The sequence below is a fragment of the Rattus norvegicus genome, chromosome 2 (assembly GCF_036323735.1).
Source record: "Rattus norvegicus strain BN/NHsdMcwi chromosome 2, GRCr8, whole genome shotgun sequence".
NCBI lineage: Eukaryota > Metazoa > Chordata > Mammalia > Rodentia > Muridae > Rattus > Rattus norvegicus.
This window is the reverse complement of record NC_086020.1, coordinates 34,449,235-34,593,413: the sequence shown is the minus strand read 5'-3', so window position 1 is coordinate 34,593,413 and position 144,179 is coordinate 34,449,235. Positions and strand designations below refer to the sequence as shown.

Genomic DNA, 144,179 nt, shown 5'->3' with positions numbered 1-144,179 from the left:
GCGGAATCATGGTCTACTCACTTGTTGATCTATTACCGGAACTCTTTTCCAAGCCCTCAGGTCCTTATGACACCAAGGGCCCTGGGATTTTCCCCACACAACGTCTTTTGGCCATCTCATAACTACAGTCTGCAGAGACTGCTAGGCTAACGATGTCGTGCTTGAAATCTCAATGCTTAGACTGCAAGGCCACTTGGATCCTGGTGGTGGGATGCTCCCCTTCAGTTTTTGGATGATTAGTCATCAAGCTTTCAAGCATCTAATGATCATCATTATTTATTTAAAAAAAAGAGTTGGAAAAGAAGTTGGAAGAGGAGAAAGAGAAGGAGAAAGAATGCAAAGCAAAGCAAAAGGCTTTGCAGGGAAGACTCCGATCCCTCCTATTCCTTCTTGTCCACTGTGAGTCACATCCTAGCTCGTCCCTTTTCACCTACCTCAGTAACTCTTCTGCTCAGGAGAACAGCTGAGGTGTCCAAGGCTGAATGGACAAATGCATCTGTGGATACTGACCAGGTGTTCTTGCCAAGTAATTTGGGGCAGGTAAGTTAGCCATGCACAAAATGAAGTTAATAAAACTGTCCCTGTTGTCCCAGGGAGCTTTGTGGATCCATAAATTATTAAAATAAATTGCCTGGAGACAACAGGTTAGTTAAGTGGAAGCCATTGTAACTCATTCAGGACTCTTTCAGGGAGAAGAAAGGAAGAAGGGTGAAGGAGGAAAAAAGCCCCCTAGAGGCTGTGATATGAGTGGATTCATCCCCACTCTCTCCAGCATCAGAAACAGGGCTTTCACTTTTGTTCCCAAGAAAACTTTCCACAGAACAAGGGTCTCTGACCTATTCTAGAGGGGGGATTGCAATAATGGTGCCTTGGGTCGTCTAAAGACAATCTCCCTGTTTGGCTGCAAGTAATTATTTTAGGGTTGCTAGACTGTCCCATGTATGTGACCCAGATGATGGGTGAAGAAACCAAAATGGAGGAAGGACTTGCCCTGAAAGACTCTTATACTTTCTTAAAGATCCCTCTATTTCCAACTGCTCTACACCAGTGGTCCTCCAAACACAGTTCCCAGGGAACGTGCTAGACAAAAGCCTGGAATCGCCGGAAAACTTTGAAATCAGAAACTCAGGTGGGGACAGGCAATCTGTTACTAAGGAGATTCGAATACTGTCCCATGCACAGGGCTCATCCTGGGCAAGCTTGAATGTGCACACAAGGCATCCAAGATCTTGCTGATGTTCACGATTTGATTCAGGAAGTCCAGGCGGTCTGAGCTTGGTCCGATCTATCAAGCTCCCACAACTTGCTCATGCTTTGTGCTTGACATCACTCCAAGTGGCAGCAATGTGTGTAGGCTTCTTTGGAGAGATAGTTAGAAGTAGGTTTATATCTTAGCATTAGTTTCTCTCTCTCTCTCTCTCTCCCTCCCTCCATCCCTCCCTCCCTCCCTTTCTTTTATAAAAGCCATTGCCAGGGCCTTTGAACAATGGCTAGCTATCCTTTCAACTTAAATTTAGTTCCGTTCGCTCATTGCTGTTGCCATGGTTTTCCTATGAGCATTCACACCTACCTAGAAAAATAGCTATTTTTTTTGCGCATTCTCCTAATGATCATGAACGTCAGTGAATGTGTCAATCCAAGAATATAAAAGTGAGGGAGAACTTTAAGAAAGGTAGACAAACTATGTCAAAGTAGAAAAGGGCTAAAGAGTAGGGAGGTAGTTTGAGGATTAAAGGAAAAATTTCATGCATAAGAGGTTTCAAGAACATTAAAAAGAAAACAACAACAACAACAAAAAAAAAAAAAAACAACAAAAAAAAAGCCACTAAAACCCCAGATTACTGGTGTCTGGGTTATCTTTCAATGAAGCCCCGCAAACTGTAGAGTTCTGATGCTAGTGATACAGTTTGTTCGTAGACCTGTGAGTCGTAGGCTGTGGTATGGGTATATCCCTGTATATCATGGTGTATGTGCTTACTTGGGAAGGCTGACAATACAGGGACAAGAGTGAGTCCTTGTAGAAATGAGGTAGGGAGATCACGGTCACAAAAGCAGAAGCCCTAGTCATGCAAAGTGCTGTACAAAGCAAGATGCAAGGTCTCTAGGAGATGGAAAAAGCAAAGCCACCCCACCCCCAGCCTCCTGGGGAAGGGAGTGCAGCTCAACTAACAACCTGCTCTTAGCCTGTAGCACCAGATGACAGATTTGTGATGTTTCCACTTGCTGCGGCAGAAACAGGAAGTACATACAGTTGTGAGCAGCAGGCTGCTTCCTGTTCTCATAAAGTGAGGAAACAGAGTGTTGCCTTGGACATGTAACAATGTTCACAGCTCTGTTCCTATTTCTGGCCTTCATGGCTGAAATATTTGACTGACAATGTTTAATTCTTACCTTCCCTCTGCCTTGGGTTCCAGTTTCCAGGCTGAACCAGTGGGCAACAGCTCATTTCTAATGACTTTGGAGCCCATCAACCACCCCCCTCTCCCCACCACATCTGTCTCTATTTCTCTCTCTCTCTCTCTCTCTCTCTCTCTCTCTCTCTCTCTCTCTCTCTCTCTCTCTCTCCCAAACAACATCAAAGTAGTAGACCCTCATTTCTGTTCTCTCAAGAGCTCTACAACCACACCTCACCCTCCCACAGCATCATCATTATTGCTGAAAAACAAAGAAACCCAAAGACCAAACACAAGTGACTCAAGTGACCCACGGAGGTCACAGGATGAAGAGTCAAGCCTTTGCCACCATTCCCAGGACTTAAGCTGCACTAGACGCCATACTCTCTCTCCACAGACCCCATGCTGCAAAATTTTACTTCATCTCTGAGCTTGACAAGTTGGTTCTCCTGTCCAAAACCAGATATTCCTCTAAGCTTTCCAAACACTGGCTAAGTTTAGAGATTCCCGACCTCTTGCTCACTTAGAGAAGACCTATGGAATCACCCACTTGCTTGCGTTAGTCCATTTGGAACCAAACACCACAGAATGAGCAACAAGGAAAACATCAAAGTTGTACTCAGAATTCTGGAAGCTACAAGGCCAAGATCAAAGCACAGGCAGGTCTGGTGTTTAAAAAATCGTCTCTCCCTCCTACACAGTGCCTGCTATCAGTCTTCGTGGGCTAGATCTGGAAAATGAGCTTCCGCAAGCTTCTTTTACAAATCCCTGCCCATTCCTCAGGACCTAATTGCTTCCTTACTGATCCCTCCTCTTCATTCTGCCACAGGGGGGTTTCAAATTCAATCAGAACTTGGAAGTGATGTAAGCATTTAGACTATATTCATTTAGATCAGAGGTAAGAAGGCAAAAAATGGTGAGCCAGGCTCAATGACTGCAAGGGGGCAGAACGGGAGAAAGACTTGAAGGTTCCAAGATGGAGAGGATACAACTACACCCCAGTTGTCAGTATTTCTGGATGTGGTGACATTTCAGGGACATCAGTAAACTTTTCCCAAAAGTCAGAGAAACTGGGCTCCAGCGGGCTCCAGTTAGCTGGGGTTCAGTGGGTCCTGGGAGGACCATGGGGTGCAGCCCTGGAAAGTGTCCATGCTGAGTGAGTCAGCAGAGGCTATCTGCTCCTAATAGGAGCCTTGTAGGCAATCCTTTCCAGGAGGAACAAAATCAGGTTCCAGTGGTATTAACTGGGCTGATTTTTTAGCCAATTACACCTAGAGTTACAGCTGGAAATGGTACCAATTAGCTCTTTTGATTTAGCAGCATCAAGGATAACTCGAGTGGTCGCAGCCTGCCTTCTGTCTGGAATGGTCACATTCATCTCTAGGTGAGCTGGGGGAGAGCCGCAGGAAACCCCACCATCCTCATCCTCCTGGCCCCTTGCCCAAAGACAGGAAGAAGACCACATTAAGTCCTGAGCTGTGAGAAAAGGATCCCTCTGTCCTTTTTCCACACATAGGGCTAGAAAGAGGATCCACTCTCTGTCAGAGACCCAGTGGGAGAATTGCTTCTAAAAAAAATACTGGTGCAACATATCTGGTTTTTAATAAGGACATTAATGGGACACTTCAGTCCGCCCTCCCTTAAACGCACACACACAGCATTCTTCATTCCCTCTTGATATCCTCACAAGTGTCGATGACCTTTGGTGATCACAGTAAGCCAGGATGCAGCATCCGAGTTTCATGCTAGGGCACCTCTCTACCATGTGCCCTGGTTACGAAGCTCTGTTTGCTCTCCCTGCTTTCTCTTTTTTTATTACCAAAGTCATACAGAGACATAATTATAAAAGTGAAATACTAACACCCAAGATTCTGGGGGTGTCTCCTATGTGCCAGGCTTATAACTAAAGGTTTACAAAGATATGCTCGCTTACCTGGGCACACTCATGAGCTGAGCCCTGCCATTGTCACTCTCCTGCTGACATTATGCAGACCAGAAGAAACTCCCCAAGCTCCCAGAGCATCTTCAGCATGGCTTTCAAATTTGAGCTCTTTGTTTAGTTTTATTTACAATCAACACGCTTAACAACATGACATTGGGCATCAAGAAAGTTTATAATAAAACATTGGAGTTTAGACTCTGGAAAAATAAAACTAACCACTTCCAAGTATGTACGTGTACATACACACACACACACACACACACACACACACACACAACTCACTGTGCCAGTCCTCAGAGTCATTCACTTTCAGTTCTTGAATGTGCGTCTTTGTGTATTTACTATATAGTTCTAAAGAATTTTCTAATATTTATATCTCTTCATTTGTAGTTTTGATATAATCCAGTATTTCTTATGGTAGATGAACATTTTGACTCTCATATTATTTCAATATTTTCATCCTGATTTGGGTCAAATACGTATTTAGTGTTTCTCTGATGACAACTTGATTTTCAGGCAGGGTATATGTGCTGTTTACATTCAGTATTTTACATAAGTTAATTTTTTTGTTTTTCATGGAGTTAATCATTATTAGTGTTTTATTTGATCAAGTTAGAAATCTATATAACACCTTTCAATGGCTATATGTAATCACTGTTAACCCTTTCTCATTTTCAAACTCACCGGCAACTGTTGAGTTTCAGTACATTTTTTTTCTGGAATCCCGAGTGGCTCCACACCGGGCCGCTTGTTCTTCATGCTTGCTGCACAGCTGTTCTTTGGGGACTTCCCTGCGTCATCATCCTGGGATTTCCCTTCACCTTCTTCCTGTGTGAGCTCCTGTTTCCTTAAAAAAAAAAACAACAACAACTGTCTTCCTCTTCCATAGTTTATCTCCTATTTTGGTCAGTACATCCTCCAATAGCTTCCTGAAAAAGGGAGATGGGAAGTTATAATCTCCTGACCAGACAGGATGGGTGGGGGTGGATCCAAGGAAACTCAGTCAGTTTTATATAGCTGTCAATCATACCCCATCTCATCCTTCCCAGACTCCTAGGTCCCTGTCTCTTCTTATTGCTTCTCTGCATGTGTGCTATGCCAGGGTTTTGTTTAGCTTTCTCTTTCATGGAAGGCCTGGTGGATGCTTCTTAATGATCATTGTTATTAAAGGAGGGAGTTTTGAGTTTTTAGCTTTGCCATTATTCTGCAGGTACTAAGCACCTTGCATTTCTTTACCAGGCCTCCACAGTTTTGGAATCATACTCATTTGCATTTCAAGAAGATAAATATTAGTGTTCCATAAGCAAGTTCATCATTACCTCTCTGCTTAATTGGTATCTGAAAGGTCTGATATTGAGGTCATTTTCTGGTCTCAATGCTTAGGCTGGCTATTGTCTGGCTGGAAGCCCACTTGGATCCCGGTGGGATGCTTTTCCTCAGTCTGTGGGAGGAAGGAAATCAAGCACCCAGCGATTATCTGGGTTTATTTAAACAGAGGAACTGGGAAAGAAGTTGAAAGAGGAGAAGGAGGAAGGAGAGGAAAAAGAGAAAGAAGGAGAGGAAGATCTGGAAGACGTGGGGAGACAAAAGGACTTCCAGGGTTTCTAGACTCATAGCTTCACAGAATTTGGAGCTTTAAAAGTGTTCAGGCCAAGTGTTCCTCAGACATAACTGATCAACACACCGGACAAGTTTATGTAACTCAGAGCAAGGCTACAGACCTCTCCTTACCATGCTGCCATTTGTCCTCTTTGTTCTGTCTTCTAATTGATGAAGAAGCTTGCTTATGATTCAGTGGCATCATGGTATACTCATGAAATACTATGCGTCAGCCTTGTTCTGTATTCATGTCATAACTTGTTCTTAGATATCACTGTTTGTCATTTCTAAGTTGAGGCTTGACTCCAGTTCCTAATATCCCCATGGAGGCTTGAGGATTTCTGGAAACCATGACTGACTGCATAAGGTGGGTGCCATGACAACCACAACCGTATGAAGAAGGGAACTCATGGGTAGAAAGCTAGAAAATCTTCTCAGATCTGGTAACCTGCTCTGGCCATGGTTCAACTATGGAGGACTGAGAACTCTTTAACAGTGACCACGGGCTCAAAACAGGCATAGACCCAAGCAGACTTGAAATTTCCAGTACTTTTGACTGCTTGGCTTCCTGACCACCATGGAGGGACTCCTGGGTGAAGTTGTGGCCCAATGGCCTGAACCAATGCTGCAGATGCTAATGTGGTGACAGTTTGAGTATACCCAAGCAGCACACAGGCTTGAAACTGGGACAGATATGGCTCAACCCTCCCAATACAAAAATGCCTCTGAGTTCCAGCTCAACTTCAGCTAAAGGAGACTAATGAGTAAAACCTCCCAAGGATAAAGGTTGTCTGTCCCTACACAGTAGTGGAAACAGTGATGTCATTGTCATCGACTTCATCATCATCATCATATCATCATCATCATCATCATCACTATCACAACCACTGTCACCACCATCACCATCAATCATCTTTACAATGACCATCATCATAGTGGGTCAGAACCTAGTCACAGAATCATGATTATGCTTACAAGAAGATTAATCCTCTGAGGGAGTAAGATAATCTTTCTCTTCCTCTTCTTGCCCATCTGCAAACCAAAGATAGTAACAATATCTTTATTTCACTAATGAAGAGAGCTGACGTAGAGTAGTACCGCAGTATCTAAGTGTTTGACACATGTTCGTTGTTATTGTTAAGACTATCTCTTCTCATTCACATCTGGGGCTCGTGGAATTTTGCACGCAAGCAAGAAATACGAACAACAGTGTCAAATTTTATTTTTTTTGTTTGTTCTCCATTTTAACCAACTGCCGGGTGTTTTTCCTCTCCAAAAATAGAACCATCTTGATTTAAAATAAAACAAAGCATCAAGTCAGCTTTCTTTAATATCACCACTGTGGCCCAAGGAATCCCTTCTGACCTTCAGCGGCTTACTTTATCTGCATTACTCACTTGATGTTTACTGAACAAAAAGAGGCGACATACTCAGCGTCTTCCAGATAAGTGTCCCTCCACCCCCTGTCCAAATAGTCCTCTTGTAGGTTGCAAGAACCTTAAGCCTATTGAAGAGGTACTTTCACAGATTTCTTCTAAAGATCTTTAGCAAATTAGGTGTCAAATGCTGCTTTGTGAGGAGGATTAATGGTCTCTGTGAGGTTGTTCTTTTTTAACACAATATATCAGTGAGTATGAAGGGTATATGTATGTTCATATTTGTATATGTGTGTGCACATGCGTGGGGATGCATGTATACATATATGTCTATGTATGTAGAAGCTATACATACATAGCTTCCCTTATTGTTCTATACCTTATTCTCAAAGACAGGTCTCTTTAAGCTCGCCAATTCAGTTAGACTGGCAAGCCAGCAAGTCCTGGGCTTCCCACCTGCCTTAGTCTCTCCAGCATTAGGATCACAGTGTCACAGCCAGCTCTTTACTTGGGTACTGGGTATCCACACTCAGGTTTTATGCTTTCATCACAAGTGCTTTCCCAACTGAGCCTTCTCCCCAGCCCCAACATTGATTTTTGTTTTTTTTTTTTGTTTTAATTGGATATTTTATGTGTTTACATTTCAAATGTTATCCTGTTTACCCCCTCTCCCACCCCCTCCCCCTGCTTCTATGAGGATGTTCCCACTCCCACCCACCCATTCCCACCTCAACACCTTGGCATTCCCCTACACTGGGAAAAGAAGCCATCACAGGACCAAGGGCTTGGGCTTCTCCTCCTACTGATGCCAGACAATGTCATATATGGCTGGAGCCATAGATGGGTCCCTCCATGTGTTCTCTTTGGTTGGTGGTTTAGTCCCTGGGAGCTCTAGGGTGGTGATGTCTGGTTGGTTGATATTGCTGTTCTTCTTACGGGGTTACAAACCTCTTCAGCTCCTTCAGTCCTTTCTCTAATTCCTCCATTGGGGTCCTCTTGTTCAGTCCAATGGATAGCTACAAGTATCCTCATCTGTATCAGTAAGGCTCTAGCAGAGCCTCTCAGGAGACATCCATATCTGACTCCTGTCAGCAAGTGACTTCTTGGCATCAACAATAGTGACTGGGTTTGGTGGCTGCATAGGGGATGCATCCCCAGGTGCGGCAGTCTCTGGATGGCCTTTCCTTCAGTCTCTACACTTTGTTCCTGTATTTCCTCCCATGAGTATTTGTTCTCCATTCTAAGAAGGACTGAAACATCCACCCTTTGGTCTTCCTTCTTCTTTAGCTTCATGTGGTCTGTGAATTGTATCTTGGATATCCCAAGCTTTGGGGCTAATATCCACTGATCAGTGAATACATACCATGTATTCAATGTATACCATGTGTGTTCTTTTGTGATAGGGTTACCTCACTGGGGATAATATTTTCTAGTTCCATCCATTTGCCTAAGAATTTCATGAAGTCATTGTTTTTCATAGCTGAGTAGTACTCCATTGTGTAAATGTACCACATTTTCTGTATCCCTTCCTCTGTTGAAGAACATCTGAGTTGTTTCCAGCTTCTGGCTATTACAAATAAGGCTGCTATGAACATAGTGGAGCATGTGTCCTTGTTATATGTTGGAGCATCTTTAGGGTATATGCCCAGGAGTTTTATAGCTGGGTCCTCAGGTAGTACTATATCCAATTTTCTGAAGAAGAGCCAGACTGATTTCCACAGGGGTTGTACCAACTTGCAATCCCACCATTTCCAACATTGTTTTTATTAAGACCTTTCTAGCACTCTAGGCTATGCCTTGGGTCCTTTGTCCTACCATGAGTACCAGAAAACTCCTTGGGATCAGTTAGCATTCTTTAAGTAGGCTTCTCATGTTAGACTGAATCCACAGAAGACTTTCTTTTGAGCTCCTTTCCCCTGATCACACTCCAGATACTTGACCCCTGCTGAAAGGCAAAACCCGATATTTATAGTACATAGATGGTTCGATCATCCTCTCCCTGTCCAATGAAGACTCCAACAGTACCACTTATATAAAAATATGAGTTTGTAAATAGGAATAATGAAAGGGAAAGAAAAAAAGAAAGGAAGGAAGGAAGGAAGAAAGAAAAGAAAGGAAAAAAGAAAGAAAGGAAGAAAGAAAGAAAGAAAGAAAGAGAGAAAGAAAGAGAGAAAGAAAGATAACAAGGAAGGAAGAAGAAAGGTATTTTTGGCTGAAGTGTAAGCTATGCTAAGGTGGATCTCTGCAACCACCTCCATTTCTGTGGTCATGCCCCACTTCCTCCTTGAGGATTCCTCCACTGGAAGCCTGAAATCTTTCCATCCTTCGTTTGCTGTGGAAACCATTTCCTCTGGATTGTGTGCTGTTTATGCTGGCAATTATACTTTTATCTAAAGACTTGGTTTGTAACTATGGCGTGTGAATGCCTATTCTGTGCCTTTTTCACCGGGTCCATCATACTGGAAAATTCAGGCACCCACAGATTGAACGTGTTTAAGAAAAGAAATGTGTCTATACTGAACATGAACAGATACTTTTTTTCTGTAAATAACACACCATGACAACATCTGACTTATAACACGTTGTATGAGTTTAGTGATCTGGAGAGGAGTGAAAGGTACAGAAGGAATGAGATGTTAAACACAATTATGATGATATTTTTATGAAGAACTTGGATATCTGTGGCTTGTGTTATCAAGAGGCTCCTAGAATCAATAGACCCCCAAAGGGATATTGAGGAACTAGGGTATATAAAGTACTTTAGTGCAGACCGACAGGAGCCGGATGTAGATTGCTCCTGAGAGACACAGCCAGAATACAGCAAATACAGAGGCGAATACCAGCAGCAAACCACTGAACTGAGAATAGGACCCCCGTTGAAGGAATCAGAGAAAGAACTGGAAGAGCTTGAAGGGGCTCGAGACCCCATATGTACAACAATGCCAAGCAACCAGAGCTTCCAGGGACTAAGCCACTACCCAAAGACTATACATGGACTGACATGGACTCTGACCTCATAGATAGCAATGAATATCCTAGTAAGAGCACCAGTGGAAGGGGAAGCCCTGGGTCCTGCTAAGACTGAACCCCCAGTGAACTAGACTGTTGGGGGGAGGGGGACAATGGGGAGAGGGTGGGGAGGGGAACACCGATAAGAAAGGGGAGGGGGGAGGGGGATGTTTGCCCGGAAACTGGGAAAGGGAATAACACTCGAAATGTATATAAGAAATACTCAAGTTAATAAAAAAAAAAAATAAAGTACTTTAGATGGGCAATCCTCACAAGAAACCTATGAAGTAAGTCCTGTGATTAGCCCAGGATAATATTAGCGGAGTGGCACAGAGAAAGATTAGTCACCTGAGGCTAGGAAGTGCTGGGGATGTTGATGCAGTGTCTGCGTGCTTACCGGCTATGCCATGTCCGGCACACAACAGTCAGGCAAGACAGAATAGGTCATGCAGTGACTACTCTCCCATCCTTCTTCTGCCAAGTCTCCTTTACCTCCCTTTCTAAGAGAAGAAGACTGGAGAAAATGAACAAACATCTTCATTGCTTTCACCTCCTTTGGAGGGAAAGAATTCTAAAAATAGTTGAAACTATTATTTTAAGGCTGTATTCCAGCATGATGCTTTGTGATTCCATGGGAGTTTCTTTGTGGCCAGAACCCCCAGATATACCGCCCGTTGAAAGTTGTTATTTTGATATCTGAAGGTTGGGGATGTTTCTGTTTGAAACATTGTCTATTTACATTCTTTTGCCCAAAATAGTCTGAAGTGCCAGTATTATGTCTTCATGTTTCTCGCAGAATTTAATGATGTTACATCAATAGCCAAAGGTCCCTTTGAAGTATTTTGGCCCTTTGCAGATTTGGGGAAATATATTATGATAATCACTAAGGTCACATTTATGAAGTGATACCATGATACTTTCCTGAGTAGGAGAAAGAAGATAGTTGACAGGATGAAGTTGTCAGTGACACACTGGGATGACCCGCCCTCCTAAAAGCAATAGTTCTCACACTCTGTTCTCAAAACACCTTCCTTACAATACCATAACTCAGAACACCATTCTACTTTTATCCTGGCCCCAGAAGAAAACTATGCCCTAGTCAAGGCCATTCCTGTGGCCCTGCAGAACCCAGGACATATTACACTATGTGTGCTCCTTTAGTCCCCTCCCACACGCAATGATATGTTTGTGATAAAACCTAGTCACATTAAATGATACCAAGAACAATCTGCGGCAGGAATAAGAAGAAACTCATCTTGACAGTATAAAATGAACAGAGGGCATTTCATCCCCAAACATTGTTACCCCCAGTTCCAATGCCTATTGTCCTATGCTCATGAATTACCAATTGTCCTATGCTCACGAAGCCAAGAAAAGTATTGAGAGCAAATCATTTGCTTGATCATTATTTACTTTTGTTACATTTACCGATGTGTGTGTGTGTGTGTGTGTGTGTGTGTGTGTGTGTGTGTGTGTGTGTGTGTGATCAAAGGACAATTTATGGGAGTAGAAGAGTCTCTGCTTCTACCATATAGGTCCTGAAGATCAAAGCTAGGTCCTCAGGCTTGGTGTCAAGTGCCTTAACCCACTGAGTCACCTTGCTGACCCATCTTTGGACATTTGTAAGAGAAGAAAACTCATTTAAAGTTACATGATTCCATTGATGGGCTCTTACAAGTAGGGATGTCAGAAAGCTGGTACTTCTTCCGGCTATTGCTTGGGAATGGTTTTATTTCCCTTTGGTTATGCCATTTGAACCAGATACTGTAATTACGGAACAAACTGAGGCATGCTGAGAAAGACCTCTGTTAGAAGACAGATGCTATAGAGAGGATCAAGCACCCCTTCTATCCGATTTAGTGTCCTCCTTAAGTTGTTAAGCCCAAAGCAGGGTGGGACAATAGGATTAGCTTGTGACCATCTTACATCTTACCCAGTTCTTTCACTAAACTGCTAAACTCCCCTCTAAGCCTGAGAGCTCTCCCACTCAAATCTATAAAAGGAATTTCCTTTATTCTGAGTTTTATATTTCCTAGCCCAATTTTACCCTCAATGAGCAGCTAAATCTATCTTAGCACATCTATGGAACCTGTAAAGAATATTATTTTAAACAAATCTCATTAATTGCAAACAATCAAATTGCTATAATCATGCAAAACCCAATCATAGGCAAATAAAGTAGGAGATCACTTTGCCCCAGGGACATACAGGCAAATCAACCTTAGCATTTTTTTGACCCTTGAATTATTGTTAAACTAATAATTTCACTTTTTGTAGAACTTAACTTGTTAATTTTTTTTACTTCAAAATGAACATTTTTATCAAAAAGATGGATATTTCCACCCTCTCACAATTGTCAAACAATGCACTTTGGGTTGTAAGGAAATTACAAGAATCGACTCTAAAGGGGAAAGTACCCAAGTGAATACTTGTCATACATGTCAGGGCCTTAACTACAGGACCATCTCCTCACCCCTAGCCAGCCTTCCCCCAGAACAGAGGCAGCTCTTCTTTTAGCACGTGATTTAGAGAGTGTTGCTTTAAATTCCTCCCTGGTCTGTGGTGGAACCTTCTAGTCTACCTCTCAGTTACCAGGACCATAAAACTTCCAGAGTATAACCATGGAAGGGAGTGAACCCAGAGCCTGACCTGAAAGGCAGAGTCACTGCTTCTACTCACTTGTGGTAGGAGTCAGCCTGAGCTCTCTGGAATCCATCTTGCTAGTGGCTGTTCCAAAAATAAAGAACAGAGATGACTCCAAAAAGACCTTCAAAATCAATGAAAGGACTGAGAGTTCTGCTGCCGATATGCTGCCCAGAGAACTCACAGACGTGAGCATGAAGAGAAAGGTATGTTTCAACTGTTGAATTGTTCTAGTACCAATTGAGAAAATGACGGCCCCTCTGAAGATGCTCACACCCTAGTCCCTATCTTGTAAATTACCAAATAGCGGAGGAGAAATATATTTACAGATAGAAGATGAACTGAGAATGCCCACTGTAATCATACTGATGGCCAAAAATAAACAAGAGAAACAAAGCAAGAGAGGTAGAGAGAAGACATAACAATGGGAGCAGAGTCAGCAGGGTACCAAACTCTTGCCTTTGACCATGGAGGTGGGAGGCCGAGGGATGTGAACTGCCTGTGCCTGGTAGAAAGGACCAGAAGAGAGGTGAAGATTAAGTAGACCCCCAGCTTGACTTCATGTTCAGTGAGTTGTGTCAGTGTTGTCTTCAGCAATGACCCCTTGCTGTCAGTTTGTGGAGAGCAACCTACAGCTTTGGCAACGGACTTGGGTGTTTGGGGATTCTCATGGGACCCTTTTGACCAACAACTCAATTAGAGGTAACGAATCCTAATACTAGGAATTTCATTTAGTGACAAGAGATAGGTAGGCACTTGCAGCTCTGTCTCCCTCGTTATTTGGTGATTTCATTCAGAATAACTTTAAATGTTTATATATGTTAGGGAGCTTCTACCATATCAGGTTTCTATACTACCTCTCAAATGGCTCTTAATTTTAGCTGTCTCTGTCTTTCCCTACACAGCTTCCCTCATTTCCATCTCTCCTCCCCATCCCCACTTGACCATCCTATTCCAACCCATCCCCATCCATCTACACTCTCTATTCTATTGCCCTTTCCCAACAAGATCTATCTGTCCTCCTAGTTCCTTACACTATACATAACCTCTGTACGTCTGTGGACTGTAGTTTGATTATCAATGACTCAACAGCAAATATCCACTTATAAAACAATATTTGTCTTTCTGGGTCTGGATTACCTCACTCGGGTTGATTTTTTTTTTTAAGTTCTATCCACTTACATGCAAATTTCACGATCTCATTTTTTTTAAATGACTAAGTGTTATTCCATTGTGTGAACGTACCACACTGTCTTTATCCATTCTTCTGTTGAGGGACATCTAGGTTGTTTCCAATTTCTGCCTATTATAAATAGAGCAGCAATGAGTGTGGTTGAGCAAGTGTCTCTGTGGGAGGAAGCATTCTTGTGTATTCCTAAGAGTAGTCTAGCTGAATCTTCAGGCAGATTAATTCCCATTTTCCTTTGGTGCCACCACACTCATTTCCAGAGTGACGGTACAAGTTAGTGCTCCCACCAGCAATGGATTAGTGCTCTAACAACCTCACAAGCATTAACTATCATTCCTTTTATTAATTGTAGCTATTCAGATGGGTGTACGACAAAACCTCAAAGTAGTTTTGATTTGCATTTCCCTGATTGCTAAGACCAATGAACATTTCTTTAAGTGTTTCTTAGTAATTTGAGTTTCCTCCATTGAGAATTCTTTGTTTATACCTCTATCACATTTTTAATTGGGTTATTTGTTTTCTTGATACCTAGGTTTTTGAGTTCTTTATATATTTTGTATGATGGTCCTTCCTTTATTAGATGTGTAGTTGGTAACAATTTTTGCCATTCTGTAGGCTCTGTCCAAATGATCATTGCCTGCGCCATGAAGAAGCTTTTCAATTTCATGAGATCCTACAGTCTTACTGTCTGGGCTAAGTGTTCTGTTTAGAAAGTCATTTCTTGTGCCAGTGAGTTCAAGGCTATTCCCCACTTTCTTTTCTATCAAGTTTAGTCTAACTGGTTTTAATTTGAAAGTCTTTGATCTATTTAGAGTTGAGTTTTGTGCAAGGTGATAATTATGGACCTATTTGGATTCTTCTACATGAACCTACCCAGTTTGACTAGCACCATTTGTTGAAGATAGTGTTTCTTTTCCAATGTGTATTTCTAGATTCTTTGTGAAAAATTGGGTGTCTATACATGTGTGGATTTATATCTGGGTCTTCAATTTGATTTCATTGATCAGTATCTCTGTTTTTTGTGATAATACCATGCTGTTTTCATTACTATAGCTCTGTAGTATAACTTGAAATCAGGAATGATGGCACCTTTAGTAGTTCTTTTATTATTCAGGACTGGTTTAGCTATCCTGGTGTGTGTGTGTGTGTGTGTGTGTGTGTGTGTGTGTGTGTGTGTGTGTGTGTGTGTGTGTATGTGTGTGTGTTTCCATCTGAAGCTGAAAATTGTCCTTTCAAGATCTGTGAGGAATTATGTTGGGGATTGTGATGGGGATTACATTGAATCTGTAGATTGCTTTTGGTGTGATGGCCATTTTTACTATGTCAATCCTGTCAATCCATGAGCATGGGAGGTCTTTCCATTTTCTGAGATCTTCTTTAATTTCTCTCTCCAATATTTTAAGGTTTTTATTATAGAAGTCTTTAATTTCCTGGGTCAGAGTTACCCTAAGATATGTTATATTATTTGAGGCTATTGTTAAAAGTCTTGTTTCCCTGATTTCTTTCTCAATCTGTTAGCCATTTGTATATAAGAAAACTGACTTTTGTGAGTCAATTTTGAATCCACAATTTGATCAATGAAATCAAATTGAAGACCCGGATATAAATCTATACACCTATAGAGGCCTAATATTTCATGAAGAATTCAGAAATACACATTGGAAAAGAATAAGCATCTACTTTGCTGAAAATGTTTATCACTGGAGTTCCCCAGGGGAATTTTTATAATTACTTATGTATACTATCATATCATCTTCAAATAAAGATACTTTGACTTCTTCTTTTCCAGTTTATATCCCCTTGATCTCCTTCAGTTGTCTTATTGCTCTAGCCAAGACTTTAAATACTATATTCAATAGGTACAGAAAGAGTAGACAACCTTATCTTGTTTCACTTTAATGGACTATTAGAATTGATTTGAGTTTCTTTTCATTTATTTGATGTTGGCTCTGGGCTTGCTGCAAACTGCCTTTATTATTTTGACATTATGTCCCTTGTAGTTGTAATCTCTCCAAGATTTTTCTCATGAAGGCATGTTAGATTTTGTCAAAGGCCTTTTCTGCATCTAATTATATGATCACGTGGGTTTTTTTCAGGTTGGTTATATGACGGATTTAATTATTGATTTCCATATGTTGAATCTTCTCTCAATCTCTAAGATGAAGCCTATTTGAACACAGTCAATGATCTTTTTCATGTGATCTTGATTTTGGTTTATAAATATTTTATTGAAAAATTTTATATGTATGTTCATGAGTAAAATTAGTCTGTAATTCTTTTTGTTGGGTCTTTAAGTGGTTTGGGTATTGGGGTAACTGTGGCCCCATAAAATGAATTCCACAATGTTCCTTCTGTTTCTATTTTGTGGAATAATTTGAGGAATATTGGCATTAACTGTTCTTTGAAAATATGATAGAATTCTGAGCTTAAAACCATCTGGCATGGACTTTTGTCGGGAAATTTTAAATTACTGCTTCCATTTCATTAAGGATTATAGGTCTTTTTAAATTGTTTAGTCTTGATTTGACTTTGATAAGTGGTATATATTGAGAAAATTATCTTTTTTCTTCCTTTCTTGTTTTTTGATTTTTGAGTCAAGGTTTCTGTGTTTAGCTTTGGCTGCCTTGGAGCTTCCACTAGAGACTAGGCTTGCCTCAAACTCACCGAGATCTACATGCCTCTGCCTCCAAGGTATGTGACACCATTACCCAGCTGAAAATTATCAACTTTTTAAAAGATTTTCTAATATGGTTGAGTAAAGACTTTTCTAGATGTCCTCTGTGTTGCTTGTTATACCCCCTTTTTAATTATAATGTTGTTAATTTGCATATTCTTCCACCTCTTTTTAGTTAATTTAGCTAAGAGTTTGTTAATTTTATTGATTTTTTTCTCAAAGAAAAATTTCATTAAATTGATTCTTCATATTGTTTTCTTGTTTCTATTGTATTGCTTTCAGCCCTGAATTTGATTATTTTTTTTGGCCAGGATTTTTTCTTTTGGTTCTGGTGGGTTTTGGTGTGCTGTGAAGTTACTAGTATGAGGTCTTTCCAATGTAGGCACTTAGGCACTCAGTGTCCATTAGAGATACCTTCATTGTGTTTTATAAGTTTGGGTGTGCTGTGTATTTTTTTATTCAGTTCTAGAAAGTCTTTAATTTCTATCTTTACCAATTTTTAATTCAGTGGTGAGTTGCTCAATTTCCAGAAATTTGTAAGCTTTCTGTTGTTTTTGATGTCCAGCTTTAATCCATGGTGGTTTAATAAGATGTAGAGGTATTTCAATTTTCTTGTATCTGTTGAGATTTGTTTTGTGTTCAAGTATGTGGTCAATTTTGGAGCAAATTCCACAAGATGGTGAGAAAGTACAGGAAGGTATTCTGTATGCTGCCAAAAGGGAAATGTGAGCACCAAGCCAGCCACAGACCATTTGATTTACAATGGTGTCCTGGCTGCAAATATGTTAGAACAATTTTGGCACAAAGCTTGTGGGAGTAACCAACCCATATCTAACTTAACTTAAGGCCACTTCACAAGATGGAATCCATACTCAGCACTTCTTAGCAGATCAGGAACCTAAGATCAGATAGCTCAAGGATAGGGTAAAATCAAATACAACTGTTTTAAATCAACAACAAAAATATGGCAATAAAAAGACTTCTGATGATATTCTGCTATACTCATTGAATGAAGCCTTGCTCCGAGAAGCTTCCTCCTGCAGCAGATGGGAACAATACAAGACCCATAAGCAGACATTATTCAGAGAGTGAAATCCTCATAATATTCAGCCCTAAACAGGATGTCTCCATCAAATCCCTTCTCTCAGGGTTTAGGGAACTCTGGAGAAGAGGAAGCAGAAATAGTGGAAGAGCAAGACGGGATGGAGGGCACCAAGAAAACAAGAGTCAATAAATCAACATGATCAATGCTCATATGAACTCACAGAGACAGGCAGCATGCACAGGGCCTGCACAGGCTTGCATCAGGTCTTCTGAATAATATTATGGCTTTCAGTTTAGTGTTTTTTATGGGATTCCTGAGTGTGAGAACTAGTGGGTCTCTGTGTCTTCTGTGTCTTGTGCCTTCTCTTGGGCTCTTTTCCTTCTTTCTTCCTTTCTTTCTTTCTTCTTTCTTTCTTTCCTTTTTTGTTGTTCAATTCTGACATGTTAGTTTCTGCTTTATATTTTGTATTACATTCATTATATATTATATTATATCTTTTACATGCCTGTTTTCTAATGAGAGACAAAAAGGGAGTGGATCCACGATGGAAGGGAACTAGGAAGGAACTGGGAGGGAAAACCAGGATATATTTTGTGATAAAAAAGTCTATTTTCAATAAAGGAAATTTTTTCTAGTTAAAAATAAAAATGACCAGAGATGGAATTCTTTCCCAGAGCTTTAAAAGAATATGTAACCATTAATATCTTGACATCAGCCTAGAGATAACTGGGTCAGAATTTGGAACTGTAAAACTATAGAATAATATGTTATCTAAGCTACTAAAGTTATTGTTATTAGTTATGACACTAATAGAAAATAAATTCACTTCTTTAGCCCAACAGAGAAATAGATCATATGCAAGGTAGTTATGGAAGGAATGTAATAGAGCAATTAAAAATAAATGAGCTAAGATGAATAAAATGGAGTTATCGGAGGCCAGGGGATGAGGGGGACAGGATGCTCCAGTTTAATAGGCGCAGTGTTTGTGTTTAGGAAATGTAAACCTTTTGAAAAGAGTGTCAATGGACATCATGCATGTGATGGTTTGTCTTAGTTGTCAACTTGATTACATATGGAATTAACTAAAATTCAAAAGTGGAAGGCACCTCAAGGATAGGTTCTGTTTGTTTGTTTGCTTGCTTGCTTGCTTGCTTGTTTGTTTGCTTGCTTAATTTGAAGTAGGAAGATTCACTTCTAATCCAGATCTTAAGGTGGGAAGACACACAATTTTAATCTCAGCTACACCTCCTGGAAACCTATATAAGGACATGGAGGAAGGAAGCTTTTGTCCTTTGCCTGCTTGTCCTTACCTTGCTAACACATCTATTCCTTCACTGATATCAGAGCCTATGTTTTTAGGATTCTAGGGTCTAATGAAGACCACATAAGATATCCAGTCTTAAGAACTTCTGAATTCTTGCACTTTCTGTTCATAGCCAACCATTGCTGAATTAGTTGGACTGTAAGTTATCCTAATAAATCACACACACACACACACACACACACACACACACACACACACACACACGTGTTGTGAGAACCCTGATAAATATAAATTTTGGTACTAGGATTGTGGGGTATTACTGTAACAGACCTGATCATATTGTTTTTGGAGAGGATTGGGTAAGGATTTTCTATCTTTGGGGTCATGCAGAGAAGCTGAGGTTTGCCATCATAAAACAAGCTCAGAAAAAGGCTACTGGTGAAAGTGCAAACCAACTGCAGTGGAAGACCCTGGCATTTTGTAAATGCCAATACCATGGGATGACCAACAAGAACAGCAGCAACTATGGCATCAGGCACAGCTTAGAAGAAGCTGTATATGCTGCAAAGGTCAGAACTGGAGAAGTGACCTAAACCCCTTAGAGGAGCCCAGAAGATATTGAGTGAATCCCAGACACTGGACATTGCTTTGATCTGATTTTGACTGTATTTCTCTCTTGTGGAAGGAGATGTTTAACTTAACTTAAATTTTACAGTGGCCCACAGCTGAGACACTGAATTTTAAAAGAGATTTAAGGTTTCAAAAGAAACTTTGGGGGGTTGGGGATTTAGCTCAGTGATAGAGCACTTGCCTAGCAAGCGCAAGGCCCTGGGTTCGGTCCCCAGCTCCGAAAAAAAAAAGAAAAGAAAAAAAAAAAGAAACTTTGGATTTGTAAAGAGACTGAATTTTAGAACGTTTGAATTTGTAAAGACTGGAACTTGTAAGTTTGTAAACTATTTTATATTGTGCTGTTTATTAATGTGTGATCTTAGAGATAAAAAAGATGGGAAGGGTTGTGGCTAAACAGTGCCGTTTTTTTGAGGGTCACACTGACAAGGTGTCAATTGTGCCAGATAGTTTTATGTCGACTTGACACAAGCTAGAGTTATCTGAAAGGAGGGAACCTCAATTGTCTCCCTTAAGATCTGTCTGTAATGCATTTTCTGATTTAGTAACATAGTGGGTGGGGCCCTCCCATATCAGTCTTCAAACAAGATGTCCTCTCACAGACAGGGCCACAAACCAATCTGATTGAGGAGGCAATTCATTAGTTGAACTTCCTTCTATCCAAGTGACTCCAGGTTGTGTCAAGTTGACCATAAAAAGTAATCAGGAACAACAACAACAACAAAATAGATGTTCTAGGCCTATTGAGCCCTTCTCACCTGCAAGAGCCTAGTGTCTACTTGTTTTGTCTTTCCTTTCTTGCCTGTCCCATTGCCCCTTGTTTCCTTTCTTAACTTGCCCCCAGGGAAAAGCAGTGGAGGAGGGGCGGCTCTCAATTTCCGCCTTCAGCCACTCCTGAGAGGAGCATGGGGAATTTGTGGACTCCTGCACCTATGAATAGGGACCAGCAAGGAAGAGATCTCCCTGCTTTAGGCAGAGCTTTTCAGATCACAGTATACATTAGGAGCACTTTAGCATACATTAGTAGACTTTAAGAGGCCCGAGGAGGGATCTCAGTTCTCTTGCTCTATCGTGATTGTTGGTGTTGCACTTTGGTCGCACCATCCATACCTTGCCTAGGCGTCTTCCAAAGGGAATGATGAATAGGTGTATACCAGGGTAGGAACAAGATGAGGAAGGGATAGAAGAAGCCTGAAATTTTAATAGTATCCTTCTCCTGCACTCCTCATTGCAGTCAGCCACCCACTAGCCACAGAAAACACCCACTGTGGCTTCCATTGTTTTTAATCACTTCCTCGAAACTTACTTTACATACTCACACTTGGGTGTTGGGCTGTTCATCAAAGGGGGGTGACTGCCATTAGCAGTATACTGGGTAATAAACCCAGGTTGTCAAGAAAGAGTGGGAAATATAGACAGCATTGTATTAGGTATCATTTTTATTAGCATTTCTGTAACAATCACCTACCATTCATTACAGAAATTATTAAAATAATCTGTCTGGCTCCTGTTTTTTGAAACAAGGTTTAAGAGGAGAATTGTTGATTTTAAATGGCGTCATAACCCAAAGCAAAGCAGACCCAGAGAAATAGCTTAGCAGTTGATTTGTGAACTCCCTGGAAACAATAACTGGATGTCTTATTTGTCTCATCCCTAACCTAACTGTGCTTGGTCTGAGAAGCTTGGCCATTTCCCCCACAAAGATCTAATGTATAGGGTGACAGATTCTACCTTGTCATAAGGAGAAACTCGTACACTGTGGCTGCTATAATACCACTAGAATGTAGGTAATGTCATTCTCTCTGTTGTACACATAAAAATGTTGTGGGGGAAAGATACTTAAGAACTGTGCCCAGGATCACATAACTGGTGTCTTACAAGGCACATCAACCTCACGTTTTCCCCACAACAGAATAAATGGTACTTCAGCTGGAGGCTAGAACTTGAAAGTAAAAGCTATTATTTGAGAGGTGGTTGCAGGCCACTGAGGGGGGAGGAAGAGAGAAGTTAGACAGAAAAGGAAAATTAAGCAGTTCATGGGCAGATGTGGAAATATGCAAAGTACCCAGCAGCTGTTATAAGACAACATCAGTTCTAAGTGATGCTCTCCTGGCCTGCAACTGAACTTGGCATAGCCAAAGGTGGTATGACATAGGTCAGAGACACAGTGGTATTCAGGTTAGACTCTCAAGTGGCCAGCACTACAGGAAATAATTGAATATGTAGGCTAGTTAATGCCTCCATGTGAAATTCTAGAATTCTCTATGTAGATGTTCACATGGCTTATCATGTTTTGCTAACTAATAAGTGTGTTACATTATACTCATCAAGAATAATGACAAAGGTCTTAATCCAGTATGATGGTACATACTATAATCCCAGCTATTAAGAGTCTGGGTCAAGAGTGTTAAATTCAAGGCCATCATAGACTACATAGAGTCTCTCTCTCCATCACTTCCCCATAAACGAGAAAGAGGAGGAGGGGCAGAGGGAGAAAAATTACTTAAAGAAATTCTTCCTCAATAGCATCTTATTAGACAATCTGTAAACAAACCTTTAGTTAGTAATACTTTACATGAACAGCTAATCCTTTCAGAACACATTTCAGCTTTGGTCTATTAAATAAGAAAATTGAGAAAAGACTTTCAGCCACAAATACACATTCACCCAGGGAAGTCCATGTCAATTAAAATATTCTGCATTTACTGAAGTCTTTCCTACAGGGCTTGTTGAATTCCCAAGTTCCCATAAGAACACTTGGGTAGAAACTCAGTTTTGTCCACCAACTCACAGTTGTGATGAAAATTGAAAAAATTCTGAAGCATCCCCCTACAGACCAATGACCAACTTTGCTAAGTTTGGAGGTTATGTTTGGTCAGTTCAGGATCTCTGAGAAAACATGTGTAAGCATTTGCACAGACTGATGGGTCAGCTCAGGCCAGATCTAAATGTGGTTCAGCTATCCATGGGTGCTGGTCAGAATGTAGCACCACTGGTTACAGCATGGAAATGAGGTTAGTGTTAGTGGTTTGACCATCAGTGAACCTGTATGTTGGGATAATTCCATGGCCACAGATACTAACCTCTTTCCAAGAAACAGACTCCTATGGGAACCCTTCTCTGCCTCCCACTAGGAGCAAATGAGAGGCTGTGGGTGAATGTGTACACAGTCATCATGTCTTCAGGGGGAAACCCACAAAAAATCCCCCTTCCTAGAGGCCAAAAGTGGTGTTTAGGGGAAGGCAAGAAGGCATTAAGTGCCTAGAAAGAGTGCTATAGTATGATGGAGGCAATGCCATTTTCTCTATATTATTTATTTCTTTAAGTCATGATATTGATCAGTATTCACTGTCATTGTTTAATTTGTGATCACTGGTGAATTTTTGCCTTTTAGTAAGTTGGTGGTTACAACAAAAGAACATTTCAGAGTCCCTGGCTTTTAATAAACTTCTGAGGGAATGAGTAAGGGAAATGAAAATATATTCAATAGGGAAATTGCCTGTAGAATATGGAGGACTTATCATCTCTAAGGGCAACAAATTGCACTGAGAGCTCTGACATATAGGAGCTTATTATCTATGAGAAAGGGCTTCTGAGAAGAAAAAGGATATTTCTAGAATGCCATATGAGTCATTCAGAAGGGAGAATCCTGATTGTGAGGGGGTTTACTACTCCAGAAGGCAGAACATCCCTCAAATTAGATCCCACAAAGCAGGAGTTTTTTTCCAACATTAAGAGAAAGGAAGGGTCCAGCAGCTGTTTTACCTTGATAGAGCCAAAAAGTTCAATGTGGCCAGAAGAATTCTTCATCTTTATTTCATGTTTCCCCTTCTGAAAGACTTCATGTTTGCATGGGAACTGTCCTCTTGGTGGCAAGTTGACAAATGAAAAATGAAATTCTAAGCTTGAAATGTCATTACCATATGCAGTACACACACAGAGAGAGATGGGTGGGGGAGGGAGAGATTTCCCGGATATCTGTGGAAAGTCTCAAAAATACTTCCTTTGGGGGATAATATGTTAGAATCGTTAGTTAATACTGTTAGCCATTCATCTCAGCCCCAAGTCTCCACACTCTAGTGTAATTCTTGCATACAGTACATGACCAATAGATACCATTGTGTCTGAGGCCTTGAATGGTGAATGTGCTACCATTTGGTGGTCACATCATCTAGAACAGACCATTGTCTTCAACTAGCTTGGAGTCTTTTTACTGCTTTAGTTCAGAACTGACCAATAAGGCATTTGTACTTAAATAGGCATTCTTCGCCACCCTTGTCCCACCCACCTTATGTTGTACTGGCCAGAATTAACCACAGGACCCTTCCAGACTGCAACTTGACAAGGAATGTAGGCAAGAGCTAGAATGTTTGATCAGCATCACTGACCCTGGCAACTTGACTGAGATTATATGCCACCATTAGGTTAGCACTGTGGCCAAAGAGAGACACACATGTTTTATTTTCTGGTCCTAGGTTCTATACCATCACTGTGGCTGTCAAAGGAGCTCAACTTATACACTCCAGAGATACCAATAACCACAAGGCCACATCTACGACTGGTATTCTGCCCAGAACATGCTGAGCAATCAGAAATTTAAAGCTCCAGAACCAACTGTTCAGCTGCTTTTCTCAGAGTAAAATTTCTATCAAAGGTAGAATTAACTGAATGGGTGATTGCTAAGAACACACAGCGTCTGTCATCTAAAAGGGAAAGGACAGTGGGATCTCCAGAAGCCAACTCAGACTACATACCTGGAAAGGCTGCCAAGGGAGGCTGATCCTGAGCATTTGTAAATGACTAGGAGACAGTCCAATGGGCGAGGCTGTCTCTGCAGAGCATGTGACCAAGCCTGTTTCAGCAACGCAAGCTCTTCCTCATGGAAAAGTGATAATGTCTGTAAGATACAAAGTAATGGCTCCCTAAAGGCTTATTAGATGGTTGACTATTACGGCAGGACTGTACACATCACAGGCTACATGCATAATGAAGTAATGTGAGAGGTGACATGAAGGTCAGATTTTGAGCTGAAGTAAGCTTTTCAGTGAAACCCACCTACTCTTCATGGTTTTTTTGTAAGTGGTAAAGAAAAGAAGAATCAGAGACATGGCAACAAGAAATGGACTCATTCTGTCTGGGCTTGCTGACTGAGAAGATAGGGAGCTGTGGATGAGAGCAAAAGTATGAAGTTGGAAAAAATTAAGTGAAAATTCTACAGTGGCTCCTGTAAATTAGCCCAGGATACCCCTCATCTCTAAAACTGTAGAATGGTTGAATGAGTATTGTTCTCAGCTATTGAATTTAATTGGTCATAGCAAAAGGAAGAGACAAATGGTGAGCTTCACACAACCTAGGAAAAGCAAAGGATGTTGACAGGACCGAGCCCCTTAGGAAGAATAAAGAGTTATAGATGCTTCCAGGCTGTCCTCTGGGCATGAAAGGGCCAATAGATAGACAAGAACATCAGATGCCATGGCTCCTGTGCCAAGAGCAAAGAACTTCTAGAAACCTTGGTGTTCCCTTGGTCTACTGTGTCCTTCCCAGGATCAAGGTAGTCTATTATCTAAGTGCCCTTATGACTTTAAATATAGATATTAAATTAGAATGCAGTAACCCAAAGCCAAGCAGAAACAAACAACTGGGTATTTTCTCAGCAGGACAAGTTGGGTGGGGCATTGCAAGAACTGGAAGTCTGTAAGCCAAGAATTCAGGGCCAAAGCCGCAGACTTAGTTAATGAGCCTACACTGAACAGCGCAGACACAGCCTGGACTTGAGAAAGGTAATTTTGCTAATGAGTTGACCCTGGGTGTGCCCTATAGTGTAGTCGCAGGAGATGGTTAGGAGACAGTGTTCTTTCACAGGTAACTCAGAAGCTTGCACACATACAGAGGAAGCTGAGGGTTTTTAATCTCTTCAGTCACCTTATCTGCCAAGAAGAAACACTATCAGGAAAAGCTTTCCTCTTTGGAAATGGATCCCTTCTTCCTGAGTTGGTCCCAACATGCAGGTAGACTTCAAATTGGGCCCAAAGAATGAGGCTTCCATGGTTGGTAATGGGCCTCTGAATTCATCCCAGCTCTGAGCAGCATAGTAAGTGAAACACTGTGATCATTTTGCAGAGACTCATAGGCATCCTGCTGGGAGCTAATGGCCCCAGTCTTGTTCTTAGGAGAGCATGTGTTCGCATTAAGCTTGAACTCCAGTGGCTGCACATCTACCAGTTATCGGCATCCAAGTCATGTGGAGCAGATAAGCCACTCCAACATTTGAATCACATCAGCACCCTTGCTGGTAACCCCTTACAGAGGGACTCAGCCTCCTTACAGAGGCCAGAAGGTTCTCAGCATCCCTTCTAGGAACAGCTTTGCTTTGGTATAGCTGCAGTGGGGAGCTGCCGACACACACTGCTACCCATGCTAAGTACCCACAGCTTCTGGTTCATGGCTTCCGGACACCCAGGCATTAGTTACCAGACCTGTGGACGGCTCATTTGTCAAGTTACTGAATGAAGTAAAGGAGGCTGCCATCTATGGAACATTTAAAAATCTGTAACTGGTATGCCTCTGTTATCTGGCTTAGTTCCCACAGTAACATTATGAGGTTTATACTGTTATTCTTAATTCTAAACCCAGGAACCGAAGCAACATCATCTGGTGAGGTTAACTTGTCCAGTTGTCCAGCTACTAACTAGCAGAATCTGGGCATTTTCATGATATCTTTGCTCACTAGATTTGCTATATACTAAAGTATCCTTCTCCAAAGGTCCCACTCAATTTGCTGATTTTCTTTATCATTTAAATAAACTCATCTTTCTTTCTCTGATACATAGTTCCTATGCATCTAAATATAGTGAAAGACCAGATTTGGTTCTAAAAGTTGAATATGTACTTTCGTTTTCTTTTCTTATGCTGGGGATTGAACCTAGAGCCTTGTTCAAGGTGGGCAAGTGGGGTGCTGTGCTACCATCCTGTATCTTTATACCCTCAATATGTATCCTCATAGGGCAATACAAAAATGAGTGGAAAATTCTAATGCAGTTGGGTGATTTGAGCTCTGAGTTGAGTTTCAGAAGGCTGAGTTGTCTGTAAATTACAAAAGAAAACCATCTGAATTTGAAAATCTTTGACACTATGATTTTTGAGTGAAGAAAAGAATGTCTGTTTTATGCCTTGGGAATGTTATAAGGATCGAGTGGGGCAACAGATGCAGAATTACTGTTCCCTTGTCATTTGTGTGCTCACAGCACGGGAATAAGCGTAGACCTATGTGCATCTTACATATCCATCCTGGACTCATAGAGGCCGGAAGTCTAGGCCTTCCACATAATTCAGTTCATCTTCAGAGACTCACTAGTCTTGGAAACGAGTTCCAGAGTTTTTACACCAGCCACCATACATTAAACACCTCCTCCACATGCAGTGTTTCTAATCCTCACATCTCTCTCTTTTAAGCACATACCATTCCGCACAAATGAATCTTGAGAAACTGAGGCAAAGATGTTAAGTATCTTGCTCAAGAGGATAACAGAAAGAAGACGAGAAGCCAGGATATCAAATTCAAGCTCTGTTCAGAGCCCTGAATCTGATAGGAACAAGATGCTAAATAAAATGCTATAGCTACATTAATCTGTGTGTAAACTAACTGATGACTATAGAAAAAGTAACTACTCCCGGGCCTGTCCTCCAAATTTTGCGCCTTAATTATTCTTGTATGAAATGCTGTCTTTATTTCTGCTCTGTCCTCCCAACCCCCAAAGGATATGAATAAAGAGATCAATGTCACATACAGAATGACATTATCAGATCCTGCCATAATCAACATATCCACAAAGTAGTCTAAGCTTGTGTTTCCACTGACCCTTGTCCTATTCAGCTCTGACACAAGGCTACCTATCCTCCACAGAGGTCAGGGGAGAGTGCAGAGCAAAGGGCAGATTTTGCAGCAGAAAGGGGCACATTTGACTCCATTAATAAACTCCCCGCCTCACCCCATCCCACCAGACTTCCTGTTAAGCCCTTATTATAGTTCTTTAAACAAATGTTCAATAAGGCAAGGACACCAGCTGGACACAAGACAGAAACAGTGTTGGTGAGGGTCTGACTGTCTCTGGGTAAGAAGTATCACTGAGTCACCTCAAATGTAGACCTGTGGGTTTAAATAAGAGAGAGAACATGGTGTCTTGGGAAGAGGATGACTGGTTGCTGGGACAGGGCTGGGTGGGCATATATCCCTACTCAGCCACAATCATTCTATATCCAAATGAATTACTTAACTTCTCTGACCTCATTATCTCCATTAGTTATTAGAGTTATTAAGAACATTATCTGGTTCATGTGAAAGACTCAATACAGTGGCTGACAAATAGAGCATGTACTAAATGTTGCTATTAGAAGATGGAGAGGTGAGGTGGAAAAGGAGGTGTTACATTTACACCTTTAACCAGAACATTCCTGAAGTGTCCCAAGCCAACTACCATGACTCGAAGATGGACTCAAAACCTTATACTCCACACAGAACTGTCCCAGGGTCACCTAGAAATATTTTTCTTGATTCCTTGTTACAATGTGACCATACTGGGCATGACTCAGATTCAGGCATCCCCCCAGAAATGTTCTCACCACCCGTCATGTGATCTTTCCAAACACTCTTGCCTCAAGTGACAGTTTGGGAGATAAACCAGTTATATCCACCTTGGGCACCTTTAAAATATGTAGACCTGATTTCAGTCTGCAGAAGGAGACAGAGGCCAATCCCTTATCTTTGATCCTCTTAAGGTCCAGTGATAAATGTGATTACAAAGGGAATGACACTCAATTAAACTGACCTGTCTGTCTGAGCATTCCTCTGGGAGCCTCATCCACCACCCAGGGACTGGACCCTGCAACTAAGGTCTTATGAGCAGTGTATAATCCATGTTATAGAAGCGTAATTCTCCTCCAGGAGAATCCTGGTGACATTTCCTGACACAAAGTAGTTTTTCAAGCTTTCCTTTAATGTTTCTGTATTATTCTTATTTGCATGATGAATTGTAGTCTAAAGCTTTGCCCTAAGACTGACTTCATGGAAACACAAAGAAAGAGAAGACATGGTCTAAAATTCAGATTACTTATGGGTAGATAATTGGTGAGCAAGACAGAGTGATCTTTATTAAATTGTCTTAGGAGGACATAGATTTTGACAAAATTGTGACTGGCAAGTGATTCGAGGCAAAGGATATCATGATCCTTGTATGGTTCACCCCAGGCACACCAAGAATCTCATTATTTACTGTTAAACCTGACAAATGAGGATGGCTAAATGAAGTCCCAAAGGGCTAGAGAGATGACTCAAGGCATGTATGCATTTCCTGCTCTCCCAGAGCACAGACTTACCTTCCCAGCCTCCACTTTGAGCAATCCACAAGTGCCAGTAACCCCAGCTCCAGGGAGACTCAATGCATTTGGTCTCTGAGGACACCTATTATTACATGTACATACCCAGTCTCCTCCCCCCCCCCCGAAAATGAAAATAAATCTTAAAAACAAAGCACTCGATGATGAGGGGTGTGTGGGGTTTGTGTATGGCATTCATTGGCTTGCTTGTTTTGAGTGTCTGGTGGAGACTTGCACAAAGGTCATGGGAAGCAAGGCCAATAAAGAGAAGAACTCCCCTTATCTACTTGGACGAGACAGATCTGAATGGAGTAGAATGGACATAAACCCATCCTGGGAATCTCATCAGAAGATGAACTCAGAGAATAAGCGACGGCTCTGGAGGTTAATACCATGCATGGGCAGACTATAACATCACTCACTTGTCTTGTGGTCCATTTAAGATCATTTATTCATTTCTAGTTTGTCTGCATCCTTCTTGCTTTCTCCCCTATTAAGATGGTATTTGAGTTCCAGATCTCACTGGACTCAGAGGTCTTCACTTCTCTTTTCTAGGACAACCCTATACATATAATATATTAGCATGCCTTCTATTCTGTTACTATGCTTGCTGTTGGTGTAGTTCCATAGACAGTTAAAGAGCCTTCAAGTGATTGACGGAAACTCCATCCATACAGTTGCTATTATGGAAAAGTCCATTATCTAATATGCCAAAGGCACAGGTCTTATTCCACAACAGATGATTAAGATTTGAGGCATAGTGGTTTTTTTTTTCTTATTAACTCCTAACACAATGTCACGCCCATAGGAAAGGTTCCAAGACTGGTGCCAGTCAACACTGATAATTTTCTCATATGCTACACCCTTCAACTTCCCAAAGAAATGTTTCTGCTAAGTTTTATCCAAGATTCTTGGTATTTGGAAATAACTTTTCCTATAGAGCGAATATTTTAAACAACACGAAAAAAAGTCCTTATTCAACTACTCTTGTAGCTGTTGTACTCTTGTTGATGTTTCTACAGTCAAACCTTGCAACATTCTGCAGTTGAACCTTGGAAGACATAACTGTGTGAGCTAGAATGAACAGTCACAGATGGGAGAGCAAGAGAGAGGACAGAGAGAAGGAATCCTGGGAGACAAAGACAGACAGACAAACAGACAGACAGGCAGGCAGGCAGGCAGGCAGGCAGGCAGACAGGCACATGCTCGGACTCACGCACACACACACACACACACACACACACACAAATACACACATACAGAGAAGGAGGGAGAGAGAGGGAGGGAGGGAGGGAAGGAGGGAGAGAGAGAGAGAGAGAGAGAGAGAGAGAGAGAGAGAGAGAGAGAGAGAGAGAGGCAGACAGGGGCTTTCAACTGAGAAATTTTTTAAGGACTTTGCTTCCAACAGAGAACACGTGCCTTACCGCAGCACACAGGGCTGGCTGATGTGTCTGGAGTGTATAGATTTCAGAGTGTCAGTTCTCACTTACTTGGATAAATAGGGAATCATAGGGAGGGGTCTTTAGCTGGCTATTGGAAATCTTTAATTCTAGTACTGCACTGGGATGACTAAGGAACTATGACAACCAGGGCTGGATTTCTTGTTCAAGGAGGGCAGCACAATTCTTTGTGTCACTTCGCCTTGGTCAACAGGTCTCAGCTAGGTCTTTTTCCTGAATTTTTCCTGAAATTTTTCTTTGCAAAAAAAAAAAATCTTATAGGGAGTTTTTGCTTTTTGTCTTTTATTTTCTGTACCAGGCACTTCCTGGAGAGAGCTCTTGGCAACTGTGGCGACAGATGAGTCACCAGAGCGGGTTCCAGTTGGTTCCTCCTCCCCTATGAAGGCAGTGGCCACTGATTTACATCAGCACACCTCTATTTTCAGCAGGTCGCGCTTGGTGTCAGGGTTTCCTGTCATGTGGCTTGAGCTTAGTCTGCTCTTCCCAGCGTTGGTATACCTTGGGCCTGTCAAATTATCTCAGTGACACTAACCCATGGCGTTAGAAAGGGGAGGGCTCACACCTTCTACCTGATCCTGTTCTTAGTGGTATTGCTAAGATCCTCACCAGCAGGTACTTGGACTGAAGGCTGGCAAGAAGGCCTCACTCCTGAGCGTCACAGAGGGTGTATCCATGAGAGTTTCATTTTGTTTGGTTCTTATTGGGGTTCGTGCCTTTCGATTCTCTTTTTGTGCTAGAGGCAAGCACAAAACGCACTCTTATGATTCAAAGTGTGGAGCAAACATAGAGTGGAAGTTATCTATTAGAAATACAGGATCCTCCGTCTCACGTGACCTACTGAGCTCGACTTTACACTTCAACAAGACCCGGGATGCTTATGATCTGTGAAGCCAAGTAATCACCAAGCTAAGCTACCACCTAGATTTGTGAAAACCTAATCAAACAGTTCCTGAAGGAGCGATCTAAGCTCCCCAATCTGGAGTAACCAGAGTGCTGACACTATGCCCTGACTCTCCTGGGGCAAAGGGAAAAAAAGGCACTCCTACAGCAACTCTTCCCCTTGCACATTCAAAATATTTTGGCATCAGACAAATCATTTAACGCCATGCCACTTGCCTCACACGACATTATACGTCCGGCTTCCTTCCAGGTGCCCTGGACACCCCGCAGGCTCTCTGCAAGAACACGCAGGATCAAGTTCAGACTCGCTTATGGAATCATTACAGATGCCTAGAAGCCACGTCTTTATTTAAATGACGCACTTACAGAAGCCACATAGGGGTTTAAAGCGGAACCAACTCTGATCAGAAAACATGAAGGAGGGTGCGAGAAAGGGGGAGGGGGGTAGAGGGATGTAGCGTGGGAGCCAGAAAGGGATGTAGCCACGGATGGTTGCGTCTCCTTTCTAAAAAGTGCAGATTTCATTCCCTTTCCCATTTCAATTGTCTCTCATTTGTAGGCCATTACTCCCATTTTCTCAATTGTCTTCCCAATCCACATTCTGTTTATGAGACGCCTTCTCGTTCACGCCTAGAAGCTCAGCTGGCATTGTGTGGGGGAGGGCACAGAGCTGACTACTGATGCTTTCAAGTTCTCTTGAGGGAACAGTGAAAAGGAGACCTTGCCATTTTTCGGATGAGTGAAGAGTTCCAAATTTTGGCTCCCTGTCTTGCTGGAAGACTGAGAGGAGACACTATGTGCTAGGCAGACGCCTCAGTCTTTTGAAGGACAGGGAAATAGTAAATCCATTGGTTTTGTGTGCTGCTCATCTTAGTGGTCTGCCCATTGCCAGCAGCAGTGACCCAAGGCTGGGCAGATATTGATACTGAAAAAAGGTGAACTTTGACTTCTAACCTCTAGTTCCAGCTTAAATTTGAGTAGTAGTATAGGGTGTGTGTGGTGGGTGGTGGTGGGGTGGCAGGGTTGGGGATAAATGTTCAGTTTCATCCCTTTGACATCTATGAAAAGACGAAGATGAGAAAAATTCTTCTATAAGTGGCTGGACTGGTTAAAAAAAATGTCTGAATAGACTCCTCCTTTATCATAATGAAAGATGGACTTCTTGGCTACCATTAGACCAGATTTTTGTTTATGAGAATTGAGTTCACCTATAATCGAGAGATGAAAACCCAGAATCTAATTGGCTTTGTACCACAAGTCCTCTCTGCCACCAATCTAACAGCAGCAGTGGGAATCGAGGTCCTGCAGGGTGTACTGTCAGAAGCCAAGTCTCACAGCCCATGGGAGACGGGAAAACATGAGAGAACAGGGAATACAGCTGTTGGTCAATGTCTTCCTGACTGTGATAAAATACCTGGGGGGGGGGGCAAATTAAAAGAGAAAAGACTCATATACTTATTTTGGATCATGGTTTCAGGGGAGATTTTGGTACCTGGTTTTGGGCCTGAGACAAAAACAAATATGACAGAGAATAATGACTGTCAGAGAAAGGCTGCCCCAGTCGTCCATCCTCCTGTCTGCCCTTCCTTCCTTCCTTCCTTCCTTCCTTTTTCTCTTTTTTCTTTCTTTTTCTCCTTCTGTCTTTCTTCCTTCCTTGTAGTAGGCTTCAATTTCTGAAAATTTAATCCTTAAAGAACAAATTTAAAGCAGAAAATAGAAAATCCCCATATGACATTTCTTATTATTCACCCCTTATATTAGTATGTGATGTGCTTGCCATAATTGATGTGTCAGTATAGAAAATCTGGTCATTAATGTTCACATTTACATTAGGGTCTGCCTTTTGTGTTGTATGGATCTGTAGGTCCTGGCAGACACATAATCTCGTGTCTCCATCATCACAGGAAACTGAATAATTCCATCTCAAACATTGTTGTATTCTGTTCATTCATTTCTCTCTTCCAAAACAATCCCTATGAACTGTGGACGTTTCTAGAATGGTAAAGATGGGGGTGTAAGCATGTGATATTTTCAGCTAAGTGTCTTATAGTTAGCAAAATGCAATTATATTTCTTCCGTTTTATATGGCTTTACAGCTCACTTCTTTTTATTGCCAAATACTATTCTGTTGCGTGGCTAGAGGTGCAGTATATTTACCTGTCCTTGTCTAAATTAATCCTCCAAAGTTCTCGGGTTGGACCCTGGATTGCCTAGACAGCAGCCCTGGGGGGGGGGGTTAGAAACTCTAAGCTGTGATTAAATCATGGAAACAGTCCTAGTGAGTGGATTAATCTCATCGTGGAAGGGGGAGCCTTATAAAGAGAGAAGTGTGGCGTGCTTCTTCCCTGACCCTACCTCTTGCCATCTTGACCCTCCTGCTTTATATCATGAAATCATAAAAACAAGAAGGTCCTTGAACTTTCTATTTCCAGATAAACAAAATTCTTTACACAGTTCCCAGTCTGTGGTACTCTGGTCCAGTGGAACAAACAGACTACAATACTGTCAGCTAAGCAGATGAGAGGACACTGTTCTTAGATTTGTCCTCAGTACTTTTGTGACTTCTACTTAGCACCTTTATAGGGCAGCCAAAACTGCTGTCTTTTTTATGGTAGCACATTCAACATGGAAATGATAGAGTTCAGAATGTGGTCAACATCGATGCTAATTAACTCACCTCTTATCCTGGCCTTGAAAGCAAATAGACTGTATTTCTTTCTTTTCCTTTCTTTCTTTTTTTTTTCCCGGAGCTAGGAACCAAACCCAGGGCCTTGTGCTTGCTAGGCAAGCGCTCTACCACTGAGCTAAATCCCCAACCCTTAGACTGCATTTCTAAGGTATCATGTTTAGATTTTCATAATATATTGACCGCCCAGGCTAAGAGTAGCTTTTATCATGTTTCAAGAAATAGTGAGGCAGGCACAACCCAAGTATGAAGTAAATACCTTCAGGTATAGGTGGGTGTTATGTCATTATCCATAAAATGAAAATCGAAGCTGTAATAGCAAACCATCATTTCTAAGCTGCAAGCCAACAGCTCTGATCACATGGGGTCAGTACCAGGGAAGGTTAAACAGAGTCAGACATGTTAAGGCAGTGTCCAAGTCAAGGCGTGGTTAAATTTATTGAACCTTAAAATTTATAAAAATGGCCCTTTCAGGTATGTTGTATTCTTTTAGTTTATAATCACCCTCTTCCCATCCACATGGCTTCTTTGTGGGAGCAATCTTCCACCGAGCATTCTATGGGTGTGCACATTTGGGCTGCAATTGGATTGATCTAGGAGGAGCCACTGATTGAATTGAGTAAGTATGCTTAAAAGGAAAGATTTGGTCTCACCAAGTATGGCCAGATATCTAACAATTAAATTAAATCTATAAGTGGTTCCAGACCATAGTTTATATGTTGGGTGTGAAAGAACATCTGTATCTCTGAGTTTGAGGCCAGCTTGGTCTACAGAACCAGTTTCAGGACAACCAAGACTGTGTCCTGAATCCTGTCTCAAAAACCCAAACCAAACCAAAAATTTACCACATAATATTTCTTTCTTCTTTAACACTGCTCCAGTCGTCACTCTGAGATCTACGGCTACCCCAAAAGGCCTTGAGAATGCATAGATAATTAGGGTATAAATTTAATACTCCTACTTCCTGGATGCATACGTTGGTTCAGAGATAGATTAGGGTACTGAGCAGGGCAAAAGCAGATATGTGAGGATTAAAAGAAGAAGTCTTTCCTTCTCTTTAGGAGAAGTTTCTGGAAGAAGCATCATCCCAGATAAGGATGGTGAACTGGACTCAGTTTCTGTGCTGTCACCAATCTATGACATTCTTTGTTTATAGAGCAACAAGAGTTCAGCAACAGCTACACAGTTCCCAAAATGAAAGATCTGGTTTGCTGCTACCATTGCTGTTCCCAAAGTCAGAGAACCCAGCAAAGATATCATTGTACCCATTTTCCCTAGTTTTCTGTCAGCCTGACACAAGCTGCAGTTCTCTGAGAGGAGGGCATGTGGATTTTAAGATGCTTCCAGAAAATGGAGCTATGCGTAAGCAAGCCTACAGTGCCTTTTCTTAATTGGTGATTTATGGAAAGGGCCTAGTCCACTGTGGGTGGTGCCACCTATGACCTAGCGTTCCTGGGAGCAAGCCAATAAACAGCACTCTTCATGGCCTCTGTATCAGCTTCTGCCTCCAGGTTCCTGTCCTGTTTGAATTCTTATCCTGCCTTCCTTCAGTGATGGACTACAACCTGGATGTGTGCAGCAAAGAAACCCTTTCCTCCCCACATTTCTTTGGTCATGGTGTTTTATTACAGCAGTAGTAACCCTAACCAAGACAGAACCTATGTGCTCCTGTGCAGGCTATGGCTCTGGTACCTAGGTAGAGAACTCTGGGGATATAGTCAGAAACTGGGGGATTTTAGATCTCATGGGAATGACTATGATAAATTATAGGCATAGGAAGTTTTGGTAGATAAACTTTCCTGTACTGCTGTGCTCTCCCAGGTATTCCCAACACAGTGTCTCACACAACCTTTCTGAAGTCGCTCTGTTCTATTTCCTTTCTTCCAACCCCTCTCTACCTCATTCTAATCTCTCTCTCTCTCTCTCTCTCTCTCTCTCTCTCTCTCTCTCTCTCTCTGTCTCTCTCTCTATCTTCCCACACATGTTCCCAGATGTTTTTGAGACAGGGGCTACCTTGTTCTGCCTGGGTACCTGTCTGGGTCCTGTGGCTCACTGACTTGCCTAGGTTGGCTACCCACCAAGTTCCAGAGATCTGCCTGTCTCTCCTTCCTCACCATTGGTATGACAGATGCATACCAGCTCATCTGTTCCATCGATGCTAGGGGTCGAATCCAGGTCCTCAAACTCACCAGACAGTGCGTTACCAACCAACATATCCACTCAGCCCCTCGTTCTATCCCCCTTTGCAATTCCAAATCACATTGCAGCCTCTGATAAGGTTTTATATGAGGGTTTGCTTTATACTCTGAGAGCTAAGACAGACAGGAGGAGATCGTCTCCTGAATCATTGCTACATCTCAGGACCAAGAGCAATGCAAGCCTGAAGTCTTTCTGTGAAAATTAAGTCACTTAAAGGCACCAAAATGATACGCGAGCCCTCCCCCGACCTCTGACCTTTAATTTAATTTCGTGAAGTAGAGGCTCCTTATGCAAAGCTTTCTGCGTTTGGCAGATGAGTAGATTATCACTGGTCTCCAATATTGTCATTTGTCTTTGTGAATTCTACGCGTCCCCAGTAGCCTTATAAGAAGTTGCATCGCTGCACTTAAGTTACCATGGGGTTTCTGCTACCTTTCACCACTCACCTATTTACCCTTTCAGCCCAGATGAAGGGCTCTGAGAAATCCTTGTTGAAAGTTCTGTGCTTTTCAACTATTTAAATGACCAGAAGGTCAAAAGGAAAGGCTGCTTCTACGGCCATGTACTACAATTTATTTCTATTTTAACTTAAAAATATACACGCATACAATGCCCTTCAACAATTCTTGCAGTTTTCTCAAATTCAAGCCAAACAATGCACCTAATAAGAATAGTTTAAGAATTAATCTCTGCCAAGCCAGCTTTCCTCTAGATGATGGATTTGTTAGTTAATCGTTCTGAAGCCAGGATTAGAGCACAGCCAACAGTTTAATAAACTGTTCACTTCCTACAGTGCTGACCATGTTCATGGGCTTCTTACTTTTACACCATAAACAGGGCTATAAATTGTATTAGTAATTGTTTTTGAAGCGGACGTCAAGACTTCCGCTCGACATTGGAGATTTGAGCCTGCACATTAGCTGTTCCTTTTCCTCCAAGTTCCTATTGAAACGACACAAAGCACGTGAATACGATGAAGAGTCATTCTGAAAAAAAAAATGGTAAAGCATTCTGTTCATTGGAGAATACCTAGGAGAATTTAGCTGAAAAGAATAAACATATCGTGACCCACAAAGTGAGGCATCCATCTTTAGGTGCACACTTCTATATTGACCCACCTTCAGTGTCTTTCCTTTCATTTCAGCTAAAGGCATTCTGGGTGGTGGTGGGGTCAAGCTAAGCACATCCAGGGGCATGTGCGTCATTTTAACATTTTGAACACGTGCTCCCTAACTTTTAGGCGATCCTGTCAAATATTGTGTCTGCTGTCACCTTTTATTCCACTTAGACTGATCGTGTTTAGGAATGTATTCGTTAAACTCTGCATGCTCAGTGTGTGTCAATGTGTCCATCCTAAAGTGTTTCCCTGTGAATACATATAGGTTCCCTTAACAAAAATTTCCCATGTTCCCTTTGTTCTGGGAAGGTGTTGAGTTGCAAATAATACCAGTGCTGTCTACCTTACCAGCTACAGTGATGACTAATCTTTCTTCATGCTTATCTCCTGATCCTGATCCTTTGGCTTTCACTAACTGACATGGGAGCCTACTGTGGTCATCTTCAATAGGAACAGACACGTAGAAGAACTGACTATCCCAAAAGCAGTAGAGTAAGCTAGTACAGGGAGAGCCCCACTTCAACTTGAGCAGATTGACCAGGATCATGATGTGTCTAGTGCATTAGGGGTTGGGGTAGTGGAGATTTTGGTGCCTATCAGCTGAAGTCTTTGTTGAATCTGGTTTCTATTTGAGATATCCTCTCCCTGGGAGGAGGAGATGGTGGTCTACATAACCTTGTAAACACGGGGAGGGGGGGATAAATCATGAGCAAGAAGAAAAGACCAGCAAAGTCTGCAGAGATGACGAGAACCTGACCCCTCCAGTTGAATTCGCTTCCTGTGACCATTGTTAGACACTGGAAAACAATTTCCAATCATTTGCCAGAGGCTGCAGAACTATTTTCTCCCATCAGGAAGCAGTTTGAGTTTGGTTTCTTGTACAGAAAAGGCAAAGCTGGACTAGACCTGCAGCTGCCAGGGAGAGAAAGGGTCCCTTTTGTCATCTAAAGGTTAAGGCAATAGGTTCTAAGGCACTGGTTGAAGTTGATTGATTTTCAATTGATAAAGAACCGACAACACCAGGTGGTAAAATTATATCCCTCAACTCAGAGACTATAGTCTCTCATTGCAGACTCATTCTTGAGGTTGACACGTGGGTTTCTGGTAATCATTTGTTACATTTTTCAATCGGACACTAGATTGGTATGTAGCAATAATATGAGGGTAATTACAGGAGCTGGAAGGACCTTAAGTCTTGAAGAAGCCCGGATGTGTTAGAAATCAGGCTGTTTTTACTCCTGAATTAGCATTCGTTCGCTCAAGAGGAAAGTGCGTACCAAAGAGCTGGATTCAATTCAATTAAAAGAATGTGTATGTGGTTTTCCTGTGAGGCAAGGCACAGTGCAGAAGGTCGCAGGAATGAGGGCCTCTTTCTCTCTCCCCCTCCCATTTCCTCCCATTTAAATACCTCTTCATTAATTCTGTAAAATCCAGGAGAGACTTCTCTGCTCCCAGGGGTCTAGCCTTTCTCACTTCAGTTGAAAACAGCACTTCCCAACAGATGATTAAGTTTTATTTCCCCTTGCTGCTGGGGGTGGAGGTGAGGAAGGAGGAGTCATTCCTCTGAACTGGTTTCTCGCATTGCTTCTTCCATATTCATGAGCCAACCTTTTCCCATTTCTCCTCAAGATGTTCTGTGGCAGAACATTCATTAAAATGTACCTTACAAAAAATAAAAAAAAAAAGTCTGAGCTTTCAACCTCTGAAACTCACTGTTCTTATCTGTACAATGGGATTAATAATTCATCCACCATGGGGTTATAAAAATAATTGATAAGATAACAAGGATGAGAACATGGTTTTAAGATCACAGCATCGTCAGGGCACAGAGACAGAGGGAACTCCTATGGGAGCTCAGACTGGGAATCTAACATCACCATTTACAGCACAATTCTGGCAGATCTTTTAAACCTTTATTTTCATGGGCTTCCTTATTGGTAAATCTGGGTATAAGAATAAGTTTTACTTAATGAATGCACGAGTACAGATCATGTTATTATCACCAGCATGCCTTTGTCATACAGAGGAGCTTTGCTGTGTCCTCCATTAAGCAGCCTTCAGTATGTGCAGTGGTCCGTATGGAAGGGATACGGTGCGTGGGAGGAAATGCAGGCCAGTGTAGAATTTATCTGCTTTCATTGGGGCCTGCAGCAAAGAAAGAAAGCTCAGGTGAAGTCTAGGAATTAAGAAAAATGGGAGGACTGAATGGAGTGGAAATGCCCACAGCACCAGCTGTGAGGCATGGAGTAGGTATGTGTTATTTCCTGCTGTAGTTTAGGGCTTCGCTTTGCCATTCCAAGTTCCTGTGGCTTCTGATCGCTGATCTCAATATAATCACCATAGAGGAATTACCAAAATACTCACTGTTCCAAAAAGGCATCTCGGCTGTCCATCGTTCACATAATGGTTGTCCACGGGAGGATGTCAGGTGAGCCAGATGATGAAACAGCTCAAAGAGCCACTGCCTGTTCTGCTCAGGACAAGGCTGTCAGGGATTTTAAGAACGAATAAGATCTTGATATCCTCTGTACCATCTCTTTTGTAATTAGCCATATATAAGGCTATGAAACAAGCGGTTATCAAGTATGGCGATATATGCAAACAATTCTAGTACTTGGGAGCTAGAGGAAATAGTATCATAAGGTCAAGACCTGCTTGGGTCTTTTCTAGAACAAAAAAGTAATAAAATCTATTAAACCAACCAACCAACCAACCAAAAACCCAACCCTAGCTATGCTGAATTGAACTAAATTCATTTTAGGTTTACAACTTCCAAGGGTTGGGATGAGTTCCTCAAAGTTGTATTCAGAACAGTTTACCTCTGGCCTGCCATCTGTGTCACTAGCACAGCCTACACTGCCTGGAGGGCATCTAAGCAATTCCTCCTCACAGCCTCTGCCATGACTATCCATGTCATCTCTCCAGCTCTGAGGGAAGGCCCTTTAGTAATCCTTCAGCAGGCTTTGCCATCAGGGCCTTATCTCCTCTGATGCTGAAAGACAGAGAAACTGGAATATGTTCTGCATTGGAGAAACGAAGCAGAATGGGTTCTGCTGGGATCTAAACTAAGGCTTCATCACAGTTTGAAAGCATAGACCCTGCCAACTTTGATTCAACTCCAATGAAAGCAGAGTGTGGAGGGGAGGCGCCCAGGAATTAGAGGCCTAAACACCTGCTTTACATCCTGGCTGGTGGCTTCATCTTACAGACTCTCGATGTTCCTCATGAAAATGGGTATGATGGGAATATTTGGAATATTTGTAAAGAGTACCGTCAGGCATGGAGAGTGGCACAGCGGGGTTCAGAGTAAGCATGTGACACATAGAGCTTTGGTGTCTTTTGAAGCCAGCTCCAGTGACCTTCAGAGAGTCTCACATCTTTCACTTACCAATAACTGCTTTCCCTTGAGTAAATTCTGGGCTAAACACTACTACAGAGTGCCAACCGGGTCACTCATCTACCATTCTGTAAGGTGTCACCAATTGTATCAATTAAGGATGCCCAGGGAAACAGACCAATTTGCCATAAGATGGGGGACTCCATTAAGTGAGTAGGTTTACAACAGAATCATGGAGGCTTCGAAGCCCCACAATAAGCATCTCTGAACTGGAGAAGCAGGGAATCCAATAGAACAGCTCTGTGTAAATCTGGGAACCGCAGAACCAGAAAGCCCAGAGTACCATCCCCATCTGAGAACTAAAGCCCAAGTGGAGAAGGGAGAGACCCTTTAAGTTTATGTGTCTTGTCCCACAATGGTTTGGGTAGTGCTGGTATACAATGAGGGAGGTTCTTTGCCCTCAATAAACCTAAGGGATCAAGCCGCAAACATGCTTCAACTGGAAGCCTAATAGATCTGGCCCGATCTGAGTTCTAGAGACCACCTAGCTTTCCTAGGCCAGGTAATTGAGGAAAAGAGATAAAGATGCCCTGGAGGCTCGCAAGCAAGACTTTCTGGTGGAATCCATTGTGTGTGTCGAGAATCGCCAAAAGTAAAACACTCTACTTTGACTTGTAAGATAGGGGGCAGTTTTGTACCTGTAGCTTTTGTTTTGTCTGAAGAATTTAAACAGATAGAAAGATTACATAACTCAGAAAAGGTCTACCAGCATTTAGATTTATTTAATTATAATTCCAGTCATGGGGCCTCATAATGACTTTGCATAAATGGATCCTAGAAGAGTCTATAACTAAGCCAGGGACATATCTAGCTCTTACTCTACCTCTCAAGGCCAGGGGCTTTACAAACAAAATTTAGACTGGCATGGAGCCTGTGATGCCCTGTATATGGAATAACTTTCTTTAATGCTCTACCGTCCCTGGCTTGATATTCTTAATTTATTTATAAAAGAGACCTGAATTCTTACTTTGCACTCAGTCATGGAGGTGGTGTAGCTGGTTCTGGTCCCAGTTCCTTACTCAGTGTTTTCTGTAGAGTGAGTAGATGGTCACCTATTGTTAGAGGAATAATGTTTATCAATAATATAGAACAAATTCCTCGATCCCACGTTAGCAGCATTTTTGATGTATTCTTAGCACAAAGGCAACACTAAGTCTAAAACTTACACTTAAAAGTTAGAAAGTGAATTTGGTGCCTCTGCTCCTCCCTCTAGAGCGTAGTTCTCAGCCTTCCCAATGCTGTGACCCTTTAATACAGTTCCTCATGTTGCAGTGACCCCTAACTATAAGATTATTTTAGTTGCTACTTCGTAACTGTAATTTTGCTACTATAATAATCATAATGTAAATATCTGGTGTTTTCCCGTGGTCTTAGGTGACCCCTGTAAAAGGTCGTGACCCACAGGTTGAGAGCCACTGCTCTGGGTGATACATACCCCTCCCCTTCCCTCTCCCTCCAAACCAGAATGGTTTACAAACTCTCCTCTTGCCTCATAGTGACAGCTTCTACTGTTGAAAAAATCTCCCAGGAATAACAGGTCAAAAGTGTCGGATAGAGACTCCTCCTGCCAAAGCAATGTGCTAGTGTTATTGAGGCTGCTACCATTTCACCCTGTGAAAAATAATATTCAGATCTCATTCAAATGAGGCTCTCAGGGGAAACTGCCCTGTATATAACAATTGATTTTTCTGGAGAGCACTACTAGTTACAGAATATTTACTCCAGTTTATAGTTTGGGGGCCTGGGGATGTAAATGAACTATATTTAGAGAGAGAGAGAGAGAGAGAGAGAGAGAGAGAGAGAGAGAGAGAGAGAGAGAGAGAGAGAGCTGAAAAATCGGGACAGTGTGCTGAACTGTAATCAGGACGCTGATGATAAAATCGCTAGAAAGAAATAAAGCAGAATCCAGCTAAGAGTAAAATCAAAACGACCAAAAGAGGAATCCGAAAGCACAGAATCAGGTGGGTTTGGACAGTGAGATGATGTAATCAATGTATTAAACATCGTCTTTCACCCAAGGATCAGTAGTAGGTTGAACAAAGCAATCTGTTTTCGAACAAGGCTATGGCGGTGATGGTGTGTGATAATGTTGATTTATGAGAAAGGAAAACAGAAAAAAAGAAAAAGAGGTAGCGTCTTTTCTTTTCTGCATGTTCTTCCTTTTCATCCCTGACACTTCCCAGCATCCTTTCTGGGATCCTGGCAGCAGCTGAAAGCTTTCAAACAACAGACATGTGAAAGCTCACCAGCAACCACATCTGTAGTGATGATGGAATAAACATAGCCAGGAATAGAAAGGGCCAGACAGGAAAGGAAAGGAGTCTAGGTTGTAGTAGCTAATTAAAGAATTACTTTGGATTAAAATGTGATCACAGGATTTGCACCAAAGATTACAGCAATGGTAGGACTTGATTCTGCTCTACTGCAGCCATTAATTCCTAAAGGAGAGTTTTGTGGGGAATGGTCAGAAGTGGGAAACTGTCTCCCAGAATTCCAGGATATAATCCATCTTTTGGGGAAAAGCATAAACACAAGTGAGATTGAATAAACATACATCACAATACTACATGTCGTAGAGTTTGGACGTTGACAGAACATTGGCATTCTCTATAACTGACATTAAAAACAATCTTTGAGTAGGGACCTTGCACTTGGCTATAAAGAATACAAATGGGAGAGGGCAGAAGAGGGTTACACAAAGACAAGGAGGAAAGAACCGGAAGCAGGCCAGGCTGGGGCTGAGACCCTTTTCAGGCCACAGCTTGCCTGGGTTTTCACTAATCAATTGGTAGAGAGAGTAGAGTTAACATCAGAACTGTTGTTTTATTTGTAGCATGTTGGCGGTACTTAAGCTAACAGTTCTAATGTACTGCATATGGTTCTCATTCCAGCACAGAAAACAACACAAAATTTAATATTAGACATTTGTGTCCTAACGTTTCTTGGCCACTCCCACCCCAGGAAAATTTACACTGGCCAACTTCTTTCCCCAGCCCCACCTGTTCCTTGTGGCCTGCTACACCACCCACACAAACTCCCTCTGCTCGTCTCGTGTTCATCCAATCCCCTCCTACTCCTACCAAGGAGCTGCCAAGACCACTCCCAAATTCCACTGCTTTTTAAAGCGGTGAGGTAGGACTCTTCCTTGTCTCAATGTTTTCCGTGAAGCCTAGGAGAAAAGGCCACAGCAATCAAAGGGAAACAAAGCTGGAATGGCATTTTTTTCCCTAACCCAATAAGGAAGTCTTCCCTCAAAAGAGCCTTCCCTCTTACTGGCTCAGCAGTTCAAATGCTGGGCAGGTTTCTAACAGGAATGACATCTATTTAACAAGTTATTGTTTTAAATACTCTTTTAGAACAATGGTTCTCCATGTTGGCACATCATTCAATCCCGTGGGTAATACTTTAATAGTTCAGTCACTCTGGAAAGGGGAGTTTTAATGTTTTCCTTCAGTGACTATTTATCAGGAAATATATAGCCAGAGAATTTAAAATATCATAAGGATATACAAATAGTTAGTTGAAAATCAATGGCCCTAATGCCAACCATTTGAGGTATAAATGAAACTCTTGTTGAGTTTTGCTAGGGTGTCTTTTGGTAAAATAAACAAATAACCCTGCGCTTATCCCCTGCTTTTGTTATCTACTGCCAAGCGTCCACCTCAAGGGAGCTGGGATTTGACACATTTTATAGGGTTAGATGGAACAGATCAAAACTCTACAAAGCAACAGCACTACAGAATCTTATTATCAGAAAAGGCCTCAGCTGGGCTTTTGCTCCATTCAAGGTAAGAAGATCACTTTGAGTGCCCGTGGGCCAATAGTGTCAATGGTGTTTGACGGAAATCACATTTAAAAGTCATCGTTTTCTCACTACTACCCCAGGCCAACTTTTACATTTACCAGCAGTTCTCAACCTTCCTAAGGCTGAGACCCGTAAAAACAGTTTCTTGTGTCGTGGTGACCCCAACCATAAGATTATTTTAGTTGCTACTTCATAATTGTAATTTTGCTACAGTTATGACTGTGTTTTCTAATGGTCTTAGGTGACCCCTGTGAAAGGGTCCTTTCCCAAAGGGGTCACAAGCTTGAGATATTTTGTTATATTTGCCTTGTATAAGAACAAGTTCTATTTTTTCTTAATTTCTTAAATCCTCATTAAATGATATTGAAATATTTTAAAGTAGAAAAATGTTATATCTAGCTATAGTAAAACACTATGCATGAGATTACTCTGGCCGCTACAGTGTATAATAAGTATATCAAACTTAGGGAGGCAAAGTACAGAATGTCAGAGGAATCAGAGTGAACAAGGCGGCTTGACCTCCAAAGACCACAGTCATTGAAGAAGGAAAGCAAGGGTAGGAGCACTGACAAGCCTCCCCGCACCTTTTAACCTTTCCTCTTCGGGTGTTTTGTTGAAGAGCAAATGCCATGGTATAATGATTACATCAGTATCTCCAGAATAGAAAGAGAAAAAAAAATTGCACTTCAGAGTAACCAAGAGATCTCACATAAAGACCCAGAGAGGTGAAAGTCTTCTTTGCTCCCTCTCCCACACAATGGTTGGCTGATTGGGAACACCTAAACCACCAAGCCTGAAGTGAGCACTGTTGATTGGGGCCACCATCAGGAATGGTCTCAATCAGTAGAGATCCTTAGTGGGTTAAACCCATGAGTCACACAGACTCTCTCTGGCTATTGGAGGAGAAAGAATTCTCCATGGAGAGTTCTAATGTGATCTATATCATCCAAACTTTCATTTATAATTTCCATAATGCTATAAAATAGACCTACCAGGAAAAACACATTGGATAAGTTACAAAAAGGGAGAAAAAGGCTTACAGGAAAAACAGAGAGTAGATATGAACTGAATCATGATTCAGCATGACTCAGCTCTTGAAATTATCAAGCACAGTTGCTAAAATATGCATTTAAAAACATTTAAAATCATGGGTGAAAGGATGGAGAGTGTTGCTGGGGAACTCAAACCTATAAAGTTATCCAATTCCAAAAGATGATAATCAAAATGAAGATTTAACACGAGTTCCATCACAGAAGAAGACACAGCAGAAGGCAATGCCGGTGAGCCAGAAGAAAACACAGTAGAAAAACCTATCAGTTGATATGCAGAAGGATTTTAGAATAGTAAGAATGAAAACAAAACAAAACAAAAAGCAAAGGAGATACACAGAGAAGAGCACCATAAAAAGATATAATGGAGGTGTAATCAAGAAATTGAAAGAAATAATAAAACGGGGCAAAAGAAATATCTGAGAAAATATTTGCTAGCAATTCTCCAATGTTCTTGAAAGAGATCAAATCATAAAATTAAAAAGTCAATCACCCCAAACCAAAGACTGTAGAAAGGCTGGAGAAATGGAGCGACCATTCAGGAAGCTCTCTGCCCTTCCAGAGGACGGGAGTTTGTGCCCAGGACCCATGTCCTAAGGCTCACAACTGTCTGTGTCCAGATCCAGCGGGATCTATGTGCTCTTCTAGCCTCTAAGGCATGGGCACACACATGACACATACATGTACATGCGCACACACACACACACACACACACACACACACACACACACAAACCCACAAATCTTTTTAGAAAAAGGAAATCACTGGCAAATACATTGTAATAAAACTACAAGTGAAAGGTGGGAAGGAACCCAGGAAAGAGAAACTGCCACACAGACATACAAGCAGAAGCTTTGAAACAGCAAAAAGGAAAAGGCACATGATGCCTTATCTTCAAAAAAAAAAAGTTAAAATAATCTTCTTGGTGTAGAAATAACATAAGATAGAGTCTTAATGATACATTTTTAATATATTAAAAGAAACAACTTTTTAAAAGTTATGATGATATTAAGATCTTTAGGAAAACAACCAAGAAACTTGATCACTAGTACATACATACACACCAAAAGATGTATGAAAGGGATTTCTCCAGGCAGGGAAACCAATTCCAGGCGACAGATGGTAATACGAGAAGGATGCAGATAACTCTGAAAGGCAATAGCAATACATAAATCAATCGAAGTGAATGTGGACAAAAACCAAACGATCCTAGAGTCTTGGGCGATCTAAGTGGTATATTTAATATTAATGAAAAAATTAATACCAAAAATAAATGAGATAAACAGGGACCTTGTGTTGGAAAGTCTTTATATTGTCCAGGAAGCGGTAAAGGTGCTAATTGCTGTTATTCTTAAATAGTTCAAGAAGCTTTCTTGTAATCCCTAGTGTAACGATTTCAAAATGAAAAAACAGCAGAAAGACTAAAATAACAAGGAGCTAGACGATAAGAAAGAACAAAGTAGAAAACTCAAAATAATTCTAAAAGTACAAGAAGATACAGATTAAACAAGACAAATAGAAAAACAGAAATATGGGCAGGGAGAGGCAGATACATAGATACACAGACAGATATTTTTAGGGCAGCATGGGGAAATTTTTAATAAAATTATATTAATAATCACATTAAGTTATATGACTCGATACCCCAATTAACTGACAATGAATATAGCTAGGATGTAATTAATTCTGTTCACAAAAGACACACTTTATTCATAAGGACAGAAAAAAGATTGAAAGAAATGAATGAAAAGCAAAATATCCAATAGAAACCAAATAAATAGTCAGTCACATCAAATTCAGTATACTTTATAGGAAAAAACATTACTGATAAAACATAATTTCATATGAGCTAATGCCATATATATATATATATATATATATATATATATATATATATATATGTACACACACATACACACACACACACACACACACAGGAATCTGGTAGATCTAAAAGTTGAAATAGACTCAACTCTGATAGTAAAACACAGGAAGAGTGGATTAAAAGATAAGTAATGACATAGAAGGATTCTAAGAACACATTCACACTCCTGCTGAAGAGCTGATGTACCTCACAATGGCCGAATGAAGGATCCTATCAAGTAAATCTATGATAGTGCCTAAACATGACTACATGTTGGTTTATGGAGATATCAGCACATTTCAAACAATTGAAACGACACACAGAAGATAGGAAGGGAGAAAATCTTTCGGACCTTGGAAGGGAAACTCTGGAACATCAACCCTAGTCAAACACCTGACGCAGTCGTCTATCATGTGACCAGTTACTCTGCTCTCAGCTCTTCTATCCATTTATGCAACCCCACTCTGATTATGTGCGGCCCCTTTTAAACTTGTATTTACTTCTCTTGTAATTATCACCATGTAGCTTAGCTCTCATGTTTTAAGTGGCTCTCAGTCCCTTGTCCTGTTCATGTTTCTTGCAAGCTTTCTCATGGCGGATCATTATTTTATACAACCTTTTTCAGAAGCACCTGGGCACAAAATAGCCATGGAGGATTCAAGTTATCTCAAGCCTCTAAATGTTTTCTCTGCTCTTGGCCTTTTCTATGACTTCGCTCTCCACCCCTGCCATTCACCCAGCACCAAGTCTGTTGTAAAAGCATAGTAGTTTAGTGGGCACCATGTAGACTGTCAAATTATATAGGTCTCACCTTATGCTAACAATCTCTTATAGAAGATGTGGGAGAAGCATGGCCATTTTTATTCCCAAGGCATATGAGACGATTGCTGTGGAAGGAACCATAAGGTAAGTTCTGAGAAAGGAAAGAATTATTTCTACCTTGGTTAGTCCTGAAGGGCATTTCAAATACAGGGCATTTGAGATGGGCCTTAAGGATTATAGCAAGGCACTCTGGGTGGAGCAGAGACTTGGTGCACACTTTTTTTTTTTGTCCTGGTGCATTGTTTCCTGAATAACCGGATAAGTAGGTTTCTACTGAAATAGGTTGACTTTTCCATAACCAGAGAAGACTGCTTGTTAAGATTCTGTAGCAGATGTTCCCCACAGAACAGAATCGCAAGGTAGTTGCAAGGTAAATTATGGGGCTCTAGGTAAACAATCTACCACTCAGCTACATCCTCAGCCCAGTTCCATGACTGGAAATCTACTACAGGATCGCTGTTACCAGAAGGTTTTACCTATCATGTGTTAGAAAGGCCTTCTTTCTGTTGGTCTCTCCAGCTCAGGGGAAGAAACAACTGGAGCATTTCTACTTTGGTGCCCTTTTCTGTTTTCTTCTTCCCTCTCAAAACGGAATAAATCTGTTACATTGGAAGAGGAAGAGAGAATGATAATCAATCCAAGTTAACTTTTAGGTTCATTTCAGCAAACATGGAAGGGCCAAGAATTCCTTGGCATTGCTATAACATAGTCACACCCGCCGTCGACACTGCGGACAGATGAGTCGAATGTCACAGTGGTGACAGCATTAATATTATAAGAAATAGCAAGTGACCCTGGAACTGCAATGAGGCAGGCCCTTGGGCCATCCTCAGACCTACTGAATCCAATACTCTGGCCAGAGCCCAGCCCCCTCCACATGGTTCTGATCAATGGTAACATCTGAGACCTGATGCAACCAATGGGCAACGGGCAGCCGGGGGTGTTCACACCCACAGGAAGGGCAGATATCTCTAAGCTCATCTGATTTCGCTCCTGAAAGGCATCGAAGCCATGTTGTCAGATGCTCCAATTTTATATAATTACTAATAAGCCTTGGGGCTCATTAAAATAATTCGCAAAAACAAACAAACAAAAGCCCCAAATAAGAAAAATCCCCAGTTCCCAAATAGAACCATGCTCAGCTTTTTACCATGCTTTGTAACTTTGCAATCTCTAGAGTATTGATGGCAACCTCCTGGAGAGTAATAGACTAGACTCAGCAAACATTAGTTTGAATTCGCACATCTTGTAGTATGTAGGTTACTTGAAAGCAAAATAGTTTAGCCTGGATTTCCTCCATTGTAACGTGAGCATGATGATGTTGCATGCTTCCACAGACCCTGGGAGAATAAGGAAGGGTAGCTCATTAAAGCGCTTGCTCCAGGGTTCTGACATCTAGCAATTGTTCCACAAACGGTCTCTGGGCATTACCCAGCTCAAGCACAGGACATCGTGAGTCATTGTGGGAAAGAATCAGAATGGGGAAGGGGGTAGGGAACTGGTTGGCTTCTCTAGGCTGAGATAAATGGTTCTACACATATGAATCCAGACAATGTGACTGTTTCATGCAGAGACTAGAACATTCTAACACTAGGAAAGAAGTTATTTTGGTGTCTGGACCACTAATAGAGGAATACCATGATCTTCAGGGCCCTTCTGGGCAATCTGTTCATCAAGGACAGAACCATTCTGAAGCAGAAGTCAGGTACCTGGTCAGCCTTACATCCCTGGGAGTAGGAATAAGAAAATTCTGTTCAAAGCACAAATGTAGGCACAGACAGGTGACCCAAGGCAGTGGCTCAGACCATCCATGGGCCATTGTGTATGTGAGCAAGTGGGGAGAAGAAGCAGGCAAGAGATAAGAAGTGATGTAACCTGGGAACCCAGCTGACACCCAAGGCTTACTTGGAGCCGAGCAGATGGCAAGTTTCTGGGTTGCTAAGATAAACACCAGGCCCCACCTCTGCAGGGACTGGAGTGGCTGATAGACTTCCCAGCTTCATCTCAGCTCCTAAACAGGAATGAGCCTGGAGATGGAAGGAAGTACAGGTTCCCACTGTAAGCTGCAAAATGGAGCTCCACTCAGAGGTCCGCTTGCTACACTGTCTGCATTGGCTCAGTGGGTAGGATACATCAAATGAGAAAGGGATGAAACAAATAACCCCTAAGACTGAAGCATTTATATTGGTCTGGAATAGCAAAAATTCAGCATCAGGACCACAGCTCCATCCTCTTATAGCCACAATAGCCATCACTAATGGACTAAAAAAATCTTCTGTTGATTCCCAACAAGTTGTTAGAATCTTCAAAATCCCTCTTCCTATACGTGTTCATCCCAGGGATGGTAGTTGTCACACAAAGCCCCAAGTCTGGCAGTCAGTCACTGGAGGGAAATAATGTGCTAAACAAGAAGGTCATAACTGAAATATTATGGGAAAATATTTGTTAGAAGTCAAGACCAAATTTTGGTGGGAGCAAGATTGATCAAATATGAAGCAACAGGGTCACAATGAGGCTTTCAGTCTAAGGTAATTGGAGAGTATTTCTAGTTTTGCTTTTCTGACGGCATTTTTCCAAGTCTATTCTCTCTTAGAAAACTGTCCCACTCCTCTCCTACTGGGCACAATCTCTATGGTGCACTTGTTTACATCCCGCTACGTTCAATGCTGTCCTGTAATAGCTTGGTGCGGTTTTTATCCACAAGTCAGTGAATCCTTTGTAAGCAAAGGGTTCTTGACCATTAGTATCATTAGGAATAGCACCATTTTTCAAAGTATAACATTTAACAAATAACTACCACTTAAGGAATTTGGAGGGATGAGTTGGTTCATGGAGAAAATATAGCAGGTGACTGAGGTTCTGGCAGAGCACAAGGGTAGAGTGTCAACCTACACTTCGACATGCTGCCACACCTTGGACAGCAATAGCTTATGGACATGGTGTCAGTGTGGGATGCTTTGAGACGATCCAGAGAGTATGTTGGAGACCATATTTGAGAAGTTCAGAAGATGAGCAAGGTGTAAGATACCCACAAATAACTAATAAGGACATGTAGAGCCCAAACAAATCAAGAAGAAAGCACACATACATATTTAGGGAAAGGACAAGGGACTGTTGAAATGAGGCAAGTCTCAGAAGTTGAAGGTAGTGCTCAAAGACATCTGAGCACAGACATAGCACTGGAGCCAAACAGAATGTCAATTAGTCCATAAGCCATACTTAGCCCGTGCGCATAAAAATAATCACCAAGAAATTATGAGATGCTATTTACTGATTGAGTGCCAACCATATGCCGAACATTATCTTGGACATCAAAAAACTCCACTGTTGAACTCAAAGACTGGAGAACCAGAGACTTAGCAAGTAATTATGGAATGGTGTGAGAAGTGTGGAGACAAGAGTATGTGTAGGACAGTATACATGCATATAGCAGGGTCTGCTTGAGCCTGAGAAGGGCAGGTAAGTGAAGTTGAAACTGTACATTTAGAATGATAGATTGAAGTAGCCATCTCTGTCCATTCACACGCCACATTTCCCAGGCTTCCTAGACAGAGCCCAGCAGAGATGGAGAAGCACATAGGTGTGGAGCGAGGCTCTCTGTGTTCCTTAGTCCACTTCCTCAGGCTTTAGCATGGAAAGGGGCCAAGAAAAACTTCAATCACTTCTCAACCTCTCAAACTTCTCTCAACTTAAAAAGATGATGGGGTTGTTTTTGTTCATGTTTCCCAATTCCTGCTCTGCTTCCCATTTTAAATTTTAATTTTTGTAACGTTAGTTTAAATTTCAGTTTAGAATAACCCACAAAGCAAAAACCTTACCATTATTCATTTTTAGTGTATGATTCAATGACAATAAATGGAGCATGCCTACAATCTTAGCACTTGGGAGTTAGAAGCAGGATGGATGTAGCCTGGGGTAGCAAGTTTGAGACCCCTTAGGCTCTACAGCAGTATTTATCCATTGTGCCCGTGCACACGGGGCGCGCGCACACACACACACACACACACACACACACACACACACACACACACACACACACACCCAGAGACTTGTGCAACCAACCCTCAGAACTTTTTATGTTCTAAGACTGAAACTCTATACCCATGAAGCAACATTCTGCCCTTCTTCCCTCCTCTAAGCCTGGCAGTTGCTATTCTACTGATGATTTCTATGAGGTTGACACTTCAACCTTCACCAAGTGGGAATATACAAGACTTATCTTTTTGTGATTTTTTTTCTACTTAACAGGTTTTCAAAGTTCGTTTATTTAGTAGCCCATGATCAAATTTCCTCTGAATATTCTACTGAATGTGTATTTCACATCTCGTTTACCCATTGATGGAAACCAATTGCTTCTACCTCTTGACTGTTATGACTAACACTGTTAGGATCAGGGGAAGGCGGCTATGTTCTTAAGACTCCACTTGCAATTACCTGGGATATGTACCCAGAAGTAGAAGTAAGAGGTCATTTTATGGGACTCAGACAGTGTTTTCCCCTTTCCATTTTGGTCTCCCATCCTTTTAAGAGAGAAGTCTATAATTTCTGATGCCAACAGAGCAGAGTAGACTTATGAAGCTTTGAAAGTCTCCTCACATCTACCTTCTGACCAGATTAAGAGCCCATCCTTCCACCTTGGGGAGAGGAGATCACCATCCTCATATGCTTATACCACAGCAGGTGAATAGAAACTCGTTAGAGCAAGTACATCACAAAATGAGGCCCAGGCACACAATTTACAATTTACTCACCCACACAACAGCACCTCACCTGCTGGACTGAACTGCCAGCCAATCTGGGGTCATGTTGGAGAGTCTGTCCATATACCTGGGCACTTTGCTCCATTTGGAATCCATTTTGGCCAGTGTGGTAACTTTAGCATGACCCCTGATTCCTGGGAGAAATCTGTTAGGTTCCTTTTGGAGACCCTTTTTGAAGATTCTCCATGGATAATCCCTATGTCCTCATGGCTGAAAGGCTCATGTCATGCCCTTGGCGTGCCAAGAGGGAAGTTCCCCTTTGACTTGAAGAGCAGACTAGAATCCTGTGGGTGTAGTTAGCTCCACTATCAGGGTGAGTGAGGCTCTTACCTGGAGGAAAGTGAATCTGAACTTAGGGGCACAATCTTTATGCAACCAGCACCAGCCTCCTGAAATATTCATCGTGAGAAAACATCTTTTTTAAATGGGACAAAATAAGGAACTGAATGTAAATGTTTAATCAGACTAATATATTCATTTGCACACAAGGCTTTCCAGCACAGTCCAGAGCTTGGAACCTTTTAGAAACCAAATATTTTCCAACATAATCTGGTAAAGACAAGAGGAAGGTGCAGGCTTTGATGTTCAGCATAGTTTACAGAAAATTTTGTAGCAAGCATGTCCAAAAACACTGCTTCCAGGGTTAGTGCACTGCCCTGTTAATACCACCACGTATTCCAAAATACTTGTTGTTGAGTCACAGTCCCTATCCTATGTGAGAAACTATTACATCCTGTACATTTTGTCTTAAATATCTTTAACAGAAAATTTTAAAAGGACAACCTATATTTTCCATGGTCCTCAGCCTCTGTCCGCTATGTCTTCTGATGACTGGAAACTATACAGAATGAGCTTGTCTGGGATAGTCCAAGAGTTAGTGAGAAGTCTTATACTGGGGATTCATATCTACCAGTCTTCAGGATGAGCTCCTGAAAGTGTCTGATAGAGCAGGATTTTCCTATATGAAGTGTAGTTTTCACATTTGAAGATGTTTAAAGACAGGCAATTTTCATTTACACATACTTAGCCCCTAAAATGTATCAAAGACAGTCATATATTTGGGCACTGTGGGAAAAGCTACTGGGCTGGAGTTTCCAAGAAAGCTCCCACTAGATTCCAGCTGGCGGCCTCCTAAGGGGATGTCGGCACATATTTCATGTGGCTTTCTCCTCTCTTGCAGACTGGACGTTAGGACTTTTGTCCCACCAAATCTGCTGAGATCAGTGGTATGGCTTGATGTCTCTCAGACATTCTGAAACTCAATATTTTTATTGTGTGTGTATGTTAGGGAGGTGGTCTATGGCAGGATCTCAACTCCCTAAAACTTTCTGATTTAGCTTGAGGAGAATGAGCTGGGAACTGTATCTGGTAGAGGGGAGCTACTGGAAGGCTACATACTTCTCTTTTTTATCCTCTTTTAGCATATGCCAAAACCCAAGTGAAAATACACCTAAAGTAGCTTTAAAATGTTGGGGTCACCAGGTCCCACAACATTCATTTGATAATTCCTGAGGCATGGGGGCTCATTTTATATTATTTTATTTTATGTTTTTTATGTTTGCTTGGTAAAAATTGTCGATTTGACATTAACCGTGCCTCTCTGTACCTTACATTTATTAACTCAAACCCTCTGCTCCAGGGCTATATCGAACCACCTGACTTGCTTAGCTTGCATTGTGGTAAGTGCTCTGGTGTATACATACAGACACCTTCATACTGGTCTCCATAGCTGTGTGTGGTCTGTTGTGGGGTCAATTCCATGCCCTGGTGTGTTTTTATGGCACCAGAAGGACCAACATCCTGAGTGCAGCCAATGCACTTTGGTGCACTACAAATTATTCAAACTATTTATAGGTCAGACAGGGGAATACAAGAACTAGCTAAGGGCATTTGTAAATACCCATTTCCTTCTTTTCTCAGTGAATCATAACCAACAAAGCATTTATTATAAATGTCTCTTTTCTTCATATAGAAAGGCACCCTCAGTTTTATCTTTCTCTCATTTTTTTCTTTGCATGTCTTATTTTCAGATTAGACTCAACTCTCAGAGCTAGTCTTTGCTCTGCCACTAATTTGCTGAATGGCCCCAAACTCTCAGGTCCCTGATTTTGTCTGTGATTACAGAATAATGTTCTTTTCCCAAACATATCCACATAGTAACCCCTAGAAACTTAAGTCGGGCATTACATGGTAAAATGGAACTGATATTGCAGATGCTTAGGGTTCGAGTCAGTTGTCATGGAGATGGGGAGATTGCCGGAATTACCCATGCGGGTCAGGTCCATGTCATGAAACAGGACTAGAGAAGAGGTCACCCTGTGACAGGATAAATGATCAACCAAGCTCTGTTGGTCCAGAAGATGAGGGGAGGGAAGGGTCACTGGACAAGGAAACAAAATATACTTCTGACTGCTTCTAGAGAGGACCAGAATACTTCTCATGCCTTCAGGTTTGCCTATTGAAACTAGAGACCGACTTCCACAGAAGCGTAAGATCTTTATGCTGCTGCAAATCACCTTGTAGTGATTTGTGACAACAGCAATAGAAGAGCAATAGAAGCACCTGTTTAAGATCATTATTAAAATAATAGTGGGTTTTTTTTTAATGAAAAGTAACAAGGTAATGTAAGCAGCATAGACTGCGAGATATTCAGCAAACACCCATTGTTACAGCCCCGCATCCTTCCACTCTCAGAGTCAGGAGCGCTGGTCCACTGGTGACTGCTGCAAATCATCCCATGAGTGGGCCTGCCAGCCCTGCCACCCTCCCAGAGCCAGCTGACAGCAGGAGAAATCACAATGTTTTCAAATCCATTTGGTCAGGGCTGAATGACTGCCAGTTTTCTGAAGGGATTTTCATTTTTAAATTAAAGTGATAGATCTACCTGTCTGCATCTTTATGACTATGGGAGCTAGAGTCTGGTCCAAGAGCCAGCCTTACCTTCCCTATGTAGTCATTCCTGTTTTAATTTGTGTATTATAAGAACAGACCATGTGCATCTCAGCTCTAAAGCACTGTAAGACACATAAAGTCTGAAAGCTTTTAAGACTTGGGAAAGACAATAGTTCATCACATGGACACATTCAGCAAAGAGACAGCATTTCCAGGAGGGTGGAGTGTAGATACAACAGTCTCTGGGAACCTTCTTTCTTGGCTCTTTGCCTAACCACCAGGCTCTCCACCCACCCCCCCTTTCTTTCGAAGTTACCCCAGTATTCCAAGAAATTGCTCAATTCAAAGGGCATTCAAAACTTTAAGTCAAAATCTGTTTCCATGTGACTTAGGTATAATCCACAAAAGGACAAAGTCATCAGAGAAGTAACTCATCTCTCTCGTGGGTTATGCAAAAAGGATGCTAATGAGACATTTATAATTGAGGCCACACAGGCATAAAAGTCAGAAAAGCTTTATTTATGGCCTGTACAGCTGTTGGAAGGTACCTGCCTCTCTCTGGGTGTTTGGGGATGATCATAGAGGCAGTTAACCTTACTGCTAGGCTGGCTTTTATCTGTGCTCCTCTAATCCCAATCACACCTCATGGCTCACACATGGGTCACAGGGTCTTTGGCATAGACCCTCAGAAGGAAAAGAACAGCATGGTTGATTCGCATTCAAATGAATCCAGCATTCACCTCACTGCGGGGTGGCAGAAGAGAGCTAGGGATCTGAAACTGGGAGGGTTGCAGGTTGATCCATGTGGTTTTTCCTTTTTGTCTTTTAGACAGGTCAACTGTTCCCGTGCCCTTCACACTATTAGTACATGCGTGTGCATGTTTGTGCGTATGAATATTCATGAGCATTTCAGAGAAGGGTGTGAATTTCACAAGGCATGTCTCTCTCCTTTGTTCCATTGAGAAGCAGCAAGATACAAGTTTTCATCCGATACTCTTCCCCAGCAGCCCCTTCAAAGTATCACGAGGAAGGGACTTCTCATTGCTCGTCCCAGTCCATAGAAATGCTATTTCCTTCCTGGCTTCCATGTCTGAGACCCACAGAGAAGGTGGGACAGAGCCAGTTGGATGAGCCAGAGATGGAGTCGGCAAAGGTGAGGAAAGAGTTTGGAAAGGAGCCATACCTGGAAGGAATAAGGAATGGTTTACAGCTGCACAGAGAAAAGAAAGGCTTCTGTGAAGAAGGCCGGCATACAGACCAGAGATGGTAACGTGCATGCTCATGCCCAGCCCCTTCTAGGTAACCAGCCCTTAGGAAAGAACTCATTGGTAGGAGTTCAGAGATACCGAGACATGATGATTGGGAAGGACTGACTCTGACTCTTTCCCAGACAATTCCTACATATTTTACATGGAATTTTCTCTCCATTTTTGTCATACTGTAACTCAAACTAGATATATGGAATGACCTAGAATTTCATCATAGCCCTTTCAACATTTCAGCCAGAGCATGAGTTCTATACTAAGGTGAATGTACATCACACAAGGGACCTGAAGATGTTTTTTACCAACACAGAGTGCTAGAATATTTTCCTGTCTCTATTTGGGGACAATGAAAAACCTGTAAGCTCAAAAGCTTGAGATTTCATAACCTAGAAACAAAATAAAATCTATTTTGGGGGTGGCATTCTGGAGGCAGGACTCTGCCTATCATTTACTCTGAACTTGCCCTGTTAAGGCAGACATGAAACCTAAAATACAGCTTAAAGTATGGAGTAGCTATCCACAAGTCTTTCTTAGTTACAGTGATCTATGTCAACTTTGAATTATTCACTTGTACTAAGAAGGATTAATACCCAAGACAATTTCACAGATAAAATTTCCTCTTCACGAAGACAGATGGCAAAATCTAAGAGTCAAAAAATTGATATTGTCCATTTTAGTGCTGATTATGGAAGGAGGGAGGGTGAAGAAGGAAAGACTAAGATAGGGAAAGGCTGCTAAAACATGGCAATGATCAGAGAACTGTTGGATTCTCTTAAGGTTTGGTCTTGCTGTCTATTGTAATGCTAAGTGCAGGTCCCCAAGATCTGGAGTCTGCATGGAGACTTCCCCCAAGTTATTTCTGATTGGTAAATAAAGATGCCAACAGCTAATCGCTGGGCAGGAGAGACAAAGGAGGGGTTTAGGTTACCCAGGCTTGGGGTTGGAGGAGAGCCATGAGGAGAAGAAGGTATAATAGGAAGGAGAAGCCATCATAGGTTAGGTAAGCCATAAAAATGTGGCTCTGCGGACTGGCCAATTGGAGTTAAGAGCAGCCGAGATGAAACATAGTAAGTAATAACTTGGGGTTATCCATAGGAGAGTAGATTATAATACCACAGAAGGCTGATATCTACCCAGTTCTTGTCCTGTTTAAGGGATACTGTAAATATAAAGGGTGTGTATGTCTTTTATCCAGGAACTAAATGGTCAAAGGCAGGGTAGAAACTCTGGGACGGGATTAAAAATTTCTACAACACTATCAAGTAAAAGTAATATAAAGTCCCTCTATCCACTTTAGAGAGGCTGCACTCATATAATCAAGGCTTCAGAATCAGGTTATGGCTATGTCCCTATTGTGTGTCTTTAAAAATTACTTGATGCTGCTGCTGTTATCACAAAACTTACCCTGGAAAACAGCTCGAGGCCTGTCCAGGATTCAGTCCAGGAGCTGGGTTGGCCAATAGACCCGTTCCCTCTTTTCAACACTCACAGATCCAGTATTACAATTTTATCCAGATTTGCCTCCCTACGATGAAAATTGGAACATATCGGCCTGTAGCTTCCAAAATAAATATGAGTTTTGTTTCCTAGTATTTCCCGTCTCTACCAGGTTCATTCCGGGAGTTTGACTTTGAATAATATTAGACATGCGCAGAGCTGAATCTAACTGGGTACTATGGAAATGTTGAAAGAGATCAACTAAGTCTTAGTTCACTGGACAGTCCAGATTCATCCCACAGGAAATGTTCCTTGCATCACTGCTGTTCCAGTAAGAAGAAAGAAAGAAAGAAAGAAAGAAAGAAAGAAAGAAAGAAAGAAAGAAAGAAGAATATAAACTGTCTCAAACTAAAGGGTCAAGTGTTAGAAGAATTGACATGTAATATGAATTTTTAAAAATGTTGATTGATTGAGTAGGTGGATGAGCCAGATCTATTTTTTTAAGATATATGTTTGTTTTTATTTTAGCCTTACCTGATTGCATCTATTGCTTATTTGGGAAGGGACTCTAACTGCTAAAAGGAAATAATTTTACTTACTAAAAACCTAATTTTATTCCTTCTTGGACATAGCTAAGGCATGATCAGGACTAGAATCAAGCTTTCTTCTGCCAGAATCATGTGTTCACTAAGATTCACTAGTTCATCCAACTGTGATGTATATTCCTATTGTACCTACAAGCTCTATCTGTCACCCTTAAGGAAAGGAGTGATTTGAGAGAGAAGAGAGAACCAAGCCATGTACATTTGGGAAATTATGAAAACCCTCAGAGTTGTGTTTGTTGAAGCCTCTATATAATGATTGATGCCTGATCTCTGCTCAAAATACACAAAGATGCATTTGGTAGAGGCCCTCAGAGGAAAACTGACTCTAGCATCTCATATTATAAATGAAGAGGTTGTTTTGGGGAACATCACGTTTTTTTTTTTTTCCAGCATTTTCCTGGGACGGGGTGGGGAGGTGGATTTAGTTTTGTCTCTTACAACAGGATTGGAATGACTCAAGAAGTCTGCAAACAGATATGCCTATATTGGACCCCCATGAACATTGCTGAGACTGTACTGAACAGAGCTCCAGAGAGAGTGAGGTAGGTGGTTACTGCTGAATTCCGTTTAGGGGTCACACAAAGGGCAATCTTTTGGCATCGATTGCTGCAGGAAAGTGACAGCTACAAAATTAGAATTCACTAGTCCCTCGTGGGCTATTTTTAAGGGCCTCATAAAGAATGGTCCATAACTTAGGGACAAAGCTAGGATGAGAAATGTTCCTATTTTAAGACGTCTCCAAGCATTTGGTGATAGTTGTCCTTGATCGACTAGCCCTAGGTTCTGTATAAATTTCCTAACCAAAATCTTTGGCTCAGTGACACTGGAGCTGCCATCTTTTCTTTTCAGAGTCGTATGTATCCTTCCCCTGGGACCTAGAGTTCACAGGCTGTTAACAAGAGTGGAAATGTCATTGAGAGGGTCCACAACGGAGTCAGTAGGAAGCTAATGATTAGCAAAGGGGGTCAGACCAGCCTGGGTTTGCTGCTCACAGTATCGCTTCTCTCTGCAGCCACCACTTCTGATGGTGACTTGGGAGGAACAGAACCTACATTTAAACAAGACTCTCCAGTGATTCTCCAGGCTTTTCCTGCTTCTGCTCCCAAAGGTGTCAGTTCCTTCGGCCTAGCCTAGAGGCAATGAGAGGCATGATGGTCAAGTGCAGCTGTGGCTGAAGAATGCTGGTCCACAGTGCAGGTGAGAGCATACCCTGGATCAAAGGGAGCACTGGGCAAATGGGCTTAACCTAAAGTTAAGTTCCCCTTTCTGTTTTGTTATGTTTTTTAAACATGAAGGAAGAATTTTGTTTTTCAGGAGAAAATAGCGGAGAAAAGGCATATCCAAGAAGAGTTGGGCAAAGAAGTAGAGAAAGATCACTACACACCAGCAGTTTGGACTCAGAATATACTGAGCAGGTCCCACATAGTAATGGCTTTCTAAGTATGTGCTGCCGTTGTTCATGGAGAACTTCAACTTGAATAGAGGAGCAGTATGCAATGATGTAACGCTATTCTTCATTTAATATTGCCAATATGTCTAGCCGTCAATAGTCACTATCCCATGCCTTCTTCATAGTCCTTTCCAGAAAGTATTATCACCCCTATTTGGTGAGGAAACCAAACCGTAGGTGAAATGATGTGTTCAAAACTAGACCTTCTTGGCTCTAAAACACTCCTCGGTTCTCACAAGGATGAAAACTATTACTCTAGGCTCTGGAAATGTGGATGGGTGGGGTGAGGAGAGAGGAGATTGAGAGTGGAGGGGATGGGAGGAAAGACAGTGATACACCCCAAATTCCAGGTCAAGTCACCTCAGCATATCCAGGTACTCACTCAAACTGCTTCCCAATTCTTCTCCTCAGGAATGGAGCAAAACTTGGCCATTCTGGCAAAGCTCATCACTGTTCAAGGGAGAGATCTTGCCTGTGGCTTCATACCCCAGGGCTGGGTTCCAGACAATCAGCCTCACAGCCAATTATATAGAGGGCTAGAAAGGCCAAGAATTAGCTAGGAGGGAATGCTGAGCCTAACACATTTTATTAGTGAACGGTTGGAATTAGAAGAGCATGTATATCAGATTGGCTAAGAAAACACTAGCAGTCGTTAGGATTGTGATATTGCAAAAGACTCTGAGGAAATGCAGCCTGATAAGACACAGTCAGGGTAGATTTCTGAGGACAGGCCTAACTAGAGAGAACTCATCTCTCCTCTCCTCTCTCCTCTCCTCCTCTCCTCCTCTCCTCCTCTCCTCCTCTCCTCCTCTCTCCCCTCCTCCCCTCCTCCCCTCCTCTCCCTCTCTCCCTTCCCTCTCCCTCCCCTCTCTCCCTTCCCTCTCCTCCTCCCTCTCCTCTCCCTCCCTCTCTCTCTCCCTCCCTGCCTTTCCCTCCCCCTCCCTCCCTGCCTTTCCCCCCCCCCTCTCCCTCTGTTTTTAGAGAAGAGAAAGCCTAAGCTTATTTTCACCAAAATTTCAAAAGAGCATTTGGGGTTGCACATTAAAGTTGCTCCCCCTAGGTAAGTAATCACAGAAGTGGGCAAAATACCTTAATGTGAAGACAAAATACTTCCAAAAGGAAAACAGGAAAAGAGTAATAGCAGGCAATGTCCATCAAGGGAAATGGAGCTGCTGCTTTGATTGGTTTCCCTTTATCAAATTATACGAGGAAACAAAGTGTTTAGATTTTGGGGTTTTGCATGGAGTAGGGTATTAATTTGTCAAAGAAAAGAAAAGAAACTGTAGCAAACTATTAAGAGTCTCATGGAGTAAAACATCTAAGCTTCCTCATTTCCAGTTCCTCCTCTGATGTCCAGCCATGACACTTTTGATGTGCCAACATTGTAGGCACAGAGAATCCAACAGACATGTGCCCTCCCCACCCCGGCATGTCCATGGGAGTGAAGGTGCCAAAGTTGTGTCCGTTGTGTTGTATAATTAAAGCACAAGAGCCCAGATCATAAATTTAACACAGTTCCTGGAACTCCCTCACAGCCCACCTTCCAGTGTTTGTCAGAAACAACACCTTCACCACCAGAGGCCACACGGTAAGGCTTCTGGGTGTCTTCTGCATCTAGGTTAGGATAAAGGGGTACTTAGTGGCCAGTCCTTGATCTAAGTATATTTATAGATCTTTGCCAGAGCAAAACATAAAGGTTCCTAAAAACAAGAATCACAACATATCTTTTGGTTCCCACATCTCTAAATTGACTCTGGGTTATAGTAGATGCTTTTTCTTGCAAAAGTCTTTGACTTAGTCATGGTTCTCATAAATGACAAGAGACAATGGTGACTGTCACAACAGTGCTTCAAGGTGTGTGAAAGGTTTCTACTGATGAAACAATTATAAACAACTCTGTGTTCATGACAGTGGAAACAGACAGCATGGATGTGAATGAAGGCTGCCCAGGGTACAGGAAATACATAGCACTTTAAAAAATTATTTAAAGGAATTTAGAGATGTATAAAGTGTCTAAGACTCTCATAGATTTATGCAGCACTAGAGGGATGCAGGTTTCTAAGAGAGACTGTGGAGACATCTGAAATGCATGATGCCGAACTGGGAAGTTGGATTTACAGTAGGTTGACTGAGACCTTGAACAAGGAACAATGTTCACGAGGCAGAGACAATTGTCTAGGAGTTAGAGCATGGTGTGTTAGGAAGCAGATGAGTGAGTTACACTTTGAGTAGATGGAGTGGAATTGATAAACTATGTTGAGAGTTAAGCCCTAAGTGGCCAGCATAGGCGAATACTGAATCCACCTTTGAAGAATTTATTATTGGGAAAAGAATGTAGATGTGATCTACTATCAATAGCAAAGCAGATGACAACACACAGCCTGTAAGACTAAAGCCAAGGCAAAAGCCTCTACAGACAGACCGTTTCCACCTAGCACTCAGCAAGCAATATAGGTCACTTGTGAGAACTCCTTTGTCTAAAGGTATGGTAATTGAACGTGTATCTTTTCTCTTTCCTCTCATCTCTGTTGTGCTCCTTGCACACACACACACACACACACACACACACACACACGCACCCACACCTGCACACGCACACACACATGCATGCACACAAACAGTGATAGACAGTGAAAAATAGACATGCCTTTGTTCTGTTCACACAGAGAGTTTTCTGGGCAGTTTTGATTCTGACAATCATTTGCATCATCCTTCAGAACAGCAAATCTACCCAGAATTCTCTTGTCTTGAAATTACTATTTACTTGCTGCTTGTCATTTTCTTGTGACTACTTTTGAATACTGAAAACTTCTTCTATGTGTCAGAAGTAACTCTGCCCTGAGATGCACATTACAGTCATGACTGGCAACCTCACCTAGATTCCAAGTGTGGGAGGTTTTTTTGAAAACTGTGGTGGCGATTCTTGGGTGTCAACTGGGCTACATGTGGAATTAACTAGAACCCAAGTGGCTGGCTACACCTGTGAGGTTTCTTGTATTTGTTTTACTTAATTAAATCATTTGAAGTGGAAAGACCGCCCCCCCCCAATCTGGTTTTTTTGAGGTGGGAAGATCCACCTTTACCCTGGGCTACACTTGCTGGTGGCAGCCTCTGAAAAGGACATTGAAGAAGGCAGCTTTTGCTCTTTGCCTGCTTGACCTAGATCTCACAGGCAACTTCATTCCCACCTTATTTATCTCTAGCTATATAGACAATATGATGTCTCAGAAAGGGGTGAGCCCAAGAACCCACTCTTCTACTACAAGTTTCTTTTGGTTTTGATTTTTGTTTTTGTAACATTTTGGTGAGGAGTGGGAGTGAAATGATTGTTGTTTGAGCGCTTAAGCTGCCATGCAGAAGCAGCAGGAGTCCAAGTTTAGGAAGAGCTGCCTTTGCTCAGGCTTGCTAGATCTCCTGGAAAACTCCAAACGTAAATGTAGACATCTTTGGCTTTCTTTTAATGTTGGGATCTCAAATTCCATGCAACAGGACTTATGGATACACAAAGTATCTTCCATCATCAGGCTATGGGAAGCCACAGCTGGCCACCAGAAGATCACTATGTAAGTAGGTCACAGGGAGCTGTGTGTCCAAAGCATGTTGACAGGTGCTTGTAGCTATTGCAGAAAGCCTATGTGCACCTTGGAAGTGCATTTATGGGTGGGAACAAAGAAATACTGTGGTACTATTTTCCTTGTAGAGACTCGGGGCTCCTGAAAGGACTCGAAGACCTGTAATTTTACCTGGGTGGTCAAAGATCTCAGACAGTTTAGGCTCCGCCATATACCTTCAGACTTTGAGTGTCCACAGCCCAGGGAGCAACTGTTGTTAGATTACAGCTCAATTTCGAGGAATTTAAAAGTACCTGGGAGTTCCCTACATCCCAGAGAAGCATAGAAGACACCATTCCCTTACTGCTTAGAAGGGAGAAGCTGGCAGTAGGCCAACAGTGAAACCTGAGCACAGAAGGAAGGCTGTTCTGGGAGGCAGAAAGACACTGATAGGGTGGGGCCCACAGATAATTAAGGCACCAAAGATGAAGCCCAATAATAATAATGATGCTAATCACAGCTCCATTTATTGACCACTGGCTCTGAGCCAGATACTGTGAGAACAGTCTTCCAAGCATGATCTCATTTAATTCCTATAGAGGATCCAGAAGGATTAAGTAATTTGCACAAGGTCACCCAGTAAGTGAAAGAGCGCAGAAGCAGAGTCAAATGTGGCTGATTGCAAACCCAAGGGAAGGGCTGGTGGCCAGTGGGATTTAGGGAGACAGAGGTTTGACCAAGTGGCAGCTCCTAGTTTCCCCACCCAGGGAAAGCAGGCTATGCACTTTCATAGTCTTTTTTCCCCCACCACAGAAAGATCAACGGAACTTCAACTTCATGGCTGTTCGCTTCTTAAAACTCCCATGGTTTGTTGTCCTAAGAAAGTAACATTGGGTGAAACTTTTGAAAACCCAATTTTCTTGCCTGTTTCTGCAGACCTACGAGGCAGCATTTTATTATGTGTGGATCTACTGACATGATTCCAATCATAATAAAAGAGCCATGGACCATAGAATGACCTGATTTTTCTGAAAAGCTTTTGCTGATACAGTAACTGATTTTATTTTCCTATTAAAAGTGAAATTGAAAGACCCCTTTAGCAGGTGACTGCATGAACGACCACCTCCCAAGTCCTTCTCAACAGCCATATTGTTCAGAGAAAACAGAGCCCTCAATGACTGCGAATGAACCCAAAAGTCAGGCCTGGAGCCTAATGGCATATTAAATTATTTGACATTGTCAAGGTCACCACTCTTTGCCATGGAATCAATCTTTCCCTCAATCAGAAAAAGCATAAAGGCTTGCAAGCTCTCTTGAGACAACAGTTACAGGGGTAAAGGAGTGGGAAGACAGATGATTTATTTTTATGTGCATTTCTTAGATGGAAATTTCTACACACCTTGCTACTATAAATCCACAGGGAAGACAGAGGAAGGGAAGGCTTTGAGGTAGGAGAAGGGAATGGCGTTTACCCGGTAAAGACAGCTTAGCTACAGAGGACAGTAAAATATTCACCAAGTCCAAGGACATTTATCACTAAACCCATAGTCCCCACATGATTTTAAATATGGATGTGGATTTTCAGAATATGTCCATAACCATGCACTTACAGGTGGAGTTTTGGATGCACAGATAACTAAGAGCCCTGGCTTTAGATTTGGCTGGTTAATTGTGAGGGATAGTCTCACTGTAGTCAGTACTAGAAAGGCAGGTCAACTCCTCATTGTATATGTGTACTGGCCACTCAAGGATGGTTTTAGACTATGCTTGGCACCAAACTAGGAAGAGAAAGAGCTGTAAAAGCATTATATCTGGTGTCACCTAACCAGCTTATCTGAAGAGCAGAAATATATGATCCAGCAGAGGCAGCCACCCAGAGGCTGAGGACATATCCCAGAGCATTCTTTAGTAAGCAAGTGCTACCAGCAGAAGATGTCTGAGACAAGTATGGTCTTTGTAGAGCACAGTCCTGTTGCTGACTTAAGACCTTGTTCTTTGGTGAGAAGATCCAACTTTCATGTCCTTGGGCCTATGATGAGGTGTTTTGCTATGTGTGGGAATGGTTTAAACTGAAGAAGCCATGCATACAAAATAGTTCTTATTTTCTGATTGGAAATTGAGAAGCCAGAAGTTGGTAAATGGCAGCCTATGTTGGTACTCACATAGTAGGATAAAAAGGTGAGATGAAGACCACACCCGGCTATTTGGGATCCTATTTCTTTTATTCTTAAACTACACTACTTAATTGCTTTAAAAATATAAGCTTTGTTTTGTTAGACTAATGTTAGATATAACTGTGTCTGTAGATCTTATTCAGGTGTTACCAAAACCCGTGCCACCAGCAATTAGCTGTTAGTATGAATACATTCTAGAGTTGGGGAAAGCATGTGGGGGAATAGGGGCTGGGAGAACACAACGTCCGTGGACAGGAGTGCCTACCTATGGGTGCCATCGTTACTACTTAAAGAGTCAATCTGATATTAATGGTGCCTCTGAGCTTCCTGAAAATGAAAATGCAATTTTAATGGACATTTTTCATGTTAAGTCACTCCCTACACACACACACACACACACACACACACACACACACACATACACACACACACACACATACACACACACACACACAGACACATTTTCAGACATGTATACACACTCACATACACACACACACACACACACGGACACATTTTCAGACATGTATACACACTCACATACACACACATACACATACACCAACCCAAACGACCACCTGGGCCAATGCTTAGAATATCTGAACTAGTGAAAATTGTCCATAACAGAGACAGAAATAATGCCCACTAAGTTTAGATGACTTGGCTGACATCATACACCTAGTTAGCAGAAGAGCCAAGCAAGTAACTCACTTTTCCTGTCTTGTAAGTCTCAGTTGCTTTCGCTTCACTGTGCCATATTCAGGAGAAAATAAGCCTTAGATGTTATAGAAAATTCTGAACTCGTGCCCTAATGAACAATCCTTTCATTCTCCATGGTCCCCATTCCTCAGAGTTTTGGTAATCAGGTGCATTCATTGGTTGGGAGGCCTGGGGCTTCCATGTGGCTATACGTCCTTCCAGCTGAGCGTCCCCTTAGACTTGTCTGGACAAGGCAATGTGTCGATAGTTTGGATCATCTTCAAGGGAGGTGGAGAATAATTCCTTGACATAGCTCACTGGGGAGTTGTGGGAAAACCTCCCTAGTGCTTTGGCTTGTAGACTGTTAATAGACGGCATTTAAGTGCACAGCCCCAGAGCGAGCAAAAGCCTCATAGTTGATAATTTGCAACAGGAATTAGCAAGTTCCTACCATGAAGAGACAAAACCACCCCAAGAAAATCATCTCTTGATGGCTGATAAAAATAGAATAGCAATTTACCCTCCCATCTACACCCCCCCAACTTCAGGCTCTCCCGGTGTATTTTCCGTCGTAATGGCTGATGTAGATGGATTCCCGGGGTTTGCATCACTGCTGATGACATTAATGGTCTTGGGCTCCCTGAATTTTGATTGATTGCTGTAATCTGCAAAACTATTTCAGGACATAGATTTATTATTATTAAGCCTATAAAAATGGTGTCAGGGTCAAGGCAAGCCAATGGTGTGTGTTGTGATACAATGGCCGGAAGCTACCCTGTAACAGATGTGAGTGGCAGAAGGGAGCAGTGTTTCATCTCCCACTCTGACCTGACATCAGACCTTTTCCCACAGGGAAGCACATTTAGATCCTATGTGTACTAGGTGGGGATGGGAATGGATCAAAGGAGGGAAGGCAAAGTGACTATACACTAGTAATCATTCTCCTACACTTTGAATCCCTTAAAGACATTTTGACAGAGTTTTCACTTCGTTCATCTAGATGTAGTAAGAATTTTCTCAATTTCTCTCTGGCCTCTAAATAGTTTGGCTTTCCTAGCTCAACCCAGTTGTTCCTGGAGCCCAAGAGATTTAAAGATTGACTCTATTCCGTTCAAGATCTCTGAAAGAAAGGAAGAAAACTAAGCAGAAAGTTGTATTGTATCTTTTCTTCTATCTTCTGTCCAGAGTGTCTAGCTCCAAAGTTAGGAGCAAAGAAATAGATTCCGTGCTGGGCTGCATTTTGATGGTCTGCAGATTGTCATTTCAAATTCCTCTTCAGAAAGGAGTGAAATAACCAATAAAAATTAATCTATATATCAGTTAACATATAGGATATAAGACTAAAATGTTCTTCAGTCCCACTCTCAAAACAACAACAGCTACAACAACAGCAGCAGCAGCAGCAGCAAAAGCCAGACAATTGTACATTCTCATGTTTTTATAAATTCATTAGTATATTGAGTTCATGGGACAGCCATATTGTGGAATATCTAAGGAAGATTATGGCTACAAGGAGAGGTAAAATGTCTTTACTAGAAAGAGTCAATGTCAGTGGAGAATGATTTTGCTAAAATCATAAATAATAAATACATTGGTGATGTTCAACTGCCGGCTGTTGGATAAGAGTTCCTTAAAAGCTCATATGTAGAACTCTTGGTTCTCAACACTACTGAGAGTTGTGGAAATGCTATAACATGGGGTTGAGTGGGAAGTCTTCTTGTCTTTGGGAGTATAACTTTGAAAGGATTATTATGATTCAGCCTATTCCTCTTTCTTGCTTAAATTTCTGACCACAAGGTAGGGCCTGCTACAGTCTAACATTTCCATCATTATCTATAGCCTTGTCACAGTCCTCAAAGTAACGAGGCAGCTAATATCTTCAAAGTGTGCCTCTCCCAGGGTTTATTCCCTTAATTGTTTGTCCAGTACAAAGTGGTTAATCCTGAAACCATATATTCACACAAGCAACAAAAGTGGACTCAGAAAGTTATATTTATATGTTTATGTAAACATGCTTATATAGATACATATTTTAAAAATATATATTTATGTAACAATAATCAGGGAAGAGGAGGGTATTGAGTGAGGGGGACATATAGAAAGTTAGGGAGCTATGGGGAGTAGCTAGAAAAAGGAAAGAGAAGGAAAAGTGATGTAATTATGTTGTAATTAAATGTGAAATAAATAAATATGAAAATAAATAAATAAATATGAAATTAATTAAAAAATAATTAAAAACACATTAAAATAAAATTTTCTTGGTTTGAGTGGATTATCTCAGCTATTTAGTTATAGAAATAGAAAGATAACTGATCTACAAAATACAGGACTACAAGGCAGCATAGAACTGTGAAGATCACAGGCATAAGAAAAATTCACATGCACTCCTCCACTGAATCGGGGATCATTCACAGAGAAGACTGGTAGAAATCTTGGGAAATCACCCCTGGACTTGTGGCCAGGAGAGTGGGCACTGTGAACGAGGCTCGAGGGTTTGCTCAGATTCTTAGGTTACGACATGAAAGATACGCAGTGCTGGGGGACAGGCCATGAGCTCAGAGGAACCCACTGAAACCTCTGCTTGGGTGATGAAGAGGAATATTCCACAGTGAAGAAATGGTCAGACAAGAGTTAGGCTTGAATGTTTCGAATGCCAGAGCCTCAGAAGCTTGAAGGAGAAACAGAAACTAACCTGCAGTGTTGAAGAGGAACTCCTCTCTCATGAAATGATGCAAAAGAGTTGCCAAACTTGTTAAGAACAAAGATCTGAGGAACATGATCTAGCCACATCATTTTCAAGTGTACACGGACTGTCACCAAGGCAAGCTATATTCTGGGACATTATGTGAACGTAATGCATTTAAAAGATGAGAAACTCTGGCACAGAGTACTTTCTCCAAGTATGACAGAAGAATGGCAGAAGCCGTGACCAGAGAGAAAGTTTGGAATACCCACAAGTATTTAAAATTAAGCAGTGTACTTCTAAATAACCTCAAATAACTTCAAAGAGGAATGCTCAAGGGAAATGAAAATATTTTTCAACCCTTGAAGTAAAAACACACACATCAACCTTTGTGAATACAGTTAAGTCAACACGTAGAAACATGCAGCACTAATTCGTAGAGTTGATCGATAGTTAAACTTATACTTAAGAAGCCAGAAATTGAAGTGCACATTGAGCCCCAAGTAAGAGGGTGGTAAGAAACAACAGACAAGAAGTTAATGAAGAAAAATGGTACAAATTGCTTTCTACATATTTATGTTTGCTATGTGCTATTGATCACTGCGGAATACCTTAACAGATTCCAGGCTACTATACCCTTAGAAAGACTAGCAGATTCTCAGGAGATCATATCTCTCCCAGGATCAAGCTAAGAAAGGAGTATTTGGAAACCAATGGGGTTGGCAGGTGTGTTTTGTGGCCACCAGGAAGGGAGCTAGCAGTACAAGGTCTCCTCAGCAATCACAAACAAAATATCCTGAGTCTGCCTCAAGAGACAGATACCAACACACTCACACTGCCCTGTATCAGGCCCTCATTCCATCTCTTAGGTGACCAATGTACAGGGTGCCCTTGCCAGGGACAATGCCTACTAGGTCCTAAAGTTTGAAAAATTATAAACACGGGAAGAAGGAGGAGCCACATAAAGAAACCGGTTCCATTTCCATGTTTAATATAATAAGGGAAATGAACTAGAATAAAGAGTACTCAACTGAAAATATTTTGGTTTACATCAAATATATGTTGGAAATTCTTTTTTTTTTATTATTAACTTGAGTATTTCTTATATATATTTCGAGTGTTATTCCCTTTCCCAGTTTCCGGGCAAACATCCCCCTCCCCCCTCCCCTTTCTAATCGGTGTTCCCCTCCCCACCCTCCCCCCATTGCCGCCCTCCCCCCATAGACTAGTTCACTGGGGGTTCAGTCTTAGCAGGACCCAGGGCTTCCCCTTCCACTGGTGCTCTTACTAGGATATTCATTGCTACCTATGGGGTCAGAGTCCAGAGTCAGTCCATGTATAGTCTTTAGGTAGTGGCTTAGTCCCTGGAAGCTCTGGTTGCTTGGCATTGTTGTACATATGGGGTCTCGAGCCCCTTCAAGCTCTTCCAGTTCTTTCTCTGATTCCTTCAACGGGGGTCCTATTCTCAGTTCAGTGGTTTGCTGCTGGCATTCGCCTCTGTATTTGCTGTATTCTGGCTGTGTCTCTCAGGAGCGATCTACATCCGGCTCCTGTCGGTCTGCACTTCTTTGCTTCATCCATCTTGTCTAATTGGATGGCTGTATATGCATGGGCCACATGTGGGGCAGACTCTGAATGGGTGTTCCTTCAGTCTCTGTTTTAATCTTTGCCTCTCTCTTCCCTGCCAAGGGTATTCTTGTTCCCCTTTTAAAGAAGGAGTGAACCATTCACATTTTGATCATCTGTCTTGAGTTTCATTTGTTCTAGGCATTTAGGGTAATTCAAGCTTTTGGGCTAATAGCCACTTATCAGTGAGTGCATACCATGTATGTCTTTCTGTGTTTGGGTTAGGTCACTCAGGATGATATTTTCCAGTTCCAGCCATTTGCCTACGAATTTCATAAAGTCGTTGTTTTTGATAGCTGAGTAATATTCCATTGTGTAGATGTACCACATTTTCTGTATCCATTCCTCTGTTGAAGGGCATCTGGGTTCTTTCCAGCTTCTGGCCATTATAAATAAGGCTGCAATGAACATAGTGGAGCACGTGTCTTTTTTATATCTTGGGGCATCTTTTGGGTATATGCCCAAGAGAGGTATAGCTGGATTCTCAGGTAGTTCAATGTCCAATTTTCTGAGGATCCTCCAGACTGATTTCCAGAATGGTTGTACCAGTTTGCAATCCCACCAACAATGGAGGCATGTTCCTCTTTCTCCACATCCTCGCCAGCATCTGTTGTCCCCTGAGTTTTTGATCTTAGCCATTCTCACTGGTGTGAGGTGAAATCTCAGGGTTGTTTTGATTTGCATTTCCCTTATGACTAAAGATGTTGAACATTTCTTTAGGTGTTTCTCAGCCATTTGGCATTCCTCAGCTGTGAATTCTTTGTTTAGCTCTGAACCCCATTTTTTAATAGGGTTATTTGTTTCCCTGTGGTCTAACTTCTTGAGTTCTTTGTATATTTTGGATATAAGGCCTCTATCTGTTGTAGGATTGCTAAAGATCTTTTCCCAATCTGTTGGTTGCCGTTTTGTCCTAACCACAGTGTCCTTTGCCTTACAGAAGCTTTGCAGTTTTATGAGATCCCATTTGTCAATTCTTAATCTTAGAGCGTAAGCCATTGGTGTTTTGTTCAGGAAATTTTTTCCAGTGCCCATGTGTTCCAGATGCTTCCCTAGTTTTTCTTCTATTAGTTTGAGTGTGTCTGCTTTGATGTGGAGGTCCTTGATCCACTTGGACTTAAGCTTTGTACAGGGTGATAAGCATGGATCGATCTGCATTCTTCTACATGTTGACCTCCAGTTGAACCAGCACCATTTGCTGAAAATGCTATCTTTTCTCCATTGGATGGTTTTGGCTCCTTTGTCAAAAATCAAGTGACCATATGTGTGTGGGTTCATTTCTGGGTCTTCAATTCTATTCCATTGGTCTATCTGTCTGTCTCTGTACCAATACCATGCAGTTTTTATCACTATTGCTCTGTAATACTGCTTGAGTTCAGGGATAGTGATTCCCCCTGAAGTCCTTTCATTGTTGAGGATAGCTTTAGCTATCCTGGGTTTTTTGTTATTCCAGATGAATTTGCAAATTGTTCTGTCTAACTCTTTGAAGAATTGGATTGGTATTTTGATGGGGATTGCATTGAATCTGTAGATTGCTTTTGGTAAAATGGCCATTTTTACTATATTAATCCTGCCAATCCATGAGCATGGGAGATCTTTCCATCTTCTGAGGTCTTCTTCAATTTCCTTCTTCAGTGTCTTGAAGTTCTTATTGTACAGATCTTTTACTTGCTTTGTTAAAGTCACTCCGAGGTACTTTATATTATTTGGGTCTATTATGAAGGGTGTCGTTTCCCTAATTTCTTTCTCGGCTTGTTTCTCTTTTGTATAGAGGAAGGCAACTGATTTATTTGAGTTAATTTTATACCCAGCCACTTTGCTGAAGTTGTTTATCAGCTTTAGTAGTTCTCTGGTGGAACTTTTGGGATCACTTAAATATACTATCATATCATCTGCAAATAGTGATATTTTGACTTCTTCTTTTCCGATCTGTATCCCCTTGACATCCTTTTGTTGTCTGATTGCTCTGGCTAGAACTTCAAGAACTATATTGAATAAGTAGGGAGAGAGTGGGCAGCCTTGTCTAGTCCCTGATTTTAGTGGGATTGCTTCAAGTTTCTCTCCATTTAGTTTAATGTTAGCAACTGGTTTGCTGTTTATGGCTTTTACCATGTTCAGGTATGGGCCTTGAATTCCTATTCTTTCCAGGACTTTTATCATGAAGGGGTGTTGAATTTTGTCAAATGCATTCTCAGCATCTAATGAAATGATCATGTGGTTTTGTTCTTTCAGTTTGTTTATATAATGGATCACGTTGATGGTTTTCCGTATATTAAACCATCCCTGCATGCCTGGGATGAAGCCTACTTGGTCATGGTGGATGATTGTTTTGATGTGCTCTTGGATTCGGTTTGCCAGAATTTTGTTGAGTATTTTTGCGTCGATATTCATAAGGGAAATTGGTCTGAAGTTCTCTTTCTTTGTTGTGTCTTTGTGTGGTTTAGGTATAAGAGTAATTGTGGCTTCGTAGAAGGTATTCGGTAGTGATCCATCTGTTTCAATTTTGTGGAATAGTTTGGATAATATTGGTATGAGGTCTTCTATGAAGGTTTGATAGAATTCTGCACTAAACCCATCTGGACCTGGGCTCTTTTTGGTTGGGAGACCTTTAATGACTGCTTCTATTTCCTTAGGAGTTATGGGGTTGTTTAACTGGTTTATCTGTTCCTGATTTAACTTCGGTACCTGGTATCTGTCTAGGAAATTGTCCATTTCCTGAAGATTTTCAAGTTTTGTTGAATATAGGTTTTTGTAGTAAGATCTGATGATTTTTTGAATTTCCACTGAATCTGTTGTTATGTCTCCCTTTTCATTTCTGATTTTGTTAATTTGGACGCACTCTCTGTGTCCTCTCGTTAGTCTGGCTACGGGTTTATCTATCTTGTTGATTTTCTGAAAGAACCAACTTTTGGTTCTGTTGATTCTTTCTATGGTCCTTTTTGTTTCTACTTGGTTGATTTCAGCTCTGAGTTTGATTATTTCCTGCCTTCTACCCTCCTGGGTGTATTTGCTTCTTTTTGTTCTAGAGCTTTTAGGTGTGCTGTCAAGCTGCTGACATATGCTCTCTCCTGTTTCTTTCTGCAGGCACTCAGTGCTATGAGTTTTCCTCTTAGCACAGCTTTCATTGTGTCCCATAAGTTTGAGTATGTTGTACCTTCATTTTCATTAAATTCTAAAAAGTTTTTAATTTCTTTCTTTATTTCTTCCTTGACCAGGTTATCATTGAGTAGAGCATTGTTCAATTTCCAAGTATATGTGGACATTCTTCCTTGATTGTTATTGAAGACCAGTTTTAGGCCGTGGTGGTCCGATAGCACGCATGGGATTATTTCTATCTTTCTGTACCTGTTGAGGCCCGTTTTTTGACCAATTATATGGTCAATTTTGGAGAAAGTACCATGAGGAGCTGAGAAGAAGGTATATCCTTTTGCTTTAGGATAGAATGTTCTATAAATATCCGTTAGGTCCATTTGGCTCATGACTTCTCTTAGTCTGTCTACATCTCTGTTTAATTTCTGTTTCCATGATCTGTCCATTGATGAGAGTGGGGTGTTGAAATCTCCCACTATTATTGTGTGAGGTCCAATGTGTGTTTTGAGCTTTAGTAAGGTTTCTTTTACATATGTAGGTGCCCTTGTATTTGGGGCATAGATATTTAGGATTGAGAGTTCATCTTGGTGGATTTTTCCTTTGATGAATATGTAGTGTCCTTCCTTATCTTTTTTGATGACTTTTAGTTGAAAATTGATTTTATTTGATATTAGAATGGCTACTCCAGCTTGCTTCTTCTGACCATTTGCTTGGAAAATTGTTTTCCAGCCTTTCACTCTGAGGTAGTGTCTGTCTTTGTCTCTGAGGTGTGTTTCCTGTAGGCAGCAGAATGCAGGGTCCTCGTTGCGTATCCAGTTTGTTAGTCTATTTCTTTTTATTGGGGAGTTGAGGCCATTGATGTTGAGAGATATTAAGGAATAGTGGTTATTGCTTCCCGTTATATTCATATTTGGATGTGAGGTTATGTTTGTGTGCTTTCATTCTCTTTGTTTTGTTGCCAAGACGATTAGTTTCTTGCTTCTTCTAGGGTATAGCTTGCCTCCTTATGTTGGGCTTTACCATTTATTATCCTTTGTAGTGCTGGATTTGTAAAAAGATATTGTGTAAATTTGGTTTTGTCATGGAATATCTTGGTTTCTCCATCTATGTTAATTGAGAGTTTTGCAGGGTACAGTAACCTGGGCTGGCATTTGTGTTCTCTTAGGGTCTGTATGACATCAGTCCAGGATCTTCTGGCCTTCAGAGTTTCTGGCGAGAAGTCTGGTGTGATTCTGATAGGTCTGCCTTTATATGTTACTTGACCTTTTTCCCTTACTGCTTTTAATATTCTTTCTTTATTTTGTGCATTTGGTGTTTTGACTATTATGTGACGGGAGGTGTTTCTTTTCTGGTCCAATCTATTTGGAGTTCTGTAGGCATCTTGTATGCCTATGGGTATCTCTTTTTTTAGGTTAGGGAAGTTTTCTTCTATGATTTTGTTGAAGATATTTACTGGTCCTTTGAGCTGGGAGTCTTCACTCTCTTCTATAGGTTTGATCTTCTCATTGAGTCCTGGATTTCCTGTATGTTTTGGACCAGTAGCTTTTTCCGCTTTACATTATCTTTGACAGTTGAGTCAATGATTTCTATGGAATCTTCTGCTCCTGAGATTCTCTCTTCCATCTCTTGAATTCTGTTGGTGAGGCTTGTATCTACAGCTCCTTGTCTCTTCTTTTGGTTTTCTATATCCAGGGTTGTTTCCATGTGTTCTTTCTTGATTGCTTCTATTTCCATTTTTAATTCCTTCAACTGTTTGATTGTGTTTTCCTGGAATTCTTTCAGGGATTTTTGCGATTCCTCTCTGTAGGCTTCTACTTGTTTATTAATGTTTTCCTGTGTTTCCCTAAGTGTGTTCATGTCTTTCTTGAAGTCCTCCAGCATCATGATCAGATATGATTTTGAAACTAGATCTTGCTTTTCTGGTGTGTTTGGATATTCCATGTTTGTTTTGGTGGGAGAATTGGGCTCCGATGATGGCATGTAGTCTTGGTTTCTGTTGCTTGGGTTCCTGCGCTTGCCTCTCGCCATCAGATTATCTCTAGTGTTACTTTGTTCTGCTATTTCTGACAGTGGCTAGACTGTCCTATAAGCCTGTGTGTCAGGAGTGCTGTAGACCTGTTTTCCTCTCTTTCAGTCAGTTATGGGGACAGAGTGTTCTGCTTTCGGGTGTGTAGTTTTTCCTCTCTACAGGTCTTCAGCTGTTCCTGTGGGCCTGTGTCTTGAGTTCACCAGGCAGCTTTCTTGCAGCAGACAAGTTGGTCTTACCTGTGGTCCCGAGGCTCAAGTTTGCTCGCAGGGTGCTGCCCAAGGGCTCTCTGTGGCGGCAGCAACCAGGAAGACCTGTGCTGCCTCTTCCGGGAGCTTCAGTGCACCAGGGTTCCAGATGGCCTTTGGTGTTTTCCTCTGGCGTCTGAGATGTATGTACAGAGAGCAGTCTCTTCTGGTTTCCCAGGCTTGTCTGCCTCTCTGAAGGTTCAGCTCTCCCTCCCACGGGATTTGGGTGCAGAGAACTGTTTATCCGGTCTGTTTCCCTCAGGTTCCGGCGGTGTCTCAGGCAGGGGTCCTGCCGCTCCTGGGCCCTCCCCCACGGGAGCCCAGAGGCCTTATACAGTTTCCTCTTGGGCCAGGGATGTGGGCAGGGGTGGGCAGTGTTGGTGGTCTCTTCCGCTCTGCAGCCTCAGGAGTGCCCACCTGATCAGGCGGTGAGGTGTCTTTCCCACAGGGTCTGGGAGCAGAGAGCTGCTGCGGGCCCGGGATCCGCGGGCGTGGGACCTCCGGCAAACACAGGACATGTCTGGGCCTAGATGAACTCTGCCTCTGTGTGTCCCGATCTCACCAGGCAGCTTTCTTGCAGCAGACAAGTTGGTCTTACCTGTGGTCCCGAGGCTCAAGTTTGCTCGCGGGGTGCTGCCCAAGGGCTCTCTGCAGTGGCAGCAACCAGGAATATGTTGGAAATTCTTAAGTGGTGTTTTATGTTGTTGCTAGAGTCTGTACCTACGAATTGTGTGAATGCTGTTCAGTAACCACTAGAAACCAATTTACTTTTCTTTCTTTCTTTTTTCTTTCTTTCAAAGCATTGTATAAGAAAATAATAGGTAACAGTAACCACAGAAAAAAGGATTAGCCCTACTCAAGAAATGAGCTACTGAGGATGCGGGGGCTCAGAAGCAGCACTAAGGGAATAATTCTTCACATTTTAGTACAGAGCCATGTGGATTCCTGTATAATGACATGGACAGAGGGAGTGCACAGCCATATTTTACCACTGAAGCACAGGCTGGGCTCAAGTGGACGAGTGAAACGCCTTCTTAGGACTGTGATCCACCAGTTCCATCGCTACCACACCAGCACGCTTTGGTAAGCTATATTTTAGTTTTAGTTTTAAAGAAGCTCTGTCTTTGTCCCACTGTCTTTCAGTAAGCTTCTAAGCAGCCAGACCAAGTGGCATTTTACATGAGGTCTCTTAGGGAACAATCTAAACCCAGGCAGGAAATCTGGGTAAGTAAAACAGAGAATTCAAGAAGGGAATCTAATCAAAGCATGATGTGTGTGTGTGTGTGTGTGTGTGTGTGTGTGTGTGTGTGTGTGTGTGTATGTTCCATAGTCAGGCTATTGCCTCAATCCTAAGCTTCATGTGTTGAGTGATATCTCCTTGTCTTTTTGCATAACTTCCAGTGCCAGTGATCCTCGGCCCTCAAGCACATCCTCCCATGAGTCTGTTCTGCAGCCCCATAGAAGTTATTGCACCAACTGGGAAGTTCTCAAAGTGTAGACTAAACACTGCTACCCTTCACTCAACCCATCTATCTAGAGCATTCACAAAAGATACAGAACAATTGGGAGCCAGTTACAGAATAGGGACTAAGAGGAACATTGCTCTGTCCTCTCAGAGCTTTGGCAAGGAGAATCAGATGCTGAGAACATAATTATGGATGATTAAATATGTATAGTTGATTTAAGAATTTAAAAAGCAACAAATGTTCCTATCTTCAACATATGGGTCAGCACAGTGTATATACATAATAAATGTTTGTCTAATGTCTATCACTGCATGGCTCATCGGCATGGGCAGTGAATGTCTAAGTGAACGCTAAGTAGTTACTGATCACGTCCAGGCATCCTCCTCAGAGAATTTTGGGAAACCTTGGTGTACACCTCTTTAAAGCTAGTTTGTTCCAAGTTCCACAATGCTGATATCCAACACAACTTCCTGGGTCAGTTCTGTGGGATGCAGATCATTAAGCAGTTTCTCTACACAGCCAGCCAAACCATCACGGGATAGTGACTTCCAAGGCTGCACATGAAGAAGAAGAAAGAGGGCCCCACCTTTTGATTGCTGATACTCAGGCTATTGAGAATCAGGTGCTGACATGGGTTTTCTCTGGCACCTCATTGCCCAGGTTTCATGGTTCCTATGCCACCTAGACATAGAAAACAAGGACCAGCAGAAGCTGCAGGAGTAAGCCACTGTCACTGTTATCTATGGAGCAAAAAGGAAAGAGCCCCTTTGCATCATGATCTGAAAATGCATCATGAGTGCTATAGTCTGAGGGCCCGATGCCTTTGCCATTGCCTGAGATTCAACGTCAGGGTAAGGGCATAGCCTCTACATACGATGATGCCTGACCACAGCTTTTGGGCACCAGGATACCTGCTGACAGGCACAGAAAGCACTTGCTGGACTATGTGAACACCCATGAAGTGTGGCAAGAAAAATCTAATGCCAGGAATAGTCTACACTGACATGCATGTAAACATGCATGCTGCTCCCATTTAGGGTTGCTACGGACTTCCATTCCAAACAGCGATCTGAAATTTGAATTAAACTATTCATCCTGTGCTTCTATTTGCCAAGTGGTTTTGCTGCTAGCTTGTTCTTGCTCCTGTAAATTCTGTCCATGAGATGGTGATTTTGAATACGAGGACTGTATTACAGATGCCATGGCGGCTGGGTTGGTAGGAGGCCAGGCCAGATACAATACACAAACTTTTCTGGGAGCCAGTTACTGGCTCACTGGTTAGAAATTCCAACTGGTAAGTAGGTGGCTCCTACCCTCCTCATTTTTAAAACTAGAAAAAGATATGTGTTCCATTAGCAGTGTTCAGTGGGGCAGAAGAGATCCAATTACTGATTTTTAGCTGGGGGAACCTTGGTAATGCCTGGGGGCTGCTTTGATTTCAATTGTAAGGGGAGAGAGGCAAGGTTATCGGCATCTTTGTGGCAACCTACAGAACACAGGGAAACTTCACATCCAAGAGCTGTCCTGTCCAGATTGTTAGTGGTGGTGGAGGTTAGAAGCTTAGACCAGAGGAAGCTTAACCACATCCTAGAAGAGGGCCCACACCCTAAGCAAATCTGTGAGGAGAAGAACACTGTTGTCCTCTATTTCTAACTTATTTCCTTTTCCTGACAAAGAGTCCAGTGCTCCAATGCTGCCTTGAGTTGAAAGAAAACAGTATCTGCCTGCTGCACTCCAACTTACGTTGCAGTATTAATGACATAGTAGGCTAACTTCCCAAACACGTTTCTCTTGTTCGGGAGATGCTCTCTCAGATGGTATGGCTTCCCCACTTCTGAGCCACTCTCCTCTCTCTGCCTGGAAACAGAATCCCTATATTGGCTAGGGGAGCAGAATCCCCAGTTATACATGCTGACCCTTTAAAACATTTTTCTCAGATAGAAATGAATAGGAGATGAAACGGGGGGCGGGGGTTAGGAATGGAAATTCCTGCCTGATATAAACAGACAAGCTTGGCTGCTACTGGGCTGTGTTGCTTTTGCCCCTTCCTCTCTTCTTACCCAGAATACAGCTGTGATGGACAGCAGCAGCAAAGCCACACACAAAAGGGGCTTGGGTAAGAAGCTGGATGAGTGGTGGTTTGAGGGGGGGAGTGCATCATTCTGCACTGGTTATAACTAGGCTTCTTGCCATGAATGAGTAAAGAAATGACTTTTGAATTTACCATTTCACTATTAAAAAGTTGGATTTCTGTTGCATACAAACTAACTCATTCTTAACTGATAAAAGACTTGGGCAGGCTTAACCCAGAATTGCATGTATTTTCAAAATTCTAGGAGCTTTAGGAGTCTTAAGGACTGATGAGGTATTTAAAAAGGAGGACTTGGCCACTTCTTAGTTCACACGCGGTAGGCTCTTCTGGACACATAAATGTCCTAGTTCTGAACCAAGGGGCTCATTAGAAAAACACTTCACTGGCCATTAATGGTGTGAGCTGTTGCCACAAAGAGTAGATTCATTCTAAGGAGGTGACTAATTATTGGAAAGGCATGGGGGCTGCTCCCATCAATAATGGACCAACCTTTTAAAGTATAATCTTTCTTGCTGTGAAAGACTAGAAAAGGTGCTTTTGATACAGCTGACCTCTGATTGAACAGGACTGCAACTCCATAAAAAAAGAGGATCTTGGAACTGATTTTTATTGTATTTTAATAGAAGCCCAAAGAACATCACGGAAAGAAAAAAACATACTCAAAATCAGCGGTCTGTTTGCAAGGGAAGATTCTTGGTCATTCCTATCTTTTGTGGACGTCACCAGGGGCCCAGCTCCCTGTGAATAGAGTCTGCAAAGCAGAAGAGCTTCATGGATACATTGTGTCCATCATGACCTTTCACCCTTAACTCATTACCTTGGAATAAAGAGGAGGACAATGGGGACACCCAGGACAAGTGTGAGGATGCCAGCTCCGTCCAACACCTTCAAATGGGCACTGACCCCAGAACTCCCCCTTGTTAGGAAGTGACCTTGGACATTCTTTTCAATCTCTTTATTTTTTAGTTTCTTCTCCTGCGCCAATTATGTCAGTCAACCTTGCCAGATTCCTGTGAGGATGACTTGGGAAAATGCCCATGAAGGATCTGGCTCTGGGAAAGATCCCTGAGTGTCTCCTGAAAAGTAGATGGTAAAATCCAACATTGGGGTGTTACCCAAGTACCTCATTGGACAAATTGCAGAGAACACAGCACAGTCCACCCCATCTTTCCAAAAGCCAGAAAGTGGTATGTTACTAGTAACTTAAGCAAGTAGCTCTTGGATGTGGGAGACAGAGCTACCCTCTCATTAGGTCTGAGCTGTTGAGACCCCACTTCTTAGGCCCTAGTTACTCACTTAGCTCTGATTCCTGAAGGCTTAGACGGACATAAGAGTCTAATTGCTGCCCCATGCACAGAGCAGTTGGGGGAAGGAGAGAGGCAACTTGTGTATCCAAATTTTAAGAGTTCCTTGAAATTGGCCAGTCTGCACAGATGGTCAGGAGATCTCTTGTTTCGCCTGCCAAATGGAACACATAGCTTTAAATTGGAGGACGTGGTACATGTAAACCATTAACAGGTCTCCTGACACAGTGACAATGAGACAATATGCCCTTGTTCAGGAGCCCTACCTGAATTATGCCTTTGTGTAATAGAACCTGTTCTAACTGCCTCTGGGCTAGAAGCCACTGTAAGCAGGCTGTGTTTCACCTCAAGGTTTTATCTAAAAAGCCTCACCTGAGCAACACAATAGTCCTCTCTACCTGACGTGATTTCTCTTAAAGGGGTGTGTGTCTTGCAGGGAAAAGGAAGAGGAAATCAGCCAAGCTTCCATTCCAAAATTCTCAGTAGGTCAATTGGTGCAGCTGTATACTAAGTGGGCATAAGACAGCCTGGGAAGCCCCACGTGGACAGAGATGTAGCCAAATGCTGCTTGTCATGGAGTAGTGTTCCTCACAGTTACAGATAGGGTGGAGATAAGGCAGGACACTTACCATTCTGGGCAAGCACAAGCTTCAGTAGAAAACAGGTTTGGGGACATTTGTCCTTCCCAGAAAGAAGAGGCTGCCCTTAAATATGAGCATATCTGCTTGCCTGTGAGTTTTTCTTCAAGAAGTCCACAGCAATCTTTATGTACCTAAGCAAGATCATATCCCCTGACAAGGGTAAAGAATGACGAGAGAGAGTTAACAAGGGATCCAGCCTACAGTCTGGTCAGAGATACCGTGAGTTTCTTCTCAAATCCAGGCAGAATCCTGATGAGGCAAGATATGTTCAGGCATAGCACTTCTCTTCTGGAGATATTTCATGCTCTGCAAGAGCAGACGCACTGAAAGCTTCCCTTGGGCATCCTTATGTATTCTCATCTGTATGTTGGATGAACTACAACCCCATTCCTTTTAAAGCTTATAATTTCACAGAACCTTGTATCTGCTGAAGAGTATTTTGACAAGCAGTCCCAGAGAAAAGCTACAAATATGACAAATATGTCATTCTAGTCCCGATGTCTGTTTTTGCATGGCCTAATGGTAAGATATTTAAGTATAATATATTCTTACTATAAAATACTACACAGTTTTTTCAAAGAGTAAGGTTATTCCCTCTTGATATGGAATGATTCTTCAGTGGTTGGATAGAGGTCTCCAAAATGACAGGCCCCTGTCCTAATACGGAACTTGGGAATGTGACCTTAAAAGGTCTCTGTGATGAGACTGGCTTATATTCGAAGGCATCATACACTTAAACCGTAACATAGGCATGCTTATCAGAGTACGTGTTAAACTCAATAACAAATGTCACTGTAAGAAGCAGAGAGAAGGCATCCTGGGCTCATTGAGGCCATGCAAAAGCAGACATTGAGAGTGAGGTGATGGACTGACAGCCAGGGCATGCCTGGAGCCAACAGAGGCTGGAAGAGGCCTGGTGTATACACTTCCCTTGAACTCCAAGAAGAAGGCCAGTCCTTGACACCTGATTTTGTGCCTTTGTCCTTCAGACCTGTAAATGAATATCTAGCTGAGATTTGAAACATCCCACTTCAGTCGTTTGTTACAGTATCCCTAAGCAATAACACAATCTCCAAAATACATTGAAGATTAGGAAAGCTGGGAAAAAGTTGAAATAAACCAATTAATGCTATGTGGACATTAAAAACAAAAGTGTGTGTGTGTGTGTGTGTGTGTGTGTGTGTGTGTGTGTGTGTGTGTGTGTGTGTGTGCGCGCGCGCGCGCATGGACAGAATATCTCATAAACTCACAAAAGACACTAGTAGAAGTGTTGTCTCTGGGGAGAGGAGTATTTGTGTTCTGCTCTGAATTGTAGTCCCTGGAGCTGCTGGGAAGTATCATGGGCAGAAAAAGAAATACACCTCCTCTTTGCAAAGACATCTTCATCATAATCCCTGGAACTTGTGAGTGTTGTAGGCCACATGGATTACAGGTAGAGTCAAGGCTGCTCATCAGCCTTAAGCCAGGAAGATTTTCTTGAATTGTGGCAGGTCCAATCACCAGGGTCTCTCAAATAAGAAGGGACACAGTGTAGAACATTCTCAGGCAAGGAAGAAGAATCCAGAAGCATGCTACAACACAAATCCAAAGCAGTGTGCTAAGTGAAAGAAACAAGTCATGAAGAATAACACATTGCATGGCTCCATTTTTATATCATATTCATATAGGCCAATGCATAGGCATAGAAGATTTATGGTTGTCTAAGCTAGGAATAATATGATGGTGAATCAAGAATCCTGTGAATCAGACTTCCCAAGCAAAATTTTTGTAACACTGTGACTTATGGCTTTATGGTTGGGGGGGGCACGTCAAGATAGGCAGCTATGTCTCAATTATGGAAAACATGGAAAATTAATTCCTTCTTAGACCCACTGCAAGAAACAGTCTTTCTAAATTTGGATTTCTCTCCTCTAGAACCAAAAGAATAAGTGTATATTTCTTTGAGCCACTAGGTTATGGTCATTTGATGGCCCAGCCAATGAAAACTATTAAATGTTCGTAACACTGCTGTTCAACCCAAACACAATGTAGGCACGAATGAGTCATAAATACTTTAAAATCTCGAATGCTTCCAAAAAGGAAAATAGAGAAACTAATTTTGGTACTCAAAAACTTCAACCCAATATTTCCAAAACAACAATACTTAATTGATATAAATGTTATCAAGATATTTTACATTTTCTTCATCCTTAGTCTGAAATGACATACCTTTTACAGTTATAGCATATCTCCATTCATACATTTCAAAGTCCCAGTAGCCACCCATATTTTATCACCATGAAATGGAAAAATAATTGTTTAAAACATCTAAAAATGGGGATAGGGAAAAAGTTACTTTAAAATGATGTGATTTTTCTGGGGACATGACTCATTTGCAGAACACTTGCCTAATATGCAAAGGGATCTAGGTTCTATCTTGTCATTGTTAGTATCGATCGCCCTCTTCCCTGAATGGAAGAAAATGAAAGAGATTACGGAAGCATTTGATGTGTCTTTGAGGGCATTTTTCAAAGACAAATGGATCATCAAGGATCTGACATAATGAAAGGCTTAATTCACTGTTAGGTTCAAAACTCAAATGGAGATCTAAATACATTGAATCCATGTGGAATTAGCAGAGTATCCATACTTACAAAAACTTGAACAGGCTATTGGGTGGTAGAGGAGCTGTGCAAGGCAGAGAGGATGGTTGAGGATATAGGTTATCCGGAGTGTGTCCTTTGTGGCTATATCCTGCCTGCCCCCTTTTCACCACTCTTACTGTTTCCAGGCTGTGATGGAGAGAGCTATTCTGCCATGGTTTCTCCACCATGATTGATTGACCCCTCCGGACTCCTGAGCGAATTCCTCCCTCCCTTGACATGTTTCTTCAACATATTATATCATACTTATAAAAAGCCAACGAATACAGTTTCTACTATTTCAGAGGGAAAGGGAGAGGGAAAAGAAGAGGGAGGCAAATTACCCGAAGACTATACATGGACTGACCCTGGGCTCCAACCTCATAGGTAGCAATGAATAGCCTAGTAAGAGCACCAGTGGAAGGGGAAGCCCCTGGTCCTGCCAAGACTGAACCCCCAGTGAATGTGATTGTTGGGGGGAGGGCAGTAATGGGGGGAGGATAGAGAGGTGAACACCCATAAAGAAGGGGAGGGGTAGGAGTTAGGGGGATGTTGGCCTGGAAACCAGGAAGGGGAATAACAATAACAATCGAAATGTAAATAAGAAATAACCAAGTTAATAAAGATGGAGAAAAAAAAAGAAAAGGGAGGCAAAAGGGAAGAGGAGGGGGAGAGGGAAGTAAAAGAAGAGGAAGGGGAAAGAGGAAAAGGAGGGGGAGGGGGAGGGGGAGGGAGAGAGAAAGCAAGAGAACTGCTGAGATATTTGCAGGAAGATGTTGTCTAGTGAAATTTAAAACAAGTATACCTTTTATTCAGAAATATATCTTGAAGGCTCATGCTACAAAGATTTCTGCCACGGTCTGCATCTCTGCTGCTATGCTAAAACACTGACCAAAGTCAATTTGGGCAGGAAAGAGCTTATTTTATCGTATAGATTCCAGCCCATCATTGAGGGAAGCTGACACAAGAACTTGAGACAAGAACTTGGAGGCAGAAAGTGAGGCAAAGGCTGTGAAGAAGCACTGTTCACTGGCTTGCTCTAAACTCACAATCAGCTACTTCTCTACCCAGGCCCTGCCTAAGGGTGGTACTAGCCGTAGTGGGCTGTGTTCTCCTATAGCAATTGAAAGAATTTTTTAAAAGCCCCATAGACATATCCACAGGTCAATTCTTCAACCTCCTTTTTCTGAGGTGTATCAAGTTGACAATTGAAGATAACTATTACAGTATTTGTTAAACATTGACATGCTTAAAAATATGACAGTATTAAAAGATTGCTAAATTTAATACATAAAAAGTGAAAACTGACCTAAGCAATTTCAAATAATATACATACCATTCATTTTCTCATCTATGTATGTATCGTCTACCTATCATCTATCTATCTATCTATCTATCTATCTATCTATCTATCTATCTATCTATCTATCATCTATCATCTACTTATTCATTAGTTGGAGACAAGTTCTCAGGTAATCTACTCTGGCCTCAAACTTGCCATGTAGCTAAGGATGAACCTGAATTCTTGACCTGATTCATTTTTTTGCTGGACCAGTTCACCTTTCCTTAGGTCATCCCGTAGATCTCAATCTTGGTGGGGGGTTACCCTACTGATACCAAACTTAGTATGGACACCCAGTTGGCATAGCACATTGTATCCCAGAACTTCTGGACATGCACTCCTCTTGCATAGCTGGGACTGTATCCGTCCTGTGCCAGTGTTCCTGGCTCACCGTGAACTCATGGCTTCTGCCTCTGTTTCCCCAAAACTGAGACTTTATGTAGAATTTAAAAGGCAGAGGTAGAGCCCACAGGACAGGCTCTAGATCTTTTGACTTTGACACTTTGACTGTTTACAGTAAAGCGCTCAGTGAGAAAAGCCAGGCAAGGACTTCTTTTCTGAAAACTCTTGTTTATGTCAATGAATATATATACATATAAGGAGTTACAGGTCTCAAGTGGCTAATAATAGTTACTCTGGGAAATAGTGTAAAATTGTTGGAAAGCATTGTTGGCTTTACCCTTATATACATTTTGCTATGTATTATTTAGTTAGTATCTTTTTAAAATTTTAATTTTTTTACTTATTCACTTTACATCCCACTCACTGCCCCCTCTAGGTTACCTCCCAATCCTTCCCCTATCTTCCTCCCCTTCTCCTCTGAGCAGGTGGAGGTCCCCCAGGTTATCCCCCTACCCTGGTACTTCAAGTCTCAGTGAGGCTAGGTAGTTCCTCTCCCATTGAGGTCAGATAAGGCAGCCCAGCTAGAAGAACATATACTATGTACAGACAACAACTCTTGGGATAGCCTTCACTCCAGTTGTTCAGAACTCATATGAAGACCAAGCTGCACATCTGCTACATATATGCAGGGAGGCCTAGGTACAGGCTGTATATGTTCTGTGGTTGCAGTTCAGTCTCTGAGAGCCCCAAGGGTCCATGCTAGTTGATTTTTTTGGACTTCCTATGGAGTTCCCATCCCCTTCTGAGCCTACAATCCTTCCTTCTATTCCCCTATGAGAGTCCCCAAGCTCCATCCACTGTCTAGTTGTGGGTGTCTACATCTGTCCGAGCTAGCTGCTGGGTGGAGCCTCTCAGAGGACAACATACTCCTGGCTGAAAGCAAAACAAGATCTGATAGTGTTAAAACTGATAGTGTTAGGGATTGGTGCTTGCCTGTGGGATGGGTCTCAAGTTGGGCCAGTGATTGGTTGGCCATTCCCTCAGTCTCTGCTCCAACCCCACCCCTGCATTTCTTCATTTCATGTAGACAGGATAAATTTGGGCTTAAAGTTTTGTGGATGGGTTGGTGTCTCCATCACTCCACTGGAGTTCCTGCCTGGCTACAGGAGGTGGTCTCCTCAGGTTCCGTATTCCCAATGTAGTGAGTCACAGCTAAACTGCAAAGCTTCTGTAAGGCAAAGGACACTGTCAAGAGGACAAATTGGCAGCTTACAGATTGGGAAAGGATCTTCACCAACTCTACATCTGACCAAGGGCTAGTATCCAAAATTAACAAAGAACTCAATAAATTAGATGTCAACTACCGAAATAACCCAATTTAAAAAACGAGGTACAAAACTAAGCAGAGAATTCTCAACAGAGGAATCTTGAATGCCCAAGAAGCACTTTCAGAAATGTTCCCAAGAAGCACTTGAAGAAATGTTCAAAGTTCTTACCCATCAGTGAAATGCAAACCAACTCTAAGGTTTCATCTTATGCCCATCAGACTGACGAAGATAAAAAACTCAAAGAGAGAGCACATGCTGGAGAGGATGTGGAACGAAGGGAACACTTTTTCATTGTTAGTATCTTAAAAAAAAAACAGGGTTGGGGCTTTAAGTCAGTGACAGAGAGCTTTGCCTAGCAAGTGCAGGGCCATGGGTATGGCCCCTCAGCTCCATGGAGTAGGATAGAAAAAAGAAAACCAGCACATAGAGTTACCTATATCATGTGGTTTTGCGTACACATATTATAGATATACATACACCTGGGTCATAAATAAGGTGCTAGTCAATACTGTAGGACCTGCACCTGTAGTTACACTGTTACTACAGCATCGGCCACCCCACAAAGGACCTCTTGCTCAGTGATAACCTTATATGGGATTCACTTTCCTTTTACCAGGCATTTTTTCCTAATTAGAGGGAACGTGTCACTGTATGTGCTATAAGGCAATGCTTACCGTACATGCTAAAGCACTCTGCCTTCCGAGCATACTCTGCCTTCAAACTACAATAGGAACTCATGACTATTTTTGCCATTCAGAAAAACATTCTTCCCTCTCTCAATTTCACACTTTCCTAACTCTGTCCAATACCCAGGTAATAAAGGATTGTTAGAAAGTTTGAATGCAGATGGCTCAGCAGTAAAAGTGTTTGCCACATAAGTCTGATGACCTGAGTTGAAAAATCTGTTCTCTGACGCTAATTGCACGTTGTAGCTCTCTTCTTCTTCTTCTTCTTCTTCTTCTTCTTCTTCTTCTTCTTCTTCTTCTTCTTCTTCTTCTTCTTCTTCTTCTTCTTCTTTTTCTTCTTCTTCTTCCTCTTCTTCCTCTGCTTCTGCTGCTTCTGCTGCTTCTTGCTGCTTCCTCTTCTTCCTCTTCTTCTGCTGCTTCTTCCTTCTTCTTCTTTCTTCCTTCTTCTCTCCTTCTTCTTCTTGTTCTTCTTGTTCGCCTCCTCCTCCTCCTCCTTCTCCCCACCCCCAAACACAGATAAAACATTTACACTAAAAGCTTGAATTTACAGGGACAAGACTACGGAGATAGAGTCACTATGAAATGAATACTGAATGGAGATTCATGACTGGATCACAGATCCTATGGGGAGCCTACTACTGGAATTTTGCTAAACGGTGATCTTATCAATTGCCTTCTAAATATTTAATATCCCTAGGTTTCCACTGCTTTCAACCTTTGTCAAAGAAGCTTCTTTTCTCAGTAGGCAGTGGTCATTGCAGAGACCTGTAACTGGTTAAATGTTGAGAATAAACACTAAGTGGGATACCTACAGGGATCCCGTCTCACCGTGGCTTGAGAAACATCACAGTAGAGAGTCTGGGAAATGCATGAAAGCTGGGGGCAGCAGAAGCGCCGTGTACTGCTGCCTTCTGGATGTGGCACAGCTTATACATTCGTGAACTCACAGTAGCTGTGGCTCTGTGTGGCCTTGCTGGAGTATGTGTGGCCTTGCGGGAGGAAGTGTGTCACTGGAGTGGTCTTGGAGGTCTCAGATGTTCAAGCAAGGGCAGTGGCTTCCAGTTTCTATCTGCTGCCTGTGCATCCAGATGTAGAACTCTCAGCTACCTTTCCAGCACCATGTCTGTTCCAGGCCACCATGCTTCCTGCACAATAATAATGAACTGAATCTCTGAAACTATAAGCCAGCCCCAATTAAATGTCTTCCTTTATAAGAGTTGTCGTCGTTGCTTCTTCATTGCAATAGAAACCCAAACTAAGACACGTTCGAGAGGATTCAGGGAAAGTTGGAAGGAGGAAATGAGAGGGATAAATACAATCAAACTATATAATAGACATGTATGAGATTTTCAAAGAAATTAAAGTTTAATGTTCTAAACGTATACAAGTCTCTCGTGCTTTGATTAAGATGAAAAAATCCTGGAGTGCTGAGACTATCTCAGACTTAGTGTCTTTCATACTTAGCACTGGATCAATATTATCAGGTAGGCGATGTGTACCTGGCTCAAGCTTCTCACCAGTGATCATTTGGCACCAGTTTCCTCTGTGTTAGCAAAATGGATCAGGCAACTGGGGGGGGGTGCTGCAGCAACTTAAGGCAGCTCTGAAAGCCTAGGGCATGAGATTTTTCTAATTTAAGAAATTCAAGCAGCAGCATGGCAGTCGTGGCAAGTGTACCATCGGCCCGCTGCTCTGAGAGGACGTCACTCAAAGCAGACCAACTCACGAGTTGTGCTCATGTGTCTCTTGGATTAGCCTGTGTGACTGAGTTCCTCAGAATATTCCCACCAGGCAGCAGTGACCTGGAAGAGAGTGTGACCTGAACCCCAGAGGTTTTCATAATATTTATGTTTTATATCCCTTTCCCTCTACAGCAGTTAATATCCAAAAGGTTAGTGTGACACTCTCCTGCATCCTTCCTTTCCCTGCAGTGTGTGTGTGTGTGTGTGTGTGTGTGTGTGTGTGTGTGTGTGTGTGTGTAATACTGCAGGAACCCTCTGAAGTAAGAATTCAAAGGAAACTGTCACCTCTAATTCCCGCTTTCCTCTGTCCCCACAGATCAATTTCACACTGAAGATATAGCAAGTCCATTCATTTGTCCAAATCTGTGCTAGAGTGCTAAAGGACACTTCAGCTACATGAGATAAAAAGACGACAATATCCGATGAAATAATAGTTTACATTATTCAATTATCAAACACAAGGCTAAAAAATAGCACATTAAACCAAATATCAGACTATTTCAGAAATTCTTTTGGTAGTCTTAAAAATATCTGAGGTATACATTGAAACACGAAGCAAATAAGTATACATTAATTTGTAGCATATCTCTACTTCTATATAATATAAATAAAAATAACCTTTGAAATTTATAATCACCTTCACCTTATATATTCATGTTCTTTGAAACTGGCTTTACACGTCACTCCGGGTGTCCTTCTGGAGTCCATCTGAATCACGCAGGTTTCGGACGATGTTCCTTGCTCAATTCTGTTTGAGTACAGGACTTGTTTCCCTATGGTTACAGGAGTACGATGCACCCCCTCCTACTTGCAGTGGCCTAGAACATTCCTCATTATACAGTTACATCCCAAGGATAAATGGCTACAGCTTTTTAAGCTCTCTACTCCATTTTTCACAGGTTTTTTTTTTTTTTTTCAGATGACCTCTTCACTCGCTCTTAAGCAGCCAGTGAATCTGACTCAGGCGAGCACGTATTACACAAATGGTAAGAAAATGCTTCCCAGCAGGAAAGACTCACATACACAACTACTCTTCCTTTTTGGGAGAAGTAACTTTAGGGAAAACACTTTTTATATCCAGTTGTCCACTCCACAGAAAATTTTGACTGAATTTGATGTAAAAAAAATATGTAATGGACTCACACTGTTCTTGGAGCTGAGCATTTTCTCCGTGGAACACATGCAGATTGTATTGCCAAGCACAGAAATAATCTGCCTCACCTGTTCCTCTGAAGATAGCGTGCTGACGTATCTTCTCTGGAAATGGGTGGTGGCTATTGTTTAGGCAAGTCCGCTAAAGTTCCATCCATTGAAACTTAATCCTCACCATGTGCTATTATGAAAATTGAAACTTAATTTAACTATGATGTTTAGAAGGGGACTTTGGGAGATGATTATCATTAGATAGTATCAGGAAGGTAGAGTTCCCATGATTAAACCTGCTGGCTTTGTAGGAAGATATATATATATATATATATATATATATATATATATATATATATATATATGTAGGAAGATATATATATATATATATATATAATTTTTTCTTTTCTATCTTTTGTCATATACCTTCCTATGTCAGCCTGGAATTCTGCCAATGAGAGGTTCATCATCAGATGCAACACCCGACCTTGGATAAGAATTGTAAGTCAAAATAGACGCTTTGTCTTTAAATGCACAAATCTATAGTGGTTTTGTTATCAGCGACAGAAAACAGACTCATGTAGTTATTGTATTTTTTAGGATTTTTACTGTTGTGACAAAACACCATGACCAAAAGCAACTTGGGGAGGAGACTGTTTCATTTTCTGGTTTGTCCATCATCCGGGGGCAACAGAGGAGAAACCCAAGGTAAGAACCTGGAGGCAGGAGCTGATACGGAGGACGTGGAGGAGAACTGCTTGTTGGCTTGCTCTCCATGGCTTGCTCAGTCTGCTTTCTTTTATCATCCCAGGGCCATGTCGCAAGGGATAGCATTACCAACAATGGGATTGGCCCCCCCACATCATTCATTAATTGAGACAATTCCCTACAAGCTTGTCCACAAGCTAGTGTTGTAGGGGCATTTGCTCAGTTGAGGTCTTCTATTCCCAAATGACTCTTATCTGTGTTGAGTTGGCATAAAAAGGAGCAGTGTGAGGAATTTAGTATTCCTTTCTTTGAATCAGGTAGGACTGGGATTACAGCAGAACTTGTAAGGCTGAATCTTAAAGGTGACAGAACTGCCCGGGACACTGTCTGATCCTCTGGCAAGCACACAGGGGAGTCACATTCTGTTGTTATCTGACAGCTCCAGCTGAAGCTGTTTAATGGCCAACATCAGCCTCTAACCCAGGGCACGTGAGCCTGAAGGGGATTCAACTCCTGCTGTCTCGGCTTGCCCTGTGTCCTGAGTGAGCAAAGACAGTCTTTCATCACCAAGTCCTGCTCAAACTGCAGGTTTATGAACAAAATAAATGTGTTCTTCTATCTCTACGTTTTGAGTTACATTGTTATGCAATAATACTGAAAACATCGGGGGGTTCATAATTTTGAAAGCAAGGTCTTTTGTTTAGTGATGTTCTTTGGCTTGTGTGTAGGTTTATCTTGATCATTAATGGAACAGGATTCAGAATCACCAAGGGAACACCCTCCCAGGCTTGCCTAGGAGGGTAATTCCAGGGGCATTTAACTGAGGTAAGAAGATACACCCTGAACTTGAGCCGCACTTTCTCATGGGCTAAGGTTCTAGACTGAATGAAAAGGAAGAGTGTAAGTAAAGCATCTCTCTCTCTCTCTCTCTCTCTCTCTCTCTCTCTCTCTCTCTCATCTCTATCTCAATCTCTTTGCCTCCAAGTAGATGTACCGTAACCAGCAAGCACCCCTGCTACCCAGCCTTGCCTGCCACAATGGATTACGTCCTCCTAACATGAGCCAAGACAAACCCTTTCTCTCTTAAATTGTCAGGCATTTTGTGACATTAATGAGGAAAGTAACTAAAGTCATTTATGATAGAGTTATGTCTTACAAATTCATCGTACATTGGAAAATACGGCGATTCAAAAGTACATTTGACCACACCTAATCAACTGAACAGAGTACGCAGGAGAGGTTGTACTGTCTGTCTTATGACAGTGAGAGGAGACTGACTGGGAACTCTGAATCTTGCTATCATCTAGCAACACGAGAGAGCCTATCATGCCCTATATCATGGGCCAGGGAAAAGGTCAACATTCACAATTCTGACTTGGTGCCTGCTGAATCGACGTCACTTTCACACCATTGTGAAATTGGAAGTCAAATCACTTAGGTCAAGGATGATCCATATTTCTGTTCATTACCATGCAAGCAGTTTTAAGATGAAGTTGATGGAATTCGGTGGAATTTTTGTCCTGTCCTATCTTTTCTTTGTTTTCGTTTCCTATAGATGTTTCACATTTATAAGACATGCTAAACAGTCATACTGTATGCATTGGTTACTTTTCTGTTGTTGGGACAGGGCATTAGGACCACGGCATCCTATAGAAGAAAGTGTTTGTGTTTACGGCTTCCAGGGGAATAAGAATGTTGCTTGGTCAGGAAGCATGGCTGCATGGGGCAGGCATGCCAAGAACTCACATTCTTCCCTGCAAGCATGAAGCAGAGAGAGTGAACTAGAAGCAGACAACGCTTTTTCCTCTCAAATCCCTGACCTGCACTCAGAGATGCCTTTCCTCCTTAAAGGCCGTACCACCCAAACCTCCCCCAACACCACCACCAACTGGGAACCCAAGTGTTTGTATGTCTAAGATGACAGGGAACATTTCTCAGACAGATCACCACACCATAATAACAGAAGTGTAAACTAGGACATTTATTCTAGAAGGAAATGCAGAAGGCACAACACACAGAAAAACATGTATTTCTCAAGTTCGGCAAAATCCATGAGGGATTTCTATGATGTAAGTAAGGGCTATGTATCAAATTACTGGTACATCCGAAATACTGAAGACAATTTAAGTATCAACAAAATTGGATAATAAATTACAGAATATTAGTTATAAAAGATGTAGGCTACACAGAGTCACTGATACTGATAAAGGTTGAAAATAACTGAAAAAAAAACTATTTTCAAGTATGAATCCATTGAGTTTCATTACACAATAGTACATACATACACAAACACATTCCCACAGACAGAGCTTGAGGAGGCACCACTCCAAGGTTCTTAAGGGAGTTAACTACAGTTGGTAGGATTATTAATTTGGTTATTTTCTTCCTTTTTTTTCCTTTGCCTTCTTTCATACCGTCATACCGCCTCCCTCCCTCCCTTTCCTGTTTGCCCATCATTATTTTCTACACAGCCCCAAAAGTTACATAGCTTTTTAAATGAAAGGGCAATATAAAAATATAATAAAACAACTATAGTGGAAACTCCTTTATAATAATTGTGCATCAGTGAAATCCTGTAGACAGACAGGACCATAGGATGTGTAGTTATGCATACTTAGAGGCAGTGGGAGACTATGAGAAGTGGGCTCAGTGAACACGGAGGGTAAATGGGCGGAATTCCCATAGAAAGGCTACAGGAAAAGTGGGAGCCTGAAGAAATCAGGCTAGAGGATTCTCCCTTACTTGGGGGTTACATGTTTAACCATGTGCCCAGGCACTAGCGACTTAGTTGTTATGTAAAATGAACCACCAGAATGAAAGAAAGAAAGAAAGGGCTCTAAGGTAGAGTTGGGAAAAGATGGAAAACTTAAAAAAAAAATAAAGAGGATTCTCTGTAGATCTGTCTTTCTGAGTCTCTTAACTCAATTGTCTAGTGAAACTTTTGTCATTCATTGTCCCAGTCAGCCCTGTACGATGTCTGTGTTAGCAATAAGCAAACGCAAGCACAGTCTGTTTCCTTCTTGACCGTATTCATAATTCACACACAGGACCCGGACTTCACAGCTCCCGGCACAGTGCCTTACTTGGCTGCGTCACCAATGTACCCCATCTAGGGCATTTCTGTAGCTCTGGATGCCGAATTCTGCCACTGCTTAGGATCTCATCAAACCAATTCACTTACTGCAGTTCACCTGATTTTTAAGCAGCCCCAGTTAGCGTGTAGGACTCAGCTCGGAGCTGAGCTCTCAGATGTGATGAATGGGAACAGAACACGGTTTTATTCAAGTCACTGATAAAAATGTTCAGCCAGGCAGAGAGACGCATTACACCCTGTGGCACCTCAGAAAACACTTCCCTCCTATTTAACAACTCTCCTTTTCATCAGCTGCCTTTGAGGAAGATTGTCCAGTCAGATAATGGACTAAGATTTCAGAATCTGAAAGTGTAAAATTGCAGACCGTTGGCGTCATTGAGCTACCGACAAGCACTGAACTGCGGGGTCACAACTGATTAACAGGTTGTGACACAGATTGCAGGGATTGTGTATAGCCTAAAAAAATGTGGTACCCAAGGGGCGCAATGGGGAGAGGGAATTGTAAGAGAGGGAGTTAGAGGAAAGGAGGGAGGGGGGCTGTGATCAAGATGTAAAGTGAATAAGAAAATAAATTTTGAAGAAAAGGAATAAAAAAATGAATAGAAAGTATCAGACAGCTTCTTTGATTATGCCCTAAGTAATTATTGGTGATATTTTAGGAAGGGGTGTATGTGTGTGTGTGTGTGTGTGTGTGTGTGTGTGTGTGTGTATTCTAGGATGCAGGGTACATCATACTGATAAACTTCTAACTATGGTTGTGATAAAAATATTTGGCTATTTCTAAAAAGGGGCATCTTTCTACATCTGAGACACGTTGAACTTATCAGGGCATTTGCTCAAGGCTTGGCACTCAGGAGAGCCACATATGGTCCGAAGGTCTATTGTTAATCTGATAGCATTCTCTTAGAGAAGTCATGTGACCAGAAAAGACTGACTGACCTGTAGAAGCCCACAGCACTGTGACCCAGAAGCAGTAGTTCTGGTCACAGAAAACTGCTCCTCTAGCAGCTGGCCTGTCACCTAGCTCATGTGAGCAGCTTCCTCATGGTGAGGAGTGCAGGGAACCACTACCCCGAGGACTTGGCTGGGGACAAACTGGGCTCAGATGCATGCGGACAACAGCAGCAGTGGCCACCTGGAAAAGGAGGTATTCTATATGGGGGCAAGGCTAAGACCAGCAGTGAGAGGCCACCTTGCCTTCTGTCCCCAGAGTCTGGCTCGGTGGTGTCTGCACAAAGGAACTCTCCACTACAGCTCTGAAGCAGGAACTGCCAGAAGCTCAGGCTCAGGCTTTGCAGTAGTAAATTGTCAGGAGACAAAGTAGTAGTGGGACCCAAGATGAAGCATTAGCTTTTGGTATCTGTAGTAGTTTTGTTTTCCAGCACCAAAAGCCAAACTCATGGTCTTCTATATGCCAGATAAGCCGCCATTACTAAGCTCCATCTGAAGCCCTCCGTTTTCTGAGTCAGGGTTTCAGGAAGCCAAGCCTGGCCTCCAGCTTATAGTCCTCCAACTGTGCTTCCTGATTGCTTGTATCACTGGGCTGCACCATGCCACGCAGCAGAATCTCCACTTTTGCAATTTTCCGTAGTGTTTCCAATATATACAGGGTTAGAAATATGACAGAGATACTGTGACAGTGAATGAAAAACAGGCATCTTCTAGGATTTTCATGGGAGTTCTCAATGACCAATTATTAATGAAGAACATAATCCTAACTTTCACTTTTCCTTATAACTAGAGCCATGAGAACAGGATGCATAAATGCGTGTTTGGACTCATACAAATGCTCCGATGTCACTTTGATTTTCTTGTCTGGCTTGTATAATATTACGCGGAATAGCAAAGAAATATTAAGAGTTCATTGTATAAATATGCATATGTAACTGAACTCAGATTTACACAAAGCCGACTTGAATAAGAAGTTAAATCTTTCAGAAAAATATCTTTAGTTCTAGATGTGATGGGAAGTTATATTTTGAAATTATCAAAAATGTATCCTAATGCAATCATAGAGTGTAAAATACTCTTATAGCTAATAGTGTAGTAATAGCTGTATTAGCAGATTTCTCTCAAAATTATTTTCAATCTGGAATGTGTCATAACTAATATTATTTTGCATATATTTAAGAATGAAGTTGCTAAAAGTATAAATTTAGTGACTTAATGAATTTGTAAGAAATTGAGGCGAAATATATCTTGCTAGCAATCAAAAGATAATAACTTGCTCTTTATGTCAATTGACTAAAACTGTAAGGACCTGTTTGCTCAATGTAAGAATGTTAGTCCCCATTCATCACTATTAATACTGTTTACATTTTGAAAGTAATAAGGTATCCCTGAAGTAGTGCTCTTCTCTTGCCTTCTGAATATGGATGCTACATGTTTATCTTGAACTGAGCTCTGCAAATGATATTGCTAGTCTTGGCTGTGATATGAACTCCTCGTCTTACCAAATGAGGGTTGAAAAAGCTTAAAGAGCCACCTTCAGTGGGCTTACATTTTGGCCCTCCAAGTTAACTATAGTAGAATCTAAGTATCATATGCTATAGGGATTAACCCTTTGTTTTATGACTTCACAAGGCGGTCCCATAGCTCTATGGGAAATCCAAATGTTTTTAACTTAACTTCTTACACTTCCTTAGGAGGCTGTGACTTGGGTATCATTTCAATTATCAACATTCACAGTCAATTTGTCATCACGTAGCTGCCTATGTCTGAAGGAACAAGGCCTCAGGGAGCCTCTTTCTGTTACCGGTAGAATGGAGGTGAATTGTAAAATACACCCAGAACTGGCTTATTTTATGTGGCCAGACACGAATGACGGATATGTGGTCCTGCCTTATATCAGTGTCCTCCATCTGGCTCAGGATCACCCACCTCTGTCCAGTCATCTTAATTTGGGTCTGATCTTAGCTTGTGTCACTGCAGCCTCAGTCACCACTGTAGACAAAACAGAGAGGAGTCCATGGTGATATAGGAAGCCAAAACGGTCCAGAGATCAAGTTCTTTTATAAAAACCCAGTCCCACAGGAACTGACTCACTTCTGGAGTCCAAGTAGGTGTTAACTCCTTTTAAGGGCAGCATCCCTATTTACTTCGTTACACGTGACAAGTGCCACCTCTTAAAGGACCCACCACTACTTAGCATCAACCTTCTGGGGACCAAACTTCCAATTATGGATGCATGTGGGGCACAGACAAATCCTACAGACACGCCACACAGATACACAGATACGAGCTTCCAAAATGACTAGAAATTATTCCTATTTTGGTTAACTTTTTCTGCACCTGAGCTACTATCAGTTCCTTATGGTCTGCTGGCATTTGATGTTGTTTCTGTCTCTCTCTCTTCTCCTTTGACTTCTCTTTCTCACAATGTCTCTACACCCCTGTTACCTCGCCACACCCACCAACAAACTCTTTTTAGTCACAGATCTCTAGTTATATGACATTTTGGAACTTTTTTGTGCTGTAGGAGGTACAAGTGTATGTAGATACACATGCCTGCAAGCACACATGAAGACCAGAGGAAGACATTGAATGTCCTGTATCACTCTCTGGCTTATTCTCTTGAGTCAGTGTTTCTCCTCAACCTGGGAGTGTTTTTTTCCAGTAAGGCTGGTGGCCAGCAAGCCCTAGGCATCCTCTTGTCTTCTCACCACACACTACCCAGGTTATAGGCATACATGAGATTATATCCAGTTGTTTACATGTATGCTAGAATCCAAACACAGATCCCCACTGTTTCATACCAAAGTTTTCAAAACATGAACCTCTCACGCTAGCCTCTCATTTGGGAACTCCTTCCTAATTATCAACGAATTTTAACTATGCATCCTTTACTCTCTCAACCCCTGACAACCATTGATCTTTTAAATCGTCTCTATAGTTTTGCTGTGTCCAGAATGTCGTAGAGCAGGACTCACTCACACGGTTTGTAGACTTTTCAGATTGGCTTATTTCACTTAGAAATATGCCTTAACAAATCGATCCATGCTTATCATGCTGTACAAAGCTTAAGTCCAAGTGGATCAAGGACCTCCACATCAAACCAGATACACTCAAACTAATAGAAGAAAAACTAGGGCAGCATCTCGAACACATGGGCACTGGAAAAAATTTCCTGAACAAAACACCAATGGCTTATGCTCTAAGATCAAGAATCGACAAATGGGATCTCATAAAACTGCAAAGTTTCTGTAAGGCAAAGGACACTGTGGTTAGGACAAAACGACAACCAACAGATTGGGAAAAAATCTTCACCAATCCTACAACAGATAGAGGCCTTATATCCAAAATATACAAAGAACTCAAGAAGTTAGACCGCAGGGAGACAAATAACCCTATTAAAAAATGGGGTTCAGAACTAAACAAAGAATTCACAGCTGAGGAATGCCGAATGGCTGAGAAACACCTAAAGAAATGTTCAACATCTTTAGTCATAAGGGAAATGCAAATCAAAACAACCCTGAGATTTCACCTCACACCAGTGCGATTGGCTAAGATCAAAAACTCAGGTGACAGCAGATGCTGGCGAGGTTGTGGAGAAAGAGGAACACTCCTCCATTGTTGGTGGGATTGCAGACTGGTAAAACCATTCTGGAAATCAGTCTGGAGGTTCCTCAGAAAATTGGACATTGAACTGCCTGAGGATCCAGCTATACCTCTCTTGGGCATATACCCAAAAGATGCCTCAACATATAAAAGAGACACGTGCTCCACTATGTTCATCGCAGCCTTATTTATAATAGCCAGAAAATGGAAAGAACCCAGATGCCCTTCAACAGAGGAATGGATACAGAAAATGTGGTACATCTACACAATGGAATACTACTCAGCTATCAAAAACAACGAGTTTATGAAATTCGTAGGCAAATGGTTGGAACTGGAAAATATCATCCTGAGTGAACTAACCCAATCACAGAAAGACATACATGGTATGCACTCATTGATAAGTGGCTATTAGCCCAAATGCTTGAATTACCCTAGATCCCTAGAACAAACGAAACTCAAGACGGATGATCAAAATGTGAATGCTTCACTCCTTCTTTAAATGAGGAAAAAGAATACCCTTGGCAGGGAAGGGAGAGGCAAAGATTAAAACAGAGACTGAAGGAACACCCATTCAGAGCCTGCCCCACATTTGGCCCATACATATACAGCCACCCAATTGGACTAGATGGATGAAGCAAAGAAGTGCAGACCGACAGGAGCCGGATGTAGATCGCTCCTGAGAGACACAGCCAGAATACAGCAAATACAGAGGCGAATGCCAGCAGCAAACCACTGAACTGAGAATAGGTCCCCTATTGAAGGAATCAGAGAAAGAACTGGAAGAGCTTGAAGGGGCTCGAGACCCCAAAAGTACAACAATGCCAAGCAACCAGAGCTTCCAGGGAATAAGCCACTACCTAAAGACTATACATGGACTGACCCTGGACTCTGACCCCATAGGTAGCAATGAATATCCTAGTAAGAGCACCAGTGGAAGGGGAAGCCCTGGGTCCTGCTAAGACTGAACCCCCAGTGAACTAGTCTATGGGGGGAGGGCGGCAATGGTGGGAGGGTTGGGAGGGGAACACCCATAAGGAAGGGGAGGGGGGAGGGGGATGTTTGCCCGGAAACCGGGAAAGGGAATAACACTCGAAATGTATATAAGAAATACTCAAGTTAATAAAAAAAAAAAAAGAAATATGCCTTAACAAATCGATCCATGCTTATCATGCTGTACAAAGCTTAAGTCCAAGTGGATCAAGGACCTCCACATCAAACCAGATACACTCAAACTAATAGAAGAAAAACTAGGGCAGCATCTCGAACACATGGGCACTGGAAAAAATTTCCTGAACAAAACACCAATGGCTTATGCTCTAAGATCAAGAATCGACAAATGGGATCTCATAAAACTGCAAAGTTTCTGTAAGGCAAAGGACACTGTGGTTAGGACAAAACGGCAACCAACAGATTGGGAAAAAATCTTCACCAATCCTACAACAGATAGAGGCCTTATATCCAAAATATACAAAGAACTCAAGAAGTTAGACCGCAGGGAGACAAATAACCCTATTAAAAAATGGGGTTCAGAACTAAACAAAGAATTCACAGCTGAGGAATGCCGAATGGCTGAGAAACACCTAAAGAAATGTTCAACATCTTTAGTCATAAGGGAAATGCAAATCAAAACAACCCTGAGATTTCACCTCATACCAGGGAGAATGGCTAAGATCAAAAACTCAGGTGACAACAAATGCTGGCGAGGATGTGGAAAAAGAGGAACACTCCTCCATTGTTGGTGGGATTGCAGACTGGTACAACCATTCTGGAAATCAGTCTGGAGGTTCCTCAGAAAATTGGACATTAAACTACCTGAGGATCCAGCTATACCTCTCTTGGGCATATACCCAAAAGATGCCCCAACATATAACAAAGACACGTGCTCCACTATGTTCATCGCAGCCTTATTTATAATAGCCAGAAGCTGAAAAGAACCCAGATGCCCTTCAACAGAGGAATGGATACAGAAAATGTGGCACATCTACACAATGGAATATTACTCAGCTATCAAAAACAATGACTTTATGAAATTCATAGACAAATGGTTGGAACTGGAAAATATCATCCTGAGTGAGGTAACCCAATCACAGAAAAACACACATGGTATGCACTCATTGATAAGTGGCTATTAGCCCAAATGCTTGAATTACCCTAGATGCATAGAACACATGAAACTCAAGACGGATGATCAAAATGTGAATGCTTCACTCCTTCTTTAAAAGGGGGAACAAGAATACCCTTGGCAGGGAATAGAGAGGCAAAGATTAAAACAGAGACTGAAGGAACACCCATTCAGAGCCTGCTCCACATGTGGCCCATACATATACAGCCACCCAATTAGACAAGATGGATGAAGCAAAGAAGTGCAGGCCGACAGGAGCTGGATGTAGATCTCTCCTGAGAAACACAGCCAGAATACAGCAAATACAGAGGCGAATGCCAGCAGCAAACCACTGAACTGAGAATGGGACCCCCGTTGAAGGAATCAGAGAAAGAACTGGAAGAGCTTGAAGGGGCTCGAGACCCCTTATGAACAACAATGCCAAGCAACCAGAGCTTCCAGGGACTAAGCCACTACCTAAAGACTATTCATGGACTGACCCTGGACTCTGACCTCATAGGAAGCGAAGAATATCCTAGTAAGAGCACCAGTGGAAGGGGAAGCCCTTGGGCCTGCTAAGACTGAACCCCCAGTGAACGTGATTGTTGCGGGGAGGTCAGCAATGGGGGAAGGATGGGGAGGGGAACACTCATAAAGAAGGGGAGGGGGAGGGATTAGGGGGATGTTTGCCCGGAAACCGGGAAAGGGAATAACACTGGAAATGTAAATAAGAAATACTCAAGTTATTAAAAAAATATAATAAAAAAAAGAAATATGCATTAAGATAACTCCATGGTTCTTATTTCCACGGGTGATGAAACACATCTATATAGGTAGTCCTGAAAACTCTTCATTGTCTGCGTGAAGCACAGTTTATCCTTTCACCTTTTATCAAAGAGCATTCTGGTTCTTCCAGGTTTTGGCAATTACAAGTAAAGCTGCTATAAATACTCCTGTGTAGATTTTTGTGTGGCTATGAATAATTAAGAAGTATAACCTTTATATCATCTGGGTTTAAAGAAACTGTCAAACTACCTTCTGAAGGGACCACCATTTTGAGTTCCTCTCAACAGATATTCTTGTTTCTCCACATTTGGATAATGCTTAGTGCTGTCTGTGGTTTGGTCCCTGGAAATTCCACCACAATAATTTCTGATGAATATTCATATTTTCATAGCTGACCCATTTTGCAGCAGGACAGCTTATTTAGCAACACAGAAATAGCACAAATAAATCATAAATACTCTATAGGTCTACAAGTCAATGTCTAACAGATCACTCTCCGATTTCTTAATCAATAATGGAAGGCAGAGCAGGCTGAGACCTCAGGGACTCTTTCCACTGTGTCTCATCAAATATAATTATCGATAGATCCTTGTGTAGCAACACAAGGCTGGACTTACTCCATGACAAAGTAGAGTCTGTTGTCACTTAGGCACTGTTGTCTTCTCTCCAGCATATTTTAAAGAATGTTTCATTTAAGATGTTTCCATCACCTATGAGTGAGCTGAGCATATTCAAGATTGGATTCAATTACAGAAAGTACTTACAGCCCCTGTGTATTTGAACCAAGGAGCCAGTTACCAATAGAAGTTACATTCAAGGGGTTGGGGATTTAGCTCAGTGGTAGAGCGCTTGCCTAGCAAGCGCAAGGCCCTGGGTTCGGTCCCCAGCTCCGAAAAAAAGAAAAAAGAAAAAAAAAAAAAAGAAGTTACATTCAAACAGCTATCCTCAAATGCTACCATCAAAACTCAGGGTGACGTGTGTGCATTTGCATAAGATTTTCCTCTTCCACACCAAGCTCTTATCTTTGGGTTTTCTAAAAATGTCTTCCTTATATCAATAACTCTCTTTAAGATGTTCCTAAAACAAAACAACATCAGTGTTCTCTGATGTCATAAAAATAATCACCACAGTGTATCTTGGAAGTCTTGCCATCCTACGTTCTGGCTGGAATTGGGGCATACTTATCATCATTATCTCCCCATCAGAACACAGGAAAACACTGAGTTCCCTTGATGAAATAAAAGATTATTAAATGTGCTCCAAGAAGGTCCCCCACAATTATGCTTATCTGTATAAAACTGATTATTTTATTCTCTTGTTTAAATCTTCCAATTCTTTAATCTTTTCCCAAAAACTCCCATCCACTTCATCCTTTCCCTCTTTCCCCCGGGGTGGCCATTCCATTCGCAGTCTTTCTAGTTTCTTGTATGTCTTCGGCATGGCCTAACCTCAGGGTCTTGCTTCATCTGTACTTCTACCTGTACCGGTTATGTCCTCTAGTTGATTTAGGTCTCAGTTCAAGTAAGTCCCCATTACCAGTGACGTCTCTTGTGGTTCCCCATTAAAGTAGTGGATGCCTCATGTCCCTCAGTCACTCTAGTACAACCCCTGCTGGTTAAAAAAAAAACCACCATATATCATTGTCTGAAGGTATCTTTGTGTACCTAATTGCATATTAGTTATTCTCCTGTGTATGCAGAGATGGAAATGGTGATCTGGATGATGAAAATCATGGGTCATTTCCATAAAAGTCAGAACTTTTTTCACATGCCCAGTCCCTAGAATGTAGCTAAGAACAGAGGAATGACTCAATTACCTGCCTTCTGCCTTTGTCGCCTTCTATGTTTTCACCATAACAGAGGGTAATGTAATTTCCATAGGCCTCTGGTTTGGTTTAGCAAAGGGACATCTCTCCGATATTTCTAAGGGAGCTGCTACACTTTAACATACTCCTAGTATCCATAAGTGCTAAAATTACCTGGAGAGCCAAGAAGATAAAAGACTGACTGGAAGGTTTCTTCCATGCACTGGGAAGCCACATTAAATTAGATTTGGAAACTCTTCCTGGAAACTTTACATAGGACCCTGATTCATAATATTCATTAACTCCATGAGTAGGTTGTGCTATATTGGCCATCCATGTAGGAGAGATCAAGAAATATATCTAGGAAGCAGTGCCTCTCTAAAGGTGAGCTAGTTATTCATATTAGGATGAAGTATCAGAAGGAAGGAGGTGATGTTAATGATCAAAACCAACTTAGTAGGGTTGGGGATTTAGCTCAGTGGTAGAGCGCTTGCTTAGCAAGCGCAAGGCCCTGGGTTTGGTCCCCAGCTCCGAAAAAAAAAGAAAAACCAACTTAGCCCTGACTTACATTGCATATAAAAAGCATAATCAGCTCCATTTGGAGGAGAAAGTCTGCACAGGCTCAATTCAGACTCCAGTATCTCACTTAGGATGGTCTACAAGAGCCCATTTCTCTGCACCATCAGAACATCAGATGAAGTGGTTACAGCAGTAAAAGCTCAATGGAAAGACTGGACCCAAGTGGTTCTATTATTGATTCTACCTCTTTACTGAACCCAATACATGCTGTCTTGGTGATGTTTTAGAAGTTCTTTTGCTTTTCTGGGTATCACCATGCTGTTTAACAGGATTTGGGCTTAAGCCTGATGCCTTAAAGTTTTCAAAGCTCCACAAAGATTTTACTGTTACTACCTTGATTATATGAAACCTGATTTGCCAAATTTATGTTACTTTTACCTCAAGTCATAAAAGTTTATGCATATTTTTCTGTTATCAGTGTGCTTGGGTTTGCTATAAATCACCTTAAAGTTATTGTCCCATGAAACCAAATATAAAGAAATAAATGACACAATTAATACTTAGTTGTAGTCAATTTCTAACACAGATACTAATTCTTTGCTCCTCATACATATGGCCTTTGTCATGGGGCTTCTCAACTCTTCTCCTACATATCTGAGTGGGCCTTTGTGACATCCTGTGGACAGAAAACAACTATGCCAGTTCTGAGTCTAGGCCTCAAAGGCTGGCTTTCTTTCTTTCTTTCTTTCTTTCTTTCTTTCTTTCTTTCTTTCTTTCTTTCTCTCTCTCTCTCTCTCTCTCTCTCTTTCTTCCTTCCTTCCTTCCTTCCTCCCCATCTCCATCCTCTCTTCTCTCTGATTTTGTTTTTCTGTCTCTCTGTCTCTCTACATCCCCCCTTACTTTTTTACTCTCAAAACTACCAAGTGATCAAAACCATACAGCTGTTTGGTGGACGAGAAACACAGGAGCCATCACAGAGACAGACTACTTGCTCCTGACTGCAGGTTCTGGGGGAGCCCAACAAAAGTCAAAAGTACTCAGCTGAGCCCAGCCTAAATTAGCCAAAGAAATAATTTCCTTCCCCTGCCAAACCCTCCCATATACCCTTCCTTGTTCTCTTTCAAATTCATAGCCTCCTTTCTCATGAAGTGTTATTTTATACATATATGTATGTACCTATGTATTCTTAAATACAGCCTGCTTAGTCTGTATGTTTGTTACTTGTATATGTGTTTTCAGGACTAGCTTTCATGATACCAGAAGGCACCATACGAGCTTCCAACTGAGGAAGGTAACTAAGAGTCGTACCCAACCATGATGCCAACGGAACACAACAGCCACCGGGTTCTACTTCTGTGGCAGAGATTGGCAGGGATAGTCACTTAACTTCACATCGTCCTTCACCTCACAGTCATCCTCCTACTTCAGCCTCCCAAACGTGAGGATTACAGACACAAGCTATTATGCTTGGATTTATATTTTTATTTAAAATGTAACCTAAGACCAAATAAAGAAAGAAACTTAAGATCAAAGAAGGAAGTGAACTTACGTAGCTGAGGCAGATTATGAAGGAGAGGGAAGCCCCTGTCCTGAGTCCAGCGAGCTATGTAACCTTTGAAGAATCCAGCCTGCGCTTGGTTGTCTTAACATCCCAGAAGGCCATTCAGTTGATCCTTCCTCGCATGGCCTTTGGAAACACACATTGTTCACTTGCAGATTTATTTGATGATGTCTTGAGAATGTCTTTGAAGGTACACAGTTGAACATTCTGTTTTCCTCACTACAAAACTCAGGCAGTGCTAAGTCATGGGCTGTACATCATTTATTCCACTGGCCTTTTGTCAACTAAGCATCTCTCCCAAATGGCCTGACATGAACCTTCCTTCCCAGGGTCAAACTGTAATAATTTCCCAACAGACAAGGTCTTGGGGGTATCAGTGCCTTTTCATGTTGGCTCTACAGCCCATGATGTGAAAGTTACAGGTTCCTCTCCAGAAGAAGGGACAGCTCAGGCGTTTCATTCCCATGGTGAGCAAAAGGCTAAGTTCCATAAAGATGTAACACAATGAGGAAGAAGAAAAGCTGATCATCAGCCACCTGTGTGCTGGGAGGAACAGATTCATAACCACAACCCAGTCGCTTTAAAAAGGATTTTATTTCATTCTACAGAGAATAATTATTCTCAGTTATTCCTTGAGGTTTGCTTTGTTTCTTGTTCTTATTGAGCATTTTATTCCATTTATAAATGACTTACTTCCTGAAGAACTCTGTGCATAAGTATATACATGTAGGGGAAATGCCCTTGAGGATAGTATAATAGGGATAGATGTATCCAGAGAATGTAAAGGGAGACTAAGTAGTTGGTAGCAAGTAGACACACACACACACACACACACACACACACACACACACACACACGCTCACACGCTCACACACACTCACACACTTACACACTCACACACCCTCACACACACTTACACACTCTCACACACGCACACTCACACATACACACATAAATGGTTATTCAATTGAATTTGAGAGATTTAGATTCATTGGGCCATATTAAATTTGGGCCATATTATTAGTTTTCAAAGGAATTCTTATACCTCAATTGCTCCAATAATAATTCCAACTCAGTCTATTAGTGAATAGCTTTGTAGAACTGGTTTTTTCCATCTTGGTCCTTGCTTTCTGATGCTGAGTATAAGTGCATATTTAAAACATAACTTACTGTCCTAGCTTGATTTCTGTCACTACGATAAGACACCCCAACTAAAAGCAACTTAAGGGAGAAAGTGTTTGTTAGTTTGTTTTGTGATTCCCAATTACAGTCCATCTTTTCAGGGAAGTCAAGGCAGGAAGCCCCTATTACATCCATAGTTAAGAGTAGAGAGAGAATAAACACATCCCATTTTTGTTGCCCGCTAGCTTCCCCTTCTCTTACACTTGTTCTGAGGCCCCTGACTAGAGAATGGTGCTGCCCATAGTAAACTGGGTATCCCTACATTTCCCACAGATATGGCAATATCCCAACCCAATCTAGAGAGATTCTCACTAAAATATCCTTCCATGTGATTCTAGGTTGTGTCAATATGACAATTAAACTAACCAGCACACTGATATTTTAGTAACGTTTGGGTAAGAGTTTGTATCCCCAGAAGGAAGACTGGCTGAATTAAATGAGGTTCAGGTTGGTTGGAGTCAACGAAAGAGCTCCAGAAACTGGAAAGGGGACAATGGGAACTGAAAATTCAGGTAAAAAAAAATGACACTAAAGTGTGAACATGTACACTAAAAATGAGACTCTGTGTTTTGCAAATGTGTTGCCTACTTCCCTTTTAAAGAAAAAAATTTCACAATTTTCAGTGTTGAAAAATACTTTGTTATTTTACTTAAGCCAGTACAAATCTTAAGCACATGCATGCACTTGCCATAGATCTATAAATTTCAAAGAAATGCAAAAGTTATAAAAAAGTTAGATGGGAAAAGTCTCTGTCAACTACACGTCAGACAGGAGGTGAGTATCTAGAATAAATTGAGAGCTGCAAAAGTTAAGTATCAACCCTCCATGTCATCTAATCAACAAACAGGCCAACAAACTGAATAGTCAGTCCTCTAAAGAAGAAACACAAGTGGCTGATAAATTTAGCATCTTTAGCCATTATGAAAATATAAATTAAAATTGCTTTGAGATTCTTTCTTACCCCAGTCAGAAGGTTATAGTCAAGAAAACAAATGCCAGGAGATGTTGCTGAAGACGTGGAGAAAGAGGGACTCACTTGGGTGTGAGTGTAAGCTTATGCAGTCACCATGGAAACCATTGCTTGGGTTATACCTGAGGACTCTAAGTAAGCATATTGCAGAGACACTTGCAGGGTTTTGTTTATAGTTACATCATACACCATATGCAGGAAATAGAACCATAGTAGATGCCATCAACAGATGCATGCATAAAGGAAAAATTTGAAACAGGGTCTTGTTGTATGGGACTGCCTGGCCTGGAACCCACTATGTAGATCAGGCTAGTTTGAACTCCCAGAGATATGTCTGCCTTTGCATCCTAAGTGGCAGAATGAATGGTAAGTACCACCATGCTTGATCATAATGGGATTTTTTTGCAGCCATGAAGAAAAATGAAATCACTAATTTGCAGGCAGATGAGTGGAACTGGAGATAGTTGTATTAAGTGAAATTTGCCAGAGTCTGGAAGACAAATACTGTATGCTTTCTCTTATGTGTAGAGCCTAGATTTAAAATTATGTATGGAAGTGGGTGTCATGAAACTGTAACAGGAATTATGGAAGTAGGAAGTAGGGTAATCAGGAACATGTGATAAGAATCAGAGTATATTAATGGGGGGTAGGAGCAGAATGAGCCAGAGTGGGCAAAGGTCTGGGAGAGTTCGCTGTGGGTGGAGGGTATCATTAACAAAGTATAATGACATAGACATATGAAAATGCCACAATGGAACCTAGTATTTTGTATGCCAAGGTGAAGAATGATTAAAGGTAAAAAGTCTTTAGTGTTTGGGGCTATAGAAAATCATTCATGAAACTAAGACCCAAAACTTGAGAACATCTTCAAATATAAGAGGCTACACCATGGACCTCTATGGCTGTTACTATGCCACGGGCATATTCAGTTGCATCATAAACACTATGGTTATTGTTTGGTCAACTGTGAGAAAAAGAAAACACCAGAGGGGTTCATGAACATTGAGAGAAAGTATAGAAAACACAAAGATGTGCCTTAACATTAAGTGTTGCCATAAACGGTACCATGCAAGCGAATGGGGCCACCAAGGTGCATGGAAAGACACCAAACAATGATGGGAGGACTCCAGAGAAATCAGTACCAGTCTATCTGCTGGATGGAGAAAGATAGTTCAGAGCAAAAGCACTTTCCAACATGATTAAGCCAAAACAGTAAGTCGAGGTAGGAAACTGGAAAGTCCTTCTCCCAAAGTCCATGCCCAGAGAAAAGCAGAAATATGAGAGATTATTCAAACAGGAGAGAGAAAAATAAGGCATGGAAGAGAACGCTTTTAGAAGAAAACCACCTACATTAAAGGTATTAGGCTGACATTTCAACAACAACCATGCAATATGTCCTGAGCTGAGAGCCACGTCTGCCTGATGAAACGCAGCACGAAACAGAATCTGCCCCTGCTATACACAGCTCTGAGTGCAATTGTAAAATGGACAGAAACTGAAGTAAAGGTGGGCAGGCTGGGCCTTGTGACACAAGGAAGCAAGGTCGCTTGATGAAAGCATGTCCAGGTTGTCGACAATTCCAATCATGACGGATACATAAATGTGATTATGGTGGCTTGACAGTGGCTACATACGTGTAACTGCGGGTCATCACAGAAGACTACAGACCAGTGAAGAAAGCCACCATGCTTCAAATATTACCAAGCAGCCTGGTAGCTTTAGTCATCAAGAGAAATACTTATTAATCTGTAAACAACAAAAACAAGATAAAGGAAAAACTTCATGAAATATATTAGTACGAATCTTTAAGAATAATTTGATAAAACTATTTTGTTTAACCTAAAACTAAATATTGTATTCAGCGAAAGAAAAATGTACTTATATGATTATACAAACTCTGTTCTTTGGCTTCTGATAAGGTATTATTGAAACCGTTGTAGTTTTCTTTTTCTTATATTTTTGGTTGCAAACCTAACCATTCACAGCTGAGCCATCTCTCCAGCCCATAGTTTTGTTTTTCTCTTCCTCCCCTTCAGTTTATTTACTGTATGTCTGTGACTTCACTGTCGCTGTCTTCAGACACACCAGAAGAGGGCATCAGATTCCATTACAGAAAATTGTCAGCCACCATGCGGTTGCTGGGAATTGGACTCAGGACCTCTGGAAAAGCAATCAGAACTCTGAACTGCTGAGCCATCTCTCCAGCTCCCAGTTTGTTTTAATAGCTCAGTTTTACTAACTACTTTATTGGATTTTGGGGCCACTTAAAACTTTGTAAGCAAAGTGCAATTATTGGAAAACAAATTGTTGTATTTTCATAATTCAAAATTATGATTTCTTGTACCTCTTTATGAACTGCCCCAGGTACATGGTCCCCAATACCATTCTTGCTTGGTGTCTAGTGCCATGGTCAGGGTCTTTTGAGCTAGGTAAGCATAGGCTGCCACCTGCTTTCTTCTACACATCTCCCAATTGAACTACAGATGTTGCCTTTACATTTGCTATAGTAGATTTTGTTCTTCGGTAGTGCTAAATGTATAAAAAATGTGAAATTAGACAAGGAAACTGAGTGGCTCTTCAATTCCTAGACATTTATTTAATAGCTAGTTTAATGGCTTCTAAGTTGTGTGTGAAAACAAATTCTGTATCTTGGAGAAGATATCTGTGTTTATACAACATCTTCCTACATCTTTTGCCTGAGATTATTTGGCCTTCTTAATAGTTGCCCTGTCTAAGAATTGTTCATGAAAAATAACATTAAAGTATTTAAAAGTGCAATACAGAAAACTTACTTTAACAAGCAGACCAGGGAAGACAGGACTGAAAAGGGGGATCATGAATAATTCAAGATAAAGGGATTTTGGCAAAATGGTCTTTTTGATTGATATTTCATTTTATGCTTTAGATAATACAATTAGAATTCTTAAATTTAAATTTTACTTTATTTTGTTTGTTTGGGTGCTGTCTGCATGGAAGTCTGTGCACCATGTGCATGTCTGATGTGCAAGGAGGACAGAGAAGGAAGTTGGGTCCTTGGAATGTAGTTACAAGCAGTTTGTGAGCCATCCTGTGGATGCTGGGAACCCAGAATCCCTGGAAGAGCAGCAAATCCTCTTAACCACCGAGTCATCTCCTCAGTCCCCAACTTAAAAATGTTTTAAATGTATTAACTTTTGAAATAATAACTTTTATACATTAACATATCTGCAAACCCCCATTAGTACACTACGTTCTTGTCCATGTATCGCTGATCAAACTAGAAGCTATACATGGTGATACTTCAGTACCTCCAGGAGAAACAAACGGCACTATTTTCTTCAAGATTATTTATTTTGTACATATCGAAAAAGAACGAAATTCATAATGTGTTATATCTCACTTTAAATGTTAACCCAAACATCCAAAGGCAGACTCTGCTTTCTGCTATGTGGACACAGAAATCCGTCAAGAGACAGATGGCCTATGAGGGCACCCTGAATTCTTCTCCATGCCTCTTACTTCATTTGATGATTTCTTATGTCTAGGGATAGATCTCCATCCTGCACCTGTCCATGCCTCTGTGCTCCTAAACACACACCAAGCTCGCAGCCTGCTGTGACTTCAGTGTCCAACTATGTAGCTTACTTTGCTGTAAAGGGATCCAGAGGCTCGGTAGCCCATGGGGCTCTATTTCCTAGCACTGCAATGACATAGTGCTGGCAACGGGTGCTCTAGGGACTGCAGTGGTTTCAACATCTGAGTTTCTGGTTGATCTGCTCAAGGTCACTGACCAAATTAACAGCTCCGAGGATTACAGCAATCCTGAGTGAGGCATTCCAAAGCAAGTCACACTATTTACAGAAACAGCTCTAAAAGTTTCCCAACACATTCCTTCTTCTGCACAGTTGACTTAACATATAAAGACATATCATTTACTAGTGACACGTGTAAATTTTTCTCTGCTTCTATATCTGAAGAATGTTTTGTGCTTTTGGAATAGCTTTTAGTTTGCACATCTGGAACATCCATTCTTTGTTCTATCAGTGCTTTCCCAAATCTACTCCCATAAAAAATTTTTTTTGTGTTGACGGGTCCTCTGTTATCCATCTCCGCCGTCTTTTCTAGAAACATGCCTTGAAATGGGTTCACAGAGCTCGAAGGAAGGTCATATTACTGCTACCTAACCTTCCTTGTAGCTTAGAATGATAAGCCAGGACCAGGTTCTGGCCCTTTGGCAGCAAGTATGATTTTAAGGTAGCATTTTCTAGATACAAGAGACTTGAAGCACACAGGAACTCATGGGACTGTGACTGCACACAGGAGACCCACCTAAGTTCAAGCTAGACAAAATCCCAGCACAACGGAAGGGAAGAGAGTGCAAAGTCACACCCCAGCCTAGAAGCTGTTTGAAATTAACAGCCACTGGAAGAATGAAAATAACTCTTCTGCAATGGAGAGGCACTGGATAGATCAGAGCATTTGAAGGCAAGCCCGACTACGCTCATGAGTGGTTGGCCAACAAAATGGGAGTCCATGTTTGCTTGTTGCTATGCCTCTATGATGGCTTTGTTTTAGCTTTTCAAATTAAGAGAGAGAAGAACATCAAGTTGGTTAGCAGGGAGCCAGGGGGATCTGGGAGGTGTTGGGGGAGGAGAAAGAAAATGATCAAAATATATTAGACGAAATTCTCAAAGAAGGAATACAAACATTAAAAGTACTTTAAAGCAGCTTTTCCTGTACTGGTTCATAGGAAAATTTCCTTTCCTTAAAAGCTTTTAAGTTTTTCAAATTGTAGTTCTTTCTGTTTCTTGCAATGCAAATATAAGATACAGCTTAGATTGCAATTACCATCTAATAGTATTGATACCAATGATCACACAACGGTATTCAAGTATACAAAAGAATGGGATCATGGTGGTGGTGCATTTTAATCCCAGCAGTCTGGAGGCAGAGCCAGGTGTATGTTTGTGAGTTCGAGACCAGCCTAGTCTAAAAAGTGAGTTTCGGGACAGCCACCAAAAAAAAAAAAAAAAAAAAAAAAAAAAAAAAAAAAAATCAACCAACCAATCAGATCAAACTTAACGAAACCCAAAAGAGGTATCATATCTACCAATGAGCAACGGTAGCTGCATATTAAGGTTAGAGGCCTCATTTAGAACACGGAGCGGAACTATGTCCACTACATAAGATAAGATTGGAGGAAGGTCATCATCTCAAATACATTCTCTTTAAGATTTATTTTTGTAATTTTTAATTACGTGCACGTATGTATTCGTATGCATGTGACCATGTGCACTTGAGTGTAGGTGCTCGAGTGAGCTAGGGGTTTGGATCCTCCTGGAGCAGGAGCTGTCAGTGCTACCCACCCAATGTGTGTTCTGGGAACTGGACCCGGGTCCTCTGGAAGCAGTAAGCACTCGTAACTACCAAATCATCTCTCCGGCCCCTCAAATGAATTCTTGAAAATCAAACGGAAAGTATTCTTTGAACAGCTTTGTGATTGACAGTGAGGCGATCCATACCCATTAGCCTCTTGGGAATTAGCATAGAGGGTGAGAGAGAAGGAGAAAAGAAAGGGACTTTGAGAGAGTCTGCGGGCCGGACTCGTGACAACCTCGCTCTTTTCCCAGGAAGCCGACTCAGCTAACCGAGCTCCTCCTTAACCTCTGACCTCCTGTACAGTCCCGTATGGAGGAAAGTCCTGGACAACTGCACTTGTTGTTTCTTTAATGCCCCTACTTCGAAAATAACCCCCAGCTGCTCCAGAAAGGCTGTGAGCCTGACCCCACACTCTTGAGTTCTGAGAGGGGAGAGCAACCCACTCACAGAAGCATCTGAGGCCCCAGGGTTTTCTTCCTTCTCTGGACGCAGCAGCTGCAGTTCGAAAGCAGCAGATTAACATAATACTTGGTAGGCATTCAAGAATGGCAACAGAGGAGGTAGCCATTCCTGGGTCCTAGGATCCGTGAGGGAGGGTGTGAAAATGGCGGGGGTCACTGAGCTAAAAGAGCCATGGAATGCCCCGCCTATGGAAAAGGTGGGGCGAAGCTAGAGCAGCCTCCTGTGTCTCCCAGCCTCGGCACCAGGAAGAGACAGCTGGTGCGGCCCAGGCCTGAGGGATAGAAATGAAGTTGAAACAAAAGAAACCGGAACTGGAGACTAGGAATGTCCCATACAAGTGGTAAAGTCTCATAGCCACCGGAGAGACTTGTGCGGGGAGCAGTAAGGACTAAGCAGTGATCGATCTACATGAAGTAGACAGAAGTACTGGTGCTGAAAGTTTCAGACTGTTCTAGTGTAAAGGAGGGTATTTGCTTGTTTTGAATAGCATCTGGTTCGAGTCTCTCATCTGAAAGGCTTGGATGCATTCCTCCTCAGAGGGATGATACTGGGTGTTCTAGAACCTGTAATGTACGCGAAGACCCTCCTTCAGTGTTATGAAGGCAATGCTTCCCTACACACACACACACACACACACACACACCCCACAAATAGTCCTTTATGTCTAATCATGTACCTGTGTACTGTCAGAGCGGAAGTAACTGGAGACTCTGAGCTTGGCAGCTGACGACTAAGGGAAAGCAAGAAGAGGCCGATGCAAAGCCACCCAGGAAGATGTTGGCAGTTTCTGACTCAGGATGGCTGGGTCAGCTTGATAAGCCCTTCAAGCAGCAGGCTCTCCCTGATGTATACAGGGCTGGCGGTGGCAAAGGTGGGGATGTCGAAATGCCATCAGCCAAGCCTCACTCCGTTTCTGGACTAACTCATTTGAGTATCCAGGGATCTGCTTTACCTCTTGCTCTCTCTCCCCCTTTGCTTTGGTTTGCTCCCAGTGTTTCATGACGGCCACTTGAAAATATTCTCTTACAGTCTCTCCAACAAAGGCATCACAGAAACCTTGACACGGAAGTCCAGGATATAATCCTAGCCCTCGGGAGGCTGAGGCTGAAGGATCCTTGTAAGTTTGAGGCTAGCACAGATGACACACAAGAACCTATCTCGTAAAGCACGCACTCCTCCTCCAAATAAAAGCAAAGAAGGTAGCCTTCATCCAAAGCTATAAAGAGCAGATAATTTTCTATGATCTCCGTGGTCACTGCTCACTTCTCCAAACTAAACTCTCAAATTTCCTGAAATTAAATCATTAATAGATATCGAAGATATATATCCCAGGCAGCATGCATGGCGTGAGATAGTCACATAGCTACCTCCAAAGCTTTGGTTCTATTTGGGAAAGACACATGCTTATGTGACACGTACATGTTATTGCTCAAAGAAATACCATCCCAGTTTAGTTTGTCGATTTTCCAAGTGAATGTACAAATATGGTTATGTTGTTCAGGAGAGAGAGGGGCCCTCAGCCTTCAGAGCAGAGGGGGCCAAACACTTCAGAAACCAAATAGAACCATGAGTAGCTAGTGTTACGGATTGAACTGTGTGCCTCCCAACTTCACATATTGGATTCCTAACTCTTAACAGCTCAGGGTGAGACCTTGTATAACAATACCATTTTTTTTGAAAATGTCCAAGTTAAAGAATGAGTCTATCAAGGTTGGCCCTAACTCTAATGTACAATGTATCCTTAAGGAAGGAAAATTTTGCTGACAGATACACGCAGAAGAAATGTGATCTGAAGGGCTATGGAAGGAAACAGGTACCCAAAAGCCAAGGAGTAAGTGATACCATGGACAGATCGTTCCTGTGATGGTTTGAATAAGCTTGGACCAGGGAGTGGCAATATTAGGAGGTGTGGCCCAACTGGAGTGGGTGTGGCAATGTTGAAGTAGGTGTATCACTGTGGATGTGGGCTTTGCGACCCTCATACTAAGTGCCTGACAGTCAGCCTTCCACTAACAGACTTCAGATTGAGATATAGAACTCTCAGCTCTGCCTACACCATGCCTGCCTAGAGGCTGCCATGCTCCCACCTTGATAATAATGAACTGACCCTCTGAACCTATAAACCAGCCCCAATTAAATGTCCTTTATAAGACTTGCCTTGGTCATGGGGGTCTGTTCATAGCAGTAAAACCCTAACCAAGACAATACCCTTCCCCCATAGCCTCAAAGGAACCCAGCCTTGCTGACACCTGGATTTCAGATTTCAAGCCATTTCTGTTGTAAAGGTCACCCTCTGGGGGTAGTCGGGTATTGCAGCTAAGGCAAACAAGGCAACGTGCTCAAGGGTAAGAGGCCAGAAAGTACAGCATGGTGAGGAAAAGTTCACATGACTGTGACAGTACCAAGCCAAGAAGCCAATCACAGTACCAGGCATATTCTAAGAAAATCAATATACAGAAACGAAACAGATGTGCAGAAGAGCAGGTGGCCTCACTTGATAAACTAGGAGCCCTCTATCTATGTGCACTGGACTTGTGACATGTTCTGAAGAGAGAGGGGGGATTTGGTGGAGTTTTCACCAGGAGCCCATTGTAACAAGTGGCATGTTCAAAACAATGATATGCAGGGCAAACCAGAGCCAAGAGACCTGAAGAGGTTCACTCTGTCACAAGAAGTTCTCAAGCTTGCCTTGGGGTGACTTTCCTGGCAGACTGAGCTGATAGTGTCCGTAAGGATGGATAGTGGAGGCTTATCCAAGAACCAGTGGTGAGGATGGTCTGAACGACAGAGAGAAGGAGACGATGTTCCTTAGACTGTTCAGCTGGAGAGACCATCCTGAGTTTTCCAGGGAGGATCCAAATGAGGTGAAAATGTGCCTTAGGGGAGAGAGGCGAGAGGATGTACAGAAGGGACAGAGAAAAAGGAGGGAGGGAGAGAGGGAGGGAAAGAAGGGGAGAGAGAAGGAGGGGGAGCAATGTGACTGGATGTACAGAAGGGAGAGAGAAAAGGGAAGGAGGGAGGGAAAAATGGAGAGAGAGAGAGAGAGAGAGAAAGAGAGAGAGAGAGGTAGAGGGAGAGAGAGAAAGAGAGAGAGAGAACACAATGTGACCAGAGAAGGATAAAGATAAAAGGCGGTATGATATGCCAAAAAGGACCAGGAGGAACAGGGCAGCTCTCCAAATAAAAAGGAGGCGAACAGATGGATTCTCCACTATAGCCGCCAGGAGGAGTGGCATCTAAATTTAAGCCCAGTGAACTCCATTTAATAATTCTGGCCTACAAACTATAAGGAGCATACATTTGTGTTCATTCAGGCCACCAAGTTGGTGCTGATTTATAAGTGCAGCCAAGGAAACTACCACTCTGAGGTCCTATCCCAGCATGAGTGGGCCTGTTTTATGGTAGGGCCCAGACATCTGTAACAACTCCCAGATGTGCCACCAAGATGGTGTCTGCTGAGACCAGAAGAGGTTGTTTGTAGTTCACCTCTGAGCTGGGGATCCTGAGCAGAGAGAAAGCTGAAACTTTAACCATGAACGAGATCTTGAACAGAGTGCTGAAATGAAGAAATAGGGCTGAGGAAGAATAGAACTCAGACACACTCTACAATCCTTAGGCATGAGAATGGCAGGGGAGGTGGGTGGAGTAGGGTGGTAGAGCAACCCTGGTAAGCAAAGGGTTCTTCTGGGGTCAATCTTCAGCAACACACACATGCACACACACACACACACACACGCAAACACACCCATGAACACAAACACACACTTGTACACAGAAATATAGCCCCCTATACATACATTCACACACACACATGTATACACATACACACATACACATGCACATACATGAATGCATTCCCACACACCCCCATACAATACATTCAAACACACATATACCATATACCATATACACTCACATGTGTACACATATACACACACATGCATGCTCATACACACACACATACATCCCCACATACATTCACATACACATATACACATACAGACACATGCACATTCATGCACGCACACATCCCACCCATATATACACACATATATTCACATACACATATACACATACACATTCACATGCTCACACACACGTACATATATACACACACACATACACCCCACACAATATGCCACACACATGCACACACATACACACACATATACACATTCACATGTTCATATACATGTACACACATACATACACCCCCACCCCCACATATACACACACATATACACACTTACTTACACACACCCACACACACATACACACACGTGAGTAAGTAGAAACGAAAACAGCAAAAATACCCATAGAGACAGAAGGAGGAGGATCAGCTTTTCACCACAAAAGCCTCATATGTAGAGGTAGCAAGAAAGACACCCAAGTCTCCCCTTGCTAAAGGAGAGGGTGACTAAGAAATGATAAAGCTCAGAGGCCCCAGATGACCTTTGAGGAAACAATTTTGATGGCATCAGAGAGATGAGGGACAGACATCAGAGGACTGATCTGGGTGATAGAGTGGGTGGGTGTGGAAGCCACAGGAAAGGCTTTGGGGGCTCTAGCAATGAAACAGGTACAAGATCAAGATGATAATAATGTGGATTCTGGGATCAGACCCAGCCTACCCCAACAATTGCTCCAGTACCTGTTGGGCCTTGAACAGACAGTCTAACCTTTCATAGACTCATCAACCACAATCCACGATGGACAGAACGACCTGCACACACAGGATTTGGGAGGGGTCAATGAAATTAAGTAGGCATTGTGTTGATTCCCGAGCCTGACACATGCGAAGGGTTGACCACTGATAGAAGGATGAAGGGATGGGTATCGAGATGTGGGAGAGCTCCAGGATCCTACTTTTCAATAAAACAAGCTCCAGGGCAAAAGGCAGAGCTCAGGTAATTTTTACATCACAATAGAAGCAATTCTCAGTAAGCATATATTCCAAATACCTTATGGCCACATTTATACTAAAATCATCAGCTGTTTCTATTGGCTATCCACTGTTCCCGGGGCAAGTCATCATACATTGAGTGGCTTGTAACAACATTAACTTCCAGGTCTGTTGTTTAGAACGTTTGACAGGGATCTTAGTGGGCTGTGATCCCAGTGTTGCTGGAGCTACTCTCAATTTTGGAGACTGCAGGGGAACACTCATTATCTTTTCTTTTACAGCGTCTAAAGCCACCGATATCCTTGCTTCATGGGCTCCTCCTCTGCCTTCTAGCCAGCCACGTACTTCATCCCCAGCCACCTCTCCTGACTATAGCTGGCTAAAGTTTGTCATTCCTGACGACTCAGTTGTATACCTAGGACTCCCTGTATACTTCAAAACACTCGCCCTGTCTCTCAGTGTAGACCCGTTACCACTCAAGAGTTTCATTTGCCAAGTAAGGTAATCTATTTGCAGGCATCAAATATTAAGACAGGAACATCTTCTCCAGACTATTCCTCTTCTTGTTATATTATTTATCTGCAGCTCATATGTAACCAGGCACCTCTTGCTTGTTTCTTGAGTCTAATGAGTCTACCTATAAAATGTTTCCTTGGCTAGTACTAAACTCTCTTAAATCCGAGACCTTAACTGTACTTCTTACTTCCTCCTCATTGTTTCTTTCCACTTTGTGTTCTTCATTGGCTTCTAGGCTGTATTGCATATATTTTTTTGTTCCAAACTTTAAGGAGAAGATTTCCAGATGTTTATAAAATTGGATGATACAGACACATACATATAACGAAGTACTACTTCACTGTCTGTCAGAATCTCATTCAGATTTCATGTACAGTGGTAGGAAAATCCAAAAGGCACACTGGGCTGTTCAGTTAGGAAAGAGATTGAATACAAGGAGCTGGGCCCATTTAAAACTTGTAGAAGAGCCTGGAGGAGTCAGGGAAGGAAGGTGAGGAGAAGGCTCGAGCTTTCACATGTGCTGTTTGCTTCAGATCTACACGAAGGCACAGAGACTTCAGAAAGCTGCTGCTACATCTGCTTCTCACGCTGGTGTGGATGATTCACAGCAAGATGTCTGGAAGTCAGGGCGAAATCTGATAACAACTGAGACCCACACTTCTGCCCTCTTCAGCAGAGGAGCAGCACTTCAGCTTGTCCAGAACTGGACCCTCCTAACTCATAGGCGAACACATATGCTTATCAGCCTTCTGCAAGACCTCTGTTGGTGAGAGTATTAGGAAACACAGTTTCTGGGCTTCTAGCTCCAATAATAAGAGGATGAGCCTCCCAGACAAGCTGGCATACAGAGCCAAAGAAACAACTCCAAGGGCTGAAAAGAAGAAAGCCGCCAACCCAGGAAGCAAAATAACCATGGCGCTTAGGTTCCGGGCCATTGGAAAATTCCTGAATCCCTAAGTGTATAGAACACATTGGTGATTTGTCTTCAATGATAACACTTTAACATCTGGCTGTCCCAGCATCCTCTGGTCTTAGGGTTTCACTCAGTGCATACTTTTCTTCATCAGAGTCTTGTTTTCCTGTCCAAGGTGGCAATGTATGTAAAAGAAGAATTCTGATAAGTAATAGTTCTTTCCGGGGCTAGTTCCTGAACGGTAAGATGTGACTATCTTATTATCTGTTCCTGTCAAGTGAACAATATACAGTAAAGTTCAGTGGGTCAAAAGAACAGCTCACTATTTACCATAAATCTTGGCTTATTCATCTTGGCAGGGTACAACTTGACTCTTCTATATCTCCTAGGGTTACTAAGGTCTTTCATTCAGTTGCACTGCTGGCTGAACAAGGCCAACATGTGTCCGGCCTTGCTGTCATACCACACGGTTTCTCGCCATCAGTGTGGGCAAATGGGTCTCTCCTACATCACAATCCAAGTTGCCGGGCTCCTTGAACTGTGCTTTAGAATCACACCCAGTCGTGTTCATGTGTCACTGCCAACGTCAATCAAATAGCATTAAAATCTAGCATTTTAACAATACCTAATGATTTTACACATTATACATACAGTCAATCATCTGTCAATCACCTGCCAATATCTGTTTCATTGTTGCTTACTGAATTTTCCCATTAACTCCACAGTCAACTCTCTTCCACCTTTCCACACACTGATAAGAAGACCTTGTCCCCTTTGTGTCCTCCTCCTGTTGACTGTGTATATCAAACAGTACTCAACAGTACTCAGTCTTGGTCCACACATCACAGTAGAGCTCTGGGGAAGATTTATATTAAACACGCTTAAAGCTGAGCATTGTGAGACCCTTGGACTCACCACTGAATAAGTAAAGCAGTTTTTCTCATCTCTACATGCTGACAGCTACAGGTTTACACTCTTGGATAAGTATCGATGCAGGGCGCTACTCAGACACTTTTGCCCTTCTAAAAACATCATCAGGGGGTGAAATACAAATTAGACTTGTGTTTTACCACGAGGTGAAAGTTTGAGAGAAATTAAAACTTGGAGGTGGCAGGGGTGTGCCTTATCATTTTGGTATCTCCAGAATTGTATCTCCTAATGGGGGACGGAGAACAGGGGACAGTTTATAAACATTGGCTATGCTCAGGGTCATTTCTTCACATTTAACTGTCCAAGATTAAATATTGTCCGAGTTCTGAAGTTGAAATTTACAACTTGCTTTGCAAGTACTTCTTAAGAAACTCTGAGGTACATCATAGTTATTACTTTTTTTTAATGATACAGAAGTCAAATTTAAGCCATCCCAGGAAATAAGAGAAAGCAAGGCAAAAAGAAAATGGATTTGACATTGGACTTATATGTCTTCTAGCCTGTTCATTTAGCACAACGTTAATTTCCTTCAGGTTGTTAGAGAATGAATGTGCGTGTGGAAAGCAGAAGGGGGCACTTGAGAAAGTAGGCCAAAACAGAAGGATTATATGGGATCTGCAGGCACCTGCAGACTGGGAGCTCTTGCCCAGGCTGATGCCCAACACATTCACCAGAAGCAAAGGTGGAGGGGCACAGTTGTCCTTTTAATCACAGTGTAGCTGCTGTGAGCACAGCCCAGCTGCCTGGGCTGCCTGCAGCCTCTGATAGCTTAGGCTGAAGTGAGGGAGAAACTGATAATGAAGGCAGTAGACTTGGGAAGCCTGTGGGTTGCCCAGGGGCCTCCCTTCTGGGCAATTCTTGCACCAGATGTGGGGACATCTCTCAGGGGCCTGAGTAACTGCCAAGGACAGCCTCTCCTTTTCTCCAGCTTGTCAAATTTGACGCCGTTTCTGTGTGGCTTCCCTGGGTTTCAAAAGAGAGACTAAGCTGTTCGCCTACATGACAAGAGTCCCACAAGAACTTTCTCAGGCAGGGTTTTGAAATAAGTACCAGAGGCAGCATGCAGGCAAATACCAAGAGGCACAGGATCTTGCTCTGTGGGTGGGGACCTGGAAGGAACCTGGGCTCCTACTGGATGTTATTTGTTCCTTCTCATTTTAGGTCACTGTTCACATTTTTTTTTTTTTTTTGACTGAGACAATTTCTCCCTGAAAGGTACGAGCTACAACTGTGAAGCCACTCATTTCTGCTCCCTCACACACCCTATGCTGCCTGCTGGTGGGATGCTCACCTCCTTTCCCGTTCACCTACTAAGCAACCCCAGAAGGCAACTCCCAGGGCCTGTCCTGGGGCAGCAGCTTGAAGGCTTCTAACACAGGCTCTGGATAATGACCCATGATGGGACTTGGAAGGGGACGTCTGGGCCCCATTAAGCAGAGGCAAATCCACCTAACTGTTCTTTGCAGAGGCAACTGTCCTTGAGACTTAAAGAAGTTCACTAAGCCAAGGCCTTCCTCCATACAGAACCTCAGCATCCCCTCTCTAAGTGCAAAGGCCAACCAGCAGGGTCTCTCATGCTTGGTGTAGTCCAATCTCCTGTGATCGCATGGTCTAATGGCCAGGGGTGAGGCCAACTGAAGCCAGAAGAATCAGCAGAAGAAAAAAAAAAGTCCCAGATTTGTTTATTCCTACCTTGGAAGATCTTTTTCTGGCACTGGAAGACTCATGTGCTAAATAAAAACTGACCGAAAGGGACCCACAAGTCTCTCCTGCCTCTTGGAATCCAGAAAGTATCTCTGTTTCCTCTCTCTAAAGGCACACAGCACTGCTTGCTAACTTGCTTCCTACAGTCCTTTACCCCACATCATCCCTGATCCCACTGGACTTGTTTTTCCTTTATATCTGCTAGCTAGTATTTTGGCCAGCTGGGGGAGTGAGGCTTGAAGATCATTGTGCAGTGAAGGTCTATAGAGCCACTTAGCTGGAAGGTCAAGAATGAAAACAGAGAACTTACCTGGCTTTACAGGACCCAAAGGAGTGCACAAACAATGCCACACCATCATTCTTTGTGCCACTTGTACTCACCATAAAAGTAAGACAGTATTGTGCCCATTTCACAGATGCACTCAAACTCTCTAGGCTATGTATAGGCAGAATGGACACTGGAAGCCATACCTCCTGTTTCCTAGTGTCCTGCTCCTAGCAATGATCAAAAGTTTGAGGAAATGACCTCACCTGCATTCCCCCTTCACTCCAACATCCAGAGAGCAGACGAGTGAATGCTAGGAGAGAGTCACCTTTCCATTTGAATCCATTTGACTCATACTTTGTAATGATCAAAAACCCCTTCCAAGAAGCCCACATATTTAAAACTAGCATTTCTCTTATCATGTGTAACCATTCAATAGTGCGTGAACACTGTCAGCAATAAAGCCATCAGTGATCATTCTGCGGGGTGGTACTGCTCTTGAACTTCTAACTGGCCACTGAAGATTCAGGTACGTTGAAGCTCTTGTTGACTAACAGGACTGTTTCGTGTTGGGTATGAAACATAGAAACTGAGAAACTTGAACTTACTAGAACATGGGTTTGGAAACTGCAAGATACCATCAGTTAAGGTTCATTACTGCAAGACTAGAAATGGGTTCCACTCTGACACAGCACAACGGCCTGGCGATTTTATGGTGAGGAACCCATCTTGACTTATTCTAAAATTCCGTTGCAGTATTGCTGATCCAGTTTTTTTGGAATTCATGTTCTGGTTTTCTCCATGCTTTTACTGAGGATTTGGGGAAGCCCATGAATACCCAACAGATAATGAAGTAGACTAGATCTGTACAATAGGCAGATGAGTTTTTTAAAAACAAGATGAACTGGAAGTTTTGCCTGAAAAGTTCTGGATGTCTCTTTATTTCAGCATTCTACATCATGTCCTCTACAGCTCTGCTTACTCTCAACACATATCTTTTCATTCTTCAAAAACTTCTGACCTAATATGAACTTTGAACTAATATGGCAGCAGTATTCTACAGTTTTAGGTTGTGGATGGATTGGTTCAGGGGGAGATTTTCAGAAAACAAATCATACTGAGAATCACATCTCAATCGTGGGAGAGTGAGTGGGTAAAGCAGGGCCTATGGCTTGGAGATGCATAAGGCAGAAGAGCGGAGCACAAAGCAGGTGCACAAAGTGAAGGTCTGTATGACAGCCACCCTTTGTGCAATGGCCATTGTGACACACTCACCCAACCTCCATACAATGGCCACTGGGACACACTCACCCCCCCTTCATGCAATGGTCAGTGGGACACATTCACCCATTATGTCACTTTGCAAAAGTTGCATGGTGGTTTTGAGTTTTGTGTTTCTGGTGTTTGAGGTATCTCCCATTTCTGCTTCATTAAGCAGCTCTAGTCTAGCATTTCCAACCACAAAACGTTCAACAGACACCTTACAAAAACAAATACTGGCTCTCACCTCTCTCTCTCTCTCTCTCTCTCTCTCTCTCTCTCTCTCTCTCTCTCTCTCAGTGAAGTTCCCATTATTTATGATGTTCACCCAAGTAAATCTCTTCCCCTGGATATCATACACCGATCATTTCATTTTGTTTAAAAGCAGTTAATGGAGTAGCTGGCAGAGGTTGCTTATCAGGGCCTATTAAAGTAGTAGGTTTTAAGTCAGATTTCAAACGCTTTTCCATCTATGCTGCAGTTTCACCTAAGAAAGAGGGTCCCTGGATCTGGAAGGAGTGCGACTCAGAGACGCCAGGGCAGCTCTCAACAAGTCTCCAGCACATACCACATGGTAATTTTAAATGCAGACACCTTTTCTGCCATGGGTCATGGTGGTGGAAGCCGGAAGAGACAGTGAACTGTGTGTTCCCCAACAGCTCTAAGAGGAGGTGGCAGGAACTGGGTGGCCCACTGTGGTGAGTCACAGTCGCTCTTGGGGATGTCTTCCAGTTTCCCTCAGTTTGTCACGACTATGCAATCACGTCTGTCTATGGAAGCAAGGACTAAGGAGTGCTTCCGATCTCTGTACCAGCCACACTCTCCCCAACTCCACACTGTTCTACCATTTAAATGGAGAACTTAAGATTCTTGCATTAATTCACATAGTTATCGTCATGTATCAGACAAAATGCGGCCTTTTCTTTCCATTCTTTACCTTTCAAAATGTGATGAAATACATATGACATCAACTTTTTCATCTTGCAAAACTGAAATTCTGTACCCATGAAACAACAGCCCAGTCTCCCTCCCTCCAGTGTCTGGCAACCACTATTCCAACACTCTGTCTTTAAACTCTGACTATTCCTGACATGTTATACAAGTAGAACAGAATGGTATCCTTGAGGCTCACCCAAGGCACCACCTGTCAGCACTTCATACAGACTTAACAATATTCTCCCAGATGCACACGGTACATTTAAAGCTTTGCTTACCTACCCATGGACACTTGGGAAACTACCGTGAATACCTGTGCCATACGCATGACGACACGTGTGCACTTCTTTGTTATAGGTCCTTTGGGATAGAGGGCCAGAAGTGGAACTGAGACACACGATAATGCTCTCCGTAATGCCGAACGGGTCCGTCTACTACTGTTTGCCAATGGTGATTTCTTCAGTGTCTTAAAGTGGCTACTCTAAGACTCGAACCTAGGAATGGAGTGAATTGAGCCAGCTTTAAGTTACAGAACTGCCCCACACCAGCCCCACTTTTCCAGCTGGTGGGAGTTAGAAGTTCAGTCAGTTGTGACAAACTGAAGGGTCCTCTGTCGCTTCTGTGACTCACCCCAGTGGTCTACGGAGGTCCTGCCAGTTCCTCTCACTGTCAGGAGGAAGGAAGAGACCAAACGGCTCCTAGGTATTCTGGAATTACTACATGTGCTTGAGACTTGAGGGGGATGTCTTGCCCACCCCCACCATGTAGTTCATATTAGGGTTCATTCAGCAGATCCAGGCTACTATGAACCCCCTCTGGGACTTGCCTCCACACAGGTCCTGCTTTTCCAATTCCAGTCTTCTTTCCTGGCATCTGAAAATGCCCTAGACAAAGGTTTTTGTACGTATACTTATGCTCATGCTTTCATGCCCTTGTCAAATAGGGAAAATGTGGATGCTAATCGATGCTTCCGTCGGGAACTCCGCCTGAGCGGAGCCATGAGCACAGCCATGAGCTTCCTGAATTTGGGAAGAGCACAGCCCTATCCAACCTGCAGTGGGCACCAGAACTTTCTCAAGTACCCAGCTAGCTGGCCCTAAAACAAGACCTACATCTATAAAATGAGATCAACGTCAGGTTTTCAAAGAAAAGGGACGCAGAAACTAGGCTTTACCCACCCTTTCACATTTCTATGTAAAGAGGGAAAATCTCTCCCTGCCCATGGCCATAAGGCTCAGAAGGCAGACTTCTTGAGCATGTATATCACCCCCTCTGCTCTGGTGCAAGGACTGAGAGAGCTCAGGACTTTATCTGTCTGACCTCAGGTTTTCTATTAAGGGGAAAAGGAGCAGATACCCTTGACTGGCAATGAGAAACACTCCTAAACAAATAAGAGAAGGCAACTTCAAAATTCAGACTTAGCACAATGCTTAGGTTTGTGGGAACAAGTTCAACTCATTCCCCCTCTGTATTTTCACTGAGCTGATGGCATCCGGTCACCATCTCCCCCACAGCTACCTGTGTTCTGAATTGCCCTCCCTTTTCTCCTCCTACATGGACCTCCCCAGCTGCCTCTGCCTGGAGAGTTCACTTAGCACATGTGTTTGCAATGGCCTTTCTTGCTCTCCACGTCTCTGCCTCCCCCTCCAAATTCAATCCAGAACAATTTCTTTTGTACCACCCACAGAGGCAAGGCACACTACTAGGCACATGTCCCAGACACATGGCTGGTGCTAGTTGAAGGAGGTGGAGATCTCTGGACTCCACAAACCTGCTTTCTTGGAAGCACACACTCTTCCCAGCAGCCACCTCGTGATCATCCAAGTGGCAGCTCAGACCAAGCAGCGTGTGGTTAGCAACTCCTGGAGCCCTGACCTGTGAAATACGGGAAGCAGGCATGCTCTGCGTGCACAGGCATTCCAATAATAGCTTCAGAAGGAGAGGATGGGTAAATGCCCTGACTCACATCCCCAGTGCATGCACGACTGTCTCAGAGGCAGAGGGGTGTGGGGGCTGTGGGCTGTGGGTGGGGCGATTTCTCTGTGCAGGGGGTGATTACCTGGGAAGACCAGGAAATGGACAGAGTACACATGGGAGCCCTGGAGCTTGAGGTGCACAAGGTCAACTACACTGACTCACCCAGGAAGGTGAGAGGGCAATGACCAAATATGAAGCAAGCTGCCTGTCAGAGAAGCCCTCAGAGAAAGAGGAAGTGTGATCAGCTGGTAGAAAGCTCAGAAAAGAAAACTCAGCGTGACTTTATGCTTTTGTTCTCTGTTCTCACTCTGTTCTTCTCTTTCCTTTTTTTTTTCTCTTTCCAGTTGAGTGTTTGCTGAGCATAGCACCGTGGTACTGAGTCACTATGACCCCCTGGTTGGAGGGTGTGAGTCTGTAGATGAGGAGAATCCTGGGAGTGTGTGTGGAGGATGTATAGGATTTGGGGGGCTCTCAGCATTGATTTCTTTCCCAGCCTCCTTTTTATACTAACAGGTATAGACTGAGTCTCAGCCTCAGTTTTGTAGAAAAGTGCCTAGTCAGAAGGGTGCTCACTGAGCAGGCACTCTGCTTCCAAAGGCCATCAGCAGAAACACCATCCCAGAGAAAGAGGCATCTTCGGACATTGTCTATTCTAGGGTAGATAACTTTTTCTAATAGCATAAAGACACCCTGAGTGCTGGCCATGGATCTGTTTACTGACATTCTAGACTTAAGAATTTGGTGGGTAGTGTTCTATTCAATTATTATAATAAACTTAAGAGAAAGGCTGATTAATTCCCATTTTCCCGAGGAGACAATGGAAGCACACAGGGTAATCTGATACACCGCTGTGAGTCTCAGATAGGAAATTTGTACATAGACCATACTGCCCCCGGCACTGTCTTTTTGTAGACCTGGTTGATGTTGATTACTTAAATCATGGGAGGCTCAGAATGTCCTGTGCTCTCAGAGGAGGCTTAAAAGTTGACAAAGAATGGCAATTTGTTTAGGAATTCTTTAGAAGACGTACCAACCTTCATGGCCAAGCTGCCCCAGGACTGACTTCCAGTCAAGATAAAAATCTAAGTGTCCCTTGGCTGGGAAGCAAGTGTGCTAGAAGGTTCCCAGACAATGTTAGAGACGCAAGTGTGTTGATGAACACTTGCTACCTTTCCCATTCCCTCAGTGCTCTCAGGGAGTGCTGGGGAGTGCTCCACATAGAGGATTATTCAGGAATCTTCAGGGAATAAGCTACAGGCTACTTGTCATCCAAATGGGCCTGTTGCTCACAGAGAGACTGAAAGCTTCAGCCCTGATACTCTCTAGCATCAGAACCCAGGCTTGGCATGCTAACAGGTTCCCCAGGTAATTCCAGAAACAGGAGTTCTGAGAACCATTCTTGTGTAGTACCATTGTGGCCCTTTCATACCATGGGCAGTAGGTCATCATCTCAGCTGTATAAATTGACAAGTACTGACCTTGAAAATCCCTTTGTTGAATGAATGCTAACAGCCCTGGAGTCTTGACGGACTGCCATGTGTTTTCAAAATAGCTTCATCTCTCAAAAGGACCTAGAAATTTATTTGCAGAGAGGGGTTCTGGCAGAGGACAGAGTACCTGGGACCTGCCTAGAAGGAAAACATAAAAAGGGAATGTAAAATTTCCAGTGACCTGACCCATATTTTGGGGCTCAAAATTTCCATAAAACTAAATGTTTTTATGTATAAAGACAAAGATTTGATAAATGAGCACGAATAGGGAATTATACTTTGCAAGGGCAGCTTACATCTTTAAATTTAGGCGTGAAAGATTATTCAGGCCAGACTTTGAAGTACTTCCTCGAATTTCCAACTTGGTCCCCCTCCACCACACAAAAGTAGGCAGCATGAGCTCAGTTGCTTTTTGCAACACATTACAAAGGCATGCGGCCTAGAAATGTCTTTGCAATCTGGCAGCCCTGTCTTCCTTCCATGGCTTCCTTTGCAAGTACCAGAGTCTTTGTCGTCTACCATCTTGGTGGGGGGCGGGATTGCCTATAAACTTGGCAGCAGCAATGGGAATGAAGGCTGGTAAAGTGGATGCAAGATCCTAAGAGGCACCCAAGGAGGTATGGGTATAGGCTCATAGGCTGAAGGGCAGCTCTGTTTATTCTTGCTGGGGTTTGAAAGTAAGTTCATGTGTTTGAACACTTAATCCTCCATGTGTGTGCTGGTTTTGGAAGGTTGTGGAAATTTTAGAAGATGAGCCCTTGCTGGAGGAAGTGGGTCACGGGATGGGTTTGGGGAGCTTGAGGTTTTATGTCCTGGTTCCATTTCCTGTTCCTTCTCTAAATACTGCTCCACCAAGACGTAAGAAGGTGAGGAGTCCCAGCTATACACTCTTGTGACTATGGAGCTGCCTGCTGTAATACCTTGCCCTCCACAGGGGACAATATGCTTTCAAACTGTGAGCCCATGTAAACTTCTTCTTTAAGGTTGTTTTGGTCTGATTACTTTGTCACAAAATGAGAAAAGTAATTAATTCACACGCCCTGCCTCCCCACCCCCGCTATCTTTACAAGTAGCTCCCGGCTGTCACTGTCCAGCTCACCAAGAGCTATGAGCGTTCTCCCCCAATTTTGCCCCATTTATTAGAGTTTGTAGTTTCTCATTACAGTCCAACAGCCGAGCAAATCCCATATCCTGGCTTCCTCCTGTCTCAAAGGGATAGAGAGGGGTCTGCATGTCAAAGATGCACACTGTGTTCTAGAGCTGCAGATTTCTATCCCTTTATCAACAGCCTTGGACCCCTTTCCAATTTCTCCTGCTTTGAGCAATTCTCAGAACTGCCAAGAGAAGACCTGCAGCTGGCTGGGATTCATTGCTCCCAGGAAGATGGCTCCAGGGCAGAGCTGAAGCCACAGCCAACAGCTCTCTTCTGGCAAGACAAGATGCCCAGACCTCGACTATCTTGCCACCCCCTGTATTTCATACATGCAGTTGGTTGGGCCAGAATGGGAGAAAATAAAGGTCATTAGGTTCTTTCTGCTTTCTCCCTTGCTGTGACAGATATTCCATCCCAGAGCATGTTGGAAACAAGAGTACAGATGGAAACTGGGTAAACTCTTCGGGCCTTAATTCACTCAAATGTAGATCAAATCAGCTGAGGACAGAATCTGGCTCTGTACAGTTCTACACGTTATCACTATTAATCTGGCCCACATTTACACAGATGTATACATAAGGAGTTACCATATAGTCATCTAGCCTACTGACTCTACAAGGTTTCCTTTTTCTTTTATTTGGTTAAAAATACCATATAATTGCTTTTTACATGCATATATAAATTATCTACTTATTCAAAGACAATACCAAATCTTACATAACAAATTTATGGGTGAATTAAAAGTTTCTCCAGCTTAGCTTTTATCAAACCAAACAGTAGAACCTGAACTTACAAAAGTTGAGATATTCTGTACTTTATTACTGTGTTGCTTGGGAGACCATAGACTATAGAGGAAAGAATGTGGCTCTCAGAAAGATTGGCTGCGTTTGTATCCTGCAGTAGAATCTCAGGATGGCCACATATTAATTGTGGGGTCCTAGACAATTATTTAAGTTTGTCTAGTATCTTTATCAATCACCCATACAAAGACTCCATTAAATGGTACATGTGCCACCCACTGGAGCATCTGAGACGGTTTGTCTCTTGGAGTATGATGCATTTTGATTAGCATGTATTTGGGGCAGCCCATATACATTTACCTATCTGACATTATTTTATACAGTCAAATCAATTATTTCAGCTGCCATTAGTGTACAACAGAGAAAATATAATGTGTCTCTGAGGGTCATGAATCAGACTTTCTTAAGGCAGCCTCCAAATTCACAGAGGACTGTGACCATGTAAACTTGGGGCATTCTGTGTTCTTCCTCAAACATCATATTAACATGTTAAAATATAGGACATCATAAGCAGTTTGTGGAAAGCTGAGAAGAGTTGCTCTTCTGAAGAGCCCATTAAGCAAGTCACACCTCGTTGTCATGGCAGCGTGAATGGGACCTTGAAGGAAAGGAACAGGCCTTCAGGTCGGAAGAAGAGCTCTATTGGGAGAGACAGATGTCATGGATAGCATGTCAGGGGCCCTTCAGGAAGAGACAGACTATTCAGTTCTGAAGGACAAAGGGAGACCATTGTTGTTATAGGTTTTGTCCATATCACAGGGTCAAGTGGGATATGACAAGTCACAAAACAGAAAATCACTAGATAAAATAAGGTTATAATTCACGATTATCCTGGACCTAGGTATCAGGGGGGTTGGGCTTAAAGCTGCAAAGGGAAGGAAGACTGTAAGCTAAAAGCAGACTTGCTTATCAACTCTACCCAGGGATCTACAGAGGGCTGATCTGTGGTGGAGAGAGAAAATGACAGCTTGAAGCATCCGTGAGCTAACACAAGGGCCAAGAAACTTTATTTAAAAAAACCAAATAAACAACAACAAAACCACTCTCTGAACAGTTTAACTCAGACTTCTAACAAGTTACATTTTCTAATACATATGTTAGAACTAGCAAATATCCTTAGGGTCATATTTCCAGAACCGAAAATGCACTCCTAGAAACCTAAGGTCCACAACTTAAAAGTGGCTAGGTTACCATGGCAACTCTGTTTTCCCTGCGTCTGTGCCTAGGCAAAGAGGCTCCTGTATAGCTGTGGGGTAGGTCAGTCGGTCTGGATGACACTGACTTCTGAAGTACTTGGGGACACTTTGTAAAAATGCATATTCTTCACATTTTGGGAACAAGAATACCATTGGCAGGGAATAGAGAGGCAAAGATTAAAACAGACACAGAAGGAACACCCATTCAGAGCCTGCCCCACATGTGGCCCATACATATACAGCCATCCAATTAGACAAGATGGATGAAGCAAAGAAGTGCAGGCCGACAGGAGCTGGATGTAGATCGCTCCTGAGAGACATAGCCAGAATACAGCAAATACAGAGGCGAATGCCAGCAGCAAACCACTGAACTGAGAACGGGACCTCCGTTGAAGGAATCAGAGAAAGAACTGGAAGAGCTTGAAGGAGCTCGAGACCCCTTATGAACAACAATGCCAAGCAACCAGAGCTTCCAGGGACTAAGCCACTACCTAAAGACTATACATGGACTGACCCTGGACTCTGACCTCATAGGTAGCAATGAATATTCTAGTAAGATCACCAGTGGAAGGGGAAGCCTTTGGTCCTGCTAAGACTGAACCCCCAGTGAACGTGATTGTTGGGGGGAGGGCGGCAATGGGGGGAGGATGGGGAGGGGAACACCCATAAAGAAGGGGAGGGGAGGGATTAGGGGGATGTTTGCCTGGAAACCGGGAAAGGGAATAACACTCGAAATGTAAATAAGAAATACTCAAGTTAATAAAAAAAAAAGTCAAATAAAAAAAATGCATATTCTTTGGCTGCACTCCCAATTGGTTGAGCAAGAGAAAGTCAGAACTGTGCATTTTAAATGGGCATCACAAGCATATAACTGAAGTTCAGGTACACTGGCTAGGTGTTGAGAGTTAAGGTCAAGTGAGTGGAGAAGGCAGGCCTCCTCCTCTCCTCTTCCCGATAGAGCCCCTGGAGATGATTTAGGTCATGAACCAGAGACTCTGGAATGAGAAAGGAATCTTTGCTACCCCTTCCCCTAGGTCACTTTAGGAGATTCCCATTCTTCTCATTTATGTGAATTCCTTTAATAAACAGACTGCTTGCCTTTGACCAGCTCGCTGAGACCCTGACCTCCTCAGAATGAGCATCTGGACGATGGCAGATGCTGCTAAAGGGTGCCACTTAAGAAAACTACACTTCCAACCCCATGCTATGCCTACATAAAAATACTCAGTGTGTGGTGGCACTGAAGGAAAAAAGCCATGTGGGTTAGCCAGTCTCCCATGACTGGAGGTCCAAAAAGGATGGGGTGAGTCTTTCCCTGTGAGAAGGGCATCTTGGAGATGGATGATTTGCTCAAGAGACTCCTGGTATTCCTGTTATTAGTACTAAGTCTGCTTGAGAGCATAAGGGGCCAGAGTCCTTGCTCTAATCTTGTGGAATTTAAATGCTGTCTTCTGGGCTGCCCAGATAAGCTCAACCTCTGGTTCTACAACACAGAAATCTCTAAGGTCATGACCCCTCCAAATGCTACCGTGCCTCCCTGGAAGGAGTGTGGGATCCTATCTAGAGCTAGAACGGTTTGTCTCCTGAGGAGTCTGGAGCTGTTTGCTTGTTATTTCTAGCATGCTGATTTATAAAACACGTGGGATTTCATTGTGCCTTTGTAAGCCTCCGCATGCTATCTGCATGTGCTGAATAATAAAATAGTTCTTTATTTCTACCTTGGTTGGAGAGATCTTTGTTTTGCTGCCTGAAACCTCCAACTGTCCTATAGCAGAATGAAAGTCATCTGTTCCATGCTGGGCAGAACTGTGACAGTTGGGAAGACACTGAATACTATTAATTTGCTATGGCCCTTGGGAGCTCGGGGTCTGGAGTTGGGAGCTGGAGAGGAAGGATAAAAAGGACAGGAGCTCATTGAGCGAGCACATTTAGTGATGGGCAGTGTGAAGACCCTCCTTGTATTGGTCCCTGTGTTCTCCCCTTCATGTAATGAGGTAGCTCACCACTTTAGTGAGTGGGAACCCCACTTCCACTTTTTCTCTGCTTCCCATCCCCCTTTCCTTCATCTCGGAAGAGAAAAGAAGCAGAGTAGAAGACTGGACTTATACAGATCAAGAGGACAAGGATGGGGCTTAGGGACCAATTCTCAGGATGCGGGCTGGATGCAGGACTCATCTTGTTTCCTAGGACTGGTCAAACTCAATGGCGGCCCTACCCTAAAACTCCACTTTGTTTTCTCCATCCTAATACTGCATGTTCATTCTGCTCTAGTACCAGGGAAAGAAGGGTGTGTTTAACAAGCTCAGGAAGTGACTCCCCTGCAACAATTATCTGTGCTGTAAACTGTATGTTCAAAGAAAGAGGTGGTGGGGGTTAGCGTTAGGGGTCATCACAGCTCTCTTGTCACTTAGCTCTGGTCTCTTTAAATGGTGGTCTAGCAGCATGTCTGTTTGGATCACACGATTTCATTCCTCGAAAGGAGTTACTAAGTGGGAGGGTAATGTGACTTTAAGATGGCATCATTATTATCTTATTCACATGCCCCACACATCTGGCTCGGCAAGAGTCACCATCTGATGACATTTCTCTCCATTCCACTTCACTCCACACGATGGTGGCTATTGCTCTTCTCCACAGGACAAGTGTCCGGTCTTCCACATGAAGACTCACAGAACCCTTTAAGGGGCAGGATGAAAGAACCACAGCATCCTGGGTCTCCATGACACTACCCACTTTCCACCGAGCAGACCAAACACCTGCTGAGCAGAGCTCAGACACCTTCTGACTACCAGGGTGTTCTAGCTGCCTGCATCTGGATAGGTCTTGCTGGAGTTTCTCTCTATGCCTAGGCTCTTTTTTGACACAGTGACCCATTTTACCTCTTTCTGTCCGGAAGCAGCTGTTTCTCAGGGGGTATGAATCATTTTGTACCCATAACAATGCAGGCAATCCCCAAACATCACATACTTTGTACTGGTTCAAAGTCCTTGAACCAGCTTTGAGAACACTCAACAAAGCCGTTACCCCCGTGTTCACACCTGCTGTGAGGCCTCAGAGTCTGAAATATCACTTGACAAACCACTTCAAAGTCACCCCAGGGACGGGAGCACCAAAAACCTCTTCCCTCTAACTACTGTGTACTTTTACTTACAGCGGGGCATTAAGCCTTAAGGTACAAGCAGAATTCCAGTGTTTCTGCAAAGCTAACACCGTGTCACAGAACACACGGAGCGGTTTGATCCTTCTCATTAGTCAGCTGAATGCTACCATATGTAATAAATCCAGGAGAGCCGCATGCCTCCTCACAGAAGGAATTGGCCTTCATTGTCTACCACAAGTCAGTAGTAATTTATATACTGCCTGGAGAGCAGTAGTACAAATCCTGATAAGTAAGCACTGCACCCAAGCCAACTCCCCCCACTATCCATCGCAGAACTCGGAAGCCAGCTCATAAGAACAGAGTATAAAACCAAATGTTTGACTACTATCTTTAAAAAAAATGGTCCTAGGAATATAAGTGGATTTACCAACTGGTGCTGGTAGACAGCGTGAAATTTGGACATTTGGGAGAACAGAGCAAGAATATTGAGAAAAGGCACTGTGCACTTTGAAAGAGCTTGCTGGAGTTTTGTATTAAGGAAGTGACCAAGAAATGAACCAAAGGAAGACCCCTGAGGTTCTGGAGGACCCACCAAAGAACTATAGAACTAGGAGACCCAAGCCACTCCAGACGTTTGCCAAGGGGGAAACCAAGGAAAGGCTGTAATATTAGATAGCTAGAGTGCCACTAGCAAACTTTTATAAGGTAATCGCTAAAGCAGTTATCCTTATGCTAGAGAAAGGAAGTGTCAACGGTCTACACAAAAGGTCTGATAATCTGCCCTTTCTTACCACCACCGCCCATCCCCACCCCACTCTTCATGCTCTGGCCCAGGGTCACCACCCTTGAGTTTCCCAATCTGAAACATCTTTACACTTTCTATACCTGTTCTAGTTAGCAGGCTAACCTCTCAGGTCTCAGGTCAATGGGTTCAACTTCTGAAAAACCACCTTGAATCCTCTGACTAAAAAAAGATGCCGGCTCACAAGCCTGTACTCCACACTGCGATACATAGGCCCCACTTTATAATTTCTCTTCTGTGGCAGTTGACACACATATTCTCCCTGATACTCTGCACATGCCACAGAGAGGACACTACAACTGGCTCACATGCCTTTGTGTCCCCAGCACCAAGAACACATTTGGCACTTAATAAATGCTTAGAAAATGCTAGTTGGCTTCATAAATGATTCAGTCAACCATTTTCCTCTTCCAGGCAGCTCAGGAGAGGAACAGACTGTTTATCCTTGGGCAAATGACTTGCTCTCCCTCACCTTCAATTTCCTTATCCTTTCCTTTAATTGCCTTAACATGCCATCAATACTGCACCTAGCTCTGGGGTTGCTTTAAGGATTGGACATGATATGCAAACCATTGGATGGGTATCCAGCCCTAAGCATGTTCAGTAAGTGTTCATTGTTGGTGTCTCTACTTAACCTTTTGCTTTCTCATCCACAAACTGAGGGTTTTGAATTTTGCTGGTTGCTTTAAACTTGCGGACTCCTACCTATCCCTAGAAGAAAAGTTCTTTGTTCTCTGGATTTCTCAACTTGGCAACTTTAACCACCCTCTATTAACTTTTTTTTTTAACCCCAGTTAAAAAATTCTACAGGAGCGAGTAATGATTCATCGTCTTATGATAATATGCATGCATTTAAGGCATGGCCAGAATGACTTTCTGAACTTGCACTTCATCTACCAAACTGTTCATTTTTCTTAAAGAATTCTGAAAAGTGCGAAGCAAGATAGTTTGGAACGATAAAACTTATTTTCATACGTAGTCCCAAAGAGAGTTGTTGGATTTGGGTTTTGTTTGTTTGTTTTTCCTTTTGTGGGTCTAAGAAGAGGGCAAATATCTAAGCCCTGAACAGAGAAGGAAATAGAAAACTAAGAATAAAATAGTTGTATTAATGCAAGACAAAAGATTTGATAAGGATCAGCATTACATTCTGCACCTGGTGGCCACACCAGAGATCATTCAGATCTCAGTGCATATGAAAGAAATCACATCTGCTACCCAATGGTCATGGATTAGATGTTTAAGACCCTCTCCCTGAAGTCAAACTGATTGTCTTCTGTGATGACAATCACAGATGTTTTCATGGCTATTTTAGTCATAAGGAAGTTGAGACTTCATAGCATAAGATGAAAAACCCAGAAGTCACCTTGTTCTCCACATCCCAAGCCAATGCCTGGTAGCCACAAAGCAATGTAGACTTGATGATGAGACACACGACTCTGCTTTTGTTATCTTCCATGTCCTGTCAGTGTGAGCAATGCTCCGTGCTTGTTTCCCATAAATACATCCTTATTGATAGTGTCAATAAAGTGCATTTCATCATCAACTTGGAAAGGATCAGTCCCTGTCCTGGTAGTATTTTGCCTTCTAGACTGGGCAGAACAATGCACCACTGTGTCCAAGGGTTTCTCACTTGTCACTGGGACCTTTCCTATTTGGATCACACTTCCTTTTTCCCAGACTTCAGCAAACAAAATATCTTGGTCTGAACAATTGTTTCTGTGATAGAAGCAGTTGCAGTGGTAAGTACCTTCTACCCACATTCCTGTGTGTTTCTTTCTTAGTGCTTAATTTAGGTTGATGCATGGTGTCAAAAAAACATTTCAATGTTAGCTGAGGCTAGACGGAGATAGGCATCAAAAATGTCAACGTGTTTTAACACCAACAGACCAAGACTCTATGGTTTCACCAACTTCAGAACTCAGAGGTTAGTAGACTTTTAGCAACACAGGGAGGGGGCTACCCTGTAAAGACTTATTTCCATTTCCCAGAAGAAGGACATTTAGTATTACTTGTCCAGACTTGGTTTCTTTAAAGTCTATGTTAGAGTTGATTACCAGAAGGGTCTTGAGTATACCTAACCTATTTAGGGTTTCCAGTGCTGTGAACAGACACCATAGCCAAAGCAACTCTTATAAATGACAGCATGTATTGGGGCTGGCTTGTAGGTTCAGAGGTTCAGTCCATTATCATCAAGGCAGGAAGTGTGGTAGCATCCAGGCAGTCACGGTGCTAGCGGAGCTGAGAGTTCTACATCTTGTTCTAAAGTCAAAACAGAAGACTGGCTCCCATGTGGCTAGGAGGAGGGTCTCAAAGCCCACCCCCACAGTGACACACTTTCTCCAACAGGGTCATGCTTACTCCAACAAAGCTACACTTCCTAATAGTGCCACTCCCTGGGCCAAGCATATTCAAACCACCACAACACTCATCAATGTTACTACTCTCCTATTCAACACTTGAAGACCTCCATCTCACCTCCCATTCATCTGAACAAGGGGAAAACCAGATTTGGACTTTTCTGCCAAAGTGTGATTATAATAATGTATTATTTTCTAGGTATAGCGTGGACAAGTTCTTTTATTCATAACTGTACAACAGTGAAATTAGTAAGAACAATACATGTCCTGTAGGTTTCTAAATGAGAACCAACACCTCATCAAGTCCTATCCCTGCTCAACACACAAAGCTGTGGAAATGACAAAAAAAAAAAAAAAAAAAAAGAAAAGGAAAACCATAGGCATGTGCTCAGGACTGCTGCTCTAGCAGGAAATTCTGAATGAGGGTTCCCACTAGTGGCCCATACCTGGCTTTGTAGTCACAGAACCTTTGTATGACTATCTCCAGCTAGATATGGGGCACGCACATCCACAGACTGTAAAGGTTGACAAAGATTGGGTTTTACCCATCTTTGCCATATTCCCCAGACCCAACCATTCCACCTGCAGGGCAGCCTCCTTTCTTATTTCCACAAGCCCGTGTATTGTCACTTTAAAGCAAGGACAGCCTCCTCTTAGTGCTCAACTTTTGGACTGACATATGGGCTAAGTATTAGCTATAAACGGGCAACTTGAAGAGACACACTGAATGCCTGAGTGTGAGCAGATACGTCCAGGCTTTGCTGTAAAGATTGCAAGATGAGCTTCTTTGCAATGTGGATTTCCAGACCGTACGTCTGCAGATTCTTTTGCCCTAGGTTTGGGAGAACAACTCGGTTGAGTTTGCTACATAGGCTCCTACTTCAAAACACACCGCAGCGACTGCCAAGTGATTAAAAGAAAGAGTGAGTGAATCACAATATATGTCACTAGTTAAATGGTGTTTCCAAAATTTGCATTACTATGACAGTGCGCTGACACTCATGTCAAGGACACTAGTCTCTAGGCCTCCTTAAGAGCTCACACTAGCCACCACCAGAAGAAGCATTTGAGAGTCTCACTACTGCACTGGTTCTCTGGACAAGGCTACTGATGGGATTTTGGGGGAATACCACCACAAGCAGTGGCGGTTTCTGTAGTCCTCATAATATTCACTTTCTGACCGCTGGAGCAGAAACTTGGGGGGAACATATCAAACTAAGTATCCAGATTCCTGTTGCCTCAAGGAAACCATTTCTTCACCGTATCACCATTTTGGAGAAAATTGGTTTTCTTGGTCATTACTTCCTGTAAACAGCCTAGCTGTGGGGATGCCAATGGCTTTTAATATGCTCCTGTGGGTTCTCAGAAGATTTAATGATAGACACTGTATGAGCATCAATCGAAGTAGATAAACAGTATGATTTAAGCAATCAGGAACTTATTGTCTACATAGCAGCCCTGGAATATTCTAAATGATGGCTTTTTAGTTGCTTATGCTTAATGGGGTTTGGAATATTGACTTATTTCCAAGATTACCTTCTACCCCCTCCCCCACCCCCTTCCCTGACCCTCATTCTCACAATAAAGCCTTGAGGTTGGTAACTATCTCTGAAGTAACGCTCGGTAATTTTGATGGAGTTTGGCTATTATGTTTTTCTCTGTTTAACTTGTTGCATTCACTGTGGCCTGACATCGAATTTCTTAACAGGCCAGAAGTAGTTTTCAAATGTGCAAGCCTTCTGCGCCTGGGGAAAAAGGGTGAACTTTTGCCTTTGTAATAAGATATGCTCCAATTACCAACTTTAGCAATTTAATATAGTTGAATAATAACTAAACGAGACACTTTGTCACTCAGTCATTCTTCAAGCTTCTGTTGGGGATGAAATAAGGGGTTACTGGAGGTCAACTTACTCCTAGGGGGAGCTCAACCTTAAAAACCAACTGTGGGAAATTTCTTTAAAAAATTCTTTTACAAAACTATTTAAAATTCCAGAAAGTACAGCTCAAACCTCAAACCAAATTTTATAAAATAGTATTATAAAGCGCAGTAAAAGCTCATTTGGTTCTTTTTTAAATGGCAGAGTATTTTGTGTTGTTATTTTTGTGTTTGGAAAATGTCGTGGTGGTATAAAGCAATCATCTAGATATTTGGTCGAAAGAGTGCTTTGTGGATAAAGATGAACCAGAGAAGCTCGCCTCCCTATTGGTCAGAGATGTGTGCACATCACCCCTCAGCCGGCTTTGCAGGTGGCCTCACAGAAACAGTGTAAGAACCACTACAAGTTTTACAGATTTGCATCTTGCCCTGATACATACAATAATTGTCCATGGAGAATTTTCTGTGTGTTCGGCTGGAGAAGCCAAGACTTTTTATTTTCTTGTTTTAGTCTCGGGTTAGGTTGCCAGTTTTTTTGGTTTGGTTTTGTTGTTGTTGTTTTGGTTTGGTTTTGGGTTTTTGTTTGCTTTTTTGTTTTTCCGATGTACTGCAGGCCAAGTTTTTCCTAGATCTGGGACTTAGATGTTTCGTTTATGTACTCAGAACATACATATCGTGTGTCCTAAAGCAGTGGTTCTCAACCTTCCTAATGCTATGTGACCTTCCTTCTAATACAGTTCCTCATCTTCCTGTGACCCCCAACCATAAAACTATTTTGTTGCTACTTTATACCTATAATTTTGATACCGTTATGAATTGTAATGCAAATATCTGTGTTTCCTGATGGTCTTTGGTGACCCTTTTGAAAGTATGGCCCAACCCTGGGTCTCAACCCATAGGTTAAGAACCATTGTCCTAGAGTATCATGACAAAAAGAACATGGTCATGTGGGAAGGCTGCTCTGTCCCTGTAGTGTGAAACGCGGGTGGGAAGAACCTGAATTTGAGTTTCAGGCTGGTGATGGACACCTCAGTGAGGCAGAAGGTATCTCTCAGGAAACACGGCATCTTTCCCGTATACTCATGTCCTGGTCGCCACCGTCCCACATCTTCTTATTCCCTGTGTGGACATTACTACTAAAGAGGCCATAGATACTTCCTGATCTCATACTGTTGGAGTCCTAAAAGGACCACATCTAATTCTGGACCAAGAGGGTTCTTGATGCCAAGAGTCAAGAGAATTGCAAGCTAGCTCTTGAAAGAGTTCTGCAAGTGCAGGAGGTCCCAAGACATGTACCCCACCAATAGAAGTCTTGTCACGTCTCCCCAGTTCTAGGTTATGCCATTTTTAGGGTTTCATTTTTAAGCCACAGACACGGTTAAAACAAACCACAGGACCATATAATCTCTAAGTCCGAGATTCTTGGCTTTAAAGCATTTTTACAGTTGCGGATGTTTTCTGACAGTGAGTGCTCCTTGTAGACAGAGGGTTTTTTAAATCCCTTCTAGGGCATGGTAATACAAGTGCTTATAAGTGTTTATAAGCTTATGGTATAAAATGTGTATCCTTTAGGTTGTAGTGTCTAACCAATAATATATTACCCAAAAGTCACCTATAAATCTTTTCCCCACCAAAACAGATTGAAGTGCTAAGGTACCAATTTTAAAAAATGATTTTAAATTGTTGACCGGCATTGTCCTGGTCCCATTTCTGTAGCTGTGATAGAACTCCATGAGAAAAAACAAGTTATGGGCAAAAGGGTTTTATTAGGCTTACAGTTCCAAGTTACAGTTCACCATAATGGGGCAGTCACAGTGACAGTATCTAGGAGCAACTAATTATATCCACAGACAAAACAGAGAAAAATAATGCATGCACATTCGTTCACTTACCTGTTGCTTTTGCTCAGCTCAGATTTCATCACTTTATACAGTTCCAGCCTTCCTGCCCAGGGAATGATTATACTTACATGGACCTGAGTCTTCCCATATTAGTTAACGTAATTAACACAATCACCCACAGACAACCCTACAGGTCAACCCGTCGCAGAATCCCTTTCCAGGTGCTGAAGGTTGTGCCAACTTGAAAAGCTAATAATCACAGGCATATAATGTATGCTGAGCACACAATGGTCTTGCCCTCCACCTCACGGCCCTCTCTTTTTTTCACTTCCTCCGCCCCTAGACAATTTCATTTCTATTCTTATGTAATCTATGCATATATAATTTTACGAGACTACAGAAAACCCAGGCACCACAAAGAGAAGAAAACATATTTGTCTTCCTAAAACTGGTTTAATTCACTTAATATGATTATCTCGTTATATACATTTTCCAGCAAATGACATAACTCCATTCCTCCTTATGGCTGAAAAATCATATATATATATATATATATATATATATATATATATATATATATGTGTGTGTGTGTGTGTGTGTGTGTGTGTGTGTGTGTGTGTGTGTGTGTCTGAGAGAGAGAGGGAGAAGGAGAGGAGGAGGGGGAGGGAGAGAAAGAGATGGAGACTTTCCTATATTTCCATGTTCTTGGACATCTAGGTCAATTCCATAACATAGCTGTTGAGAATAGTGTTGTAGTAAACATTGATGGGTAAGTATCTCAATGACAATGTCGTGGTTTGAGCAAGAATGACCCTCATAGACTCATGTATTGGAATCCTTAGTCACTCGGGAGTAGACTACTTGACAGGAATTAGGAGGTGTGGCCTTGTTGGAAGAAGTGGGTCACTGGAGATGGGCTTTGGGGTCTCGGAAGCTCAAGCCAGGCTTAGCATCTCTCTCCTTCCTGCTGCCTAGCAGCATGGAAGTGAAGCTTTCACCTCCTCCAGCACCATGTCCGCCCGCCTGCTGCCATGCTTCCCACCATGATGAAGAACTAATCCTTAGAAACCATAAAAGCCAGCACCAATGAAAAGTTTTCCTTTAAAAGAGTTGCCATGGTCATAGTGTCTCTTCCCAGCAACAGAACAGTAACTAAAACAGACATGCTGACTTGCTGTCCTTGGGGTAAATAACTAAGAGTAATATAATTTACACGATTAAATAGTTGGTTTATTTCTAGTTTTCTCGAGCATCATCTACACTGATTTCTATAGCGATCTGGCTAGTTTACATTCCCACCAGCAGTGAACAAGGGTCCCCATTTGGTTTTTTGTTTTGTTTTGTTTTGTTTTGTTTTTTTTTTAGAAGGGGATTGTGCTTTCTTTATGGCTGAGCACTGGTTTTCTACCCAAACTC

The 144,179-nt window shown here is 42.2% G+C and overlaps 1 long non-coding RNA gene across 3 annotated transcripts; it reads right to left on the bottom strand.

The window, feature by feature from the left end:
* Window positions 1–39,163: 39,163 nt before the first annotated feature.
* LOC102556051 (uncharacterized) lies at window positions 39,164–129,611 on the bottom strand. 3 transcript variants are annotated; one of them, XR_010064057.1, is made up of 6 exons: window positions 115,421–129,611; window positions 98,325–98,387; window positions 46,811–46,894; window positions 41,860–41,944; window positions 39,860–39,980; window positions 39,164–39,640 (listed from the first exon to the last, which is right to left on the bottom strand). It is a non-coding gene; the product is annotated as an uncharacterized LOC102556051 (long non-coding RNA). The 3 variants fall into 3 exon arrangements; XR_010064056.1 differs by lacking the exons at window positions 98,325–98,387; window positions 115,421–129,611 and adding exons at window positions 48,422–48,497; window positions 48,909–49,212; XR_010064055.1 differs by lacking the exon at window positions 98,325–98,387 and having other exon boundaries at window positions 115,421–129,604.
* Between the last annotated feature and the right edge of the window lie 14,568 nt (window positions 129,612–144,179).